This window comes from Pantherophis guttatus, chromosome 10, assembly GCF_059756535.1.
Source record: "Pantherophis guttatus breed Tessera chromosome 10, ASM5975653v1, whole genome shotgun sequence".
Classification (NCBI taxonomy): domain Eukaryota; kingdom Metazoa; phylum Chordata; class Lepidosauria; order Squamata; family Colubridae; genus Pantherophis; species Pantherophis guttatus.
The window spans coordinates 5,805,369-5,945,508 of NC_142072.1; the positions used below are offsets into that span (position 1 = coordinate 5,805,369).

At 43.2% G+C, this 140,140-nt stretch overlaps 9 protein-coding genes and 2 long non-coding RNA genes across 15 annotated transcripts; 3 read left to right on the plus strand and 8 right to left on the minus strand.

Moving 5' to 3' along the window:
* Positions 1 to 6,099: 6,099 nt before the first annotated feature.
* LOC148112356 (phospholipase A2 inhibitor gamma subunit B-like) lies at positions 6,100 to 15,179 on the plus strand. Its single transcript, XM_087876645.1, has 5 exons — positions 6,100 to 6,592; positions 9,819 to 9,938; positions 11,284 to 11,439; positions 11,561 to 11,704; positions 12,688 to 15,179. The coding sequence occupies exons 1-5, from the start codon at positions 6,547 to 6,549 to the stop codon at positions 12,888 to 12,890; spliced, it is 669 nt and encodes a 222-aa protein (XP_087732771.1). The 5' UTR covers positions 6,100 to 6,546; the 3' UTR covers positions 12,891 to 15,179.
* Positions 14,900 to 42,861, minus strand: LOC117659763 (phospholipase A2 inhibitor gamma subunit B-like). Of its 5 annotated transcripts, XR_015729499.1 has the most exons (6): positions 42,847 to 42,861; positions 39,272 to 39,422; positions 38,819 to 38,944; positions 37,359 to 37,511; positions 35,756 to 35,899; positions 34,159 to 34,541 (listed from the first exon to the last, which is right to left on the minus strand). XR_015729499.1 is itself a non-coding variant. In XM_087876647.1 (5 exons), the coding sequence occupies exons 1-5, from the start codon at positions 39,321 to 39,323 to the stop codon at positions 15,092 to 15,094; spliced, it is 666 nt and encodes a 221-aa protein (XP_087732773.1). In that variant the 5' UTR covers positions 39,324 to 39,338; the 3' UTR covers positions 14,900 to 15,091. The 5 variants fall into 5 exon arrangements, 4 of the variants coding, with proteins under 4 accessions (XP_087732773.1, XP_060538058.2, XP_060538059.2 ...); XM_087876647.1 differs by lacking the exons at positions 34,159 to 34,541; positions 35,756 to 35,899; positions 37,359 to 37,511; positions 38,819 to 38,944; positions 42,847 to 42,861 and adding exons at positions 14,900 to 15,282; positions 16,520 to 16,663; positions 17,658 to 17,810; positions 19,543 to 19,668 and having other exon boundaries at positions 39,272 to 39,338; XM_060682075.2 differs by lacking the exons at positions 34,159 to 34,541; positions 35,756 to 35,899; positions 37,359 to 37,511; ... (1 more) ...; positions 39,272 to 39,422; positions 42,847 to 42,861 and adding exons at positions 14,900 to 15,282; positions 16,520 to 16,663; positions 17,658 to 17,810; positions 19,543 to 19,668; positions 19,968 to 20,081.
* On the plus strand, positions 23,192 to 24,162 carry LOC132709160 (uncharacterized). Its single transcript, XR_009620204.1, has 2 exons — positions 23,192 to 23,434; positions 23,739 to 24,162. It is a non-coding gene; the product is annotated as an uncharacterized LOC132709160 (long non-coding RNA).
* A 17,884-nt stretch (positions 42,862 to 60,745) lies between the features above and the next one.
* LOC117677877 (phospholipase A2 inhibitor NAI-like) lies at positions 60,746 to 64,743 on the minus strand. The gene is made up of 6 exons (XM_034438424.3): positions 64,643 to 64,743; positions 63,518 to 63,637; positions 62,761 to 62,913; positions 62,383 to 62,439; positions 61,871 to 62,017; positions 60,746 to 61,139 (listed from the first exon to the last, which is right to left on the minus strand). The coding sequence occupies exons 1-6, from the start codon at positions 64,695 to 64,697 to the stop codon at positions 60,979 to 60,981; spliced, it is 693 nt and encodes a 230-aa protein (XP_034294315.2). The 5' UTR covers positions 64,698 to 64,743; the 3' UTR covers positions 60,746 to 60,978.
* Positions 64,744 to 69,193: 4,450 nt separating this feature from the next.
* On the minus strand, positions 69,194 to 75,114 carry LOC117677876 (phospholipase A2 inhibitor and Ly6/PLAUR domain-containing protein-like). The gene is made up of 5 exons (XM_034438423.3): positions 74,972 to 75,114; positions 74,048 to 74,173; positions 71,917 to 72,069; positions 70,027 to 70,173; positions 69,194 to 69,687 (listed from the first exon to the last, which is right to left on the minus strand). Exons 1-5 carry the CDS (start codon positions 75,024 to 75,026, stop codon positions 69,530 to 69,532), a joined length of 639 nt encoding a protein of 212 aa, XP_034294314.3. The 5' UTR covers positions 75,027 to 75,114; the 3' UTR covers positions 69,194 to 69,529.
* A 3,916-nt stretch (positions 75,115 to 79,030) lies between these two features.
* LOC117677875 (phospholipase A2 inhibitor and Ly6/PLAUR domain-containing protein-like) lies at positions 79,031 to 85,601 on the minus strand. The gene is made up of 5 exons (XM_034438422.3): positions 85,517 to 85,601; positions 82,811 to 82,936; positions 81,899 to 82,051; positions 80,368 to 80,514; positions 79,031 to 79,409 (listed from the first exon to the last, which is right to left on the minus strand). The coding sequence occupies exons 1-5, from the start codon at positions 85,572 to 85,574 to the stop codon at positions 79,231 to 79,233; spliced, it is 663 nt and encodes a 220-aa protein (XP_034294313.1). The 5' UTR covers positions 85,575 to 85,601; the 3' UTR covers positions 79,031 to 79,230.
* Positions 85,602 to 90,023: 4,422 nt separating this feature from the next.
* Positions 90,024 to 98,243, minus strand: LOC132709164 (phospholipase A2 inhibitor and Ly6/PLAUR domain-containing protein-like). Its single transcript, XM_060682083.2, has 5 exons — positions 98,135 to 98,243; positions 96,465 to 96,590; positions 95,770 to 95,922; positions 94,471 to 94,617; positions 90,024 to 90,449 (listed from the first exon to the last, which is right to left on the minus strand). Exons 1-5 carry the CDS (start codon positions 98,190 to 98,192, stop codon positions 90,283 to 90,285), a joined length of 651 nt encoding a protein of 216 aa, XP_060538066.2. The 5' UTR covers positions 98,193 to 98,243; the 3' UTR covers positions 90,024 to 90,282.
* Positions 98,244 to 104,873: 6,630 nt separating this feature from the next.
* On the minus strand, positions 104,874 to 111,590 carry LOC117657785 (phospholipase A2 inhibitor and Ly6/PLAUR domain-containing protein-like). Its single transcript, XM_060682085.2, has 5 exons — positions 111,481 to 111,590; positions 109,005 to 109,130; positions 108,310 to 108,462; positions 105,953 to 106,099; positions 104,874 to 105,299 (listed from the first exon to the last, which is right to left on the minus strand). The coding sequence occupies exons 1-5, from the start codon at positions 111,536 to 111,538 to the stop codon at positions 105,133 to 105,135; spliced, it is 651 nt and encodes a 216-aa protein (XP_060538068.2). The 5' UTR covers positions 111,539 to 111,590; the 3' UTR covers positions 104,874 to 105,132.
* Positions 111,591 to 119,182: 7,592 nt separating this feature from the next.
* LOC132709168 (phospholipase A2 inhibitor and Ly6/PLAUR domain-containing protein-like) lies at positions 119,183 to 125,047 on the minus strand. Its single transcript, XM_087876450.1, has 5 exons — positions 124,937 to 125,047; positions 123,438 to 123,563; positions 122,744 to 122,896; positions 120,317 to 120,463; positions 119,183 to 119,608 (listed from the first exon to the last, which is right to left on the minus strand). The coding sequence occupies exons 1-5, from the start codon at positions 124,992 to 124,994 to the stop codon at positions 119,442 to 119,444; spliced, it is 651 nt and encodes a 216-aa protein (XP_087732576.1). The 5' UTR covers positions 124,995 to 125,047; the 3' UTR covers positions 119,183 to 119,441.
* An 8,418-nt stretch (positions 125,048 to 133,465) lies between these two features.
* Positions 133,466 to 139,505, minus strand: LOC148112357 (phospholipase A2 inhibitor and Ly6/PLAUR domain-containing protein-like). Its single transcript, XM_087876451.1, has 5 exons — positions 139,396 to 139,505; positions 137,715 to 137,840; positions 137,018 to 137,170; positions 134,598 to 134,744; positions 133,466 to 133,891 (listed from the first exon to the last, which is right to left on the minus strand). The coding sequence occupies exons 1-5, from the start codon at positions 139,451 to 139,453 to the stop codon at positions 133,725 to 133,727; spliced, it is 651 nt and encodes a 216-aa protein (XP_087732577.1). The 5' UTR covers positions 139,454 to 139,505; the 3' UTR covers positions 133,466 to 133,724.
* Positions 134,756 to 137,110, plus strand: LOC148112358 (uncharacterized). Its single transcript, XR_015729477.1, has 2 exons — positions 134,756 to 136,178; positions 136,778 to 137,110. It is a non-coding gene; the product is annotated as an uncharacterized LOC148112358 (long non-coding RNA).
* Positions 139,506 to 140,140: the final 635 nt, after the last annotated feature.

Here is a 140,140-nt window from a genome sequence, read left to right on the forward strand (position 1 = left end):
AACAATTTTGGCCTGCAGACTTTCTGGAGGAGGGGGAAGTGAAAAATGGGGCTCATAGATGCCCCAGGAAGTCAAAGAACAGGCAAAAACGGCCTGTTTTTTTACCTCCCCCGCCTTCAGAAGATAGATAGATAGATAGAGCGAGAGAGAAAGAAAGAGAGAAAGAGAAAGAGAGAGACAGAGACACAGAGAGAGAGAGTGAGAGAGAAGGGAGACAGAGATTTCTCAAGCTCCTTAGGGCTGAGAAGAATTGCTGCAAAACTGAGTTTTCTGAAATGGACCACTAGATTCCTAAACAACTGAAAAAATGATCTAGTAAAAAGAATAGTCAACCAAAAGAGCAACATGCAAACAAAAGCAAATAAAACACCCCCCAGGAGCAAAACAAATTAAAGTTTAATTTCTGTGTGTCGTTTAATGGACTGTTAAATTGGCCACGCCCACCTAGTCACATGACCTAGCCATGCCCACCCACCCGGTCCGGTCCGGTCCCCCAACAGTCTGAGGGACCGTGAATTGGCCCCCTGTTTAAAAAGCTTGAGGACCCCTGCCATAAGAGATTCTAGGTTCTTGTTCTGAGGAATGCAGGTGTGGGAAGGAAAAAGGACCATCCCTGGGAACAAAACAGTAATCTTTATGCGTCAACCAACCTCAGAGAGCACCAAGGACCCCTCGTTTCAATCCCAGCTGCAAATATTCTCCTTTATTGCCAATTTCTATTTCATTTAGGCACCATTAGAACAGTTACGCCAGGTCTATTCAAATCCTATTTTGCTCCATTAGCTGAGTTCAGAGAACAAATTTAACCTGTCCCCCATTCATTTAGCCAACGTTCCTGACTGTTGATTTGGGCGATCATGCAGTCTGACTACAGATGAGGATAGAAGTTATAGACATAGGCTGGAAATAGTTGATGGATTAGGAGCGGTTAGCCAATCTTGGTAGAACATCACTGCTCTCTTGTGGTAAATGAGAGGAGTTGTGAGGAGAAAACAACCAACTATTATTTTTTCCCCTCCTTTCTTGGTTCTGTCGCATTACAAACAAACATGGGTATGACATGCAGAGGTGGGCTTCAAAATTTTTACCAAGGGGTTCTCTGCCCGGTTGCTGGGTGAGCGTGGCCATGGTGGGTGTGGCCTAGTCGGCCTCCTGCATCATGGCGGTGTGTGTGTTTTTGCCCTCCCTGGGCTCTGGGGGCTCTCATCGAGCCTCCGGGAGGGCGAAAATGGCCTCCCCAGGCTCCAGATGCCGTCTTCCTGAACTTCTGGTAGGCCCATTTTTCGCCCTCCCCGAGCCTCCGCACATGCCCTGCACTTACTTGCACTCAAAATGGGCTGCGTGGGGACTCCTGGGCGAGGTGAGGTGGGGCCAGCCAGGAGTGGGATTTGGGGGTTCTCCGAACTGCACAGAATCTTAGCTAGAGGTTCTTCTGAACCCCTGCGAACCTCTAGCAGCCCACCCCTGATGCCTCATCCTGGGGACCCATAGGCAGACTCACACGATCCTCATTGTGGAGCTCGTGGCCTCACTTGCACGTCGCTATGAATGTTGCGGTGTGCATACACGCATGCACATATGTTTATGTTTACGTTTTATGTTTTATTAAATTTATATACCGCCCTGCTCCCGAAGGACTCAGGGCGGTGAACAGGCACAGAATAAAATACATAAATACAAAAGTTAGAAACAATTTAAAACCAAATTAAATAATTTAGCCCAAGACAATTAAAAAATCCCAATAATTTAAAACAAATTAAAATTTCAGTTGATAAAATTAAAAGAAAGGAGAGAAACATGCGCTTCTCCTCCCACAAAATCATCCCCTCTTTCCCCCCTCCCCCGACTCCGGGCCGCCAACTCAGATAAGATTGGGGACCCCTGCTGTAAAGCACTATGAAGCGGTATATAAGTCTAAGTGCTATTATTGCACTTAGCAATAGGCACCACTGGATGCGTTGAAAAGCCTATGGGAGACATGACTATTTCTTGCACTTGTTCCTCATCAGTTTGGGAGAATTAAACGCTTCCACTTTCACCCCCCCCACCAACCCTCTAGGAAGCATAGCAGATTGGTTGGATGTTGCTCTTCAGCTTGCAGATATGACCTTAATTTCCCCAGGTGGCACAGGATGATCTTTCTGGATGGACCTGTCCATCCACATTCTCTGCATCACTCAATTATATGGGATGGAGTGTTTTCCTTTCGGCACTGAACAGCAAGTGGAGGCGAAGGGCCCGTAGTTTATCATCTGAAATCAGGAGCCATCGGCTTTTGCCGATGGACAAATTTCTTTGGTCGGGCCGTTCCTCAGGGCCAGCTTTCTCATTTGAGAACCCGTATATCAAAGTGGCAGAGTGTGTGAAGGCATTGTTCAAGAGACAATTGACCTTTGCTCCAAGAAATCTAATCTCTCTCTCTCTCTCTCTGTGTATGTGCACGCACACACGTGTGTAGCCTGGAGGAACTATACAACGTAAGTGAATGAGGGATGCAATTTATAGCTTTGTCACTGGCAGCTAAATGTCTTGGGACATTTTGCCTATTTATTTATTTGATTTATTTGATTTTTATACCGCCCTTCTCCAACAGGACTCAGGGCGGTGAACATCCGAGATAAAACATAACATATAAAATTTAAAAACAGTTTAAAAGATATTAAATAATTTCGGCCCACAATTTAAAACAACCAATTTCAAATTAAAACCGAAAGGATGGGATCAAGCCAGCCTAGATGCTTGTCCTTTCCAGGTATGAATGCGTTTAGCCAAGCTCTGTTTGCTCTCACTGGTTTAAAGGGCCTTTTAATGAGGTTCCTGTTTGAAATATCTTTTCTTAAAGGTAAAGGTTCCCCTCGCACATATGTGCTAGTTGTTCTCGGCTCTAGGGGGCGGTGCTCATCTCTGTTTTAAAGCCAAAGAGCCAGCGCTGTCTGAAGATGTCTCCGTGGTCATGTGGCCGGCATGACTCAATGCCAAAGGCGCATGGAACGCTGTTACTTTCTCACCAAAATGATCCCTATTTTTCTACTTGCATTTTTTACATGCTTTCGAACTGCTAGGTTGGCAGAAGCTGGGACAAGGAATGGGAGCTCCCCCCGTTACATGGCATAGGGATTTGAACCGCTGAACTGCTGACCTTTTGATCGACAAGCTCAGCGTTTTAGCCACTGAGCCACCGCGTCCCTGATCTTTTCTTGGGAAGTGTCAAAAAGAGACGTTCTGGGTTAGGCCACCTGGAATGTGAATTTGGGGCTGGGTTCATGTAGAAGAGATCTTAAGCAAAAGATTAGCCATGGGAAAAGAAACCCAACGGATTCTTTTAATATATATATTTTTTAAAACAATGACAGGAACTGCATTACATGCAGAAATAAAAGTTCAACCTATGTATTTTTGTGTGAATCTGATCTTTTGAAATGATCGCTAGTGCTTGGTTCCCAGTCATGATTTTTTCAGCTTTCTCCTTATTTTGCATTGCAGAGAACGTTGAATGCCGCTTATTAAAATGAATGAAAATGATTGTCTTATGATTTGAGCTTCTGTTCCGCTCAGGAGATAAAATCAGGCATGTTGTAGATGTAGATCTTGATTCAAATACTAAATTAGGCCCATTATATTTCTCCATGAATATGAACATTGCATTCAACCAGCTAAAAATAGAGGGGAAATATAGGGTGCAACTAGTTGAGACACTAGAAAGAGTGCAGAGAAGAGCAACCAAGATGATTAGGGGACTAGAGGCCAAAATATACAGTGAACGGTTACAGGAATTGTCTATGTCTAGTCTAATGAAAAGAAGGACCAGGGGTGATCTGATAGCAGTACTCCAATATTTGAGGGGCTGCCACAACAAAGAGGAGGTCAGCCTATTCTCTAAAGCACCTGAAGGCAGGACAAGAAGCAATAGGTGGAAACTAATCCAGAAGAGAAGCAACCTGGAACTAAGCAGAAACATCCTGACAGAGAGAACAATTAATCAGTGAAACAACTTGCCTCTAAAAATTGTGGGTGCTCAACCACTGGAGGTTTTTAAGCAGAGATTGGACAATCATCAAGTGTCCTGCCTGAGCAGAGGGCTGGACCAGAAGACCTCCAAGGTCTATTCTATTTCTATTTCTATTTCTATTCTATTTAATTCTAATTCTAATTCTATTCTATTCTATTCTATTCTATTCTATTCTATTCTATTCTATTCTATTCTATTCTATTCTATTCTATTCTAATTCTAATTCTATTTCTATTCTATTCTATTCTATTCTATTCTATTCTATTCTAATTCTAATTCTAATTCTATTCTATTTCTATTTCTATTTCTATTCTATTCTATTCTATTCTATTTAATTCTATTCTATTCTATTCTAATTCTTATTCTAATTCTAATTCTAATTCTATTCTATTCTATTCTAATTCTATTTCTATTCTATTCTATTCTATTCTATTCTAATTCTAATTCTATTTCTATTTCTATTCTATTCTATTCTATTCTAATTCTAATTCTATTCTATTTCTATTTCTATTTCTATTTCTATTCTATTCTATTCTATTCTATTTAATTCTATTCTATTCTATTCTATTCTATTTAATTCTAATTCTAATTCTAATTCTAATTCTATTCTATTCTATTCTATTCTAATTCTATTCTATTCTATTCTATTCTATTCTAATTCTAATTCTATTCTATTCTATTCTATTCTATTCTATTCTATTTAATTCTAATTCTAATTCTAATTCTATTCTATTCTATTCTAATTCTAATTCTATTCTATTCTATTCTAATTCTAATTCTAATTCTATTCTATTCTATTCTATTCTATTCTATTCTATTCTATTTAATTCTAATTCTAATTCTAATTCTATTCTATTCTATTCTATTCTAATTCTATTCTATTCTATTCTATTCTATTCTATTCTATTCTATTCTATTCTATTCTATTCTATTCTATTTAATTCTAATTCTATTTCTATTCTATTCCTATTCCTATTCTATTCTATTCTATTACTATTTCTAATTCTATTCTATTCTATTCTATTCTATTCTATTCTATTCTATTCTATTCTATTCTATTCTATTCTATTCTATTCTATTCTATTCCACTCCATTCTAATTCCCAGAGGCCATGTGAGAACACAACCCATTCCGGTGCAGCCAGCGCAACTTCTGAAAATTGCACAAGAACAGGGCGTGCTTTTGAGAATAGTCGTCGGGTGTTGGTGAACACCCGCCTGTCACCCAAAACCTTGTGGCGTGTCCCCTTTGACAGGCGTGTCATAAATTCACCATCATTTTCCCAGGGTCAGGGCTCAGCTCTGTCTCCCTTTGAGTCCACCTCGCTCGTGCTAAAGCAAGAGAGATTTAGTTTCAGCAGCTCTTGACACTAATCCCCAAGGCACACCTGCGTCTCTTGTGGGGAGGCTGCTTATGGGACTTAAGAGGCGTCCTGTATTTTCTGGCCACGTTGGAGGATGGTGAGTAGATTTTGCAGAAGACTCACCTTCAAGGCTTCAACTACCTGATGGTCTGATCAAGAACAACCTCAAGTTTTATGGAAATTGCTAAATAGACTCCATGCCGGGGTAGGAAGATCAAAGGTTCATCTAAGAAAAGGGGGCTTCCTTCCCTATAGAAGATTCTCTGTATGAATTTGGAGAAGAGCAAAGCATCTCACACATGCTATGGTGCATACCATGCCCTACCACATGTATGAAGACCTCATGCTGGTGAGAAAAAAAATACTGTAAACATGGCCCAATACTGGGCATATGTCATTTAGTTTTAATCCTATTTGTGTTACATGATTTTTCCACGTGCTACCCTTTGATCATCGAGTTTATTTGCTCAGTATTGAAGGTAAAGGTAAAGGTTACCCTTGCACATATGTGCTAGTCGTTCTCAACTCTACGGGGTGGTGCTCATCTCCATTTCAAAGCCAAAGAGCCAGCACTGTCCGAAGACGCCTCCATGGTCATGTGGCCAGCATGACTCAACGCCAAAGGCGCACAGAACGCTGTTACCTTCCCACCAAAGGTGGTCCCTATTTTTCTACTTGCATTTTTTACGTGCTTTTGAACTGCTAGATTGGCAGAAGCTGGGACAAGGAACGGGAGCTCACCCCATTACGCGGCACTAGGGATTCGAACCGCTGAACTGCCAACCTTTCGATCGACAAGCTCAGCATCTTAGCCACTGAGCTACCACGTATCCCTATATGAGCCACTGCATCCCTATTGAAGGTCATATGTGTATAATTTGAAGACACTTTTAACAGAACTAAAGAAAGCTTCAAAGCATCCCTGGAAGAGTGGAGTACACCTTGAAAGGAACAAAGGAAGCTTCAAAGCATCCATGGAAGAGAAGATGACACCTTGAAAGTCCGCAGACAGGTTTGCCTGGGGCATCCTAAAAGAATAGAGTTGCCCAACCCAACCCTTTGCTTCTTGAGTAATCCTCTCTTGCTGTTGGCCAGGGATCTCGTTCGCTAGAGAAGAACAAGAGAGAGCTTCTGGCTGGGCTTCCAGAAACCAGCCGAGCTCTCAAATAACACCATGTACTCTCTCGCTCTTTGCTTCCTGATCCCGCTCCTGCATCCAGGTAAGTCCTTTGGATCGATAGAGCTTTATGGGATGATTTTTTTTTGACCATGGAGGGGGTTGCTCCCGGCTCTTCTAGGTGCGCTGCAGGAGTTTTGGTTTCTCTCTTCCATTTCTGATTACACCGGTTTGCGAACAAACTCTTGGAAAGCCTTCCTTCAAAGCTGAAGTGGCTTGATTGGCAACAACGAGCGATGTTAAATGTTTGGCTCCCCGCTTCCTGCAAATTCTTCAGGCTCTCCCATCCCTCTTCACGCAGAGAAACCAATCAGGCTGGCTTTGTTTGAACAGGTGGCAATCTCAATTGAGAAAACTTGTCTTTCTCCCTTTCCCGGTATTTTGATGCAGGTTTAAGGAAGAAGGGAATAAAGAACGGGTGGTAAAGGGGTGATTTTTCTCAATCAAGCTATGCGGAAAAGAGTTGAGCCATTGTTTGCTAGAAATCTTTTGAAAAGCCTTATATAAGGACATCATAATTGTGTGTGTGTGTGTGTGTGTGTGTAGGTGCCATCTTCTTCCTGGTCCTCTGGAGGAGGAAGAACAGGGTCTATGAAACAAGAAACAGATAAGCCATCATGAAATCGGCACCTTTGAGGATTTTTCCATTCTTCTATCCCAAGAGCTGATGGACATCGCTAGCTGCAGACACCAAGTTATGCTAATCTATTCTTGTTAGCTGGGGTCATGGGGATCTCAGTTGAACCAATAGCTTTCCGTCCCAATTTGGGGAAGATTTCTTTGCTTTACGGACTACAGATCCATGATCTGAAACAATCAGATAACCTTTACTGTCATTTTTTTTTAAGGTGGGCACGCTGGCTCACATTGAAAATGAATTTTTGTTGCCTGCTCTCAAAAGAAAGTAGATCTCTCTCTACCCATACCCATACCCAACACACATATATACATGCTATATAGCAATAGCACTTAGACTTATATACCATTTCCCAGTACTTTACAGCCCTCTCTAAATAGTTTACAGAGTCAGCCTGTTGCCCCCAACAATCTGAGTCCTCCTCCCTCGGAAGGATGGAAGGCTGAGTCAACCATGAGCCGGTGAGACTTGAACTGCCAAACTGCTGGCAGTCGGCAGTCATATATCTACATCCATATCCATATCCATATCCATATTTATCTCTATCTCTATCTCTATCTCTATCTCTATCTCTATCTCTATCTCTATCTCTATCTCTATCTCTATCTCTATCTCTATCTCTATCTCTATCTCTATCTCTATCTATCTATCCGATATATATAGATATGGGTAGATGGGTAAATAGATAGATAGACAGACAGACAGATATAGATAGATAGATAGACAGATAGATAGATAGATGACTGCCGACTGTATTAATCACTGTCCATTTTGCATACATAGCGGAAAGAGGAAACTTGAGAGTTCACAAGGTTGATGCTATAGGGAACAAAACTGTGACTGAATCTCTGCTTCGGAAACCACGAAGACCCCCCCTCCCCCACAAGGTAACAAGGAAAACAGGTCATGAAGAGGACATGTAGGAACCCAGACAACACTGTGGGCCTTGCTCAAGCATCCCTTATAAACTATGTCCTGGATAGAAAGGGGCGGACTACCAACAGAGAGACAGGCTCCGTGCTTTCCATGATGACAAGAGCAAATCGGTCTTTCTCGTCTTCCGTTCTCTTTGGTAAGACCCGATCCCATCAGGAAGTGCCTACCAAATGGCTAAAGATGGCAGATAGCCAGCCCTGGATTAGCGATTAAGCAATATAATCATGTGCAAAGGGCACCAAGGGAGTGGGGCTAAAATAGAGGTGTTTTTCTCTCCCTTAGGTGTCAGACCCTTTCATCAACACACTTGACTTTAGTCAATTTTTTTTGTAACTGTCCTTATTTGCCCTCAGGTTGCTCAACTAAGTTCCTCTAATGAGGAACAACAGAAGTTTAATGTGCTTTAAGAGGTGTTTGTTTTGCAATGGCTTAAAGACATCTGAACAGCAATGCTATGGGCAATTCAGTACGGTCTGGTCCAGCCAATAAGAAATAGGAGATTCTTTGCAACTCTACCCAGCTGCCTTTCTCTTCTCTTCTCTTGTTTGTATGTTTTTGTTTTTAAATTTTGGACCTGTTTATCCGTCTTAATTTTTTTCTTAATCCTTAGCTCTCAGCCTTAAGGCTTAATCGTTCTGCAAGAAGTAGGATGGGTTGAGTTGACTCAGCTCCAAAACAGGCAAGGAATTGGTGTGTTTGTTCAGCCTGATCATTGATCCATAACTCATTTGGGTGGGTCCTTTTTCAGTCTTTTTTTTTTTAAATATTGATCCCCCCACCCTTAGCAAAGTTCATGAGTTTTTAAAAGTAGAACAATTAGGGGAAGTTTAATTTAATTTAATCTAATTAATTCAATTGATATGCCGCCCCTCTCCGAAGACTCAGGGCGGCTCACAATACATTTTAAAAAATCGTTATAAAAAACATTTAAAAATTAAAAACATTAAAAACATTAAAAACTCATGGCCGGATCTTGCCAGATCACAAGAGCGAGATCAACGGCCCCAGGCCTGCCAGAAAAGCCAGGTCTTCACTGCTTTTTGGAAGGCCAATAGGGTGGGGATGGTCCGGACCTCAGGAGGTAACTGGTTCCAGAGAGCTGGGGCAGCCACAGAGAAGGCTCTCCCCTGCAGGCCCGCCAGCCGGCATTGTTTAGCTGACGGGACCCGGAGGAGACCAACTCTGTGGGATTTTACCAGTCGCTGGGAGCGATGTGGCAGAAGGCAGTCTTGAAGATAACCTGGCCCTAAGCCATGTAGGGCTTTAAAGGTAATAACCAACACCTTGAATTGTGACCGGAGACCAATAGGGAGCCAGAGTTTAATAGAGAATAATGATTTAGTGGAATCAAGTCCATGCGCTGTAGAATGAGAGGTCTTCGCTGGAGTACCGAACGCCGTAAAATACTTCTGAAGACAATTTCAGATATAAGTCACAAGCAGACATTCTACAAGTGTTGAATTATTTAGCTTCTCCCATTTGCTCGTGATCTAAAACAGGAAGGCGTTGGGGATTGGGGAGATGTGGCTTTCAGATTTGATATTTGATACCCATCTAGGTTCACGACAAACTGCTGGAAACACACTGTTTGTTCAAGCTCTATTCAGGCTGGAGATGAGTAGGTACTGAAATGGTTCTTCTGGCACCAATTTCATCGAGATGATTTTAGTCACTGTCTTTCAACATTTCCCTGTAGTTGATGCCATCTTCTGTTTCAACTGCACCAGCACAGAAGGTTATAATTGCAGCACAGCTCAGCAGAAATGTTCATTTGCGGTCAACAGCTGTATCACCATTGCCAGGGATGAGGACACAGGTCAGTAACTATATTTCAGTCTGCCTCTAAAACAAATTAGTATGGAAAATAATGATATTTTTTTTCTATGTCTATTTCTACTATTTCTAGTTCTATCATCTATCTATCTATCTATCTATCTATCTATCTATCTATCTATCTATCTATCTATCATCTACCTATCTACCTACCTACCTACCTACCTACCTATCTTCTATCAGAGAGTCTCTCTGTTTCTGTCTCTCTGTCTCTCGCTTTCATCATCTATCTTCTATATCATCTCTCTTTCTCATCTATCATCTATCTATCATCTATGTATCTATTTATCTTCTATATCATCTCTCTCTCTCCCATCCATCCACCTACCTACCTACCTACCTACCTACCTACCTATCATCTATCTCTCTGTCTCTCTCTTTCTCTATCTTCTATATCATCTCTCTCTCCTATCAGTATATCTATCTATCTATCTATCTATCTATCTATCTATCTATCTATCTATCATCTATCTATCTATCTATCTATCTATCTATCTATCTATCTATCATCTATGTATCTATTTATCTTCTATATCATCTCTTTCTCTCCCATCTATCCATCCATCCATCCATCCATCCATCCATCCATCCATCCATCCACCTATCTACCTACCTACCTACCTACCTATCATCTATCTCTCTGTCTCTCTGTATCATCATCTATCTTTTATATCATCTCTCTCTCTCATCTCTCTCTCTCATCTATCTATCTATCTATCTATCTATCTATCTATCTATCTATCTATCTATCTATCTATCTATCATCTAATCTATCACTCCAGAGGGCAGATGGTGGTTTTGCGTTTAGCATAAGAGCACATGCTGAGAGATTTATTTGCACCAATTCTTCTCTGAGGTTTGTAAGCTTCGAAATTGTGATCTTTCCCCACACTGCTAGCTGAAATTCATTACTTGATTCAGAAGACAGAGATAGGAGGTTGGACCTTTGGTGCAAAAACTGTCCCTGAGTTAGGGTTGTCCATGCCGAACTCCAAGACTCCATCTCGCCAGCATGCATCATTATATGAGATGGTCATTATGAATATAGAATGATAGGGCTGGAGACCCCCTGCCCGAGGGAGGAGACTTTATTGCTTTCAGAAAGATTTCAAAGCAAATTGGTCAGGTTTGCCACAATACATGCAGAAGAGAGTCAGACTGGAAAGTTAAAAAATCTATTTACCAACCCACACTGGACCAGCCTGGCATACAGGTAGTCCTTGATTTATGACACTATCCTTTGGACAACTGTAGAGGAAAAGAAGGGAAAACATTCCTATTTCAGGAATTGACCTGAATTTTCTAATTGACCTGACTTCCATCCCCAGGGACCCAGGACATCGAAAACCCAGTTTACGAGAAGAAGTGCAATTCCGACGATCGATTGTGCAACCAGTTTTATGGCTTGGTGGCGGGGGATTTTCGCATGCGGTGGAATTCCAGCTGTTGCCGTGCCGACCGCTGTAATATTGAGGAAATAACCGGTAAAGAACTGGAGTTGTTTTGATCAAAGAAGCCTATTTTTGCTTAGTCTAATCACTTGAGCAAAATCATCTCATTTTGTAGAGATTCTCAGGTTCTTTTTTTGGGTCTCTCCATCCATAGTTCAAAAAGCATCTCAGAATCGGAATGGAATCCGTTGCAATTCATGCTTTGCCCATGGCACAGATTTGTGTCTTAATAAGACGGAGGTGGCCTGCACAGGTCCCATGACACACTGCATCCACTTTGCCACCCGTGCAAAGAAAGGTAAGTAGATAGCTCCATCTTTTGTCCATTGGAATTCTACTTTCAATACGTAGTCCTCAACTTACAACCACATTTGAGACCAGAATTTCTGTTGTTGAGCAAGGCGGTTGTTAAATAAGTTGCACCCATTTTTTTTTTTTTGGCCACAATTGTTAAATTGTGAATTACTGCAGTTGCTAAGTAAATCACATGGTTATTAAGCAAATACAGTTTCACTCGTTGACTTTGCATGTTGGAAGCCAGTTGGGAAGGTCACAAATGGCAATCGCACGACCTTAGGGCATTGCAACCATTATAAATGCACGTCGGTTGCCAAGCAGCCAAATTTTGATCACGTGACTGTGGCAACATTGCGATGGCTGTAAGTGTGAAGATCGGTCATAAGTCACTTTTCTCAGAGCCATTGTAACTTTGCTCGCAAAATTAATGGTTGTAAGTCAAGGACTTACAAAGGACGCGGTGGCTCAGTGGCTAAGACACTGAGCTTGTTGATCGAAAAGTCGACAGTTCAGAGGTTCGAATCCCTGGTGCCGCGTAATGGGGTGAGCTCCTGTTTCTTGTCCCAGCTTCTGCCAACCTAGCAGTTCGAAAGCATATAAAAAAATGCAAGTAGAAAAATAGGGACCACCTTTGGTGGGAAGGGAACAGTGTTCTGTGCGCTTTTGGTATTGAGTCATGCCGGCCACATGACCACGGAGATGTCTTTGGACAGCGCTGGCTCTTTGGCTTTGAAACGGAGATGAGCACCGCCCCCTAGAGTCAGGAACGACTAGCACATATGTGCGAGGGGAACCTTTACCTTTTACCTTAAAGTCAAGGACTAGTTCCTGACTCAATGTTTCTCAAAGTGAATTTGCAACCATGTTGATAAATAAGGAAGTGCAACAGAATCAAAAACTCACCGTTATTCTCAGAAGAATTCTAGAGATAGTTCCGTTCATTCAACCTGACTAATTCTTTCCCCTCCCATCCTTCCAATATAGAAACATTCAAGGACCAACAGGTTACCTTCACAGGATGTGCTACCAAGAACCTGTGCGACATGGGAGCGGTGGCATTGTTTGCTGCTGGCCGCGATGTGGATGTCACCACCAACATGTGCAGTTTTGCACCAGGAATTGTTTCTCGACACAACTTGGTCTGGTCCTTTTTAGTGGGGCTACTCATTCTTAATATTTGCGTCTGAGTTTTCCTACAAACTCCCAGCATTGCCTACTTGGTCATCTTCTAAGTAGTCCCTCCCTACTTCTTCTTCTACTGTGTTGGTCTGCTTTCATCTCCCCTCTACAACAAAGTTGTTGTAACTTTACTTTACCAAAGAACTACCATATTTTTTGGAGTATAAGACGCACTGGACTATAAGACGCACCTATCTTTTTTGGTGAGGAAAACAAGAAAAAGAAATCTGCCTCTGCCTCCCAGCAATTTTTCCTCATTGCAGCAAGCAGCAGAGGCCCACGCAAAACAGCTGAGAGCAAAACAGCTGAGAGTTGGGAGGCCGATCCAATCAACTTGGGCTAATTAGACTGTGCTGAAGCTGAAAGGAGCTGTTTCTTCTTGCTGCTTGCTACAAGGAGGTAAACTGCTGGGAGGCAGAGGCCAAAGGGTGGGGGTTAGTGGATGGCGGGGCTACATTTGGTGTATAAGACACACCTAAATTTCATTTTAGGGGGGGAAAAGGTGTGTCTAATACTCTGAAAAATACGGTAAGAAAGGCTGGCAAACCCTTCTCTCTAGTAATAGTTTACCAGTGGCTAGACACCCAGTCTGAAACCTGAAGGAAGGTGTTGGACATGGAATCAAATTGTGCAGCCAGTTCCTGTTTCTTTGGTCTTGGTCAGTGGGGAAGGTTTCTGCCCTGGGAAGGGTCCAGAAACTCACTTCTTCCAGAAGAGACAAATTGGCAAAGTGTGAGCAGAAGAAATCAGGGTGGTTTTACCGGATTTAAACATCATTGCCAAGCTTTTCATGTATTTAAGTGTGAAATATAAATGGAGGAGCAATTTGAGTGTTTTGATACCTGCACCCTAGCCCCACTCATGTTTTGCACTGCAGCCAGCCACTCAAGAAATTCTACCCTCCTCTTTAGTGGATAAAGAATTGGAATTGGACCAGGTTCAACTCTTTACCTAGCTATGAGAAACAGAAGCTGTATTTACTCACAACATGGTTATTCCATTTGCTTTGTTTGCACAACTGCAATATTGGCTAATTAAATGGAATCATGCAATATGGTAGGCCACCAAGTCACAATTATCCAATGTTGAAACTAACGATTCATTAGTGCAGGTGACATAGTTAAACCTCCTATATGAAAACATCCACTGGATCTCCATCTCCTCCTCCTCCTCCTCCTCCTCCTCCTCCTCCTCCTCTCTTTGACCCAGAGTTATTCCTTGCAGCTTTTGTAGCCTCTTCCTTTTCTGTAGGGCAACCAACAATGCTATTTTCCCTGCCCTGTGATTCATCATCAGGCCCAGATGGTCTAGTGCAGTGTTTCTCAACCTTGGAAGCTTGAAGATGGGTGAACTTCAACTCCCAGAATCCCACAACCAGCGCTGCTGGCTGGGGGATTCTGGGAGTTGAAGTCCACCCATCTTCAAGCTACCAAGGTTGAGAAATGCTGGTCTAGTGTGTCTCACTGATTCAGAGTTTCTCAACCTCCGCAGCTTTAAGAGATTATTTTAAAACAACTGTAAGTGTTGTTAAACAGCAATTTCAAGTGCTTTTCAACCTCACCATGCTAGCTGGAGAGCTGTGGGAGTCGGTCCACACATTCTAAAGTTGTGGAAGCTGAGAAATGTTGCACTAGATCCGGTGTCTGCAACCCGCAGCTCTGGAGCCACATGTGGCTCTTTGACCCCTCTCCTGCGGCTCCCTACCAACCCAGTCGGCAACCTGCTCTCCGCCCTGAGACACTGGCCCAACACGGCCATGGCCGACGTCAACCTCGCTAACACAAGGGCTGGTGGGATGGGAATGGCATATGCACCAAAGACAAATTCCTTGTGTGTCCAATCACACTTGGCCAATAAAGAATTGTAATCTAATCTAATAGTGGTTGTTGTGAGGAAAATAGGAGAAAGAAGTATTATATAGAATATTTACAAAAATAATAAAGATGAGGTAAAAAGCGATTAAAATAAATAACTCCTGCCACTTGTTCCATCACTTGAATAACTCCACAAGACTCAATTATTTGCATTCTTAGTTTATTTAGGTGATAGCTTAATGGCAGTTGAAAGTTAAGAAAGAACCTCAGAGCGAGCTAGAACATCAAAGCATAGTAATTAAAAACCCATCACTCATCACCAACGCAAATCACAAACTTTAATCTCTAATTTGAGTATCTTTGATCCCAAATTCTTACTTCTTTGGATAAAGCTCTTAATTCCATCCCCGCCCAAATGTTCTTGAAAAGCCGTTCCATCCTTCCAGTCCCTCAGGATTCTGGCATTCTACTCTTTCAAAGTTTAAACGAAGTAATCCATTCCCATACTCCGTTTCTCCTTCTGGGTAGGTACAGGCATTCTTGTTTGCACATCCTTGGGCAGTGACTGTTGAACGGAATGCTGACACTGGGGAAGAAAAGGGGGAGAAGGAAGCATTTAGGAAACTTTTCTTAGTTTTCCCTTTCACTTTTAATGGCGTGGCACTGAGATACATTAACGAATGTATGCAGTGGTGGGTTGCTGCCGGTTTAACAACTGGTTTGGTGATTGCGCGCGCATCAGTGGTGGGTTCCTTCCGGTTCGGTCCGGTTCAGCCAAGCCGGTAGCGGTGACAATATGATGTCACTGAACCGGTTCACCCCCCCGCCCTCCCCGCCACCCACGTTATTCTTACCTTTTATTTGGTCCCACCCCCAATCTATTGCTGCCTCCTGAGTCCCAGCTGATGACTAGAGGGAAAAAAACTGTTTAAACTCTTGCCGCGGGGCCTCAAAGGGCTGTCCTACAGCTGATCAGTGTTAAAAGCAAACAAATGAGTCGGGTCGTAAGTGCGAGGACTGGTCATAAATGCGAGGACCTTCCAGAAATGACTCTGACCAGCTAACCACACCCACCTAGTCACATGACCTCCAAGCCACACCCACAAAAAAGTCATGCCCACAGAACCGGTAGTAAAATAATTTAGAACCCACCCCTGGTGCGCATGCCTGCTTTGCGTCCGTGCACAGTTTTACAAATACTAACCTTCTGTGTTACCACTTGGGAGTAACACAGCTGAGGAGCAGATTGCCGCTCTGCAGCGCCAATCAGCTGAGAAGATAAAGGTAAGTCAAGCACAGGGGCAGGCGGGTGGGCCGGCCAACCTGATCATCCGAGTGAATCGGTTTGCTCCCAGCTGATCGTCGGAGCTACCGGTTCACCCAAAGCAGTCCAAACTGGTAGAATCCCACCCCTGATATGTATATATCTGTCCGGTCATCTAGACAAGGCCTTCCTTGTGAGGCAAATAAGGAGTGGATGAGATGTTTGATAGCCCATTGTCTTGGACAGTCTCTCCCCTGAGGCATGTCCTACCCCCACTCTGTCAACCACCCCCAAATTACTAAAAATCTGTTTTAAATCCAGCAGCATTTGGGCCCCCATTGATTGACTAAGGGGGATCTATCTCAAGTTTTGAATCAAAAGCTTTTCTTGTTGTTTTCTTTCTTGAAAAAAAAAAAAAGAACTGAACTGAACGTAGCCAAAGACCGAAATATGGGTTTTACTTTGTACTGTTTATGTTTCTCTTTCATTTGCTGTAGGCTGAATTTCATTTGTTTCTAAAATGTTCCTCCCCAAAGTGATAAAGGATGAGGTTGCTCACGTGCGTAGGTGTTGAATTTCACACGGAAACACTGGTTCTCATCACCGAGACACAGCACGGATCCATTTTGTTCAGAAGAACCATTTTGTTCATAAGAGCCTGGACAGTAGAACCCGTTGGGTTTCATGAGCTCACGCTTTGGTACTGCAAAGAGGAAGCTTCAGAGTTAGCAAATACTTTTAACAACCACAATACTGAGTATGTCTAGTCTGATGAAAAGAAGGTCTAGGGGAGACATGATAGCAGTCTTCCAATATCTCAGGGGCTGCCACAAAGAAGAGGGAGTCAAGCTCTTCTCCAAAGCACCAGAGGGCAGGACAAGAAGCAATGGGTGGAAACTAATTAAGGAGAGAAGCAACCTAGAACTAAGGAGAAATTTCCTGACAGTGAGAACAATCGGTGGAACAACTTGCCTCCAGAAGTTGTGAATGCTCCAACACTGGAAGTTTTAAAGAAGAGATTGGATAACCATTTGTCTGAAGTGGTGTAGGGTTTCCTGCCTAAGCAGGAGGTTGGACTAGAAGACCTCCAAGGTTCCTTTCAACTCTGTTATTCTATTCTATTCTATTCTATTCTATTCTATTCTATTCTATTCTATTCTATTCTATTCTATTCTATTCTATTCTATTCTATCCCATCCCATCCCATCCCATCCCATCCCATCCCATCCCATCCCATCCCATCCCATCTTTTAGCGACAACGTCTTCCTAAGGACTTTCATGCTACTTGATCCCTCCGCCGACAAACATACAGGGTGCCGAAAGCAGTGACAACCTGCTCTTTGAAACGGGAGAGTCTGCTGCAGAGATGGGTTTCAGCAGGTTCTGACCAGTTCTGGAGAACCGGTAGTGGAAATTTTGAGTAGTTTGGAGAACCGGCAAATGCCATCTTTGACTGGCCCTGCCCCCGTCTATTCTCTGCCTCTAGAGTCCCAGCTGATTGGGAGGAAATGGGGATTTTGCAGTAACCTTCCCCTGGGGTGGGGAGGGAATGGAGATTTTACAGTATTCTTCCCCTGCCACACCCACCAAGCCATGCCCACCAAGCCACACCCACAGAACTGGTAATAAAAAAATTTGAAACCTACCACTGGTCTGCTGGTTGTTAGAATGGGCATTTTAATCTCAGGTTACTTACTAGGAAGAGGTGCTGTATTACAGTCATCGGTCTCACAACACTCTACTCTCAGCTGCTGGAATTTGCCGGCTAGCGATGTGAGGCTAGAATAAGCTTTGGAGCATTGCTTATCTGTTGCACATGACTTGTAAGTAAAGGATAGTGGAGCTCTGGCTGCAAAATTAAATCAGAAAAACAAAACAAAACCTCATTGTGGCAGGTAACAGAGAAATAAAAACATCCACCCTTCCAATTTAAAGATTTAAATTCAGATGCTTCTGATGATCAATTCTAAGTAGTGGAGAGGTTTTCAGCTAAGGATAAGGGGGCATAGATCTCGTGATGCTCCCTCTAGATTATCCTGCGATGAAATGGAAATCATGGAGAGGTGCCATAAAGACAGGGATGGGTTCTACTTACCTTTACTACCGGTTTGCAATGGGAGCACACGTGCAAGCGCAGATCGTCCATGATGACATCCTGGTGGATAGGCGGAGCCTCTCGCTGCTTTTACTACCGGTTTGCAAGAACCAGACCAAACCGGGAGCAACCCACCACTGCATAAAGAACTGCGGTGGCACAGTGTTAGAATGCAGTACTGCAGGCTACTTCTGCTGACTGCCGGCTGCCAGCACTTCGGCAGTTCGAATCTAGGGGTGAAATGCTCTCGGTTCGGACCGGATCGCCCAATCCGGTAGCGATGGCGGCGGGTGGTTCGGAGAACCAGTAGCAAAAATCCCTCCCCACCCCCATGCCCAGCTGAGCCGCGCAATCATCAGAGGCTTTTAATTTTTTTTTAAAAGCATTTTTTCTACAACCTCTTCGGCTGAAAAAATGCTTTTAAAAGTAAAAAGAAAAGCCTCTGCTGATCAGGCAAGTCAGCTGGGATCGTCAGAGGCTTTTAAAAGCATTTTTTTAACAACCTCTTTGGCCATGCCCACTGAGTTATATTACCCCCACCACCACCAAGCCACACCCACAGAACTGGTAGTAACAAATTTTACATTTCACCACTGTTCGAATCTCATCAGGCTCAAGGTTGACTTAGCCTTCCGTACTTCCGAGGTCAGTAAAATGAGGACTCAGATTGTTGGGGGCAATACGCTGACCCCGTAAACTGCTTAGAAAGGGCTGTTTAAACACTGTGGAGCGGTATATAAATCTAGGTGCTATTGATATTGCTATTGGAGAGCATTCTAACACCTTTGACTTCACCTGGGAGAAATTTACTCCAACTTCTTACTCCAGATAGGCTCGGATGAGATGGAGAAGAGTGATTAGAGAGCATTCTAACACCTTTGACTTCACCTGGGAGAAATTTACTCCAACTTCTTACTCCAGATAGGCTCGGATGAGATGGAGAAGAGTGATTAGAGAGCATTCTAACAGCTTTGACTTCACCTGGGAGAAATTTACTCCAACTTCTTACTCCAGATAGGCTCGGATGAGATGGAGAAGAGTGATTAGAGAGCATTCTAACAGCTTTGACTTCACCTGGGAGAAATTTACTCCAACTTCTTACTCCAGATAGGCTCGGATGAGATGGAGAAGAGTGATTAGAGAGCATTCTAACAGCTTTGACTTCACCTGGGAGAAATTTACTCCAACTTCTTACTCCAGATAGGCTCGGATGAGATGGAGAAGAGTGATTAGAGAGCATTCTAACACCTTTGACTTCACCAAGGAACGTTTCTATTCTTTTGAGCTGAATGAGGTGCAGTATGATGAGTTTAACAGATGCCGTTGTGTTCCTGATTGATGGCAACTAGATGTAGGAAACAGCCCAGGTACGGGGAAATGTCTGTTGTGACTCCCACCAACACCTATAAATCACCCCTTGATCCTCTGAGGACCAAAGGTATGAACATGGCAAACATCATTAAGACTGAAAGTGCATTTCACTCACTCATAGTGCTGCGAAAGGAAAGTGAAAGACAATATTCTTCACCCGGTCCACATTCCACCGACTTCATGTCCTCGTTTTTGCATTCTTCTTTACAGGCAAAGCAGGACTGGCAGTTTAAAGATGCCGCTGCAAATAGAAGAAGAAAAAAAGGAAGGAACGAAGGGAGGGAGGGAGGGAGAGAGGGAAGGAAGGAAGGAAGGAAGGAGATTTCTAATCAGTCATGCTGTAGTTCTAGCAATGTTGAAGATCTGTAATGAGATAATTATCAGGCAGTCCTCAATTTACGGTGATCATTCAAAATATAGCGATTCCCTGAGAGAACCCACAATTGAAATTCTTTCCTTACTTTGGACAAATCCTTAACTACAATTTAGTCAAAATTCTTCCAGATTTCTCTTCCCTCCCATATTTACCGCTGGCGTTACCTGTTGAGATGACTGAAGAGAGGAGGCACAGGACAAAAATTCTAGCAGACATTATGATGACAGTGGTGAATCGACTGTGTTTAGTGACGGCAGTGTGAGATATTTATAGTTCCTGGCGTATGCCGACCTTGGAGGATGAGTTTGAAGAAATCTGCTGAGGAGGTGGAAGGGGAGTTGGGGATGACAATCAAATCCCACACAGAGTAGTAGAGCAACATCAACTTACACAAGAAGTTGGAGCATGGGAAAACTTGTACAGAATGCATCAAGATGAGTTAGGCAGTTAGTCATATAGATCAGTGGTCCCCAACCCCCGGTCCGCGGACCGGTGCCGGGCCGTGGAGTACCTGGCACCGGGCCGCGCAGCGGCCGGGGGACATGAACGCTGCAGCGCAAAGGCTCCTGGGCCGTGCGCAATGGGCCGTGCGCAAAAGCTCCTGGGCCGTGCCCCCACCCCTGCGCGCGCTCAGCGGGCCGTGGCGATAAAAAGGTTGGGGACCACTGATATAGATGGTGAAGAAAAACTTGATCTGTGCTCTTCCAGTTCATGATGTGGGGTCCATGTGGTAATGCCTATCTATTAACGGGGTAAGAAATGAGGCTCAAAATCACCATTGGGTTGAGATTATTTTGGTAACATTTCAGGAGGAACCATAAATGTGATCGGGCAGTGTAGAAGCACTTAGCTCAATAGTAGTAACTGGGAGTGGGCAATCACTTAAATATGAGCCAGCCGTGTGTTGCAGCTTCCAAAAAAGCCAACACAGTTTATTTATTTATTTATTGGTTCGATTTATATGCCGCCCTTCTCCGGAGACTCAGGGCGGCTTACAATGCGTTAAGCAATAGTCTTCATACTTTTGTATATACCTGCTTAGTAGGGCTTTTGGCCCCCCCTAAGCGATGTTCTTTTTTATACAAAGTCAGCTTATTGCCCCCCCCCCAATCCTGGTCCTCATTTTACCTACCTCAGAAGGATGGAAGGCTGAGTCAACCTTGAGCCCGCTGAGATTTGAACTTGCAGTAATTGCAGGCAGCTGGCAGCTAAGTGCTACTTAATAGCACTTTAGTCCGCTGCGCCACCAAGGCTCAATAGTTCTACGTTGCATTAACAGAGGGATAGAATTAAGATCACGTGAAGTGTTAATACCACTTTATAACGCCCTGGTAAGGTCACACTTGGAATATTGCATCCAGTTTTGGTCACCACAATGTAAAAAAAAGATTGAGACTCTAGAAAGAGTGCAGAGAAGAGCAACAAAGATGATGAGGGGACTGGAGCCTAAAACATATGAAGAACAGTTGCAGGAACTGGGTATGTCTAGTTTAATGAAAAGAAGGACTAGAGGTGACATGATAGCAGTCTTCCAATATCTAAGGGGCTTCCACAAGGAAGAGAGAGGATGTGTGTGTCAACCTATTCTCCAAAGGACAAGAAACAATGGGTGAAAACTAATCAAGGAGAGAAGCAACTTAGAACTAAGGAAACAATTCCTGATAATGAGAACAATTAACCAGTGGGAAACTTGCCTCCAGAAGTTGTAAATGCTCCAACACTGGAGGTTTTTAAGAAGAGATTTGACAACCATTTGTCTGAAATGATATAGGGTTTCCTGCCTACATGGGGGGTTTGGATTAGAAGACGTCCAAGGTCTCTTCCAACTTATTCACCAGGAAGGTGTGATGAAACAAGAATGTCCTCCAGATTCTTCTCTCTACCACAGGGGTCTCCAACCTTGGCAACTTTAAAACTTGTGGACTTCAACTTTGAAAGTTCCTCAGCCAGCAAAACTGGCTGAGCAACTCTAGGAGTTTAAGTCTACAATTTAATTTAATTTAATTTAATTTAATTTAATTTAATTTAATTTAATTTAATTTAATTTAATTTAATTTAATTTAATTTAATTTAATTTAATTTAATTTAATTTATTGTGTTTCTATGCAGCCCATCTCTCAAGGGACTCTGGGAGGCTTACAGCAAAAATAATGCGAACAATGAACATAGAAAAATTATTAAAAAACTTTATAAAAACATTTTAAAAACATTAAAAGCCCATGCATGTCATTCATGGCCGGATCTCGCAAAATTGCAACAGTGAGATAAACGGCCCCAGGCCTGCTGGAAAAGCCAGGTCTTCACCGCTTTCCGGAAGGCCAATACGGTGGAGGCGGTCCAGACTTCAGGAGGTAACTGGTTCCAGAGAACTGGGGCAGCCACAGAGAAGGCCCTTCCCCCGTGGGCCCGCCAGCCGGCATTGTTTAGGTGACGGGACCTGGAGGAGACCAACTCTGTGCGATCTTACCGGTCGCTGGGAGCTATGCGGTAGAAGGCGGTCTCGAAGATAGCCTGGCCCTGAGCCATGTAGGGCTTTAAAGGTAATAACCAACATCTTGAATTGTGACCGGAGACCAATAGGGAGCCAGTGCAGCTCGCGGAGAATTGGTGTAATGCGGGTGTACCTAGGTGCACCCACAACAGCTCGCGCAGCTGCATTCTGGACCAACACTGTAGTCTCCGAACACTCTTCAAGGGTAGCCCCATGTAGAGCGCGTTGCAATAATCTAACCGTGAAGTGACAAGGGCATGAGTGACTGTGAGGAGAGCCTCCTGATCCAAGTAGGGTCGCAATTGGTCGCAACCAGACGAGCCTGTGCAAAGGTCCCCCTAGCTACAGCTGCCAGATGTTGCTCTAATCTCAGCTGTGAGTCTAGGAGGACACCCAAATTGCGAGCCCGTTCTGAGGGGGACAATTTCTCCCCCCCAGAACCAAGGATGGACAGTTGACATAGTCTTTAGGAGGCAATACCCAAGTCTTCAAGTTGCCAAGGTTGGAGACCCCTGCTCTAGCATATCTATCTATGGGCTGAAACACTGCTGACGTTCCTCGGTTGAACATGTCTACTCTGTCCAGTTTGCCAGGTTCACAGATAGGAGACCCATGATACGCTCAAAGAACCACTCCTTCCTAGAAACCGTGGATTGTAAATCACCCTGAATTCAATATGTTGAATTCCATTCGTGTTGCACCGGATTGCAGCACAACATTTGCAAGAATTCACATAAATTAAGCTCTGCAACTTTTTGGATCATTCCATAAGAAAGTCTGGAATGATGAGCTGCGTGTGGGAGGGAAAGGACAGTGGGAAAGAGTAGCTAGTTGAACGAGGAAATAATTGAACCTGGTCCCTCTAGGCTTGGCGCCAGCTCCCTTATGCCTCCAGTCCCATGATTAAGCTGCTTTGCAAACAGCAGAAAGATACTTCTGGAAAAGAGGAGGCGTCAGTTTCTCTCCTGGATTATGGGAATTTGTAATGCGGACAACATGAGGCAAGCAGTGGTGGGATTCAATTTTTTTACTACCGATTCTGCAGACAAGGCACCATAATTTAACACCAGCTGTCTGCAATTAAAGTAAGTTCGAATCTCACCCGGCTCAAGGTTGACTCAGCCTTCCATCCTTTCTAAGGTAGGTAAATTGAGGACCCAGTTTGTGGGGGCAATAAGCTGACTTTGTATAAATATACAAAAGTATGAAGGCTATTGCTTAACGCATTGTAAGACGCCCTGAGTCTTCGGAGAAGGGCGGCATATAAATCAAATAAAAAAAATAAAAAAATATGGCAACCAGATTTGTATCGGGTTTTTCAAAGATCTTTATGGTTTCATAAAGGCCACAAGAACATCAGGGCCAAAGAAAGAAAGAATCTGTATTGCTTTATAATATTTATGGAGTCTCAAAAGCACTTTTTCTGCTTTTTTCTTATCCCCAGTTGGAAATTTCACTGAAAAGTCCACTTACCAAAGATGTACGACATAGAATTCATGTTCCTTCCCTCTAGGATTTTCTCAGATAGCCGGTGGGCTGATGCAGTTCAATATCACCATCCTGGAATGCAAAAATGCATCTTCTTCTGAGCCTGATCATCAGTGACAGTTGGGAAGAGCTGAACCTTTTCTGCAATTATTGGAAAATTTGTTTTTTTAAAAAAATGGGAAAGTTGGAGATTTAATAGTGAGGTAAGTAGAGATTGGAATCAAAAATGCTTGTGATTCTTACATGAGTCAGTTGTGAAAAGCTGGAAATTTGGGCAAAAATGTTGAACTATCATGCTTTGAGATCACAGCTCAATAAAATTGGTGTTTTCAACCTTCAAAGTCCACAGAATCATCATAAAAATAAATAGCTATGACAAAGGAATCTGCATTCAGTATATTTTTATTTAGAATTTATATAAACAAAGGCGTTCTGAATAAAATAGCTCTTTCTGATCATTTAAGAAATGATTGTTGTATGCATTTTCACCTGGAATCTTTCTCACTGAGTTCTACAATGTCCTTTTGCCTGAAAGTTTATAGATTACTAATTCATTCATCTTATAACCTTTCACAGTATTCCCATAATCATGCCATGAAAACTTGGATGTTTGGCAACTGGCATGTATTTACAATGGTTGCAGCATCCTGACTCATGTCATCATGACCTGAGACTTTCCTGGCCAGTCACCACAGGCAATCGATAGCGAAAACTGGATTCGCTGAGTGACCGTGTGATTCCTGTTAACAACCACAGTCATCTGCTGAACACCCATGACAGGAAAGGTTATAAAATCAGACATGTTTTTATACTGTAGAACCCAAAATCACTGTTGATGACACCCATGTCAACAGCTTCAAATACTTTGGAAACATCATGATGGGTTTTTGGACAGAGAAATTGATTCCAGGATCACCAAGTTCAGCCACGTGCTGGGCTCTCTGTGTACTCTGCCTCACTAGCTGCTCTATGGCAGGGGTGTCAAACTCGATTTCATTGAGTGGCTACATCAAGGTGGTGTTTGACCTTGGGGGGGCAGGTGGGTGTGGCCAGGATGGGCATGGCTGGCCAGCTCGACGTCACTCATGTCGGGGGCACCTGTGGTAGCCCAAGGGCTCTGCCAGTGAAACCCTAGCTCAGGAGGAGATTTTTCTTAAGCAAGACAAGAAAGTTTTGAATGTGACAGTGTAATCAACCAATATCATGCTAAATATCATGGCATAAAAACAAACCTCACCGTTGTAAATAACAGCTGTGATGTTTTCGGCTGCGATGGCCTCCTGCAACCTGCTGCCAGTGAGATCTGACTTCAGATCCAGCCCAAACCCTCCTCATTCCAATTAATACGAAGCATTATTTATTTATTGGTTCGATTTATATGCCGCCCTTCTCCGGAGACTCAGGGTGGCTTACAATGCATTAAGCAATAGCCTTCATACTTTTGTATATACCTGCCCCCAAGCGGTGTTCTTTTTTATACAAAGTCAGTTTATTGCCCCCATAATCCGGGTCCTCATTTTACCTACCTCAAAAGGATGGAAGGCTGAGTCAACCTTGAGCCTGGTGAGATTTGAACTTGCAGTAATTGCAGGCAGCTGGTGCTAGTTAACAGCACTTTAGTCTGCTGTGCTACCAAGGCTCTATTGCGTTGTTGCAATATTTGTAAATATTCCAAAACCTATCTAAGAATACTGTAGTTAAGGAAAGCTTAGGCCACTGACTGCAAGCACTTTGGGCTCAGCGTGTCAAAAACTCAGGAAACGTCCAATTTGACTCTGCTACCCAGGAGACCGCGAGTTCTAGTCTCACTTTAAACACCATGCCAGTTCCTTTCTCTCAGCCCTGAGGAGGCGATGGCAAACTATTTCTGGAAATGCTGCCAAGAAAACCACAATAACCTATCCAAGCCATTGCCAAAAAAAATAAAAATAAAGCTACCAAGCCATTGGAACCTATACGGAGACGTGAACCAACAACCAACATGTCCTACCATCCTATCCATTCCATTTCTCATTCTTGAGCAAAAAGATAATGCTCGAATCCAGGGGTCAGCAACCTGCGGCTCCGGAGCCCCATGCGGCTCTTTGGGCCCTCTGCTGTGGCTCCCTGTCAGGTGATCCCACCACTGGCTGGCCCCACCCCTCGCCCTCCCCTCCCAGTCACTCCTCACCTGGCCTGAGAAGGTAAGAGCGACAGTGGAGAAGTGGCCAGGGCAGAGACAGAGAGATACAGAGAGAGAGAGAGGTAGGAGGGAGGGAGGGAGGGAGGGAGGGAGGGAGGGAGAGGAGAGAGAGATATGTCAAAAGGATTTTGTGGTTCCCAGTGTTTTTTAACAACTGGTTCTCTGCCCTAATGATCGGCTGGGTAGACGTGGCTGTGGGGAGGGGGTTATGTGACTGGTAGAAGTGAATGACATTGAGTTGGGCAGGTTTTGTGGCTCCCGGTGTTTTCTTTTCTGTGGGAAACGGGTCCAAATGGCTCTCTGAGTATTTAAGGTTGCAGACCCCTGCTCTAATCCATGTGAGATTTGGCTGTCATTGATATCTGATAACCAGTGGAACCACTTGCCTCCAGAAGTTGTGAATTCTCCAACATTGGAAGTTTTTAAGAAGAGATTGGACAACCATTTGCCTGAAATGTTATAGGATTTCCTGCTTGAGCAGGGGGCTGGACTAGAAGACCTCCAAGGTCCCTTCCAACTCTATTCTTCTATTCTCCCAGTCAACCTCCTCTTCAACACATATTCTCCAGTAATCATAGCACACCTGGAGAACTTTTGCCTTGAAATTTCCAAACATTATTTTCCAGAAATTTTCAAAAATTCTTCCTTCTTTTCTTTTCCCGAGCAGCTGATCTCTAAAATACAGGTTTCAATTCTTAGGATTTTCAGCAATGTCCATGTTGACGGGGGAATTCTGGGAATTATAGTCCATGGGCATCCTTGAAAAAAAATGTTGCAAAGGGGTATTTTTCTTTTTTTTATTTGATTTATATGCCGCCCTTCTCCGGAGACTCAGGGCGGCTTACAATGCGTTAAGCAATAGCCTTCATACTTTCGTATATTTTATACAAAGTCAGCTTATTGCCCCCACAAACTGGGTCCTCAATTTACCTACCTTAGAAAGGATGGAAGGCTGAGTCAACCTTGAGCCGGGTGAGATTCGAACTTACTTTAATTGCAGACAGCTGGTGTTAAATTACGGTGCCTTGTCTGCAGAATCGGTAGTAAAAAAAATTGAATCCCACCACTGCTTGCCTCATGTTGTCCGCATTACAAATTCCCATAATCCAGGAGAGAAACTGACGCCTCCTCTTTTCCAGAAGTATCTTTCTGCTGTTTGCAAAGCAGCTTAATCATGGGACTGGAGGCATAAGGGAGCTGGCGCCAAGCCTAGAGGGACCAGGTTCAATTATTTCCTCATTCAACTAGCTACTCTTTCCCACTGTCCTTTCCCTCCCACACGCAGCTCATCATTCCGGACTTTCTTATGGAATGGTCCAAAAAGTTGCAGAGCTTAATTTATGTGAATTCTTGCAAATGTTGTGCTGCAATCCGGTGCAACACGAATGGAATTCAACAGTATTGAATTCAGGGTGATTTACAATCCACGGTTTCTAGGAAGGAGTGGTTCTTTGAGCGTATCATGGGTCGTCTATCTGTGAACCTGGCAAACTGGCCCAGCTGGACAGAGTAGACGTGTTCAACCGAGGAACGTCAGCAGTGTTTCAGCCCATAGATAGATATGCTAGAGCAGGGGTCTCCAACCTTGGCAACTTGAAGACTTGGGTATTGCCTCCTAAAGACTATGTCAACTGTCCATCCTTGGTTCTGGGGGGGAGAAATTGTCCCCCTCAGAACGGGCTCGCAATTTGGGTGTCCTCCTAGACTCACAGCTGAGATTAGAGCAACATCTGGCAGCTGTAGCTAGGGGGACCTTTGCACAGGCTCGTCTGGTTGCGACCAATTGCGACCCTACTTGGATCAGGAGGCTCTCCTCACAGTCACTCATGCCCTTGTCACTTCTCGGTTAGATTATTGCAACACGCTCTACATGGGGCTACCCTTGAAGAGTGTTCGGAGACTACAGTTGGTCCAGAATGCAGCTGCGCGAGCTGTTGTGGGTGCACCTAGGTACACCCACATTACACCAATTCTCCATGAGCTGCACTGGCTCCCTATTGGTCTCCGGTCACAATTCAAGGTGTTGGTTATTACCTTTAAAGCCCTACATGGCTCAGGGCCAGGCTATCTTCGAGACCGCCTTCTGCCGCATAGCTCCCTGCGACCAGTAAGATCCCACAGAGTTGGTCTCCTCCAGGTCCCGTCACCTAAACAATGCCGGCTGGCGGGCCCGCGGGGGAAAGGGCTTCTCTGTGGCTGCTCCAGCTCTCTGGAACCAGTTACCTCCTGAAGTCTGGACTGCCTCCACCCTATTGGCCTTCCGGAAAGCGGCTTTTCCGGCAGGCCTGGGGCCGTTTATCTCACTGTTGCAATCTTGCGAGATCCGGCCATGAATGACGTGCATGGGCTTTTAATGTTTTTAAAATGTTTTTATAATGTTTTTAAATAATTTTTCTACGTTCATTGTTCGCATTATTTTTGCTGTAAGCCGCCCAGAGTCCCTTGAGAGTTGGGCGGCATAGAAATGCGATAAATTAAATTAAATTAAATTAAATTAAATTAAATTAAATTGTGGACTTAAACTCCTAGAGTTTCAACTCTCAAAGTTGAAGTCCACAAGTTTTAAAGTTGCCAAGGTTGGAGACCCCTGTGGTAGAGAGAAGAATCTGGAGGACATTCTTGTTTCATCACACCTTCCTGGTGAATAAGTTGGAAGAGACCTTGGACGTCTTCTAATCCAAACCCCCCATGTAGGCAGGAAACCATTTCAGACAAATGGTTGTCAAATCTCTTCTTAAAAACCTCCAGTGTTGGAGCATTTACAACTTCTGGAGGCAAGTTTCCCACTGGTTAATTGTTCTCATTATCAGAACCTTGAGCCTGGTGAGATTTGAACTTGCAGTAATTGCAGGCAGCTGATGTTAATAACAGTGCTTTAGTCTGCTGCGCTACCAGGGCTCTTATTAACTGCTTGATAATGTTTCTCCAGAAAGATAATCTTCCTTTATTTAAAAAAAAAGGTGGGAGGGGGGATGGAGGAAGAGAAGGGGGGAGGGAGGGAGGAAGGAAGGAAGGAAGGAAATGTCTGCTCACAAGCTATTATGGTGCTACTTATGGTAAAACACTGGTCCTCATTGCCAACGCAGATTACAGTTTGATTGGCTTCACAAGAATCCTCATCTAGTGCAAAGCAGCCCTGGGCACTGTAACCCATTTGGTTGAAGTTCATCATGATTTTCCACTGGAGGAAGCAAATATTCCAGTTAGCAAAGTTTCATGATAACCACTAACCCTTTTAATGTCTATCACAGCCTCACAGCCAATTTGATTGATAGAGGTCAAAATATGGATGAACATCAGGGGGTTGGACTAGATGACCTCCAAGGTCCCTTCCGACTCTGTTACTGTTATCTTTATCACGCAAGACAGCTTTTTTTGAATAACTCCCCCTTGCCCGCCTACTTTGATTGATTTCGTCTCAAACTGGGAGACAAATCCCCAGGGTAGAGCTCTTTCATAAATATAGGCATTGAAAAGCACTATGAAGCAGTATATAAGCCTAGGTGCTACTCAGGGGTGGGTTCTAATTTTTTTTACTACCGGTTCTGTGGGCGTGGCTTATTTTGTGGGTGTGGCTTGGAGGTCATGTGACTAGGTGAGCGTGGCTAGCTGGTCAGAGCCATTTCTGGAAGGTCCTCGCACTTACGACCCGACTCATTTGTTTGCTTTTAACACTGATCAGCTGTAGGACGGCCCTTTGACTTCACCTGATCCAGGATTTTCAAGTTGAAGGCATGAACTTGACAAGAAATGTCACAGACCTAACAGAGAACGCACTGTGATTTTTTTCCATTTGTTTGATGTCCCATCAAGTACACAGTCCAGGACTGTTATCCCTTTAGGGGAAAAGAGATAAACCACAGATCCCTAGACTTTCATCTTTGTGGAGATATGGATGTTGTGTTGATTGAACACTCTTGTACACAGAGAGCCCAGCACGTGGCTGAACTTGCTGAACCTGGAATCAATTTCTCTGTCCAAAAACCCATCATGATGTTTCCAAAGTATTTGAAGCTGTTGACATGGGTGTCATCAACAGTGATTTTGGGTTCCACAGGGTTGATATTTGACATGGGCTGCTAAAGTGCTTCAGTCTTGTCCAGGTTGATAGTCAGGCCAAAGAGCTTAGCAATATCTGAGAATTTGTTCAGCATGAACTGTAGGTAACAATAGCAATAGCACTTAGACATATATACCGCTTTACTTCCTTCAGATCCTTTAGCAACCGGTTCGCTACCACGTTGCTGGATGGGTGTGGCCATGGTGGGCATGGGCTAGTCGGCTGCCTTCACCACAGGTTTGTGTGTGCCTTCACCTGAGGTCCAGAGGCCCTCTGGAGGCTGGAACAGGCCCGTTCCTGGACTTCTGGAAGTTCCGGGAGGCCCATTTTTCACCCTCGCAGACCCTCCACATGGCCCCTGCACTTACCTGGAATGATGAACGGGCTGCATGGAGAACTCCTGGGAAGGGAGGGGCATGGTGAGAGGGGCGAGGTGGGGTGTGCATGACCAGCAAGGGAAGGTATTTGGGGGTTCGCTGAACACCAACGATCCTTGGATAGAGGATCGCCCGAACCCTGCTGAACCCCCAGGAGCCCACCCCTGTTTACAGTGCTTTACAGCCCTCTCTAAGCGGTTTTCCGAGTCAACATAATGCCCCCAACAATCTGGGTCCTCATTTTATCCACCTCGGAAGGACAGAAGGCTGAGTCAACCTTGAGCCTGGTGACATTCCAACTGCCAAATTGCAGGCAGCCGGCAGTCAGCAGAAGTAGCCTGCAGTACTGCACTCTAACCACTGTGCCACCGCGGCTCAGATCACTGTCTTTGTATGCCAGGCATGCGCAGTCAGCAGTAAAGAGGGTTGTTTTGAATGGCAGTGTGGAGGCTTTTTCATCTGTTCACAGGAAGATCAAAGAGAGAGCCATGCAATTGGTACCCGAGATATACTCCCTCCTTCAGATCCTGGACAATATGTGATCACATGCAGGTGAAGAACAGATCGAACAGTTCTGGGGCGCTAGCACACAGCGCAGCAAAGGCGTGCGGTATGGGCAGGTTGACTGGCTGACAGGTGAGCGTCTTTAGCGAGGGCTATCCAGCTTTCTCCGAGCCTGATCCCTGGGCTGGGCTTCCGAGGTTCATCAGGTTTCCCGCTGCCCTAAACTTCTTTACTCCTTCAGCTGAGTGGTGCCACCAGTGGCATTGATTGAAAAGCATCCACAAGGCGGTGAAAGTCCCCCGTGTGAGATTTAAAGCCGCCTGGAGGACACTTTTCAATCAATGCCGGTGGCGGCATCACACGGGTATTCCCACTCATGCACGCATGCGCAAGAGAGAGAGAGAGAGAAATTAGAGAAAAGAGGAGAAAAAAGAGAGAGTGAAATGAGAAAATGATGGAGGGAGAGATTGAGAGAGAGGAAAAAGAGAGAAACAAATGAGAGAGAGGGAGAGAGAAATGAGAGAGAGCTGGTGGGAGAGAGAGAGGGAAAAGAGAGGAAAACAGATGAGAGAGAGAGGAGAGAAAGAAAGAAAGAGGAAGGAAAGAAGGAAGGAAGGAAAAAAGAAAGAAAGAAGAGAGAGAAAACAAAAAGAGAGAAAAACAGGAATTGGAGGGCAGGAGGGAGGGAGAGAGAGACCTATTTCCCACAGAAAACACTGGGAGCAACAAAACCTGGATAAGCGTAGTTGGGGGGTGTGTGTCATGTGATTGGGTGGGAGTGACGATGAGTTGGCCACGCCCACCCAGGTTTTGTGGCTCCCTGTGTTTTCTTTTCTGTGGGAAACGGATCCAAATGGCTCTTTGAGTGTTTAAGGTTGCAGATCCCTGCACTAGATGGTATCTCCTGTCTATTCTTGGTGATGTTGGGTCAGGGCTAGCTGTGGAAAACTATTGGGGAATTCTAGAGATGCTGTTTAGACTAGGATCTAGCCATATTTAAATACTAATTGCACATAGGAGAATGCTGATTTAAGTTTGTAACAGACCTGATTAAGCCTGTTGTGTGAATGTGGCCATTGGACATTTCAAAGGAGAAGGGATAGAGGAAGAAGATGGGGACAAAGGAAACTCAATTACTATTGTCCCTAAGTCTCGCCTCCCAGGTTTCTATTTTTTAAGAAAATCAGCATTAAAAGGTTTTGCCACTGCTGTTCAGGCAATTTTTTTATTCACTTCTGCCTTCCTTTCGATATTTATTTAGTTCAATTATTTTATATTGCTTTTAGAACACCTCAAAGATGTTTACAATAAAAAAAACCAGCAATAAAACAATAATTTACAACAGTGTTGTGTCTCTGTGACATTTCCTCTTCTGCATTTTTAGCTGATCAAGCTGCTGACTTGGGATTCGTTATTGCTCTTGGATCAGTACAAAATGAGGTATGAAGATGCTAGCCTTGTTAACAGAAAGGCTGGCAGTTTGAAACCCGTGTGCCGCATGATGGGGTGAGCTCTTGTTCATGCCTCAGCTCCTTGCCAACTTAGCAATTAGAAAGATGCAAATGCAAGTAGATAAATAGGTACCTCTTTGGTGGACAGTATTCTGTGTGCCTCGGTGTATAGTCATGTCTGCCACATGACTATAGAAGCATCTTCAGACAACGCTGGCTCCCTCGGCTAGTAGATGGAGATGAACATTTGCCCCTAGAGTTGGAGAACAACTGGACAGTGGAAAACTTTGTTTTTCTTTTAAGATCCAATATCTGTAGGGCTTCTCCTTCTCCTCCTTTGATGCTTTAGAGTCAGTGACAAAAAACACTAAACATCAATTAGATGCCTGCTTTTTTGCTTCTAAGGAGATGCCTCACCACTTGCTTCTCTATCCGTCCCCCATTTGTGGCATGGAGAAAAAACAAATATTTTCCTTCCTATCCAATGGAAAGTGGAGTGTTGGAAAAACAGTTGGCACTTTCTTAAGAGATCACAAGGTCCTTCTGATTCCTACCCTGGGCAGAAGAGGAACTGATTAACAGTGGTTAACAATGGTTAACAGTGAGAACAATTAACCAGTGGAAGAGCTTGCCTTCAGAAGTTGTGGGTGCTCAATCATTGGGGGCTTTTAAGAAGAGACTGGACAGTCACTTGTCTGGAATAGTATAGGGTCTCTTGCTTTAACAGAGGATTGGACTAGAAGACCTCCAAAGTCCCTTCCAATTCTGCTGTTCTGTTATTCTGAATCAGTGGCGGGTTGCCCCCTGTAGTAATACCAGCGGGAGGCTTCGCCCGCTGACCTGGATGTCATCATAGGTAGAAGCTTCTGTGCATGCACAGAAGAGCCTGTGTGGGCGCGATACGAGCCAGTAGTAAAAGTAAGTAGAACCCACCCCTGAACTGCGGGAGGCCTTTCAAAGGAAAGTACCTTGAGATTATTGATATGAATACTTAAGAATGGATGTTATGAGAGACAAGTTCCATCTTAGAAACCAGGAGATTGTGAGTTCTGCTCCTGCCTTAAGCAAGAAAGCCAATTGGGTGACTTTGGGGCAGTCCCTCTCTCTCAGCCCCACCTCACATAGAAAAAACAATTGCTACCAACCTGCCTTCCATTGAGGACCTGTGTACTGCACAAATCAAAAAGAGGGTTGTGAAAATATCTACAGACCCCTCGCATCCTGGACATAAATAGTTTCAACTCCTACCCTCAAAAAGACGTTATAGAGCACTGCACACCAGAACTACTAGACACAAGAACAGTTTTTCCCCGAACGCCATCACTCTGCTAAACAAATAATTCCCTCAACACTGTCAAACTATTCACTAAGTCTGCACTACTATTACTATTAATCTTCTCATCGTTCCTATCACCCATCTCCTCCCACTTATGACTGCATGACTGTAACTTGTTGCTGTATCCTTACGATTTATATTGATTGTTTCCTAGTATGATTCGATTGCTTATTTGTACCCTGTGACTACCATTATGTGTTGTATCTTATGATTCTTGGCAAATGTATCTTTCCTTTTTATGTACACTGAGGCCATATGCACCAAAGACAAATTCCTTGTGTGTCCAATCACATTGGCCAATAAAGAATTGTAATCTAATCTAATAGTGGTTGTTGTGAGGAAAATAGGAGGAGAAAGAAGTATTATATATAATATTTACAAAAATAATAAAGATGAGGTAAAAAGCGATTAAAATAAATAACTCCTGCCACTTGTTCCATCACTTGAATAACTCCACAAGACTCAATTATTTGCATTCTTAGTTTATTTAGGTGATAGCTTAATGACAGTTGAAAGTTAAGAAAGAACCTCAGAGTGAGCTAGAACATCAAAGCATAGTAATTAAAAACCCATCACTCATCACCAACGCAAATCACAAACTTTAATCTCTAACTTGAGTATCTTTGATCCCAAATTCTTACTTCTTTGGATAAAGCCCTTAATTCCATCCCCGCCCAAATGTTCTTGAAAAGCCGTTCCATCCTTCCAGTCCCTCAGGATTCTGGCATTCTACTCTTTCAATGTTTAAACGAAGTAATCCATTCCCATACTCCATTTCTCTTTCTGGGTAGGTACAGGCATTCCTGATTGTACATCCCTGGGCAGTGACTGTTGAACGGAATGCTGACACTGGGGAAGAAAAGGGGGAGAAGGAAGCATTTAGGAAGCCTTTCTTAGTTTTCCCTTTCACTTTTAATGGCGTGGCACTGAGATACATTAACGAATGTATGCAGTGGTGGGATGCTGCCGGTTTAACAACTGGTTTGGTGATTGCGCGCGCATCAGTGGTGGGTTCCTCCCGGTTCGGTCCGGTTCAGCCAAGCCGGTAGCGGTGACAATATGACGTCACCGAACCGGTTCTCCCCCCTGCCCTCGCCCACCCATGTTATTCTTACCTTTTATTTGGTCCCACCCCCAATCTATTGCTGCCTGAGTCCCAGCTGATGACTAGAGGGAAAAAAACTGTTTAAACTCTTGCCGCGGGGCTTCAAAGGGCCGTCTTACAGCTGATCAGTGTTAAAAGCAAACAAATGAGTCTGGTCGTAAGTGTGAGGACCTTCCAGAAATGACTCTGACCAGCTAACCACGCCCACCTAGTCACATGACCTCCAAGCCACACCCACAAAAAAAGTCATGCCCACAGAACCGGTAGTAAAAAAATGTAGAAACCACCCCTGGCGCGCATGCCTGCTTTGCGTCCATGCACAGTTTTACAAATACTAACTTTCTGTGTTACCACTTGGGAGTAACACAGCTGAGGAGCGGATTGCCACTCTGCCGCGCCAATCAGCTGAGAAGATAAAGGTAAGTCAAGCACAGGGGCAGGCGGGTGGGCTGGCCAACCTGATCGTCCGAGTGAACCGGTTCACTCCCAGCTGATTGTCGGAGCTACCGGTTCACCCAAAGCAGTCCGAACCGGTAGAATCCCACCCCTGATACGTATGTATCTGTCCGGTCATCTAGACAAGGCCTTCCTTGTGAGGCAAATAAGGAGTGGATGAGATGTTTGATAGCCCATTGTCTTGGACAGTCTCTCCCCTGAGGCATGTCCTACCCCCACTCTGTCAACCACCCCCAAATTACTAAAAATCTGTTTTAAATCCAGCAGCATTTGGGCCCCCATTGATTGACTAAGGGGGATCTATCTCAAGTTTTGAATCAAAAGCTTTTCTTGTTGTTTTCTTCCTTGAAAAAAAAAAAAAGAACTGAACTGAACGTAGCCAAAGACCGAAATATGGGTTTTACTTTGTACTGTTTATGTTTCTCTTTCATTTGCTGTAGGCTGAATTTCATTTGTTTCTAAAATGTTCCTCCCCAAAGTGATAAAGGATGAGGTTGCTCACGTGCGTAGGTGGTGAATTTCGAAGTGAAACACTGGTTCTCATCACCGAGACACAGCACGGATCCATTTTGTTCAGAAGAACCATTTTGTTCATAAGAGCCTGGACAGTAGAACCCGTTGGGTTTCATGAGCTCACGCCCTGGTACTGCAAAGAGGAAGCTTCAGAGTTAGCAAATACTTTTAACAACCACAATACTGGGTATGTCTAGTTTAATGAAAAGAAGGACTAGGGTTGATATGATAGCAGTCTTCCAATATCTCAGGGGCTGCCACAAAGAAGAGGGAGTCAAGCTATCCTCCAAAGCACCTGAGGGCAGGACAAGAAGCAATGGATGGAAACTAATCAAGGAGAGAAGCAACCTAGAACTAAGGAGAAATTTCCTGACAGTGAGAACAATCAGTGGAACAACTTGCTTCCAGAAAGTCTGAATTCTCCAACACTGGAAGTTTTAAAGAAGATGTTGGATAAACCTTTGTATGAAGTGGTGTAGGGTTTCCTGCCAAAGCAGGGGGTTGGACTAGAAGACCTCCAAGATTCCTTCCAACTCTGTTATTCTATTCTATTCTATTCTATTCTATTCTATTCTATTCTATTCTATTCTATTCTATTCTATTCTATTCTATTCTATTCTATTCTATTCCATCCCATCCCATCCCATCCCATCCCATCCCATCCCATCCCATCCCATCCCATCCCATCCCATCCCATCCCATCCCATCCCATATTTTATCCTATCCTATCCTATCCTATCCTATCCTATCCTATCCTATCCTATCCTATCCTATCCTATCCTACCCTACCCTACCCTACCCAACCCTACCCTACCCTACCCTACCCTACCCTACTCTACTCTACTCTACTCTATTCTTTCTGAAATATTTATATCTCAACTAAGCCCCCTCTAATCATTTTGACTACATTTCTTGTCATTCTCAGTCAGGAAAAGGTTTGTTTTCCCATTGTGTTCATACTGGAGTAGGGCATGAAATTGGAATGCACAATTTCTTAATGAACTTAAAGGAACTTAGTGGGGTCTTTAGAAATGACGCAAAATAACATTTTAACCTCCTCCCCTCTTGCTCCGTCTGATTTATGTCAGAAGGACCCCATCATTCCATTGAGGCTGGAGGGGGTTTCTCAATAGATGGTTCTCCTTTTAGCGACAACGTCTTCCTAAGGACTTTCATGCTACTTGATCCCTCCGCCGACAAACATACAGGGTGCCGAAAGCAGTGACAACCTGCTCTTTCAAACGGGAGAGTCTGCTGCAGAGATGGGTTTCAGCAGATTCTGACCAGTTCTGGAGAACCGGTAGTGGAAATTTTGAGTAGTTTGGAGAAACGGCAAATGCCATCTTTGACTGGCCCTGCCCCCGTCTATTCTCTGCCTCCAGAGTCCCAGCTGATTGGGAAGAAATGGGGATTTTTCAGTAACCTTCCCCTGGGGTGGGGAGGGAATGGAGATTTTACAGTATTCTTCCCTTGCCACACCCACCAAGCCATGTCCACCAAGCCACACCCACAGAACTGGTAATAAAAAAATTTGAAACCTACCACTGGTCTGCTGGTTGTTAGAATGGGCATTTTAATCTCAGGTTACTTACTAGGAAGAGGTGCTGTATTACAGTCATCGGTCTCACAACACTCTACTCTCAGCTGCTGGAATTTGCCGGCTACCGATGTGAGGCTATAATAAGCTTTGGAGCATTGCTTATCTGTTGCACATGACTTGTAAGTAAAGGATAGTGGAGGTCTGGCTGCAAAATTAAATCAGAAAAACAAAACAAAACCTCATTGTGGCAGGTAACAGAGAAATAAAAACATCCACCCTTCCAATTTAAAGATTTAAATTCAGATGCTTCTGATGATCAATTCTAAGTAGTGGAGAGGTTTTCAGCTAAGGATAAGGGGGCATAGATCTCGTGATGCTCCCTCTAGATTATCCTGCGATGAAATGGAAATCATGGAGAGGTGCCATAAAGACAGGGATGGGTTCTACTTACCTTTACTACCGGTTCGCAATGGGAGCACACGTGTAAGCGCAGATCGTCCATGATGACATCCGGGCGGGTAGGCGGAGCCTCCCGCTGCTTTTACTACCGGTTTGCAAGAACCAGACCAAACCGGGAGCAACCCACCACTGCATAAAGAACTGCGGTGGCACAGTGTTAGAATGCCGTACTGCAGGCTACTTCTACTGACTGCCGGCTGCCAGCACTTCGGCAGTTCGAATCTAGGGGTGAAATGCTCTCGGTTCGGACCGGATCGCCCAATCCGGTAGCGATGGCGGCGGGTGGTTCAGACAACCAGTAGCAAAAATCCTTCCCCACCCCCATGCCCAGCTGAGCCGCTCAATTATCAGAGGCTTTTTATTTTATTTTTAAAAGCATTTTTTCTACAACCTCTTTGGCCGAAGAGGTTGTAGAAAAAATGGTTTTAAAAGTAAAAAAAAAAAAGTTGGCCATGCCCACTCAGTTATATTACCCCCACCACCACCAAGCCACACCCACAGAACTGGTAATAACAAATTTTACATTTCACCACTGTTCGAATCTCATCAGGCTCAAGGTTGACTTAGCCTTCCGTACTTCTGAGGTCAATAAAATGAGGACTCAGATTGTTGGGGGCAATACTCTGACCCCGTAAACTGCTTAGAAAGGGCTGTTTAAACACTGTGGAGTGGTATATAAATCTAGGTGCTATTGATATTGCTATTGGAGAGCATTCTAACACCTTTGACTTCACCTGGGAGAAATTTACTCCAACTTCTTACTCCAGATAGGCTCGGATGAGATGGAGAAGAGTGATTAGAGAGCATTCTAACAGCTTTGACTTCACCAAGGAACGTTTCTATTCTTTTGAGCTGAATGAGGTGCAGTATGAAGAGTTTAACAGATGCCGTTGTGTTCCTGATTGATGGCAACTAGATGTAGGAAACAGCCCAGGTACGGGGAAATGTCTGTTGTGACTCCCACCAACACCTATAAATCACCCCTTGATCCTCTGGGGACCAAAGGTATGAACATGGCAAACATCATTAAGACTGAAAGTGCATTTCACTCACTCATAGTGCTGCGAAAGGAAAGTGAAAGACAATATTCTTCATCCGGTCCACAGTCCACCGACTTCATGTCCTCGTTTTTGCATTCTTCTTTACAGGCAAAGCAGGACTGGCATTTTAAAGATGCCGCTGCAAATAGAAGAAGAAAAAAAGGAAGGAATGAAGGGAGGGAGGGAGGAAGAGAGGGAAGGAAGGAAGGAAGGAAGGAAGGAAGGAAGGAAGGAAGGAAGGAAGGAGATTTCTAATCAGTCATGCTGTAGTTCTAGCAATGTTGAAGATCTGTAATGAGATAATTATCAGGCAGTCCTCAACTTACGGTGATCATTCAAAATATAGCGATTCCCTGAGAGAACCCACAATTGAAATTCTTCCCTTACTTTGGACAAATCCTTAACTACAATTTAGTCAAAATTCTTCCAGATTTCTCTTCCCTCCCATATTTACCGCTGGCGTTACCTGTAGAGATGACTGAAGAGAGGAGGCACAGGACAAAAATTCTAGCAGACATTATGACGACAGTGGTGAATCGACTGTGTTTAGTGACGGCAGTGTGAGATATTTATAGTTCCTGGCGTATGCCGACCTTGGAGGATGAGTTTGAAGAAATCTGCTGAGGAGGTGGAAGGGGAGTTGGGGATGACAATCAAATCCCACAAAGAGTAGTAGAGCAACATCAACTTACACAAGAAGTTGGGGCATGGGATAACCTGTACAGAATCCATCAAGATGAGTTAGGCAGTTAGTCATATTGATGGTGAAGAAAAACTTGATCTGTGCTCTTCCAGTTCATGATGTGGGGCCCATGTGGTAATGCCTATCTATTAACGGGGTAAGAAATGAGGCTCAAAATCACCATTGGGTTGAGATTATTTTGGTAATATTTCAGGAGGAACCAAAAATGTGATCGGGCAGTGTAGAAGCACCTAGCTCAATAGTAGTAACTGGGAGTGGGCAATCACTTAAATATGAGCCAGCCGTGTGTTGCAGCTTCCAAAAAAGCCAACACAGTTTATTTATTGGTTCGATTTATATGCCGAAGGACTAGGGGTGACATGATAGCAGTCTTCCAATATCTAAGGGGCTTCCACAAGGAAGAGAGAGGATGTGTGTGTCAACCTATTCTCCAAAGGACAAGAAACAATGGGTGAAAACTAATCAAGGAGAGAAGCAACTTAGAACTAAGGAAACAATTCCTGATAATGAGAACAATTAACCAGTGGGAAACTTGCCTCCAGAAGTTGTAAATGCTCCAACACTGGAGGTTTTTAAGAAGAGATTTGACAACCATTTGTCTGAAATGATATAGGGTTTCCTGCCTACATGGGGGGTTTGGATTAGAAGACCTCCAAGGTCTCTTCCAACTTATTCACTAGGAAGGTGTGATGAAACAAGAATGTCCTCCAGATTCTTCTCTCTACCACAGGGGTCTCCAACCTTGGCAACTTTAAAACTTGTGGACTTCAACTTTGAGAGTTGAAACTCTAGGAGTTTAAGTCCACAATTTAATTTAATTTAATTTAATTTAATTTAATTTAATTTAATTTAATTTAATTTAATTTAATTTATCGCATTTCTATGCCGCCCAACTCTCAAGGGACTCTGGGCGGCTTACAGCAAAAATAATGCGAACAATGAACATAGAAAAATTATTTAAAAACATTATAAAAACATTTTAAAAACATTAAAAGCCCATGCACGTCATTCATGGCCGGATCTCGCAAGATTGCAACAGTGAGATAAACGGCCCCAGGCCTGCCGGAAAAGCCGCTTTCCGGAAGGCCAATAGGGTGGAGGCAGTCCAGACTTCAGGAGGTAACTGGTTCCAGAGAGCTGGGGCAGCCACAGAGAAGGCCCTTCCCCCACGGGCCCGCCAGCTGGCATTGTTTAGGTGACGGGACCTGGAGGAGACCAACTCTGTGGGATCTTACTGGTTGCTGGGAGCTATGCGGCAGAAGGCGGTCTCGAAGATAGCCTGGCCCTGAGCCATGTAGGGCTTTAAAGGTAATAACCAACACCTTGAATTGTGACCGGAGACCAATAGGGAGCCAGTGCAGCTCATGGAGAATTGGTGTAATGTGGGTGTACCTAGGTGCACCCACAACAGCTCGCGCAGCTGCATTCTGGACCAACTGTAGTCTCCGAACACTCTTCAAGGGTAGCCCCATGTAGAGCGTGTTGCAATAATCTAACCGTGAAGTGACAAGGGCATGAGTGACTGTGAGGAGAGCCTCCTGATCCAAGTAGGGTCGCAATTGGTCGCAACCAGACGAGCCTGTGCAAAGGTCCCCCTAGCTACAGCTGCCAGATGTTGCTCTAATCTCAGCTGTGAGTCTAGGAGGACACCCAAATTGCGAGCCCGTTCTGAGGGGGACAATTTCTCCCCCCCAGAACCAAGGATGGACAGTTGACATAGTCTTTAGGAGGCAATACCCAAGTCTTCAAGTTGCCAAGGTTGGAGACCCCTGCTCTAGCATATCTATCTATGGGCTGAAACACTGCTGACGTTCCTCGGTTGAACACGTCTACTCTGTCCAGCTGGGCCAGTTTGCCAGGTTCACAGATAGATGACCCATGATATGCTCAAAGAACCACTCCTTCCTAGAAACCGTGGATTGTAAATCACCCTGAATTCAATACTGTTGAATTCCATTCGTGTTGCACCGGATTGCAGCACAACATTTGCAAGAATTCACATAAATTAAGCTCTGCAACTTTTTGGACCATTCCATAAGAAAGTCCGGAATGATGAGCTGCGTGTGGGAGGGAAAGGACAGTGGGAAAGAGTAGCTAGTTGAATGAGGAAATAATTGAACCTGGTCCCTCTAGGCTTGGCGCCAGCTCCCTTATGCCTCCAGTCCCATGATTAAGCTGCTTTGCAAACAGCAGAAAGATACTTCTGGAAAAGAGGAGGCGTCAGTTTCTCTCCTGGATTATGGGAATTTGTAATGCGGACAACATGAGGCAAGCAGTGGTGGGATTCAATTTTTTTTACTACCGATTCTGCAGACAAGGCACCGTAATTTAACACCAGCTGTCTGCAATTAAAGTAAGTTCGAATCTCACCCGGCTCAAGGTTGACTCAGCCTTCCATCCTTTCTAAGGTAGGTAAATTGAGGACCCAGTTTGTGGGGGCAATAAGCTGACTTTGTATAAAATATACGAAAGTATGAAGGCTATTGCTTAACGCATTGTAAGCCGCCCTGAGTCTCTGGAGAAGGGCGGCATATAAATCAAATTAAAAAAAAAAAAAAACCCTTTGCAACATTTTTTTTCAAGGATGCCCATGGACTAAAATTCCCAGAATTCCCCCGTCAACATGGACATTGCTGAAAATCCTAAGAATTGAAACCTGTATTTTAGAGATCAGCTGCTCGGGAAAAGAAAAGAAGGAAGAATTTTTGAAAATTTCTGGAAAATAATGTTTGGAAATTTCAAGGCAAAAGTTCTCCAGGTGTGCTATGATTACTGGAGAATATGTGTTGAAGAGGAGGTTGACTGGGAGAATTTAATTTAATTTAATTTAATCCCAGGGACCTTGGAGGTCTTCTAGTCCAGCCCCCTGCTCAAGCAGGAAATCCTATAACATTTCAGGCAAATGGTTGTCCAATCTCTTCTTAAAAACTTCCAATGTTGGAGAATTCACAACTTCTGGAGGCAAGTGGTTCCACTGGTTATCAGATATCAATGACAGCCAAATCTCACATGGATTAGAGCAGGGGTCTGCAACCTTAAATACTCAGAGAGCCATTTGGACCCGTTTCCCACAGAAAAGAAAACACCGGGAGCCACAAAACCTGCCCAACTCAATGTCATTCACTTCTACCAGTCACATAACCCCCTCCCCACAGCCACGTCTACCCAGCCGATCATTAGGGCAGAGAACCAGTTGTTAAAAAACACCGGGAACCACAAAATCCTTTTGACATATCTCTCTCTCCTCTCCCTCCCTCCCTCCCTCCCTCCCTCCTACCTCTCTCTCTCTCTGTATCTCTCTGTCTCTGCCCTGGCCACTTCTCCACTGTCGCTCTTACCTTCTCAGGCCAGGTGAGGAGTGACTGGGAGGGGAGGGCGAGGGGTGGGGCCAGCCAGTGGTGGGATCACCTGACAGGGAGCCACAGCAGAGGGCCCAAAGCGCCGCATGGGGCTCCGGAGCCGCAGGTTGCTGACCCCTGGATTCGAGCATTATCTTTTTGCTCAAGAATGAGAAATGGGTTGCATTTCCATCCAGATTTCCTTCCTACAAGTTGTGTATCAGCTGATCGGTTGTCATTCTGCTTTGTAAATTGATCTTGTTGGTTTTGTTTTATTATCTCATATGTCTTTTCCATCACTTGTATATCAACTGGTTGATTTACGCACTTGTCTGTAACTTGATAATTCATCACATTAGAATCAGATGACACTGCTCTCAAATTTATAGACAGTCCAGCTGGGGTATCCAAGGAGTCCGAAGACAGGTTATCTACCACAGCCTCTGTAATTTGATGTTTTTCCTTTATTTCCAGCTCCTTTTGCTTGTCCTGTGTTATGCCTAAAGATGTTAAATTTATTTTTAAAATTTTTTGATAAAATTCTTCCGCTTTTTCGACAGTATTCAGTTGGTATCTTACTCCTTGGTGTCTCAATATTAAACCAACTGGGACGTCCCACCTAAATAAAATATTCCTTTTTTTTAACTCATTCACTAGAAAACCAAATTTCTTCCTCTCCATTAACATCTTGGGCGGGAGTTCCTTAAAAATCCAAATCTTTCTTCCACGAAATTGCAAAGTAGAATTATAAGAATTCTGCACAATATTATTTCTAATTTCTCTGTCTGTAAAATAAATCACCACATCTCTAGGCAATTGCCTTTGTTTTGCCAACCAGGAGTTTATTCTATAAATTCTGTCAATCCTGCAAAACACTTCATCAGGTTGAACCTTTAAAATCCCAGCCAGAATTTCAGAAGATATCTTCCTTAAATCATCTCTGTCATTTTCCTGCAGGCCTCTCAGTCTAATTGCATATTCTGTAAAATTGTGTTGGATCATTAAAACTTCTCTTTCAATCCTCTGTTGTACATTTTCTTCATTACCAGTCTTTTGATCAGCCTCCATTTTAAGTTTGTCTTCTGAACTATTATCCTGAGTGTTTGCCAAATCCTTTTTAATTTTTTGGATCTTGTCATCCAAATTCTCCTCAGTTTCTTTCATTTTAGACTCTAATAATTTAGTATTTGCATCCAACTGAATCACAAAGTCTGCTAAGCCATTAGCTGTTTTTAAAATCTTTCGATCCAAAAAACCAAACTTAGATTTCACCAATTCACCAATTTCTTTGATTTCCAACTTAAATTTTTCAAGTTGCTGATTCACAATCTCATCCCTTCTTACAATCTCCTCAAGAAGAAATTCTATTATATTAAAGTCAGGTTTCTGAGACTGGAGAGTTAAAACTTGTTGATGTAATTTATTAATGGGGGAATCCCCCCCCCACTGCCTGTTTGTCTAGCTTTATAAGTCTCAGTGCCATTTTTCCACGCAGACAAAATTTACTGGAAAAGAGAAAAAAAAAAACTTTTTTCCAACCAAGATCAATATCAGATCCCCAAGGAAAAAAAAAGGAAAAAAAAAAAACAGAAGTGAGAGTGAGGTTTTGCCTTCAGTTACAGCCAAAAGTATTCATTCCGCTACTTTGTAATTGAAAACGGAAGGAGTTTCCCTTTCAGCCTCTCTTCAAGCCCCAGCAGCAATCGCCATTTAAAAAAAACTTTTTTCCCTTCACTTCACTTCTTAGGCAAAATAGAATAAAAAAAAATACTTGCGCTTCAGGATCAGAGGTCCAGCTCATATCTTCTTTAATTAATTTATTTGACAGATTTACAGGCTTGCTTTTGCCCCCTAGCTCTGCGTGTAGCAGAGATTTCCCAGAGCCCGGAGCATCGGCTGGGGATACGGGGAGTCTCTTCCGCTCCCTCCCAAAAGTAAATAAAAAACTTTTGGGATTAGGCAGAGGACTCTACCCACCCCAGCCGGCTCTATCTCCGTTTCCTAATGGAAACGGAGTTTTTTCGAGCCGCCATTCTGCTGAAAAAGGCGGCTCTTACAGGCAGTGGGTTCGACGATCCTGAAGGAGCGTCCAGCGGGGACAAGCAGCAAACCGGAAGTCCCGCAAAAGAAAAAGAAAAGAAACAGATCTCGTAGAAATAGTAGTTTCTAAACCAAGCAACAGTGAAGCCAGGGATTTTAAAAAATAAATGAATATGTGAAAAGATATTGGAGGCGAATTATCGTTTAATACTATCTTGAGGAAAGTGGCAGATCTCTGCAATGCCGTGATTTTGGGATGTGGAAAGAGCCTTACATTGTTGGATTTGAACTATCTATTTTGGATTTCTTTTACCGATAAATATATTATAATTATTTTGAGTTACAAGGCAAGAGAGTCATGCTGGGGCATGCAGAAGATCTGGCTGTTACCCACTAAGATGATGGGAATTTATAATCCTGATGAAAACCACAATTGCAACTATATGGAATATAATTATAATGTCACTCGGGTGGTTGTTTTTACTTTTATATATACATGAGGATATTCATTATTGATGGGGGCAGAAGATGACTGAAGATTTTGAATAAACTGTTGCACCAGGATGCTATGTTACCCTATTATGGATGATGGATTTAACAATCTAGTGGAAAGACATCAAAGAAGATACTAAATGAATTATAAATTTAAAGTTATTGTCTTTTCTCTTTTTATAAAATGGAATGTATATATAGACATATGTATAATTTAGCAGAGTGGGCAGTGGAATATATTTAGAATTGTAGTGTATGGTAATCTTGCAGGAAACTGGGTTGAAATAGGCTAGTTTAGTGATTGATTAGTTTAAGAAAAAGGATTTTTAAGTCATATATTTTGGGGAGTGGAAGAATTGGATAGAACTGAATAAATGTTAAATTTGGAGAAGGCTGCTTTGAAATGTTATATTAATATATATAAAAGATTAAAGGTTATGTTGTTGTAATAATAATAATATTTTATAAGTTTGGGGGAGGAGAAAAAGGGTAGATTATTGCGAAAAGCAGAGAAAAGCGGAGTTATAAGAATATTATGCTAAGGGTCAGTATTTTGAGGAGTGAGTAAGGGCATGGTAAAATATTATGTAATTAATTATGAATTAGCTTATTGTTGTGAAGAAGAAGTCACAGGGGGGGATGGGTGGTGAGGGGGGGTTAGGGAAGAGGGGGGGAAAGGGGGAAAAACTTGTATTTGAAAACTTTTTCAATAAAAAAAAAAAAGAATGAGAAATGGAATGGATAGGATGGTAGGACATGTTGGTTGTTGGTTCACGTCTCCGTATAGGTTCCAATGGCTTGGTAGCTTTTTTTTTTTTTTGGCAATGGCTTGGACAGTTTATTGTGGTTTTCTTGGCAGCATTTCCAGAAATAGTTTGCCATCGCCTCCTCAGGGCTGAGAGAAAGGAACTGGCATGGTGTTTAAAGTGAGACTAGAACTCGCGGTCTCCTGGGTAGCAGAGTCAAATTGGACATTTCCTGAGTTTTTGACACGCTGAGCCCAAAGTGCTTGCAGTCAGTGGCCTAAGCTTTCCTTAACTACAGTATTCTTAGATAGGTTTTGGAATATTTACAAATATTGCAACAACGCAATAGAGCCTTGGTAGCACAGCAGACTAAAGTGCTGTTAACTAGCACCAGCTGCCTGCAATTACTGCAAGTTCAAATCTCACCAGGCTCAAGGTTGACTCAGCCTTCCATCCTTTTGAGGTAGGTAAAATGAGGACCCGGATTGTGGGGGCAATAAGCTGACTTTGTATAAAAAAGAACACCGCTTGGGGGCAGGTATATACAAAAGTATGAAGGCTATTGCTTAACGCATTGTAAGCCACCCTGAGTCTCTGGAGAAGGGCGGCATATAAATCGAACCAATAAATAAATAAATAAATAAATAATGCTTCGTATTAATTGGAATGAGGAGGGTTTGGGCTGGATCTGAAGTCAGATCTCACTGGCAGCAGGTTGCAGGAGGCCATCGCAGCCGAAAACATCACAGCTGTTATTTACAACAGTGAGGGTTTTGTTTGTTTTTTTAATTTGATTTATATGCCGCCCTTCTCTGGAGACTCAGGGCGGCTTACAATGTGCTCAGCAATAGCCTTCATCCTTTTTGTATATTTATACAACGTATAAATCTTTGTATAAATTTTGTATATTTATACAAAGTATAAATCTTGGCGAGATTCGAACCTGCAGTAATTGCAGGCAGCTGGTCTTAATAACCAGCTTAATAACAGGGTGCCTTAGACCACTGTTCTACCAAGGCTCTTGGTAGTTTGTTTTTATGCCATGATATTTAGCATGATATTGGTTCATTACACTGTCACATTCAAAACTTTCTTGTCTTGTTTAAGAAAAATCTCCTCCCGAGCTAGGGTTTCACTGGCAGAGCCCTTGGGCTACCACAGGTGCCCCCGACATGAGTGACGTCGAGCTGGCCAGCCATGCCCATCCTGGCCACACCCACCTGGCCCCCCAAGGTCAAACACTACCCTGATGTGGTCGCTCAATGAAATCGAGTTTGACACCCCTGCCATAGAGCAGCTAGTGAGGCAGGCAGTGATTGGCCATTCTGATGACATGTCCCACCCACCACATCTGAGCTATGGTGTCAGCGTTCCAGAAAAACCCCAACTCCAAGTGAAACTCTGAAGGAAGCATTTTTCAAAGTTCCATTTACTAGAATAGGTAAACTGGCACATCTGGGAAAACCCGAATCTGAGAGGTCCGGGTTTTCCCTCAGTAAATCAAAACCCCCCAAACCATCCCCTCACTCCTCAGTCGATCACAGGCTCCAATCACCCTCCGTCCCATCTCTAGACATCACTCTGACCACTTCTTCTCCAGATGCAGGATCGCCCTGACCTTGATCGACAGGAAGAATGCTATTATGTCTACAGACAACCCCTCTACTAAATCCCCCCTCCTACTTTCCTACACATGAGAAGGTGGCAGCATGGAAGTTTCCGGCCTAATATGGCTTCCAAAGCTGACACAGGGATTCAATGCTAGTGAACTTCACATGATCCAGGATTTTCAAGTTGAAGGCATGAACTCGACAACAAATTTCACAGACGGAACAGAGAACGCACTGTGAATTTTTTCTGTTTGTTTAATGTCCCATCAAGTACACAGTCCAGGACTGTTATCCCTTTAGGGGAAAAGAGATAAACCACAGATCCCTAGACTTTCATCTTTGTGGAGATATGGATGTTGTGTTGATTGAACACTCTTGTACACAGACAGCCCAGCACGTGGCTGAACTTGCTGAACCTGGAATCAATTTCTCTGTCCAAAAACCCATCATGATGTTTCCAAAGTATTTGAAGCTGTTGACATGGGTGTCATCAACAGTGATTTTGGGTTCCACAGGGTTGATATTTGACATGGGCTGCTAAAGTGCTTCAGTCTTGTCCAGGTTGATAGTCAGGCCAAAGAGCTTAGCAATATCTGAGAATTTGTTCAGCATGAACTGTAGGTAACAATAGCAATAGCACTTAGACATATATACCGCTTTACTTCCTTCAGATCCTTTAGCAACCGGTTCGCTACCACGTTGCTGGATGGGTGTGGCCATGATGGGCATGGGCTAGTCGGCTGCCTTCACCACAGGTTTGTGTGTGTGTGTTTCGCCCTCTCTAGGCTCCGGAGGCTTTCTTGAAGCCTCCGGGAGAGTGAAAACTGCTTCCCCTGAGGTCCAGAGGCCCTCTGGAGGCTGGAACAGGCCCGTTCCTGGACTTCTGGAAGTTCCGGGAGGCCCATTTTTCACCCTCGCAGACCCTCCACATGGCCCCTGCACTTACCTGGAATGATGAACGGGCTACATGGAGAACTCCTGGGAAGGGAGGGGCATGGTGAGAGGGGCGAGGTGGGGTGTGCATGACCAGCAAGGAAAGGTATTTGGGGGTTTGGTGAACACCAACGATCCTTGGATAGAGGATCGCCCGAACCCTGCTGAACACCCAGGAGCCCACCCCTGTTTACAGTGCTTTACAGCCCTCTCTAAGCGGTTTTCCGAGTCAACATAATGCCCCCAACAATCTGGGTCCTCATTTTACCCACCTCGGAAGGACAGAAGGCTGAGTCAACCTTGAGCCTGGTGACATTCCAACTGCCAAATTGCAGGCAGCCGGCAGTCAGCAGAAGTAGCCTGCAGTACTGCACTCTAACCACTGCGCCACCACGGCTCAGATCACTGTCTTTGTATGCCAGGCATGTGCAGTCAGCAGTAAAGAGGGTTGTTTTGAATGGCAGTGTGGAGGCTTTTTCATCTGTTCACAGGAAGATCAAAGAGAGAGCCATGCAATTGGTACCCGAGATATACTCCCTCCTTCAGATCCTGGACAATATGTGATCACATGCAGGTGAAGAACAGATCGAACAGTTCTGGGGCGCTAGCACACCATCCTGCCTCATCCCACAGGAAATGTTAAACGCAGCTGCCGTATCTTACAAGACATCGGGATCAACTGTGGGCAGCCTATTGAGTAGGTTGGAAAAGTGTCCAGCCTAAAGGTTTTCCCACAGTCTTTCCTGGTCTTTGATCAGGCTCAATCCATCCGATGACAGCGAGGGGGAGCATCCTGGTTTAGAAGGACCACAAACCAGGGTAGGTTTGATTTAAATCAAGTCATGTGATTAAATCATTAAATTAAATCATGTGATCTTTCCTTAAATCAATCTGGATGATTTCCTTAGGCTATCTTGTGAGGTGAGTGAGACTAGCTGGTATCTTTAAATGGTGCAAATGGATCTAAGGATTGCTTCTCTTGGCTGTGCTCTTTTTGGAGAGCTTAAATGACCTCTCTGCTAAAGCGTTTCACTTTATGAGCAAGAGTTGGCCGCTGATAGTTATAATAGCATTTTAATTATTTTAATTCCTCAAGGTGGTCTGGCACCCTGCCTGATTTGTAACTCCACCTTGCAGGTATTCCTAATCTACTAATGATTGGTATTTAGGGCATCTTTTTGCAAGCAAAGAAGCTTTTTGTATTTTTGTACAGGTAATCCTTGACTTACAACAGTTTCATTTAGTGACCATTCAAAGTTACAATGGCACTGAAAAAAAGTGACGTGACTGTTTTTCACACTTACGACCGTTCTAGCATCCCCCTGGTCACAAGAGGCCAGGCGAGGTGAAGCTGCCCTCGATGTGAGTGATGTCGACTTGGCCATGCCTACCCAGTCACATGCCCGCCCAGCCACACCTACTCAGTTGGTAATTAGGGCAGAGAACTGGTTGTTAAATTATTTCAATCCCACCACTGGAGATAAGCAACCTAGAACTAAGAAGAAATTTCCTGACAATGAGAAAAATCAGTCTGTGGAACGCCTTGCCTCCAGAAGTTGTGGCTGCTCCAACACTGGAGGCTTGTAAGAAGAGCCTGGACAGCAGGGGTGGGTTCTAAATTTTTTTTACTACTGGTTCTGTGGGCGTGGCTTATTTTGTGGGTGTGGCTTGGAGGTCATGTGACTAGGTGGGCGTGGCTAGCTGGTCAGAGTCATTTCTGGAAGGTCCTCGCACTTACGACCCGACTCATTTGTTTGCTTTTACCACTGATCAGCTGTAGGGCGGCCCTTTGAAGCCCCGCGACAAGAGTTTAAACAGTTTTTTCCCCTCTAGTCATCAGCTGGGACTCAGGAGGCAGCAATAGATTGGGGGTGGGGCCAAATAAAAGGTAAGAATAATGTGGGTGGTGGGGTGGGAGGGTGGGGGGAGAACCGGTTCGGTGACGTCATATGGGCTGGCTTGAGCTAAATTTTAAATTGGTTTTAAATTGGGTTGTTTTAATTTACGGCCAGAATATCTAATTATTTTAATACTGTTTTTTAAATTTTGTATGTTTTGTTTTTACTTAGGCTGTGCACCGCCCTGAGTCCTATTTGGAGAAGGGCGGTATAGAAATTTAAACAAATAAATAAAATAAATAAATATAGTCACCGCTACTGGCTCGGCTGAACCGGACCAAACCAGGAGGAACCCACCACTGCTGGACAGCTATTTGGCTGAAATGGTATAGTGTCTCCTGCTTGAGCAGGGAGTTGGACCATCCCCACCCTATTGGCCTTCCGAAAAGCGGTGAAGACCTGGTTCTTCCGGCAGGCCTCGGGCCGTTGATCTCGCTGCTGCGATTTGGCAAGATCCGGCCATGAATGGTGTGAATGGGTTTTAATCGTTTTAAATGGTTTAACTTTTAATGTTTTATATATGGTTTTTAAATGCATTGCAAGCCAGCTTGAGTCTTCGGAGAAAGGCGGCATACAAGTTGAATAAAGAAACAAACAAACAAACAAACAAATAAATAAATAAATAAAATAAGACACCCAAGGCTCCCTCCCTCTTTCTCTCTCTCTCTCTTTCTTCTTTCTTTCTTTCTTTCTTTCTTTCTTTCTTTCTTTCTTTCTTTCTTTCTTTCTTTCTTTCTTGTCTCTCCCTTCTCTCTCTTCCTCTTCCTCTTTCTTTTCTTTACTTTCTTTCTCTCTTTCTCTCCCTTCCCTTCCTCCTTCCCATTCTCCTTCTAAGGCTAGGAGACCCACCTGAAACAAAAAGTCCTTTGGATGAAACTGGCCATTGCCATCCAGTTTATTCAACCCAAGACACACACACACACACACACACACACACACACACACACACACAAACGTCTATGATGTAAGATGCAAACTGCAAACTAACGAAAACTCTTTTTTTTTTTTTTTTTTTGCAATACTTGTTTTTCTCAGCCCTAAGCCTCTCCCGATGTTTTCCTCTCCTTCGTCACAGCGCCGGACTGCAAGGAGGGACACTTTAGGCACGTGCGCTATCAAAGAGGATCCTAGGTGCTGCGCTCAATAGAGAAAGGGAGAAAGGGAGCTTCTGTCAGGAGGGAGAGACTAACGGCAGGCAAAGAAAAAAAGCGGTTTCCTTCCCTCACACTGGCCGCTCTGTTGCCATTTTCTCCATTTCAGTGCCGCGCCAGGGAGCATTATTATTATTATTATTATTATTATTATTATTATTATTATTAATTGGATTTATATGCTGCCCTCTCTCCAAAGGACTCAGGGCAGCTCACATCAAACTAAACAATCCCAATAAATACAAATTAAAACAGACTAAAACAGACTAAAAACCTATTGATTGATTGATTGATTGATTGTTGCGATTTATATGCCGCCTTTCTCCCGAGGGATTCAAGGCAGCTTACAAAATGACAATTTCCAATACAAATCATAACAAAATAAAATTAAAATCAACACCCCAATTAAAACAGCTTAAAATTATAACAGTGTACACCCAAACGGATCAGTTGAGTTGACGGAAGAGCCACGTCTTCAACTCGCGACGGAAGGAAAGGAGGTCGGGGGCTGCCCTGAGCTCGGTGGGCAATCCATTCCAGAGGATCGGGGCTCCCACAGAGAACACTCTCCTCCTGGGGGCCGTCAGCCGACATTGTTTGGCCGACGGCACCCTGAGGAGACCCACTCTGTGAGAGCGCACGGGACGATGGGAGAGCGTCTTTAAAGCATCTCCCACCTACCACCGCCCAGGCTTTTGCTTCCCCCAAGCTGAAGGATGAGCGTTGCAGTGCCACGGAGCTTGCCCCGGCTGCCCAGATGCCCTCACTTTCCCCAAGCAGCATGAGGAGCATGGAGAAGAGAAGGCCGCTCTGGTTGTTGCCGGTTTCGCCATTGTAGCACCACGTAGCTTGCCCCACCCAAACTTCCCCCAAGCATTCCTTTGCCTACCTAATTTCCCCTCCATCATGTTTTCCCATCGCGCTTCTCACCATTATGTGCCAGAGAGCACAGCGTGGGATGCAGCCGAAGGCAGGAAAGCTGGCTGCCCCTCACAGACCGTGTGATTGAGGCAAGCGAGGGAGCCAGATGAAGAGCAGCAGCAGCTATCCCAGGCGAGCAATTGGACGAGATGAGGAGTGACTGAGCGGGGCAGGGCAGGGTGGGAGGGGCGGCACAGAATTTTAACAACTGGTCTGCCCGAACTAGCCTGAACCGGCTGAATCCCACCACTGGCCAAATGCCCAAATTTTGATATGCAATTGTGGGAATACTGCAATTGTTGAAAGTGTTAGGACCAGAAGTGGGTTTCAGCAGGTTCTGACCAGTTCTGGAGAACCAGTAGCAGAAATTTTGAGTAGTTCGGAGAACTGATAGTAAAAAATTCTGAGTGGCCCTGCCCCCATCTATTCTCTGCCTCCCAAGTCCCAGCTGATTGGAAGGAAATGGGGATTTTGCAGTATCCTTCCCCTGCCACGCCCACCAAGCCACGCCCACAGAACCAGTAGTAAAAAAATCTGAAACCCAACACTGGTTAGGACCATATCTTAGTCACTTTTTTCAGTGCTGTGGTACCTTCAGATGGTCACTGAACAAATGGACATATGTCGACAACGACCTGTAGTAGAACAATTTACCAGGGGCTTCCTCAACCTGCCATCCCTTTCCTGAAGTCTCCTGAAGATTGTATAGCTCTGTTTTAAGGAAATTTAATACTTTATCTGTTGACAAGATGGAGGAGAAGAGGCAGAAGACAAGAATTCCAGCAGCCCTCATGTTGGTAGAAGTCAACTCTGCTGCCTTTCCTGAAGCCACCTATTACTCAGCTTTGCAACCGGGGAAATGTTTTTGAAGAAGTAGCTGGAGGAGGTGGAATGTAGGATCCCAAACGATTGGCTGGCAGAGATAGTAAACTCAGGCAGAGCAGCAGCCAAATTTCATTAGGAAAGATAGTAGTTTTCTTAAAAGATATACACAAAATAAACTTTGCTGTGCAGTCAAATGGGGATTAGATTTCTTGTTTACTACATATCTACATCTTGCAAAGCTTAGATACAAACCCCCTTTCCCACATTTATGAAGAGCTCTAGATATCTCCTTAAATTCATTGTTTGGGGAGAAGGATGTGACAACAAAGAATGGAAGTATGCCAGAAGAAAAGGGTCTAAGAGTATAGCAGAATTGACTCCAGAATGGATGACAATAGAGGAGGGAATTGTAGTTTATCCAAGCTGTTTTCTTGTATGTGGTCAAACTTCCCTGCTCCAGGAGCTTCCCCTTGGCTAATGCCCAGCGAGGGAGAAATTGCTCTGCTACAAATGAGAGATGGGCGACAAGGGGGGTGCCTGAGTGATGTTCCAAAAAACTTTCCCTTACCCTTCTCCGGTATAAAGATTGAGGCAGTTTTACTCCACCCTAAGCCTAGGGGATGTTCCAGGCACTTTTTTCCAACCGCCTTACCTTCATGGACAGCTGCAGTGAGCAGAGAGGTACAAGCCCGGTTGTTAAATTACCCACCTCCCCCAGCTATCAAAGTGGATCCTGAGCACTGCACTGCAATGGAGAAATGGGAAATGGAGCGGCCGGCATTTATAAACCTTTATATTCATTTGAACTTCTGATTGTCTCATGCTTGACATACTTTCTCAGGTTACAGTTCTAGCTCGGACTTATATTTCTCTTATCTGACCATTGTCTTTGTCAGATGTAAATGCCTTATTCCCTAATGTGTAAATAATGTATATATGGGATATCAGGGGTTAACTTATTCTTTGTTTCTTAATGTATTCATAATTCACCACTCCTACTCTTGGCTCCACCCTTTGTATATATAAGGAGCCACCTTCGCCATTTTCCTTGCTTCTATCTGTGAATATTCAGTGAATATAGAATGCCTACTATAATTAAAGAGAAATATATTTGAATCTCTAACTCTAAATATTATTATTGAGTCTGATCTTAAAAATATTGCAACAAACTGGTAGCAGAGGATGGTTAATTGACTCAATAAATAACTAAAAAATGTCTAAGAAAGACAGGCCCAACACCAGGGCCTACAGCAAAGAAATAGAAACTGAACAAGAAATAATCAACGAATTCACAAACGCGATTTCGAGAGAATCCGAAGAATACACCACTGAAGAAGAAGAACTGATAAATGAAAATGATGGCCAGGAAGAAATCGAAATAGAAAATAACGAACTCAGGTCAGAGATACTAAAGATTTTAAAAAGCCAGAAGAATGATGAAAGCCTCATCGCGAACCTCCAAGAAATGCTGAAGAACAGCGGAGCAGCGAGAGAGAAAAACATCGCTAAAGAGAAACCCAAAGACCAAAAAACTGTGAGTGATGTGACTACAGAGAAAGTCGTTATGAAAAAGAAAAGATGTGATCCCGCGCGAAATTTTGAATGGCAGCCATCTTGGTTTCAACAAGCCTCCAAAGTGAGCGAAGCAGAGCCAATCAAAATGCTCAGTTCAAAATTTCTGGCGCCAAAAACGTTATCAGACAACGAAAGTGAAAAGGAGGATTCAAACTCTTTGGAAGAGCCAGAATCAGAAAATGAGAACGACTTAACGAAATCCCAAGTAAAGTCAGCAATGAAGACGCTTTTTGCCGCATTCGGGCCAAAATTAAAAATTTCCAAAGCGCCAACAAAGAAGCAAGCGAACAAGCCGATGCTTCAAGACCTGCACGCTCCCATCCTGACTTCGAGAACGACGACGCCCGAGCCCAGAGAGCCATGTCGATTCCGCCCTACACCGCAGACCGAAGCAAGTGCCAACGCACCCAAAAGAAAGAAAAGAACAGCCGCCGCCATCAGAACTCCTAAGACCGAGCCAGAGACCGACTCGTCTGAAGAGGAACGGAGCGAGCGAGCTGCAATGGAGAGAACCTTCCACGACGACGTCAAAGAAGAAATGAACAACGCGCATGTGCGAAACTACGTAGACGGTCCGGAAAGACTTGAACTGGCCAGAGGACCGCGCAGACTCGTTGCGAGCATTCCCATGCCGTTTTGCAATTTTCTACACTTGCGAGACCACGGACTGCCTCAGGTTGTAAGTAATGGACAAAATAATGTGGGTAACTTACCCAGTGACTTCCCAAAACTTAGAGTTGATGGCATTAATTTACAAGAATGGTATCAACAGCTCCAGGTTGTCTTTATGAAAGAAAATTTACTATTCTTTATCACTAGTCCCCCAAGAAGACCTTGGACTTTAAAAATAGATTGTTTACACCATAAGGCATTTTTCTTAATAATATCTAGCGTGTCTCCTGCAATGTATCATAGCATCAAACCAAACCTAACTGTTTCAGAAATAATTCAATGCATGTTTAATTTGTTTCACAGCGATAGTGTAGCTACCACCACAAGAATGTCTAAGGACTTCTTTTCTTCCAGAGTAAAACCAGGGGTTTCCATAAGTGAGCATTTAATATCTTTAAACAAAATAAGAGCTGAGCTGCATTTGAGGGGGGAAGTGATTTCAGATCAAACAATGAAAAGTGTTATTATCAACTCACTTGATTCATCATGGGATAGTTTTATGTCACACTTAGACACCATCAATCTAGGATATTTGTCAATAGAAAGTCTATCTAACAAATTGATAGCAGAAGACAATTCAAGAAAAAATCGTTATAGCAATCACACAGAACACAAACCTTTTAGGAAGGTAGCTTTCCAAGAAAAATATAATGAAACCTTTAAATGCCACAATTGTGGTTCCAGAGAACACAATAGAAGAGATTGCCCCAAAATCTCAAAAGAAAGACATAGGTCAGAATATAGGAATAAATACAATTATAGACAGTCTTCCACAGACAGACATAAATATAGAAGCCCACCAAATTACAGAGAAAATAGAGGGGGCAGAGAAAATTCAAAAGAGAGAAAATCTGGTTCACTGAATGGACTAAATAAACAAGATAGCACCAAAACGCAACCAAATGAGAACAATAATTGGCTTATTGATTCTGGAGCAACTAATCACACCACTAATAACAAAAATATATTGTCTTCATTTACAGAAGATAAGTTTGTAATAAAAGTAGCTAACCAAGAAAAAGTTCAAGTACTAGGCAGAGGGAATGTGACCTTGCCTGGTCTAGGAAAAATAGAGGGGGTATTGTTAATACCAGAAATACCTCATAACATACTAAGTGTCATAAAATTAAGCAGAGATTCTGACATCAATATAGTTTTCTCAAAGGGAAAAGCAACTTTAGAGAAGAATAAAACTAATGTAGGCACTGTGATGATTAAAGGAGGCCTACCCTATCTGATAACAAAAGAAAGATGGTTACATAACATTGATTCAAATATGGAAGATTGCATTGAGGCAGATGATGAAAATATTAGTAACAGTGACAATGATGAATGTAAAATATCTCATGATCACACAGATACACACAATGAGAAGAAACCAAAAATAGGTAAACCAATACATGACGAGTGTGCTCATATCTTACATAGGAAGTTAGGACATGCAAGTTTTCCTGTAGTACAAAAAATGATTGAACACGCAGAAGGTGTCAAAATAAAAAATTGTGAAAATTATTTGGAATGCTCAGTATGTAAATCTACTAAATTAAAAACTAGTCCCAGGCCAAAAAAATCCACCAGATCAACTAACAAAATTTTTGACTTAGTACACATGGACTTAGTTGGTCCATTAACTCCATCAATCACTTATAGAAAACGTTACTTCCTAACAATAGTAGACGATTATAGCCGCTATGGTTTTGTTTACACATTAAAACACAAGGATGAAACCTTTCAAAAATTTAAGGAATTTTATAAACGCATAGAAACACAACATAATATCAGAATAAAACAAATCATGACAGATAGGGGATGTGAATTCATGTCTAAGGAATTCTCCCAATGGCTAAAGGATAGAGGGATGTTACATTACACATCTAGTCCATTTTCTGCGTTCCAAAACGGGATTGCAGAGAGAAAGAATTCCACACTACAAACCATGATTAGATGCACATTAGAGGATGCTGGTTTAGGCAAACAATTTTGGTCAGAAGCCCTACATTATTCAAATTACACTCAAAATAGAACCTGGTCCAGTATTGTGAATAAGACACCATATGAGGTGATGTATAATAGGAAACCAAAATTAGCACACATGCACATATTTGGGGTCACTGCAGACGTACACATACCCAAACAATTGAGGAGAAAGGGAGAAAACGTATCCAGAAGATTAAGATTTATGAGATATGAAACTGGCACCAAAGGGTACAGATTCATTGATAATAATAATAAATTTATAGTTTCCAGAACGGCTGTGTTCCATGAACAGGCCAACTGGTCTAAATTACATCTTAATGAAATATTTCCGAATAAATGCAAGGATACCAAATCTCGTGAGGAAGGGACGATAGAAAATCAAAATATTAACAGAAGCAAAAACAAAAACAAAACATGGACAAATAGTAAACACAAAATAAAGACAGACACATTAACAAAAAAGGAAGCAAGATATTTGCATGACTACCATAGCAAACCAGAAAGAACTATTAGGAACAACAGAAATCAAATACCAAATAAATACAAAGATTACATAATGCATATGGATGGTGAACAAATAACACCTAATACATATGAGGAAGTATTAAAACTACCTCGTGAAGAAAAAGAAAAATGGGAACTAGCTATGAAAAAAGAGATGGAGAGCTTACAAGGATTAAATGTATTCACACCTGCGATTGCACCCAAAGATAAAACAATTATTGGTACCAGGTGGATTTATAAAATTAAGAATCTAGAAGGAGGCAATACCTTATACAAAGCTAGATTGGTTGCACAAGGTTATGCACAAAAATATCCGGAGGACTATACTGACACATACTCCCCCACAGTAAGAACAGAGAGTGTTAAAACAGCTCTAGTAGTAGCATCCACACTCAATCTTGATGTATTCCAATATGACATACAGACTGCGTACCTACACGCAAAACTAGATAAGGAGATATACGTAAGAGCACCTCACAGTCAATACACTAATAAAAATGAAATTTGGCTATTGAACAAGAGCTTATACGGATTAAAGCAATCTGGCAAAAGATGGTACGATTGCTTGGTAAAAGTACTTAAAACCATGGATTTCAACGCTACCACTGCTGATAACTGTTTCTTTGTCAAAAAGAGTGATGATCACGTTGAGTTTGTATTGATTTACGTAGATGATATTTTATATATAGGAAAACACAGAGAGAGAAGAGAAATCTTTGTAAACAAGTTAAATGAACATTTCTCGTTGAAATCTCTAGGTAAAATAAACAAATACCTTGGTGTACAAATTAACAAAACTAGAAAGGGTTTCAAACTTACTCAGAAAGATAAGATTATTGAACTTCTAAACAAATGTAATTTAAACAATGCCAAACCCTGTGACACTCCTATGCAAACTGATTTCCTTAGAAATACTGATGAATCTTCCCCTGAATTCAAGGATAATACATTCTATAGATCAGTAATAGGTTCACTTCTTTATATATCTAATTGGACCAGACCAGATATTGCATTACCACTCAATTTATTATCAAGGCACGTTAGTAAACCAACAATGTATCACTGGGAAGCTGTCAAAAGAATTTTAAGATATCTGAAAAGTACATTAGACTTTTGTCTAGTATTAGAACCTAGTGATAACAAAGAACCAAGACTTACATGTTACGCAGATGCGGATTGGGCTGGAGATACATCATGCAGAAAAAGTACCTCTGGTTATATTTTTCTGTTAAATGACTGTCCAGTTTACTGGTACACTGGTAAACAAGAATTGGTAGCCACTTCAACCACAGAAGCGGAGTATGTCTGTTTATCTAAAGCTGCAAATAACCTTGTATGGTTTAATGATTTAATTTCAGATGTTTGGAAAAAACCTGCTTTGCCTTTTGTTATGCATGAAGACAATAAAGCGGCCATTGAAATATCTAGATCCGATGCCATTGGACAAAGATCCAGGCATATAGATATAAAATTTAAGCATGTGAGACAACTGTCCCAAGATGGATTTATCAAAGCAGTACATTGCGATACCTCTGAACAATTGGCTGACATATTGACGAAGCCTTTACCTTCTAAACAGCACAAATACTTAACTTCCAGATTGTATGTATTATATTGTCCTGAATCTGAATGTAATTGGTGTTGTATAGCGAACCGGCATTTAGAGGGGGATTTGTCAGATGTAAATGCCTTATTCCCTAATGTGTAAATAATGTATATATGGGATATCAGGGGTTAACTTATTCTTTGTTTCTTAATGTATTCATAATTCACCACTCCTACTCTTGGCTCCACCCTTTGTATATATAAGGAGCCACCTTCGCCATTTTCCTTGCTTCTATCTGTGAATATTCAGTGAATATAGAATGCCTACTATAATTAAAGAGAAATATATTTGAATCTCTAACTCTAAATATTATTATTGAGTCTGATCTTAAAAATATTGCAACAGTCTTGTTATGGCTGTTCCTCTTGTTCACCCAGGTTATTCTTTCTGCCCATTACACCTCTAGACACAGTACATATCTTAAGAACTCTGCCACAGTTGCATTTTTTGTTTTTGTTTTTTTGCAATGGAAGATTTGTGATCAGAGTCCATTTTCATATTGTTCTGAATGTTTACATAGTGGACAGACATAGTTCCCTTGACCTGTTTACCAGCTACGGTGGAATGCTTTTCTCTGGATGAAGATTTGGCAAAACTCCATTTGCTTGGTAAATTGTCTGTTTGGGGCTCATATTTCTGTATCTGCCCCATTACTGTCTATGTTTCCTATAAACCATTCAGGAGTGTCGGTTGGATGGGCCCAAAAAAAGTCAAGATGGAGGCCAGAACATGATTCTAACCCCAAGACTTCAATTGCATTTTTCTCTTTCCTACGTGTTTCTCTAATTTAAAAAAAAAGCAAGAAAGATAAAGGAAGAAAGTTCTTCCATTCACATGTATATATGCCAAAACCTATATTTCCACACTGACAGGAGGGATCAGAAAGAGTTATTTTATTCAGAACCGCTTTGTTTATATAAATTCTAAATAAAAATGTACTGAATGCAGATTCCTTTGTCATATCAATTTATTTTTATGATGATTCTGTGGACTTTGAAGATCAAAAACACATATTTTATTGAGCTGTAGTCTCAAAGCATGATAATTCAACATCTTTGCCCCAAATTTCCAGCTTTCGCCTACTGAATAGTGAGACTACTTATCTCACTATTAAATCTGCAACTTTCCCATTTTTTACAAATTTCCCAATAATTGCAAAAAAAGGTTGCTCTTTCCCAACTATCACAGATGAACAGGTTCAAAAGAAGATGCATTTCTGCATTCCAGGATGGTGATATCGAAGTTGATCAGCCCACCAGCTATCGTAGAATTTCCTAGCGGGAGGGAACATACATTTGATGTCGCACATCCTTGGTAAGTGGACTTTTCGTTGTAATATCCAACTGGGGATAAGAAAAAGGTAGAAAAGGTGCATATGAGACTCTATAGCATAGACATTATAAAGCAATGCAGATTGTTCCTTTGCTATTTATTCTGTTTGGTTTTGATATTCTTGTGACCTTTATGGAACCATAAAGGTCTTTGGAAAACCTGGTACAAATCTGGTTACTATATATTACCATAATAGATCATCTATTATGGTAGCCGTCGGCTAGACAATGCCGTCGGCTAGACAATGCCGGCTGGCGACTCCCAGGAGGAGAGCCTTCTCTGTGGTGGCACCTACCCTTTGGAACAATCTACCCCCAGAGATACGAGTGATCTCCGACCTCCGGACCTTTCGTCGGGCCCTAAAAACTCATCTCTTTCAGTTAGCCGGTCTCTCTTGATTTTATGATTTTATGGTTGGTTTTAAATTTTGATATGGATTTTAAATTGATAAATTTTAAACTATGGGCCAAATTTAATTATTTTAAATCTATTTTTAATCGTATTTATGTATACATGTTTTTATTTTGGCTGTTCACCGCCCTGAGTCCGAAAGGAGAAGGGCGGTATAGAAATTTGAATAATAAATAAATAAATAAATAAATAAATAAATAAATAAATCTAGCTTTATTTTTTTAAAAAAATGGGGGGAGGGCGGGAGGGAGGGAGGGAGGGAAGGAAGGAAGGAAGGAAGGAAGGAAGGAAGGAAGGAAGGAAGGAAGGAAGGAAGGAAATGTCTACTCACAAGCATCTGTGACACTAGTTATTTCAATACAGTACTCTGTATTGCCAACACAGATTACAGTTTGATTGGCTTCACAAAAATCCTCATCTAGTGCAAAGCAGCCTGGGCACTGTAACTCATTTGGTTGAAGCTCATCATAATTTTCCACTGGAAGAAGCAAATATTCCAGTTAGCAAAGTTTCATGATAACCACTAACCTTTTAACGTCTATCAGAGCCTCCTCCAACTCGACATTCTTTTCACATACTTGGGTTCCGCTGCAGCTTTGATGGAATCAAGGAACCCAAGATTCTTTGCAACAAACAAGAGTTTAAAAAAAAGAAAAGAAAAGCTGGAGATTCAAAAGCATGTATTAAGCAGTGGTGGGTTCCTCCTGGTTCAGCCCAGTTCTGCGGAGCCAGTAGCGGTGACAATATGACGTCACCGAACCAGTTCTTTTTGTTCGGGAGCTGGGCCCTCCCGCCCCCCGCCCCCCGCTCCTTCCACCACCACCCCGCCTGCGTTATTCTTACCTTCTATTTCCTCCCGCACCGAATCTCCCCGCTGCCTCAGCTCGGCAAACTGATCGGCTAAAAGGAAAAAAAACTGTTTAAACTCTTGCTGTAGGGCTTCAAAGGGCCGCCCTACAGCTGATCAGTGTTAAAAGGCAGTGCGGTGGCAGACTAGTGTGCTCGGTCTACAAATGGGTAGACCGGAACGCTCCAAGAACAAATGGGTAGACCGGTACAGCTCTGCAAGCAGTTAAAAGCCTAGTAGATCAATACCTCTGCTAAATCCTAAAGAATTCTCACATGACCATCAAACCACGCCCACAAAAAAAAGCCACGCCCACAGAACCGGTAGTAAAAAAATTTAGAACCCACCCCTGGTATTAAGGTGTAGATACTTACAATGAAGCGGTTCTGCATTACAGAGATCAGTCTGGCAACAGTTACCGCTAACTATTTGATATCTATCATCTACTGTTGTGGTGACGAAGACGCCATCAAGACAGTCCTCACATTCTGAACAACCCTTGACCATTACATACCCTGGAGTACTGGCTGCAGAAGGGAATTAAAAAAAGAAATATGGAACTCAGCAGCAAACGAAGAAATGCATATCAAACATGTTCATTTGGCTGTTGTATTTTGGAAGACATCACTAAATACTTGTGTTTATTTCACTTTATGAAATGTATATCCTTTTTGTTTAGGAGCTCATAGCACTTTCACTTGTTACTTTTCCCTATAAAGCCACTAAGGTTATTTGGGCTGTGAAAGTTTGACTGACCCAAACTATTGAGTGAACTTCCATGGCTGAGTCTCCCTGCTTCTAACCCAGCACATTTCCCACTGTATTAGTTCTTGGACCCGCAGAGAATAACTGGCCAGTGAAACTTCTGCAACTGAGGAAGGACAAGAATTTTGATCTTCTGGCTCCTAATATTAACCTGAACTAGCAAACCTCACTGGCTTTCACCAGTGACACCTTTGAAGATGTATTTATTCCCAAGAAACATATAAGCACAGATAACTGCCTTCTAACTCTGATGTTCTATGTTCTAATAAATATATACATATTATATAAAAAATGAGAAACATGTGCAGGTTATTCCTTTATGATGGTCCAGAAATCAAGTGATGGACAAAATCAATCTTCACTTACCTATAGTAGTATTAGCAACTAGAGTAAAGCAACATTTTTCATTTCTGTAGCACGACCTCATAGGATACATTTCACATTTAGTTCCAAAGGCAACACATGTTAGACACTTTAGAGATGTCACTACAAATAGAAGACATAATCACACCAATGATGAGAGTCACCTTTGTATGTTTTGCTATCCTAGCATTTACGTCCAAGATTCCTGTTATAATCCGGTTTACTAAGCATGTCTCCCCTATTGTTTTTTCTGTTGGGAACCTGTGGAAGAGTGGGAGATGAGATCGGATTGTGGAAATGGAAGAGAAATTGAGACTAAGGTAGAGATTCACCTTCTCAGACTTTTAACATTTTAATATAAAACGGGATCTTCCCATCTTTTGGTATTTATGCCCTAGACCAGTTTTGTGAATAAGCCATTTGGATCCTGGCTGAGGCTCTGCAAGAGCCTGAATTCTGAATGTCTATGAAGTCTGAATAATTGTTGATATCAGCCTTGGCTTTTGATTCCTGGGGATGCAGGATTTGGGCATATTATAGACGCATTGTGCCAATACTTTCTTCCTAGGGCTGAGATAGAGTCACCTGCCTAGTTTTTTGGCCCAATGGTCCAATGTCACTTGCCTAGTTTTTGTTTCTCATGAATGGATATATTCATAGCGTCCCATTCCTACTCCAAAACCTTCAGCCACTACACCAAATTGGCTCTCATGATACACTGAAGAGACAATCATTAATCCTGCATCCACTACATGTAGTCCTTGACGTAGACCACAATTGGGACTGGAGCTTTTGCCGCTAAGTAATATTGTTAAGTGAGTTGCCCAGTTTTACAACTATTTCATGGTCGTTAGTAACTGCACTCATTAAGTGAAGCACATGGTTATTCAGCAAATCTGCCTTCCCCCATTCTCGCTTCCGGTCAGGAAAGTCGCAGATGTCCAGGACGCTGCAACGGATATAAACTCATGCCAGCTGTCTAATGTCCAAATTTTGATACCTGGTTGTGGGAATACTGCAATTGTTGAAAGTGTTAGGACTATTTCCTCAGTCTGCCTGCCCTCCATCCCTTTCCTGAAGTCTCCTGAAGTTTCTACATCTCAGTTTGAAGGAAATTACATTCTTTACCTGTTGACAAGATGGAGGAGAAGAGACAGAAGACAAGAATCCCAGCAGGTCTCATGTTGGTAGAAGTCAACTTTGCTGCCCTTCCGGAAGCCACCTATTGCTCAGCTTTGCAACGGGAGAATGTATATGAAGAATTAGTGGGAGGAGGTGGAACATAGGGTCCCAAATGATTGGCTGGCAAAGATAGCAATCACAGGCTGGGCAGAAGCCAAATTAAATTAGGAAAGATTATGGTTTTCTTAGAAAATATACACAAAATAAACATCCCTGCAGGGGATGTGATTTCTTGTTTACTACATGTCTACATCTTACTCTGCTTTTTCTCAGGGGCTTAGTCTAGCTTCTAAAGCTGATTCTATATCCTACTATAATTCTCTATATCTGATTTGTATCCTTTGCCCCTCTCAACTCAGTTTCACCTTAATTCCTACATTCATTTATTTGGATCGTTTTGGACCTTTTTCTGATCCTACAGTTGTGCATAATATATATGTCAGTACTTTGTCATATATTAAGGATAAGTCTCTGAACATTTCCATTATTATATTTTTATTTTTGTAGACAGATTTCAGTTTCTGGCCCTTAGTTTCTATGACCGTGATGGCGAACCTATGGCACGGGTGCCACAGGTGGCACGCAGAGCCATATTGGTGGGCATGCGAGTGTTGCCCTAGCTCAGCTCCAGCGCGTATACGCGCACCAGCCGACTGATTTTTAGGCCTTCCGGTCCCACCGGAAGTTGGGAAACTGGCTGTTTCCGGCCTCCGAAAGGCCTCCGGGGGGGATGGGGAAGGCTGTTTTTGCCCTCCCCAGGCTCCTAGAAAGCGTCTGGAGCCTGGGGAGGGGGAAAAACGGGCCTACTGGGCCCACCGTGCCATCGCGTGCCAAAAGCAGAGGGAAGTGTGTGTGTGTGGGTCATGTGTGCATGCATGGGAGGGCGGGGTGCATTGAATTATGGATGTGGGCACCCGCACCCGCGACCCCCCACGCTACCCCCACTTTTGGCACGTGACGGCAAAAAAGTTAGCTGTCATTGTTCTATGACTTATTACTATATTTACTGATCTCCCACGCTATCTGTTAAGTTGGGTGATTGAAGAGACTGGAAACAGGCTTCAGACAACAGCTTTTTATTCAAGCAACTATGTACAATCCAGCAGCTTGCCCCTCTGACAGCTTGCCCTTATATAGGGAACTGTCAGGGACTTCAACCAATCACGTTTGCGTATTCTTCCAGCTCAAACAATGGACCTGAGCGAAAACCTTCAGGCTGTCAGTATCTAACACTATCTATAAGAAATAAAAATAAAAGTACAGTTATAATTTAAAATTACATGAAATGATACTTTGCTTCTTATGTTATAATTGTGATTACAATTCTTCCTGCTCTGGATTCAGAGATGCTATGTAACTAACTGACCAATCACCATTCTTCTTTTTCAATGAAGATTATAGAGATGATGATGAGGGACCAATTAAAGAATGGCTGAAATCTGGGCCATTTCAATTGGCTTCAGGCATGGGATGAAAATAGCTTTGGTCTTACAAGTGGATGGCCTTTGTCAAGATCTGTATTGGTGTAGTAAACCTGTCTTGGTCCTTTTGCAACTCTTTTTACAACCATTGTCCTCTACTGGACCAATTTTGAGGATGAGAAGTTGATTGAATGACTGATTTGCCCAGTGTTTCTATATCCTCCTTCACAAATATGGCCCTCAAAAGTAGAGAAAGAATCTGTGAAAAGACACCAGAAAAGAGCTGAAAGAGGAAGAGGAAAAAAATGCAATGAGGGATGGAGATCTGGGATACACAACCAGGACTAAGATACAAAACCCCTTTCCAACCTTTATGAAGAGCTCTAGATATCTCCTTAAATTCATTTTGTTTGGGGAGAAGGATGTGACAACAAAGAATGGAAGTATCCCAGAGGAAAAGGGTCTAAGAGTATAGCAGAACTGACTCCAGAATGGATGACAATAGAGGAGGGAATTGTAGTTTATCCAAGCTGTCTTCTTGTGTGTGGTCAAACTTCCCTTAGGAGAATACACAGACACAAATATTTTTGTCACCAAAATTTATTTGCTCTAAATATGATTTAGAGAAAATGGATTGTTTAGAGTAAGACCACATTCTCCTGAGCTAGCCTGCATCTCCAGTATTCTAAATTACTGCCAAATTCCCAAGAACGCTTAGCCCCAAACTATTGTAAATTCTTACCACTAAAGCTCCAATCTCCTTTCCACTTACAATTTTCAAATGCTAAGGGAAGAAGGGTGTCTGTCTATATCAGTGATGGCGAACCTTTCCAGCATTGGGTGTCCAAATCGGAATGTGTGTGCATGTGCCTGAGTGCTGGAAATTCGAAGGCCAGCTGGCCGGCATGGGCATACACACATAGGCATACACGGCATGGGTTTCCAGCGCTCCGGTGTAGCTAAAGACCAGCTAGAAGAAGAAGAAAACCAGAAGAGCAGCTGGCAGCAGCACGTGTGCCCATAGAGAAGGCGCTGTGTGCCAACTCTGGCACGCATGCCATAGGTTCAGCATTATGGATCTATATGTTAAAAAATATCTTATCAAGTGATTGTGAAGCAATGCTACAATTCTTTGAGATGACATTGAACTTTACAATGCCGTTGCCCATTTGTGTCTCTCCTAGAGGGTAGGAACATATATTGTTTGTTACCCATCCTTGGGTAAATGTCTCCTCATGAATAGCTCCAACTGTGGAAGAAAAAGAAAGAATAAAGATACATGAGGTTTGGTTATGAGACATTCCAAAACAATGATATTTTTTCTTCTTAACCTTAACCATTCTTAAAGAACGGTTGCAGGAATTGGGTATGTCTAGCTTAATGAAAAGAAGGACTAGGGGAGACATGATAGCAGTCTTCCAATATCTCAGGGGCTGCCACAAAGAAGAGGGAGTCAAGCTATTCTCCAAACCACCTGAGGGCAGGACAAGGAAGCAATGAATGGAAACTAATCAAGGAGAGAAGCAACCTAGAACTAAGGAGAAATTTCCTGACAGTGAGAACAATTAATCAGTGGAACAACTTGCCTCCAGAAGTTGTGAATGCTCCAACACTGGAAGTTTTAAGAAGATGTTGGATAACCATTTGTCTGAAGTGGGGTAGGGTTTCCTGCCTAGGCAGGGGATTGGAAGAGAAGACCTCCAAGGTCCCTTCCAACTCTGTTATTCTATTCGATTCTATTCTAACCCCCAAAGTAGCCACAAGGGAGCTATCCACCTCCCTCAAAGTAGCCTTACAAAATAGTGAGGAAGCAATGGTCCTCTTGTCAGCCCTTCAAGGAGACCAGGCTAAGAACTCAAAATCATATATGTTATACCACTTTTATTAAAAAGTTATAGTAACAGAATCTTGCAAGAGGGAATGCACTTTCTCCTCCCCCCCCCCCTTGCTTCTGAGAACAAGGGAGGGTTTTGTCTGGGATGCTATAGGATAGAGTTCCCCAACCTTTCTGGCTTTGTGAAATGGTGGGTGTGGGGGAGAGGGGATGGTTCTATGAGAGTGGCTGGCTCCATTTGTGCAAGCGGCTCCATTGTGCACCCATGCACACCACTTGCACAAATGGAGTGTGCATGCACACTTGCATGCTTCTCGGGCAAGTAGAGATGCATGTGCTTAACCGCCATTTCTTCAGCCCAGTTCCAAATGGCTCACGGTGCAATAGTGGGCCACGGCCCAGAGGTTGGGGACCCATGCAGCAGGAGATGGGCCAGGCTGAGTCCGAGGGAGGGGTCAAATGGGTCATCAGCAGTGGTGGGATTGAAATAATTTAACAACTGGTTCTCTGCCCTCTCTGGTTCTCTGGGTGGTCATGTGACTGGGTGGGCATGGCCAACTCAACATCACTCACATTGAGAGGTGCTTTGCCTCACCTGGCCTCTTGCCATGCCCGGCCCTGCCCCTCCCCTCCCCTCCACTCTTCGCCTGGCCTGAGAAGGTGAAGCCACGCTGCTCAAGAGAGCCCTGTTTCGGCACTGCAGAAACCATCCCCAAATGAACAGATATTTTCATGGACACCATCCCATACTAAATCTCAAGGAACATTTGCATCCTGGCTTCCAGAATTCCCAGCCAGGACAGGATTTGGGCTCCAAGCATCTAAAGACAGAGTTGGACTTTCTTCTTATCCCAGCAACCAAGCAGGTCTCCTCCCAATATCTTTAGTCAAGGAACAGATGACACCTCATCCCATCTGCTCCACCCCCTCTGGTTGTTAAAGGGAATCACATGGTCACTCAACGAATCCAGTTTTCATTATCGATTGCCTGTGGCGGCTGGCCGGGAAGGTTTCGGTGATAACATGAGCCAGGATGTTGCAACCATTGTAAATACATGCCAGTTGCCAAACATCCAAAGTTTGATCACATGATTATGGGGAATACTGTGAAATGTCATACAATGAATTAGTAGTCTATACATTTTCAGGCAAAAGGACATTGTACAACTCAGTGAGAAAGATTCCAAATGAAAATGCATAAAACGATCAATATAATTTCTTAAGTATGGAAGACAGGAGGCATCAGAAAGAGCTATTTTATTCAGAATGCCTTTGTTTATATAAATTCTAAAGAAAAAGAATACTGAATGCAGATTCCTTTGTCATATCAATTCATTTTTATGATGATTCTGTGGACTTTGAAGATCGAAAACACATATTTTATTGAGCTGTGATCTCAAAGCATGATAGTTCAACATTTTTGCCCCAAATTTCCAGCTTTCTACAACTGACTTAGGTAAGAATCAAAAGCATCTGTTATTCCAATCTCTACTTATCTCACTATTAAATCTCAAACTTTCTCATTTTTTATGAATTTCCCAATAATTGCAAAGAAGGTTCGGCTCTTCCCAAGTATCACTAATGATCAAGTTTAGAAAAAGTTGCATTTCTGCATTCCAGGATGGTGACATTGAATCGAATCTGCCCATCAGCCATCTCAGAAAATCCTAGAGGGAAGGAACATAAATTCTGTGTCGTACATCCTTGGTAAGTGGACTTTTCAGTGTAATTTCCAACTGGGGATAAGAAAAAAGCAGAAAAGGTGCATATGAGACTCTATAGCATAGACATTATAAAGCAATGCAGATTGTTCATTTGCTATTTATATAGTTTGGCCTTGATGTTCTTGTGGCCTTTATATAACCATAAAGTTCTTTGAAAAACTTGATACAAATCTGATTACCATATATTAATTGTTCCATAAAGTTTCTCCAAGTAGATCATCTTCCTTTATTTTTTTAAAAAAAGGGCAGGAGGGAGTGAGGGAGTGAGGAAGGGAGTGAGTGAGTGAGTGAGTGAGGGAGGAAGGAAGGAAGGAAGGAAGGAAGGAAGGAAGGAAGGAAATGTCTACTCACAAGCCTCTAGAGTACTAGTTATGGTAAGACACTGATCCTCATTGCCAGCGCAGATTACAGTTTGATTGGCTTCACAAGAATCCTCATCTAGTGCAAAGCAGCCTGGGCACTGTAACCCATTTGGTTGAAACTCTTCATAATTTTCCACTGGAGGAAGCAAATATTCCAGTTAGCAACGTTTCAAAGTTTCAGCTCGTCTGCCTGGAATCGGTTTTAATTGACATGAAAGCTGGGACATGATCAGGGAAGTAAATACAAGGATAGAGAAAGCTTGTACAGCATTCTTCAAAATAAAAAAGATCTTCTGCAATCGTGACATAAGCCTAAGACTGAAAATCAGGCTTGTCAGATGTTACATCTTTTCTATCCTGCTCTACGGAGTACCGAGTTGGTCTCTGACAGAAAACCACTTGAAGAAACTAGAAGCACTTGAGATGTGGATTTACAGACGGCTGTTACATATAAACTGGGTTAACAAAATCACAAATGAGGAGGTGATAAGCCGCCTGGGAAAGAAAGGGAAATCATCAAAGCCATTAAAAAGCAAAAGTTAGAGTATTTTGGACATGTGATGCATCACCCAGAAAAATACAGCATCCTTCACTTAATCCTCCAGGGAAAAATTGAAGGCAAACGAGGCCCAGGCAGAAGAAGAACATCATGGCTTCAAAACCTAAGGGACTGGTTTGGACAAAACTCAACAGCACTTTTTCATATGGCTGTTGACAAAGAGAAACCTGTATTCTGCACTGTATGTCGGATATTAATACAATTGAGAGAGTCCAGAGGTATTTCACGAGAAGAGTCCTCCACTCCTCTACTCACAACAGAATCCCTTATGCCACCAGGCTTGAAATTATGGGCTTGGACAACCTAGAACCGTGATGGCGAACCTATGGCATGGGTGCCACAGGTGGCACACAGAGCCATATCTGTGGGCACGCGAGTGCATGTGCGCACTGGCTAGCTGATTTTCAGGCCTTCCGGGCCCACCAGAAGTCAGGAAACGGGCTGTTTCCAGGCCTCCGGAGGGCCTCCAGGGGGATGGGGAAGGCCATTTTCGCCCTCTACAGGTTCCTAGAAAACCTCTGGAGCCTGGCGAGGGCAAAAAATGGGCCTACCAGGCCCACCATGTCATCACGTGCCAAAAGCGGGGGGAGAGCAGGGGGGATCATGCATGCATGCATGGGGGGACGGGGCGCATTGAATTATGAGTGTGGGCACACACGCGTGCAATCCCCCCCACTCCGCCCAATTTTGGCACATGACGGCAAAAAGATTAGCCATCACTGACCTAGAACTACGCTGCCTATGGTCTGACCTGAGCATAGTAGACAAAATTAACTGCTACAATGTGCTACCTGTCAATGACTACTTCAACCGCAATAATACACGAGCACAGAATAGATACAAACTCAAGGTAAACCGCTCCAAACTCGACTGCAGAAAATACGACTTCAGCAACAGAGTGGTCAATGCCTGAAATGCTCTACCTGTTGTAACATCCCCAAATCCCCACAACTGTAACCTTAGACTGCCTACTGTTGACCTTATCCCATTCCTTAGTGGTCTGTAAGGGGCGTAAGCACACCAGTGTGCCTACAATCCCTGTTCTACTGTATCCATTTATTTGTACCCATTTACTATGTTCGTATCTACGTTTATACTTATACCTGTTATCTCTTAAATGCTTGACAAAGCAAACAAACAAACAAACCACTAACCCCTTCAATGTCTATCACAGCCTCCTCCAACTTGACATTCTTTTCATATACTTGAGTTCAATTCCAGCCCAGATGGAATCAAGGAATCCAAGATTCTTTGCAACAAGTAAGAGTTTTTTAAAAAATCTAGAGTTTGAAAAGGATGTATTAAGGTGTAGATACTTACACAGGAACGGTTCTGCATTACAGACATCAGTCTGGCAACAGTTAGCTCTAGCTACTTCAAATCTACCATCTACTATTGAGGTGGTGTAGAGGCCATCAAGACAGTCCTCACGTTTTGAACAACCCTTGACCATTACATACATTGGAGTACTGGCTGCAGAAGGGAATTAAAAAAAGAAATATGGAACTCAGCAGCAAATGAAGAAATGCATATCAAACATGTTCATTTGGCTGTTGTACTTTGGAAGAAATCGCTAAATACCTGTGTTTATTTCACTTTATGAAATGTATATCCTTTTTGTTTAGGAGCTCATAGCACTTTCACTTGTTACTTTTCCCTATAAAACCACTAAGGTTATTTGGGCTGTGAAAGTTTGACTGACCCAAACTGTTGAGTGAACTTCCATGGCTGAGTCTCCCTGCTTCTAACCCAGCACATTTCCCACTGTATTAGTTCTTGGACCCGCAGAGAATAACTGGCCAGTGAAACTTCTGCAACTGAGGAAGGACAAGAATTTTGATCTTCTGGCTCCTAATCTTAACCTGAACTAGCAATCCACACTGGCTTTCATGTAAATGTTGACACCTTTGAAGATGTATTTATTCCCAAGAAACATATAAGCACACAGGCAACTGCTGAATCTGGAGCTTTTGCAGAACGACGAATCTTGCATTGTGAGAAAGTAATTTAAGCTCCTTCTGTTTAGCTTGCAATTTGGGATGCACATTCAAAAGGGTAAAGTGTACATTGCTACATCAGGATGTGTGTTTCATCACTTGTCCTCTCTTGTCCCCATGCACATGTCAATTCACCTAAGTTTAAAAAATAACAAATAACATTGGCAAATAACATTGGACTTCTACTGTCCCTCAGTGAACCCCCAAGAGAAGTCGTTGAAGGAAAGTCACAAACCCAATCAAGTTTTAGCATAACCTAGATGCTAAATGTTAGCATTTTATTGTTGCTTGACAATGAAATGGGTGACATATGTCAGCAAAGATGTTGAGACTCTGGAAAGAGTGCAGAGAAGAGCAACAAAGATGATCGGGGACTGGAGGTTAAAACCTATGAAGAACGGTTGTAGGAACTGGGTATGTCTGGTCTAGTAAAAAGAAGGACTGGAGTGACACAATAACAGTGTTCTAATATCTACGCACGGTTACTCATGCGCTAGTTACTTCACGCATTGACTACTGTAATGGTTTCTACATGGGGCTGCCCTTGAGGACCACTCGGAGACTTCAACTGGTACAGAATGCAGCCGCGGAGGTTGTGATGGGAGGGTTCCAATACTCCCATGTTACACCCCTCCTGCGCGACTTGAATTGGTTGCCGGTTGTCCTCCGGGTGAGGTTCAAGATGCTGGTGATGACCTATAAAGCCCTACATGACTTAGGCCCAGGATATTTGGTGGACAATCTGCTGCCAGCAACAGCTGCCCATCTCCCGGTGTGTTCTCACAGGGAGGGCCTGCTCCGGGTGCTGTCAGCTAGACAGTGTCGCTGACAACCGCCAGGGGTAGAGCTTTCTCTGTGGGCACGCCCACCCTTTGGAATCAACTTGCCCTGGGGCTCCGGTTGGCTCCTGACCTTCGCACCTTCCGCCGCGAATTAAAAACATGGTTGTTTACATTGCCCAGCCTGGACTGAGAGGGTTTTTAGATTTGGGTTTTTTTAATATAAATTATATATTATGTATTTTATATTTTTAACTGGTTGTTTTATTGTTGTGAGCCGCCCTGAGTCTTCGGAGAAAGGCGGCATACAAGTTGAACAAATAAATAAATAAATAAATAAATTTGAGGGGCTGCAACAAAGAATAAAGAGAAATTTCCTGAAAATGAGAAAAATCGGTCAGTGGAATGGCTTGTCTCCAGAAGTTGTGGGTGCTCTAACACTGGAAGCTTGTAAGAAGAGACAGGACAGCTATTTGGCTGAAATGGTATAGTGTCTCCTGCTTGAGAAGGGAGTTGGACTAGAAGACCTCCAAGGCTCCTTCTAACTCTGATCTTCTATGTTCTAATAAATATATAAAAATTATATAAAAAATGGGAAACATCTGCAGGTTATTCCTTGATGGTCCAGAAACCAAGTGATAGACATGCTTGAAAACAAACTCAATTTTCACTTACTTATAGTAGTATTGGCAACTACAGTAGAACAAAATTCTTCCTCTTCGTTACACTCCACCACCTTCACACCATCTCCTTCACATTCAGTTTCAAGGGTAAAACATTTCTGACACTTTAGAGATGTCACTACAAATAGAAGACATAATCACACCAATGATGAGAGTCACCTTTGTATGTTTTGCTATCCTAGCATTTACGTCCAAGACTCCTGTTATAATCTGGTTTACTAAGCATGTCTCCCCCTGTTGTTTTTTCTGTTGGGAACCTGTGGGAGATGAGATCGGATTGTGGAAATGGAAGAGAAGTTGAGACTAAGGGAGAGATTCACCCTCTCAGACTTTTAACATTTTAATATGAAACAGGATCTTCCCATCTTTTGGTATTTATGCCATGGACCAGTTTTGTGAAGAAGCCATTTGGATGCTGGCTGAGGCCATTTTTCTGCAAGAACCTGAATTCTGAATGTCTATGAATTCTGAATAATTGTTGATATCAACGTTGGCTTTTGATTCCTGGTGATGCTGGATTTGGGCACATTTTAGATGTGTTGTGCCAACTCTTTCTTCCTAGGGCTGAGATAGAGTCACCTGCCTAGTTTTTTGGCCCAATGGTCCAATGTCACTTGCCTAATTTTTGTTTCTCATGAATGGATATACTCATAGTGCCCCATTCCTACTCCAAAATCTTCAGCCACTACACCAAATTGGGTCTCATGATACTCTGAAGAGACAATCATTAATCCTGCATCCAGTACATGTAGTCCTTTAACTTCAGATGGGCACTGTACAAATGGACAAATATGTCGAGAACGACTTGTAGTAGAACAATTTACCAGAGGCTTCATCAGTCTGCCTGGCCTCTATCCCTTTCCTGAAGTCTCCTGAAGTTTCTACATTTCAGTTTTAAGGAAATTACATTCCTTACCTTTTGACAAGATGGAGGAGAAGAGACAGAAGACAAGAATTCCAGCAGCCCTCATGTTGGTAGAAGTCAACTCTGCTGCTTTTCCTGAAGCCACCTATTGCTCAGCTTTGCAACTGGGGAAATGTTTTTGAAAAAGTAGCTGGAGGAAGTGGAATGTAGGATCGCAAATGATTGGCTGATAGAGATAGCAAATTCAGGCAGGGCAGAAACCAAATTCCATTAGGAACGATAATGATTTTCTTAAAAAAACCACACAAAATAAACTTTGCACTGCAGTCAAATGGGGATTAGATTTCTTGTTTACTATATGTCTATATCTTACTTTGCTTACTCAGCCCTGCTTTCTAGGGCTCGGATAGAGTCACCTGACTAGTTTTTGGCCTAATGGTCCAACGTTTAGCTTCTAAAGCTGATTTTATATCCTACTATAATTCTCTATATCTGATTTGTATCCTTTGCCTCTCTTGACTCTGTTTCACCTTAATTCCTACATTCATTTATTTGGATCGTTTTGGACCTTTTTCTGATCCTACAGTTATGCATAATATATATGTCAGTACTTTGTTTTACATTAGTGATAAGTTTCTGAACATTTCTATTATTATATTTTTATTTTTGTACACAGATTTTAGTTTCTGGCCCTTAGTTTCCATGACTTATTACTATATTTACTGATCTCCCACTCTATCTATAAGAAATAAAGATTAAAGTACAGTTATAATTTAAGATGACATGTTACTATAGTTTGCTTCTTATGTGATTATAATTCTTCCCACCCCAGATTCGGAGGTGCTATGTAACTAACTGACCAATCATCATTCTTCCTTTTTCGATGAAGATTATTGAGATGGTGATGAGGGACCAATTAGAGAATGGCTGAAATCTGGGCCATTTCAATTGGCTTCAGGCATGGGATCGAAATAGTTTGGTCAAACAAGTGGATTGCCTTTGTCAAGATCTATATTAGTGTAGTAAACCTGTCTTGGTCCTTTTACAACTCTCCGTGATGTTGGAAAGAAAGGTCAACATGGTGGCTTCTCCCTTGTGTGATGCCTCAAGAGGTAGTCCTCTGTCCTCTATAGTTAGATCTGTACATGGAACTTAATTTAGGATTTGGTACTCTCAATATTTTGTTAAGATTTAGAACTAGGTCAAATGTGTCATCAGCAGTGGTGGGATTGAAATAATTTAACAACCGTTTCTCTGCCCTAATGACCGGCTGGGTAGGCATAGCTGGGTGGGCATGTGACTGGGTGGGCATAGCCAACTCAACGACACTCAACGACACTCACCTTGAGAGGTGCTTTGCCTCATCCGGCCTCTTGCCATGCCCCTCCCCGCCCTTATCCTCCCCTCCACTCCTTGCCTGGCCTGAGAAAGTGAAGCCATGCTGCTGGAGAGTGCTTCATTGTGGACAGACAGCTAGCCCTAGCTGGGTCCCTTACCGCAGCCAGGCTGATATGCAGCTGGTCCAGCTTCATGCCTCTATTCATGTGTTAGTAGAGAAAGAAGCTGTAAAAAGACACTGGAAAAGAGCTGAAAGAGGAAGAGAAAAAAAATGCAGTGAGGGATGGAGGGCACCTCCTTGAGATCTGGGATACACAACCAGGACTTAGATACAAAACCCCTTTCCAACCTTTATGAAGAGCTCTAGATGTTAAATTCCTAGGCAAGGGACTGGTGGCTCAGCAGACTGATAGCATTGTGATTAGCACCAGCTGTCTGCAATTCCTGTAAGTTCGAATCTCACCAGGCTCAAGGTTGACTCAGCCTTCCATCATTTCTAAGGTAGGTAAATTGAGGACCCAGATTGTGGGGGCAATAAGCTGACTTTGTATAAATATACAAAAGTATGAAGGCTATTGCTTAATGCATTGTAAGCCGCCCTGAGTCTCCGGAGAAGGGCGGCATATAAATCTAATTAAAAAAAAAAAATTCCAACCAACGGGGTTGCGACAAGGACTGAGGCGAGACAGAGATTCAACAGCTAACATTTATTGAACGAGTGCAACTTCACAGCAATAGTCAGCAACAGAACAGAACACGCCCGTTTGACAGCTCTTTTATACGCTGCTGTCAAACGGGCAACCAATCAGAAAGAAGTTGGGAGCCATTCATTCCTCTAGGGCAGTGTTTCTCAACCTTGGAAGCTTGAAGATGGGTGGACTTCAACTCCCAGAATCCCCCAGCCAGCAGCGCCATAGTAAAAACCATGACGATTGGTTTTTACTATGGCCACTCACTGAAAAATTGTCTTTTTGTGGATTCAAGGGAGAAACATTGTTTTTTGATCCCAGAGATACTTTGATTCAAAGACTCTGGTTTGATCCTCCTCTACAACAACTCCCTTCCCTTGCAATCTCCAACACAATTCTGCCCAGTGTCTCTATATCCTCCTTCACAAATATGGCCATCAAAGTAGAGAAAGAAGCTGTGAAAAGACACCAGAAAAGAGCTGAAAGAAGAAGAGGAAAAAAAATGCAATGAGGGATGGAGATCTGGGATACACAACCAGGACTTAGATACAAAACCCCTTTCCCACATTTATGAAGAGCTCTAGATATCTCCTTAAATTCATTTTGTTTGGGGAGAAGGATGTGACAACAAAGAATGGAAGAATCCCAGAGGAAAAGGGTCTAAGAGTATAGCAGAAATGACTCCAGAATGGATGACAATAGAGGAGGGAATTGTAGTTTATCCAAGCTGTCTTCTTGTGTGTGGTCAAACTTTCCTTAGGAGAATACACAGACACAAATACTTTTGTCACCAAAATTTATTTGCTCTAAATATGATTATTAGAGTAAGACCACATTCTCCTGAGCTAGCCTGCATCTCCAGTATTCTAAATTATTGCCAAATTCCCAAGAACACTTAGCCCCAAACTATTGTAAATTCTTACCACTAAAGCTCCAATCTTCTTTCCACTTACAATTTTCAAATGCTAAGGGAAGAAGGGTGTCTGTCTATATCAGTGATGGCGAACCTTTCCAGCATTGGGTGTCCAAATCGGAATGTGTGTGCACGTGCCTGAACGCCAGAAACTCGACATTGGCATGCATGCCAACCAGCTGATTTTTGGGTTTCCGGCGCTCCGGTGTAGCCAAAGACCAGCTAGAAGAAGAAGAAAACCAGCCCCTTTCTAGATCGGGACTCCCTACGCACAGTCACTCAGGCACTCGTCACTTCCCGCCTGGACTACTGCAACGCTCTGTACATGGGGCTCCCCCTGGGGTGCACCCGGAGGCTCCAGCTGTTCCAGAACGCGGCCGCGCAGGGGATTATGGGGGCAACGAGGCGCTCCCATGTTACACCTCTCCTGCGTGAGCTGCACTGGCTCCCGGTGGTCTTCCGGGTGCGCTTCAAGGTGTTGGTGACCACCTTTAAAGCGCTCCATGGGTCAGGGCCGGGGTATTTACGAGACCGCCTTCTGCCACCAATAGCCTCCCACCGGCCAGTACGCTCACACAGAGTGGGCCTTCTCAGGGTGCCGTCCGCCAGACAATGTCGGCTGGCGACCCCCAGGGGGAGAGCCTTCTCTGTGGCGGCGCCCACCCTCTGGAACAACCTCCCCCCAGAGATACGTACAATAACAGACCTCCGGATTTTTCGTCGGTCCCTGAAAACCCATTTATTTCAGCTAGCTGGGCTGGCTTGAGTTAAATTTTAAATTGATTTTAAATTGGGATTTTTAATTACGGCCAAAATATTTAATTATTTTAAACAGTTTTTAGATTTTGTATGTCTTGTTTTTACTTTGGCTGTTCACCGCCCTGAATCCTATATTGGAGAAGGGCGGTATAGAAATTTAAACAAATAAATAAATAAATAAATAAATAAATAAATAAATAAGAGCAGCTGACGGCAGCACGTGTGCCTACAGAGAGGGCTCTGTGTGCCACCTCTGGCACACATGCCACAGGTTCACCATCATGGCTCTATTTGTGAATGGATCCAGAATGGATGACAATGGAGGAGGGAATGGTAGTTTATCCAAGCTGTCTTCTTGTGTGTGTTCAAACTTCCCTTAAGAGAATACACAGACACAAATACTTTTGTCACCCAAATTTATTTGCATTATGATTGAGAGAAAATGGATCGTTTAGAGAAAAACCACATTCCCCTCAGCTGGCTTGCACCTCCATATTCTAAATTACTGCCAAATTCCCAAGAATGCTTAGCCCCAAACCACTGTAATTCTTACCACTAAAGCGCCAATCTCCTTTCCACTTTTACAATTTTCAATTGCTAAGGGAAGATTTTCAATTTTCAAATACTATATGGTAAAAAACATCAGGTAATTGTAAAGCAATGCTACAATTATTTGAGGTGACATTGAACTTTACAATGCCGTTGCCCATTTGTGTCTCTCCTAGAGGGTAGGAACATACATTCTTTGTTACACATCCTTGGGCAAATATCTCATCATGAATAGCTCCAACTGTGGAAGAAAAAGAAAGAATAAAGATACATGAGGTTTGGTTATGAGACATTCCAAACAATGATATTTTTTCTTCTTAACCCCCCCAAAGTAGCCAGAAGGGAGCTATCCACCTCCCTCAAAGTAGGTATACAAAATAGTCATGAAGCCACGGTCTTCTTGTCAGTCCTTCAAGGAGACCAGGCTAAGAACTCAAAATCATACAAGGCTGGGGTGAAATGTAAAATTTGTTACTACCGGTTCTGTGGGCGTGGCTTAGTGGGGGGGGGAGTAATGTGACTGGGTGGGCGTGGCCAACTTTTTTTTAAAAAAAACTTTTCAAAGCATTTTTTCTAATGCTTTGAAAAGCCTCTGCCAATCAGGAAACTCAGCTGGGATGTCAGAGAGGCTTTTTTAAAAATACCTCTTTGCTGATCAGGAAACTCAGCTGGGATCATCAGAGACTCTTCAAAGCGGAACTTTTGAGTAGTTCGGAGAACCAGTAAATACCACCTCTGACTGGCCCCACCCCCATCTATTCTCTGCCTCCCGAGTCTCAGCTGATTGGTAGGGAATGGGGATTTTGCAGTAACCTTCACCTGGAGTGGAGAGGGAATGGAGATTTTACAGTAACCTTCACCTGGAGTGGAGAGGGAATGGAGATTTTACAGTAACCTTTCCCTGGAGTGGGGAGGGAAGGGAGATTTTACAGTATCCTTCCCCTGCCACGCCCACCAAGCCACGCCCACCAAGCCATGCCATGCCCACCAAGCCACGCCCACAGAACCGGTAATGAAAAAATTTGAATCCCACCACTGGTTCAGGAGTGTCAGTTGTGCGGACCAAAACAGTCAAGATGAAGGCCAGAACATGATTCTAACCACAGGACTTCAATTGCATTTTTCTCTTTCCTACGTGTTTCTTTAATTTAAAAAAAAAAACAGCAAGAAAGATAAGGGAAGAAAGATCTTCTACTCACATGTATACATGCCAAAATCAATATTTCCACACCAATTCTCTCTGCCAAGACAGAGAACTGGCTGAGGTGGTTGCGGAGAATATTCATCTCTTGCATACGATCCTGGGCATATCAATCGATTGGGTTTAAGTTCCTCATGATACGGCACTGCAGAAACCAACCCCAAATGAGCAAACATTTTCATGGACACCATCCCATATTAAATCTCAAGATCTTTTGTGTCTTGGCTTCCAGAATTCCCAGCCAGGACAGGATTTATCCTGCAAGAGTCTAAAGGCAGAGTTGGACTTCCTGCTTATCCCAGCAAACAAGCAGGTCACCTCCCAACTTCTTCAGTCAAGGAACAGATGACACATCATCCCATCTGCTCCACTCCTATCCATTACAAATGTACTCTGATGCATGTTCTGAAGTTCCCCTTCAAAATGGTTGTTTTAACTCTGGACCTATATTAAGCCTTATTTCATCTATTTCATCCTGGGTTGTTGGACCGCCATGTTCTCCAATTATAGGTAAAGGTAAAGGTTCCCCTCGCACATATGTGCTAGTCATTCCTGACTCTAGGGGGCGGTGCTCATCTCCGTTTCAAAGTTGAAGAGCCAGCGCTGTCCGAAGACGTTTCCGTGGTCATGTGGCTGGCATGACTAAACGTCAAAGGCGCACGGAACACTGTTACCTTCCCACCAAAGGTGGTCCCTATTTTTCTACTTGCATTTTTTATATGCTTTCTTTTTTTTTTTTTAATTTTTTTTATTATTAAAATATAAACACAGATATAAAGACAATACAATACAAAGACAAACAAAAAACCCACCACCTACAAACCCACCTAACATTTTACATTTACGCTTTTGTCATCAACAGAATATATGTCATTGAGCTTATATAGTTTAATAAAGAGTAATTATTAAATGCATTTTTTATATGCTTTCAAACTGCTAGGTTGGCAGAAGCTGGGACAAGGAACGGGAGCTCTCCCTGTTATGCGGTTCTAGGGATTCGAACTGCTGAACTGCCGACCTTTCGATCGACAAGCTCAGCGTCTTAGCCACTGAGCCACCACGTCCATTCTACAATTATAGAAAGCTCCTATTTTTATTACCTTATATTTGACCCAGCAATGGCTTGCTCAACTAATGAACTTTCCTCACCCCTTCCCTCCTTGAGGTTTGTTGCTCCATTCAAATTTTATATCTCCACGGTATGTGTGTGTGTGTAGAATAGAATAAAATAACATAATTGGAAGGGATCTTGGAGCTCTTCTCTTCTAGTCCAACTCCTGCTTAGGCAGGAAACCATATGCCCTTTCAAACAAATCATTATCCAATCTCTTCTTTAAAACTTCCAGTGTTGGAGCATTCACAACTTCTGGAGGCAAGTTTCATGTGTGTGTATATGCAGAAGTCCTCTTGCATTCTGCTCAGGCTGAGTGAAATCTGCTCCCCCTTACTTTCTCACTCCCTGCCCACAATACTGTAAAGTTTAACCTTCTCAGCCCTTCTGCAAGGAAACATTGAGTTGAATTACTTACAACTGGAAGGCAGGCTATTGCAACCATCTAACTGGCAACTGTAAAGAAGGGCTTCAAAGTATTTTGCCCCAACAGAAGTGATACTGTAATAACCATCATTGGCTTCCTCGGGCTTTGCACAAGTCTTAGTAGTGTAACCGACTGAAGGAATGCCTGTGAAGAGATGAAATGTTGGGATGTAAGAAAAATGAATATATATATGTATATATATATTTACAAAGCAGTCTGTTTATTTAACTATTTAATTGGAGATCCCTGGTATTAATGGTTGTTAGCTGTTGGAAAGATTACTGTATTTTTTGGATATAGGATGCACCGGAGTATAAGTGCACCAAAATTAAACAAGATTTTGGAAAACAATAATAAAAAAAAGGTTTTGCCCTCCCCAGCCCCCAGGACCACTCTGCAGGCCTCCCAAGCCCCCTGCGCGTCCCGTTTTTGGCCTCCCAAACCCCCCACATGTTGCTTTTTTGCCCTCCCCAGCCCCCAGGAGCACTCTGCAGGCCCTGTTTTTGTGAAAAACAGGCCTGTTTTTGGCGAAAATGGGACATTTGGGGCGGTGTTTCAGGAAGCCAAAAATGAGAGGCTTCAACTTGATTTCCTCCATTTATCACAGATATGAAGAAACAATTTACTTTGATTGGTGAACTTCTGGAAAACTCTTCTCTACAGTTAGAAGGAACATTTGATCCCTTTCTTTTCTCCCCTCAGTATTTTCCATGTACATGACAGCGCAAGAGAAAAGAACATTTCTCTACATAATATTCCTAATAAACACACTCCACTGAAAATGCCAGATTACATTGAGATTAGTTACAGCCAATGGTATATCATCCACCTTCGAGAAAATCGAATTTTCCCTTGAGATGATAATGTTCTCTGACACCTAAATTGAAAAGATGCTTCACTCACTGAAAGTGGTACGGAGAGTAAAGGAAATGCAATATGTTTCATCTGCTTTGCACTCCACCAATGTCATGTCTTCATTTCTACATTGTCCATGGGTGATAAAACAGGTATAGCATTTTAGAGATGTTACTGCAGAGGACAGAAGTAAAAGGATTACAGATCTACAGAGAGCCAACCAAATTATGTACTCATTAATTAAACCCCCCTTTATTGATGTTCAAGATTAATATCATATTTTTTCTGTAACCTCGTTCCATTTGGTTAACCTCATTCAAATTTAACAAGGGAATAACGTGTTAGAAATTGTCAGACATTATCAAGAGAGCCTCCTAGGGTTTTTCCCAACCTTGAGGGTGTATTTCTTGAGAATTATGGCCCTTGAAATCCTCCCCAGTGCAATGGCTTGGGCTGGGAAAGTCTAATTTAAAGGTAAATATGTTTTGGAAGACTCTCTCTGACTCTGGTCACAAAACAGCAGTCACCAGCAGTCACCTCCACATTTCTGTACCCCCACATCCTCCCTCCATCTTTGGTGGCATAATTGGATGTCTGTCACATGTGAAACCATGTTCAAGAATATGTATCTATTGAGAGGCATAAATATTTAGACACATTAAAAGCAGCAAAAGACTTGTATAATGTTCTAGTAAAGTTCTATTCATGTTGTGACCCTGGACCAAGGACAGTTAACATAAACCCAATCTGTCAGGACTACCATCTTCAGCTTGGCACCCCAAAGGCTAGAGGGGAGGGAGGACAAATGGGCAATAAGCATGTGTGGGGTTGTGATGGGAATTTGGAAAGGGGATTGACAGTTTGGCGAAGACCAGAAGGGCATGAAACCAGTTTGTGCCAGCTCTCAAGGCCATGCGCCCTGGAAGATTGGAATGCTGACTACTTCAAACATCTCAGCATTCTCAAAACACCTAAAGGCCTCTTCATTGACTGAAGATGAACTGGTCATGGGGGGAGAGGGCTGGGATGAGGGGAACAATCTATAACCTTTCCACATGGGAAATTTAGTACTTGCCTGACTTTACTGCAGCCAGCAGCCTTTAGTAAAAGAACCTATTACCATGTTTCCCCAAAAATAAGACCCTGTCTTATATTTTTTTGAACCCCAAAATAAGCGCTTGGCCTTTTTTTCGTGGAGGTCTTATTATTTTGGGGTGCGTGGAGCAAGATGGGGCTCCTCTTGCCGTCTTACCTGATTTCCAGCTCTGCGTTTAAATATTTTCGGGGAGGGCTTATTTTCGGGGGGGGGGGAGGCTTATTTTAGTGCATGCACTCAAAAGCCCAATTGGGCTTATTATCAAGGGATGTCTTATTTTGGGGGAAACAGCGTACTTCAACCAAATGGAGTCGAGGGTCTTTCTTTCTAAGGGACCTGAATAGGGCAGGTCTGACACAAGCATTGTCTTTCTAGGGAGGAGGAATGGAAGAGATTCCATCCATGTAAAAAGAGATTGCAATGTAAACATTGAGGCTTATAGCAGGAAGGATATTACAAGTGTGAAATTATAGCCAGGAGGTTGGTACAGTATGTTCTCAGTTCAAAATATTCCAGAGGAAGAAAAGCAGTATAATTGAATTAAACCTTTTGTCTTTTTGTATGTAATGTAATTAACCAAATGATTACAGGTAGTCCTTGACTTACAACTGCAGTAGATGTTTTGACTTACAACTGCAATAGGTGTGGCCTAGTCCAAGGGCGAAATGCTCCCGGTTCAGACCTGCACCACAGCGGGAGGGGGGGGCAGCATTTTTGCCCTCCCCGGGCTCCGGAGGCTTTCCTTGAGCCTCTGGGAGGGTGAAAACAGCCTCCCCAGGCTCCGGAGGCTCTCTGGAGGCCAGAAACGGGCCCAAACTTCCCAAACTTCCTGAACTTCTGGTAGGCCCATTTTTCATCCTCCCCAAGACTCCGCGCATGCCCTGCACTTATCTACATCCAAAACGGGCCGCGTGGGGACTTCTGGGAGGGGCGGGGCAAGGCCACCCAGGAGTGAGATTTGGGGGTTCTCTGAACTGCACAGAATCTTAGCTAGAGGTTCTCCCAAACCTCTGCAAACCCCCAGCAGCCCACCCCTGCTGCTATCATGTCACCTGTAGCCTTTCTTTTCATTAGAATTAGACATATCCAATTCCAGCAACTGTTCTTTATACATTTTACCCTCCTGTCCCCTAAGAATCTCACATCTATCTCCAAATGACTTTTCTATTTTATCAAGCTGGCCTGGCCTAAATCTTCCCCCTTTTTAAATGTGGAAATTTTAAATTTTAAATTCGTCTTATTTATAGGGTCATGGGTAAAGCGTTTTAAATTGGGGAGCCATTTTGGATTTAATTCTGTTTTAAACGTATTTTAATGTTTATATTGTATGTTTTTTTAATTTTGGCTGTTCACCGCCCCGAGTCCTTCGGGAGAGGGGGCGGTATAAAAATCTAATAAATAAATAAATAAACAAACAAATAAATAAATAAATAAATAAATAAATGCTTTGATTTCTAGTGTAAGTGAGCAGTTTTTCTCACAACTCATCCCAGAATTTGTTTTTTTTTTTTTAAAAAAAAAAGAGAGAGAAAGAAATAGCCAAAGATTTTTGGAGGTATGTTAGCAATGATCCACCTGTCCAGGTATGTGCCTTTCCCCACGTAAGAAGCTTCTCTCCACAACCTCTCTAGCATCTCATGTTGAATAGCAATACTCACCACCTGTCAGTAAGACTGAAGAGATGAGACCGAAGAAGACAAAAAGGCCGGGAGCCATTGTGTGTGGAGAGCAAGTCTACTGCCTTCCTGAAACCAACTATCAAATGCACTGGGCTTTATAGTGATTTGGGTGGGTCTCCTGTGGGGTGTTTTGGAGCAATTTCTTCTAGTGGGTGGCATGGAAGATATGAGTGATCACTGAATCCCACGTAGAGAAATATCAATTTGCACAATAAAAAATGGGAAAAAGGGCAACGTCAATGGAGAACCAACAAGTTGGTTGAGGCTTGTTGGGATTATCCATAACTCAGTGTGTTTTCTAAGTTAAGCAACAATTTATTCTGATTGTAACTGGGTTACTATAGAGCAGGGGTGTCAAACTCGATTTCATTGAGGGTCGCATCAGGGTTGATTTTGACCTCAAGGTCAAACAGGCCCGTTTCCGGACTTCTGGAACCTCTGGTAGGCCCGTTTTTTACCCTCCCAGACCCTCTGCATGGCCCCTGCACTTACCGTATTTTTCGGAGTATAAGACACACCAGAGTATAAGACACCCCTACCTTTTTTGGTGAGGAAAAGAAGAAAAATAAATCTCCCTCTGCCTCTGCCTCTGTCTCTGAGCAATTTTGCCTCGTTGCAGCAAACACCAAACAGCCTGCTTTACTTTCATTTTCGTTTTCAGCATAGCTTGATTAGCACAAGGAGAAAAAAAAAAAATCTGCTCCAGCAATTTACCTCCTTGCAGCAAGCAGCAGAGCCCTGCGCAAAACAGCTGAGAGCAAATCGGCTGAGAGTCGGGAGGCTGATCCAATCAACTTGTGCTAATTAGGCTGTGCTGAAGCTGAAAGGAGCTGTTTTTTTCTTGCTGTTTGCTTGCAAGGAGGTAACTGCTGTGAGGCAGAGGCCAATGGGTGGGGGCCAGTGGGCGGGCGGGGCTACATTCGGTGTATAAGACGTACCTAAATTTCCACCCCCTTTTAGGGGGGGAAAGATGTCTCTTATACTCCGAAAAATAAGGTACCTGGAATTATGAAAGGGGCACGTGGAAACTCCTGGGAGGGGCGGGGTGGACGTGGCCAGGCAGGGGTGGCATTTGGAGGTTCGCCGAACCCCAGCAATCCTTGAGGATTGCCTGAACCCTGCCAAACCTAATTATTACAAGACGACATCTTAAATATCCTGCTTTATCAAGGCTCTGTATGAACATCCCTTCTCATGCCTAGCAATATACATAGAATTCTCCATTTTGTTCATTGTTAAGCATGCTTTCACTATGTGGTGAATCTCCAGGCTCCTCAAAAAAAAGTCCAAGATTAACATAAGAAAGAACTTATAGACTTTCTGGAGAATTTCTGGGAAACCTCTCTAACAATGGTCTTCATGAACCGGATTCCCTTCCCCCCTGGAAGCAGCACCACAAATTGTCATCCAAGAATATTTCAAAGTTCATAATATTTGACAGTTTAAAGTTTGTGCTTAGAATGAGGCACTTTCAGATGTTTTTTTTTTTCACTCCACCTTTCCCCTTTTCGGTAACTAGTAGCAACTAGTTGCAGACATTTATTTATTTGATTTATACAGAGCCACCCATGTAGCAGCTGATCTTACTTTAATTGCAAGCAAAAGGATTGAGATTAAAGGTTTCCAATCTTCTCAGAATTAGTAGGTGAAGGAGGGCTGGGCAAGAGGTGGCTGAGCAAGACTTGTGAGGAAACCTTTGATAGTCCTGGAAGTCCTAGTAGAAGATACCAAACCAAGCCATCGCCTGCCATGATGGTGCCTGTGCAGCGATGAACAAATATTCCGTCTGATTTCTCCTGCTCCCCTCATACGCCCTGTGATCTCAGCCAGATAGATAGACTAGATAAAATATGACTCATTTAATCACAGGGTCAGAGATATTCCCTTACCTAAGAGAGAAACAGAATAACCACTGGCAGGCACAAAATCAGAGGCAGCTGTTCCAATTTCCTGTTGGCTTCCCCACTGAATTTCCTTATGGGAAGGTGACAGTGGGCAGTGGAAATCTTCGTTCCTTTTTTTCCCTCCTCCCTATTTTTCCTTTCCTTTCCTTTCCTTTCCTTTCCTTTCCTTTCCTTTCCTTTCCTTTCCTTTCCTTTCCTTTCCTTTCCTTTCCCTTCCCTTCCCTTCCCTTCCCTTCCCTTCCCTTCCCTTCCCTTCCTTTCCTTCATCTCCCTTTCCTTTACTTCCCTTCCCTTCCCTTCCCTTCCCTTCCCTTCCCTTCCCTTCCCTTTCCTTTCCTTTCCTTTCCTTTCCTTTCCTTTCCTTTCCTTTCCTTCATCTCCCTTTCCTTTCCTTTCCTTCCCTTTCCTTCCCTTCCCTTCCCTTCCCTTCCCTTCCCTTCCCTTCCCTTCCCTTCCCTTCCCTTCCCTTCCCTTCCCTTTCCTTTCCTTCATCTCCCTTTCCTTTTGTTTTGTTTCCTCCTTTCCTTTCCTTTCCTTTCCTTTCCTTTCCTTTCCTTTCCTTTCCTTTCCTTTCCTTTCCTTTCCTTTCCTTCATCTCCCTTTCCTTTTGTTTCGTTTCCTCATTTCCTTTCCTTTCCTTTCCTTTCCTTTCCTTTCCTTTCCTTTCCTTTCCTTTCCTTTCCTTCATCTCCCTTTCCTTTTGTTTCGTTTCCTCCTTTCCTTTCCTTTTGTTTTGTTTCCTCCTTTCCTTTCCTTTCCTTTCCTTTCCTTTCCTTTCCTTTCCTTTCCTTTCCTTTCCTTCATCTCCCTTTCCTTTTGTTTCGTTTCCTCCTTTCCTTTCCTTTTGTTTTGTTTCCTCCTTTCCTTTCCTTTCCTTTCCTTTCCTTTCCTTTCCTTTCCTTTCCTTTCCTTTCCTTTCCTTTCCTTTCCTTTCCTTTCCTTTTGTTTCCTCCTTTCCTTTCCTTTTGTTTTGTTTCCTCCTTTCCTTTCCTACCTCACTCATCCAGCAGTGGGTGCTGCTGGATGAGCGAGGTAGTGAAAAATTGTGCAAGTGGCCAGAAGGTTTGAAGAACATTGAAAATGGTGATCATGTCACCACATCAACGTGGCAGCCACACTGAATCAGCAGCAGTAGTAGTGTCGCAGAAGCAGCCTGGCAGTGCTTCAGCAGCCACAACTATTCAAATTTTCCCAAAATAAATTCCTGTGGGGGGGGGGTCATGGCCCCCAACATTCTGTAAGTTAGCCCATTTGAGGTATCTTGGTTGAAAAGATTTTGCCTTATGATGTATCGCTACACCCAGAGAATGAGTGAGAGAGAATGAATGAGAGAGATTGAGAGAGAAAGAGAGAGAATGAGAGAGAGAGAATGAATGAGAGAGATTGAGAGAGAAAGAGAGAGAATGAGTGAGAGAGAATGAATGAGAGAGATTGAGAGAGAAAGAGAGAGAATGAGAGAGAGAGAAAGAAAGAGAGAGAGAGAGAGCTATGCCATTCTACTATAGAACTATAATATCTGGAAGATGAAGGGATGGAAGGATGGATGGAGGGAGGGAGGGAGGAAGGAAGGAAGGAAGGAAGGAATTTCTCGCAAGTGTCTAGACTCTCTTATACCCAAATCAAAATGGACATAGTGAGCAGTGTCCAGTTGAGAGAAAATGTCACCAAAAACTCTTAAGCAACCAAAAGGAGCTCACCAAATCCCTGCCTCTGGTCATATCACTGCCAGTCTCATCACTGAGGCGTTGTCATGCTTTTCTATTTTTGTCTTTTTCTTGATTCAGGGAAGAAACATATTCTTCTTTGATCCCAGAGATACTTTGATGCATAGTCTCTGGTGAGACCCTCCCCTTTAGCAATGGCCTTTTCTTACAATCCTCAAAACACGTCTCCCCCCAGCATCTCTTTGGCCAACAAAAGTAGAGAAGGAAAGAGACCACACATCTGGATTGTTCAGACAAGTCTTTTTACTATGGGTCATGAGTAGAAAAAAAAACATTACTGGCATTCCTTACGTGGAAAACAAAGTATTTAATGCTTGGTGGACATGGAAAAAAGCTTGAAACTATTAAATTCAAATATGCTGATTCACAGGATTTTAAAGATTAATACACAACTGAGACCAGAGGATTTTCTGTTGGGATTGATGGTCAAACAATCATTAAAAAGTCATGGAGTTTTGTTTTTGAATATTTTGAATATTTTTAGTATTTTGAACTGTGGCCCACTGTGCCATCGAGTGCCAAAAGCGGGAGGGTCCGGGTGTGTGTGTGTGTGCGTATAGAATTATGGGAGTGAGCACGCACATGCACGACCCCCCCCCGCTCCCTCCATTTTGTGGGGTGGATAGAATTATGGGTGTGGGCACGCACGTGCGTGACCCCCCTGTGCTCCCCCCATTTTTGGCACGTGATGGCAAAAAAGTTAGCCATCACTGACCTATAAGGTCCCTTCCAACTCTGTTAATCTGTTAATCTGAACCGAGTCAAGAATGGGTGACATAGAGGAGGGAATGACCACTTTATCAAAGCTGTCTTCTCCCGGGTGTCCAAACACTCCTTAAGAAAATACACAGACACAAATGCTTTCAACACCACAATTTATTGTCATTATGATTTAGTGAAAATGGAATGTTTAGAGAAAAACCACCTTCCCCTCAGCTGCTAGGAGCCCCAAACACAGCATTTCAACCCTCTCAGGACTGCTCCTCCATATTTTAAATTACTACCAAGCTCTCAAGAATGCTTAACCCCAAACCTCTGTTACTCTTACTACCGAAGATCCAACCTCCTTCTCACTTTTATACATCCTGAAAGACAAAGGAAGAAGGCTATAATCTGACTACATGGAAAGAAAACTGTTGTCAAGTGATAATGGCACAGTGTTACACTCCTTCGTGGTGCTGAATACTACAAGGCCATTGGCCATTCGCATCTCTCCGTCAGGATAGGTACATAAGTTTGGGGTTGCGCATCCTTGGATCCAACCCTCCTCTTGGATAGCTCCAACTGTGGAGGAAAAAAAAGGAAGAATAAGAATCTCTTGAGACGTTATTGCAAGGATATTAGAAAACAAAGATCTTGACAAACTCCTGAGCGTAGCCACTCTTTGGGAAAATCCTTTGTACATGCTGCCTGTCACACCCCCTGGCCACACCCACCATGGCCACGCCCACCCAGCCGGTCATTAGGGCAGAGAACTGGGTGTTAAATTCTTTGATCCCCGTCACTGTAATTACACCTTTAACTTCAGCAGCTCGGCAATGGATGCTCTTTCTTTGAATTTTTTTTTTTTTTTGTGGCATGCCAAGTTCAATGTTATGGATATAGGATAATATCCAGTATAGATGAATGGGAAGTTGTATGTCATTCTCTTGCCTACCAATGAAAGAAATAATAGGGTTTGTTATTTTTTTTTCTTAAATTTTCCCCCCTTTTTTTCTCCCCCCTCCTCCCTAGCCCCCCCTCACCTCCCATCCCCCTGTGACTTCTTCAAAATAAAATCCAAATTCATAACAGATTATAAAATATTTTACCATCCCCTTACTCCATCCCTCAAGTACTGACCCTTTCTTTCTGATAATATTATTACATCCCCTTTTTACCATACATTTCAAAATAAGATTCTACTGTAACATTGTATAATAACTTCTGGTTTAGCATAATAACATTATTATAACTCCCAATTTAGCAATAATCTGCCCTTTTTCTCCTCCCCCATACATATATCTATATATTAATATAACATTTCAAAACAACCTTCCACTTTAAAACTATATAATAAATCCTATTTTAACATTTAATCTTTAACTTATATTAATATAACATTTCAAAGCAGCCTTCCCCTAAAAAGCTATATAATAAATCCTAATTTAACATTTATTCAGCTCTATCCATTTCCTCCACTCTCATAAATCTCTTAAACATCCCTTTTCTTAAACTAAACAATCAATAAACTAACCTGTCTCCACCCACTTTCCTACAAAATTACCATACATAACAATTCTTAATATCTTTATTCTTCTGCCCACCCTACTATAAAAAAAAATATTCCCTTATATAGATAAAATCAATAACTTTAAATTTATAATCCATATAATATAATGTCTTCTTTGATGTCTTTCTACTGGATTGTTAACTCCATCGCCCGTATTGGGGTAACATAGCATCCTGATTGCAACAGAATGTTCAAAATCCTCAGTTATCGTCTGCCCCCATCAATAATAAATATCTTCATGTATATAAAAAAGTAAAACAACCACCCGAGTGACATTATAATTATATTCCATATAATATCTGTATTAGTGGATTTCTTCAAGACTATTAATTCCCACCATCATAATGGGGTAACAACCAGGTCTTCTGCATACCCCAGCATAGCTCTCTCAGGATAAGCATGATGTATTTATCAAAAAAAAAAAAAATCCAAAATGGATAATTCCAATCCAACAATTTAAGGCCCTTTTCACATCCCAAAATTACAGCATTGCAGAAGTCTGTCACTCTCCTCAGGATAATATTAACCAATACTTCGCCTCAACTATCTTTTCATATATTCAGTCATCTTTTAAATAACTGGCTTCACTGTTGCCTAATTTAGAAATTTTTGTTTTTGCAAGATCTATTTCTTTTTTTCTTTACTTGTTGTGGGTTTGATCTCCATCCTAATCTCCTTTCTACGAGTTGTATATCGACTGATCGGTTTTCATTCTGATTTATAGCTTGATCTTGTTGGTTTTGCTTTTGTAACTCATATTTCTTTTCTATAAGTTGTGTGTCAACTAATTGATTTCCATGCTTGTCTGTGACTTGGTGAATCATCACATTAGAATCCAACGCCACATCTCTTTTATTTATAGATAATCCAGCTGAGGAATCTAAAGAATCCAAAGGCGATTCATCTACGGAAGCCTCTGTGGCTCGATATTTTTCCTTTATTTCCAACTCCTTCTGCTTATCTTGTGTTGTGCATAAAAATGTTGAACTCATTTTCAAAAATTTTTGATAAAATTCTTCCGCTTTTTCAACAGAATTTAATTGATATCTTACTCCTTGATATCTCAATATTATACCAACTGGAGTATCCCACCTAAATAGAATATTTTGTTTTTTAAGCTTGGTCACCAGAAAACCAAATTTCTTTCTTTCCAATAACATCTTAGGTGGTATCTCTTTGTATATCCAAATCTTTCTTCCAAACAAATGCAGAGTAGAATTAAAGGATTTTTGCACAATATTATTTCTTATTTCTTTGTCTGTAAAATAAATCACCACATCTCTTGGCAATTGCCTTTGCTTTGCAATCCAGGAGTTTATTCTATAAACTCTGTCAATCCTACAAAATACTTCCTCAGGATGAACCTTTAAGATCCCAGCCAGAATTTCAGAAGATATTTTCCTTAAGTCATCTCTGTTGTTTTCCTGTAATCCTCTAAGTCTAATCGCATATTCTGTGAGATTATATTGCATCATTAAAACTTCTTTTTCAAATCGTTGTTTTATATTTTCTGCATTACAAGCCTTATGATCAGCTTCCATTTTAAGTTTTTCTTCTAAGCTATTATCTTGAGTGTTTTTCAAATCATTTTCAGTTCTTTGTATTTTATTGTCCAAATTATCCTCAATTTCCTCCATTTTAGACTCTAATAAGTCAATATTTGTACCCAACTTCATAGCAATTTCTGTAAAACCATTAGTCACTTTTGCAATCTTTCGTTGCAAAATATCAAACTTTAATTGCACCATTTCTTTAATTTCCTGCTTAAATTTTTCAAAGTTCTGATTCGCAATCTCATCCCTTCTTACTATCTCCTCCAAGAGAAATTCAATTATATTAAAATCAGTTTTCTGAGTCTGTAGGTTTAGAACTTGTTCTTGTAGTTTATGGATGGGGGAATCCCCCCCCCCGCTGCTTGTTTGTCTGGCTTTGTAAGTCTGAACGCCATATTCCACACAGACAAACTCTTTTAAAAAAGAAAAGAAAAACAAAGAAAGAGAAAAAAGTTTCTTTCCAAACAAGATCAATATCAAATCTCTAGGAAAAAGAAAACACAAAAGTGGAGCTTTTTCTTCAATTGTAACCAAGAGTATTTATTCCGCTACTTTGTAGCTTAATAAGAAACGGAAGGACTTTCTCTTTTCAGCTTCCCTGCTCAAGCTTCGGCAGTCGCCATTTTAAAAGTTCTTTTTTACTTTGTTCAATATCCTTTGCAATATAAATATAAATGCTGGCGATTTAGGGTCACAGGTCCAGGTCCAGATCTCATCCTCTTTACTTAGTCTGTTAGTTTTCTTGAAAAGCTTGTTTTCGTCGCCTTGCTCTGCAAAAAAGCAGAGGTCTCCCAACGCCCAGAGCGAACAGCGAGTGATATAGGGAGCTTCATCCGCTCGCCCCCAAGAGTAAAAAAAAAACCTCTGGGGGCTTCGCGGAAAGCTCTACCTACACTTACCTGCTCTATCTCACATTTCCTCCTGGAAATGGAGTTTTTCGAGCCGCCTTTCCGTTGTAAAGGCGGCTCTTTACAGGCGAAGGGGCTGGCGGTCCCGAGGGACCGTCTGACAGCGACGAGAAGCAAGCCGGAAGTCCCGATGCTCTTTCGATGTTTTTGAGCCATCCTGCAGTCAGTCTGCCTCTCCCTCTCCCAAATTTTTAATCTCCTCCCCCAACTTTACCTCAGCAGACTAAAAGCATTGGGATTAACATCTACTGCCTGCAATTACTGCAAATTCAAATCTCACCAGGCTCAAGGTTGACTCAGCCTTCCATCCTTTCTAAGGTAGGTAAAATGAGGACCCAGTTTGTGGGGGCAATAAGCTGACTTTGTATAAATATACAAAAGTATGAAGGCTATTGCTTAGCACATTGTAAGCCACCCTGAGTCTCCGGAGAAGGGCGGCATATAAATCAAATTTAAAAAAAAAACGTTTCGGATTTTAATTATTTATTTTTGGTTACCTGGATTTTCTTCTTCTCTTTCTATCGTTTCTCTGATTTAGGGGAAAAAAAACAAAACAAAAAGATTGCACTCACATGTATTCAAGGTAAAATTCATGTTGACACAACGCGTCTCTTGGCCAAGGCAGATAATTGGCTGAGTTGGCTGGTGGGAATCTCTGTGTCTTGTGTACGATCCAAAACATACCAATCCATTGGGTTTGAGTTCATCACGGAATGGCCCTGTAGGAATCAACGCAAGGTTAGCAAACTTTTTCATGGCCACCGTCCCATATTAAATCCCAAGTCCTTTCGCATTCTGGCTTCCAGGATTCCCAGCCAGGACAGGATTTGTAATCCAAGAGTCTGAAGGTAGAGCTGGACCAGGAATGAGGATGGCACCTCAATCCATCTTCTCCATCACAAATCCACCCTGAGGCATGTTCTGAAGCTCCCCTTCAGAATAGATGGTTTCCCCCCCTCCTCTTGACCCCTTATGAGCCCTTTTGAGAGAATAGTCTGTAGGGCTCACTTCCCCTTAGGACAATCCTAGCTCTGATTGGCAACTTCAGTAATTGAAGCCACGGGTGGGTTTCAAAAATCGTCGCTACCGGTTGTGGGTGCGTGTGTGCTCACACACGCGCATGATGGCGAAGTGGGTGGGTGGGCGAAGTCTCCCGCCGTGGCTGCTAACAGTTCACCCCAACCGGGGCGAACCAGTAACAACTCACCACTGTTTGAAGCTCTTCTTTCTCCTCCAATGGTTGACTGCAACTCTAGGCAGCCATTTCAACCTGGGTTGCTTGACTGTCATGTTCTCCACTGACACATAGCTGCTTTTTTATCTTATACATGTAGTCCTCAACTTACCACGGTTCATTTAGTGACCGTTCGAAGTTATAACAGCCCTGAAAAAAGTGACTTATGACCATTTTTCACCCCTTATGACCACGGCGGCATCCTCATGGTCACATGATTTTCATTCGGATGCTTGGCAACTGACTCACATTTATGACAGTTGCTGTGTCCTGGGGTGGTGTGGTCCCCTTTTGCGACCTTTTGATGAGCAAAGTCAATGGGGAAGGCCAGATTCACTTAACAGCCGTGTTACTAATTCAACAACTGCAGTGATTCACTTAGCAAATGTGGCAAGAGAAGTCGTAAAATGGGGCAAAGATCATGTAACAAATTTCTCACTTAGCAATGTAAATTTGGGGTTCAATTGTGGCCGTAAATTGACCCAACAATGTGGTTGACCCAACAATGGCTCACTCAACTAATGAACTTTCATTAACTTTCATTTCGTCAAATTTGCTCCCCCAGCTTTCTCACTCCCTGCCCACAGTACTGCCAAATTTAAGGCTATGCAAAGAAACATTGAGTTGAGTTACTTACACAGAAGAGGCAGGGTATTGCAACCGTCTGACTGGCAACAGAAAAAGTTTACTTGAGAATATTTTCCCTGTGCAGAGGTGATACTGTAAAAGCCATCAGTACATTCCTCAGCCCTTGCACAAGACTTAGCCGTGTATCTGAGTGAAGGAGTGGCTGTGAAACAGAAAGGAAATGCTGGGATTTAGAAAAACCAAAACAAAATAAAGGCAATGTTTAAAAAGCACCATGCTCGATTAAATATTTTATTCGAGATCCCTTGTATTAATAGATGTTGACTGGTCGAGAAGATGATATGGTTTTCCTTAATAGGACAAAGAGCACAGAAGCAGGCATTTCAAGGCACAAAATTACCCCATTGGAGATGGTTTCCTCCATTTATTTCAGGGAAGGAGGAAGAGTTAATTTTGACAGGTGAACTTCTAGAAACTATTCTGCACAGTTAAATGAACACTGCATCCCTTTCGTTCTCTTACCACTTTTCTCCCTGTGTTTTCCATGTACGATAGAGCAACAGAAAACAATATTTTTTGCCAACAGAACATTTCTAGTAAATATAACCCACTGAAATTGGCAGAATACGTTGAAGTCAATGGTGAAATCCACCTTCAAGGAAACTGACCTATTCCTTGATGCTTGAGATACCAAGTGATGGTAATATGGACTTGTCAGCCAAACTGAAAAGACATTTCACTCACTCAGAGAAATAAAGTAAGTCAAGGAAAGGCAATGTGTTTGGTCTGGTTCACACTCCGTCAATGCCATGTCCTCGTTTCTACATTCTCCTCTAGTGGCCAAACAGGTCTGGCATTTTAGAGATGTGACTGCAGAGGAGAGAAGCAAAATGGTTATACATGTAGTGAGCCAACCAAGTTATGCAAGTTATTTAAAACCCCTTTTTTGATTGCCAAATTAACTATCCTGTTTCCCCCAAAATAAGACATCCCCTGATAATAAGCCCAATTGGGTTTTTGAGTGCATGGCAATAAGACTAAGTGCTTATTTCAGGGTTCAAAAAAAAAAATGAGACAGGGTCTTATTTTCAGGAAACACGGTAGACACAAGAACAGTTTTTCCCCGAACACCATCACTCTGCTAAACAAATAATTCCCTCAACACTGTCAAACTATTCACTAAGTCTGCACTACTATTAATCTTCTCATCGTTCCCACCACCCATCTCCTTCCACTTATGACTATATGACTGTAACTTTGTTGCTGGTATCCTTACGATTTATATTGATATTGTTTCCTGATTGCTTATTTGTAACCTATGACTATCATTAAATGTTGTACCTTATGAATCATGATGAACGAATCATTTCTTTTATGTACACTGAGAGTTTATGCACCAAAGACAAATTTCTTGTGTTCCAATCACACTTGGCCAATAAAGAATTCTGTTCTGTTCTATTCATAACATTTTTTTCTAGGTATGTCTCCTAAGCCATTTCTACCAAACGTTTGAATCTTAGAAGGTTAGAGATTGAAAAATAAGGGTATCAGAAATTAGCTCAGCTTTTAAATAGGAAACATGATCTTTCGTTCAGTTCTTCAGATGAGATTCTCTCCCAAACCCTTCTTTTTATTATTGATTGAGATCGGCCTTCTAAACACGCTGAATGGGTGCCAGCATATTAAGAACCAATACAGAGTATCCTGAGACTATGAGGAAGGGTTAGGTAGGTTTATAATCTATGAAATTCATTTTAGTGTTTTGGTTGAAAACATTGAATTAGGAGCTGGTGCTGTGTCCCGCCGCCGGCCAGCAGAGCGGGTGGCAGACTCAGACAGTGAGGAGGTTGGGGAGGAACATGAGCCAGTCCGGGGGTCTGCGGAAAGGCTCTGATGAATGCTCTGCATCAGAGGCAGAGATGGGGCCAGGGCCGTCTGACAATTGTCAGCTGCCTTCGGAGTTGGATATCAGTGGGGCAGAAGAAGAGTTGGTGCCTGTTCCCGATGTGCGCATGCACAGAGCTGCCAGCGCAGACCAAGTGAAGCCAACTCTGACCTCACTTAATTCGTGCCTTAGCTCTGACCCTGTTTTCCCCTCCCTCCAAGGTGTGTCATCTGTCACATTCCCCAACAAACCAATATTGTGGGTTGTAGAAGTCCCTCCCTCCGGCCACTGTGGGTCTCCATGGAGATGGCCTTGACATTTGCTGGCTGGAATGTGCTTTGTTCCTCGCTGTAGCTGCGAGGCTCGATTCCCTATCCCCCTGCCTATGGCAACTCGAAAGCAGATCAGGAATGCTTGGTGAGTTGACACAGAGAGATGAAGATGTCTGTCTATCTATGTGTCTTTATCCATGTAAGAAACCTCCCTTTACCAACTCTCTAGAATCTCAATGTTGAATAGCAATACTCACCACCTGTCAATAATACCAAGGAGATGAGGCAGAAGAAGACAACAAGAGCAGCAGCCATGGTATCTGAAGAGTGACTCCAGTGTTGTCCTGAAGCCAACAAGTGAATGCACTGAATTTTATAGTTATTGGAGCGTGGCTCCCCTGTAGGATGTTTTGGAGCAATTCCCTCCGGTGGGTGGAATGGAAGACATGAGTGATCACCAAATCCCACACAAAGTAGAGTAATAAGAACTTGCCCAGTGAAATGGGGAAAGCGGCAACGTCAATGGAGAACAAACAAGTTGATTGAGGTTTGTTGGGATCATGCAGTAACTCGGTGGATTCTTTAAGTTAAGCAAGAATTGATTCCAATCATAAGTAGGGGATTGAAGGAGGGGTGAAATCCAGCAGGTTCTGACAGATTCTGGCAAACCAGACGCAGAAAATTTGAACAGTTCGGAGAACTGGTAGCGGAAATTTTGAGTAGTTCGGAGAACTGGCAAATACCACTTCTGGCTGGTCCCAGAGTGGGGTGGGAATGGAGATTTTACGGTATCCTTCCCCTGCCATGCCCACCAAATCACATCACACCCACCAAGCCATGCGCACAGAACTGGTAGTAAAAAAATTTGGATTTCACCACTGGACTGAAGAGGAAATATCTGCCTTCTCTTTTATTTTTATTTTTTTATTTCGGAAAGGAGAGCAAGAGGAAGCTTGCTACAATATGTGCCAACATGTCTAACATGGGTCAGTGGTGATGATGAAGGATAGCATTTTATTTTTATTCATTGAGAAACAGCAAAGTACCACAAGCACTACTCGACTATTCAATGGAGGGCTTGGCCAACACAGCTCCTTTTATTGGAAGAGAAAGAAGGAGGTTGCGGTGGGATGTTGGACTTTATCAGGGATGGAGATTAAATTTGCATGGTGTTTTTGCAATGGTTTAATGAGGATTTGTGTGGGTCAGTAATAGATGTATTCCTAAAGGAAATCAACCCTATCCTTGGAAGGATAGATACTGAAGCTGAAGCTGAAGCCACCAAATGAGAAGAGAGGACACATTAGAAAAGACCCTGATGTTGGGAAAGACTGAAGGCAAAAGAAGGAGGTGGCAGAGGATGAGATGGTTAGATATTGTTATCAATGTAGTGAGAATGAGTTTGGGCAGACTCTTGGAGACTGTGGAGGATGGGCAGGCCTGGCGTGGCTGTGCTCCATGGGGTCATGAAGAGTCAGACACGACTTAGTGACTGAACAACAACAATAACAACAACAACAACAAGTAGATGAAGACTGAATGTGCAAAGACCGGCACTATGCTTTGCAAACTATGCTGTGTCTTATCTGACCAATCCCTTGGTAGAATCTCTTCAACCAGTCTCCCTTTCCCATACAAATTACAAGAAGACATCTTAACAAACACTACACAAAAAGGTGATGGAATGTGCAGCTGTAGGAGCAGTGGGGGAGTCTTTTGGCAACACAAAGTTTTCCCACAAAGAAGTCCAGTTTAACAGACCGTGCAGTCCCAAGCTGGATGAGGAGGAGGTTCATGGTAGTCACACCTAGAATTTGTCAAGATGTAGGTAAGAAATTTACAACTTTAGTTTGGTAAGATTCTGTCAATTAGGTGTAAATAAATAAAGAGTCAGACTTGCTTGGGTCTTGTTATCTCGTCCCTGCCTTGGGCTTGTATGGACATGTCTTCTCATGCCTAGCAATATACAAAGAGCCCTCCTTATTGTTGTCACTCTCCTTACTTGGTCATGAATCTCTAGGGAGAAAAAAACCCAATATTCGCATTAGCACACAGATAGTGCAGAGAGCATTGATGCAGGCAGTTCTTGGTAGCCCAAGAATGGGCCATGTAACACCATTGCACCTGGAAGGGATCTTGGAGGTTGTTCCATTGGTTCATTGTTCATTGTCCTCAGTGTCAGGAAGTTTCTCCTTAATTCCAGGTTGCTTCTCTCCTTGATTGATTTCCACCCATTTTTTCTTGTCCTGCCTTCAGGTATTCTGGAAAATAAGTTGACCCCTTGTTCTTTCTGGAAGCCCCCAAATATTGAAATACTGCTATCATGTCACCCTTAGTCCTTCTTTTCTCTAGACTAGCCATACCCTAGCCATACTAGCCATAGATTCGCCATACTTCTTGGCATCCGGCATACCTAATCCAAACTCCCCTGGCATTAGACATAGAAGCTCTTCCCAACATTTATGAAGAACTCCTAGATATCTTCTTAGACCCATTACCTTTGGGGAGAAAGATGTGACGGTCACATATAAATACCTGACCTCATGCCCATGCCAGGGGGCAGGGAGCTGATGAGATTAACTCCCAGGGTCCACCCTTACCCATTGACCCCTCCTTCCCTTAGCTCCGCCCCACAGGTACTTAAGGTCCAGCCATGCGGTCCAGAGCCAGTTCCAGTCCAACATCTGTAAGGAGGAGACATGTTATGAATAAAGACCTTTAACTAAATGAATACTCGTGTGATGGAGTTATTGGGCTTGATCCTTGAACGCATTTAACAGTGACAAAAGAGAATGGTAGGTAGGAGGTATTCCAAAAGAAAAGGTTTTGGCAGCTGCAACACACTGCTGGCTCATATTTAAGTGATTGTCCACTAGGACACTAAGATCCCTCTCACAGTTACTAGATTACAACTCTCTTGTAATATGACCAGAAAGAATGGCAGGAGACTGCCATAAAGAAGAGGGAGTCAAGCTATTCCCCAAAGCACCTGAAGGCAGGACAAGAAGCAATGGATGGAAACTAATCTCTGATTAGTTTGCCTGATCTCTCCCACCCACTAAGCCACTGAGAAGCAAATCCTTCTTATCTTGGTCTCTCGTTTTTGTCAGAGTTGGTATATTCAATTTGAAGACTTTTTTATTGTTGTGGCTGTTTCCACTTTTTTAAAAATGAGCTTTAGGCCAATCAGACCTGTTTTATCTCTATCTCTATCTCTATCTCTGTCTCTGTCTCTGTCTCTCTCTGTCTCTCTCTCTCTCTCTCTGTCTCTCTCTCTCTCTCTCTCTCTCTCTCTCTCTCTCTCTCTCTCTATCTCTATCTCTATCTCTATCTCTATCTCTATCTCTATCTATGGACCCCAAAGAACGCAGCACACACAAAATCTGTACAAACCTTAGTTTACTAAATTAAATCAGTCTTTTTCAAACAAAGGCTGTTAATTAACTTTCTTAACAGCCTACAAGAATCCAAAGAATAAATAATCGTAATCTTACTATGGTTGGCAGAAAGCCCAGAAGCAATTTACAGGAACCTGATAAGAGAACTAAGATCAAGATGCGAAGGAGAGTGAACAAAGTTGTTCCCTGCAAATTGCCTCAGTTGTTGTCCTTCCTTAAATAGGCTAAGGGAGTGGCCAATTAGCCCCAAACCTTACTCTCGAGGAGACCTCCTCCTGAGGAGCCACTCCTGCCTTTTGGCAGCTCTGCACGCCCGTGCATCGAGAAGAGGCTCCTCCTCTTCTTCCTCTTCACTTATGGCAGCTTCTGGAGGTTCTGAAGGCCCTGGCTGAATCCCCGCCTCTGGCACCACATCTTCTCCAGCCTCCTCATTGTCTGACTCGAGTGCCAGCTGCACAGACTGCTGGCGCAGCACCACACCAGCCTCCTCGCTGTCGGAATCAGCTATCAGCTGCACAGGCCACTGACGGGCCACAACACTCTCTCTATCTCTCTATCTCTCTATCTCTCTATTTCTCTTCTATCTCTCTATCTCTCTATCTCTATCTCTATCTATCTCTATCTCTATCTCTATCTCTATCTCTATCTCTATCTCTATCTCTATCTCTATCTCTATCTCTCTGTATCTCTATCTATCTATCTATCTATCTATCTATCTATCTATCTATCTATCTATCTATCTACAGGGACAGAGGGAGGGAGGGAGAGAGGGAATTTTGTTAGATAAGAATGAGTGGGTTAGGATGGCAAAATTTAGTGACCTAATTTGTAATATTGTTTACTGCATGTTAATATTTGTTGAATAGGATGGCATCAATTAATTGTAAGTTTTGTTTGTACGAGTTAATGTGGTTGGGCTTAGGCAGTAATAAAGATGAGTTTGACCTTGAAAGGTATATGTGTTGTAAAAGTTATTGTACTTTTACTATAAGACGCACTTTTTCTCCCCCTAAAAGTGGGTCAAAAATTGTGGTGCGTCTTATACACCAAATGTTGACGAAGCCCCGCCCACCCACCAGCCCCCACCCTTCGGCTGTTTTCGGCCTCCGCACATCGCATTTCTAGCCTCCACATGTTGCATTTTTGGCTGTTTCCAGGCAGCGGGGATCGGCGGCAGTGAATGGGCCACACCAAACGATGGCAGCGAAGAGACGGCGGTGAACACGCCGTGTCGAAAGGGCCGCGCTGAACGGACCATGGCCCCAGCGAACAGGCCACAACAAATGGGCCGCAGCGAATGGGTGGTGGCGAATGGGCAAAGGCCCTCCAAAGTCCCTTCCAGACAGTGGTGAAATTCAAATTTTTTTACTACCTGTTCTGTGTGCGTGGCTTGGTGGGCGTGGTGTGGCATGGTATGCGTGGCTTGGTGGGTGGGCAGGGGAAGGATACTGCAAAATCTCCATTTCCACCCCACTCCAGGGAAGGATACTGCAAAATCTCCATTCCCACCCCACTCTGGGACCAGCCAGAGGTGGTATTTCCCGGTTCGCCGAACTACGCAAAATTTCCACTACCAGTTCTCCAGAACCTGTCAGAATCTGCTGGATTTCACCCCTGCTTCCAGCCCTATGCTTCATTCTTGTCTGCATCATATATCCATTTATGTGAAAATAGATCCCTTTGATTTAGCAATATTTACTTCTGAACACAGTTTGCTAATTTGTTTTTGGAAAAAAATAATAATTGCCAGACACATTTATTTTGAGTTGATTTTTTTTTTAAATGGAATAAGCAATGAAAGATGGCAGGCATTGTCTTACAAGAGGCATTCCTTTACACTGTCACACATGCACACAAGAGTGCCCCTTAGATGGGAATCATACATCATCAGGAAAAAAAAAAACCTACATGACAATATATATTTTTATTCTTCAGTATGATGATTGCAGCCTTACCTCAATCGTTGGAAGCTTAATTATTTAAACCAATTAATCTACTCCAATCTTAACCAAGCCTTTTCAAACCACTATGTAAAAAGCTCATGAAACGAAACAGTATCTATGTCATTGGGATGCCTTTACTTGCGTGACATCCTTAACATCAATATTCCTTTCTATTCTTATTTAAGATATGCATTAATTAGATAAATTAAAATCCCTTTTGACTGAACAAAGAGAAAAGAGAGAGAGAGAGAGAGACGCAGACAAAGAGACTCAAACCAGCAATTGAGAGACACATGGGCACCAGCAATTGCTGAAGCCATGGAGCTTTGTTTTTGAATATTTTGAATATTTTTAGTATTTTGAACTGCAGGGAAGATTATTGTATGCACAAAGATGGAAGGATTCATCACTGCCTACAATGGAGGAACGGTTGCTGAAGATGATGGAACTTGCTGAAAAGGCCCAATTGTCTTCTTTCATCAGAGGAAAGACAGTATCAATGCCTATATCTATATTCATATATTATAATTGCTAAAATGTCTGTTTTTTCATTAAATAGAAAAACTAAAGTTATGATTCATGGGTTTGATAATTAAACGGAACAGATCATAGAAATGTAGACTCATGTTGCTGTTTTAGAGAATTCCCAACTAGAAAAAAGCCCATGGAGGCAAACCTAGATGGTGCTGAAAGAAGAAATGCCAAGAAGGATGAAACTCCATGACATCTGGGATACTCGACCTGAACTTGCAGGCCACTAGACTCAGAAACCTGCCCAACATTTATGATGTGCTCCCAGATATCTTCCTAAACTCAGAATAACAGAATAACAGAGTTAGAAGGGTTACTGGATGTCTTCTAGTCCAACCTTATACCGTTCCAAACAACTGTCCAATTTCTTCTTAAAAACTTCCTGCCCTCAGGTGCTTTGGAGAATAGCTTGACTCCCTCTTCTTTGTGCTTTGTTCCTCGCTGTAGCTGCGAGGCTCGATTCCCTATCCCTGGGGGGTTGGACTAGATGACCTATAACCATGATGGCGAACCTATGGCACGCGTGCCACAGATGGGATGCGGAGCCATATCGGTGGGCACGCAAGCTCAGCTCTGGCACGCATGCGTGCACTGGCCATCTGATTTTCAGGTCTTCTGGGCCCACCGGAAGTTGGCAAATGGGCCATTTCTGACCTCCGGAGGGCCTCTGGAGGGTGGGGGGGTGGGGAAAGTTGTTTTCACCCTCTCCAGGCTCCTAGAAAGTCTCTGGAGCCTGGGGAGGGCAAAAAAAACAGGCCTACCAGGCCCACTGTGCCATCGAGTGCCAAAAGCGGAGGGGATACGGGGGGGGGGGGTGCGTGCGTATAGAATTATGGTGTGAGCACGCACATGCACGACCCCCCCTGCTCCCTCCATTTTGTGGGGTGGATAGAATTATGGGTGTGGGCACGCACGTGCGTGACCCCCCTGTGCTCCCCCCATTTTTGGCACGTGATGGCAAAAAAGTTAGCCATCACTGACCTATAAGGTCCCTTCCAACTCTGTTAATCTGTTAATCTGAACCGAGTCAAGAATGGGTGACATAGAGGAGGGAATGACCACTTTATCAAAGCTGTCTTCTCCCGGGTGTCCAAACACTCCTTAAGAAAATACACAGACACAAATGCTTTCAACACCACAATTTATTGTCATTATGATTTAGTGAAAATGGAATGTTTAGAGAAAAACCACCTTCCCCTCAGCTGCTAGTAGCCCCAAACACAGCATTTCAACCCTCTCAGGACTGCTCCTCCATATTTTAAATTACTACCAAGCTCTCAAGAATGCTTAACCCCAAACCTCTGTTACTCTTACTACCGAAGCTCCAACCTCCTTCTCACTTTTATACATCCTGAAAGAGAAAGGAAGAAGGCTATAATCTGACTACATGGAAAGAAAACTGTTGTCAAGTGATAATGGCACAGTGTTACACTCCTTCGTGGTGCTGAATACTACAAGGCCATTGGCCATTCGCATCTCTCCGTCAGGATAGGTACATACATTTGGGGTTCCGCATCCTTGGATCCAACCCTCCTCTTGGATAGCTCCAACTGTGGAGGAAAAAAAAGGAAGAATAAGAATCTGAGACGTTATTGCGAGGATATTAGAAAACAAAGATAGTTTTCCTCTTGACAAAATCCTGAGCGTAGCCACTCTTTGGGAAAATCCTTTGTACATGCTGCCTGTCACACCCCCTGGCCACGCCCACCATGGCCACGCCCACCATGGCCACGCCCTCCCAGCCGGTCATTAGGGCAGAGAACTGGGTGTTAAATTCTTTGATTCCCATCACTGTAATTAGACCTTTAACTTCAGCAGCTCGGCAATGGATGCTCTTTCGATGTTTTTGAGCCATCCTGCAGTCAGTTTACTCTCCCTCTCCCAAATTTTTAATCTCCTCCCCCAACTTTACCTCAGCAGACTAAAAGCACTATTATTAACATCAGCTGCCTGCAATTACTGCAAGTTCAAATCTCACCAGGCTCAAGGTTGACTCAGCCTTCCATCCTTTCTAAGGTAGTAAAATGAGGACCCTCATTGTGGGGGCAAAAAGCTGACTTTGTATAAATATACAAAAGTATGAAGGCTATTGCTTAACACATTGTAAGCCTCCCTGAGTCTCCGGAGAAGGGATTTTCTTCTTCTCTTTCTATCGTTTCTCTGATTTAGGGGAAAAAAAACAAAACAAAAAGATTGCACTCACATGTATTGATGGTCAAATTCATGTTGACACAACGCGTCTCTTGGCCAAGGCAGATAATTGGCTGAGTTGGCTGGTGGGAATCTCTGTGTCTTGTGTACGATCCAGAACATACCAATCCATTGGGTTTGAGTTCATCACGGAATGGCACTGTAGGAATCAACCCAAGGTTAGCAAACTTTTTGATAGCCACCGTCCCATATTAAATCCCAAGTCCTTTTGCATTCTGGCTTCCAGGATTCCCATCCAGGACAGGATTTGTAATCCAAGAGTGTGAAGGTAGAGCTGGACCAGGAATGAGGATGGCACCTCAATCCATCTTCTCCATCACAAATCCACCCTGACGCATGTTCTGAAGCTCCCCTTCAGAATAGATGTTTTCCCTCCCTCCTCTTGACCCCTTATGAGCCCTTTTGAGAGAATAGTCTGTAGGGCTCACTTCCCCTTAGGACAATCCTAGCTCTGATTGGCAACTTCAGTAATTGAAGCCACGGGTGGGTTTCAAAAATCGTCGCTACCGGTTGTGGGTGCGCGTGTGCTCACACACACGCATGATGCTTCTGCACATGTGCAGAAACATCTGGGTGGGTGGGCGGAGTCTCCTGCCGCCACTGCTAACGGTTCACCCAAACCGGGGAGAACCAGTAACAACTCACTACTGATTGAAGCTCTTCTTTCTCCTCTAATGGTTGACTGCAACTCTAGGCAGCCATTTTAACCTGGGTTGCTTGACTGCCATGTTCTCCACTGACACATAGCTGCTGTTTTTATCTTATACAGGTAGTCCTCGACTTACCACGGTTCATTTAGTGACCGTTTGAAGTTACAACGGCCCTGAAAAAAGTGACTTATGACCATTTTTCACCCCTTATGACCACGGCGGTATCCTCATGGTCGCATGATTTTCATTCAGATGCTTGGCAACTGACTCACTTTTATGACAGTTTGCTGTGTCCTGGGGTGGTGTGGTCCCCTTTTGCGACCTTTTGACAAGCAAAGTCAATGGGGAAGGCCAGATTCACTTAACAGCCGTGTTACTAATTCAACAACTGCAGTGATTCACTTAGCAAATGTGGCAAGAGAAGTCGTAAAATGGGGCAAAGATCATGTAACAAATTTCTCACTTAGCAATGTAAATTTGGGGCTCAATTGTGGCTGTAAATTGAGGACTACCTGTGGTTGACCCAACAATGGCTCACTCAACTAATGAACTTTCATTAAGTCATCATTTTTAAAGAAGAGATTAGATAACCATTTGTCTGAAATGGTATAGGGCAGTGATGGCTAACCTTTTTGCCATTGTGTGCCAGGAGGGTGGTGGGGGAGGTTTACTCATGCATGCCCATACCCATAATTCTATGTGCCCAGCCCTGTGCATGTGCTTGCAACCCCCCTCCCCCCTGCTACTGTTCCCAGCCTCCAGGGCCTCACTAGGAGTCTCTGGAGGCTGGAGAACAGCAAAAAAGTCACTTCCTGTCCCACCGGGAATTGGGAAATGGGCTGTTTCAGGAGTCGGGAAGGCCTCTGAAGGAGTGGGGAAGGCTGTTTTCGCCCTCCCCAGATGCATAGAGAGGATCTGGAGCCAGGTGAGAAAGAAAAACGGGTCTTCCCCACCCCCCCAGGTCTTCCGGAGGCAGGAAACAGTGTGTTTCCTTACTTCTGGTGGGCCCTGATGGCCCAAAAATCAGCTGGGCAGTGCACGTATGTGTGCCAGAGCTGAGCTGCGTGTCCACCTGTGGCAAGCGTGCCATAGGTTCTCCATCACGGGTATTGAGTTTCCTGTTTGAGCAGGGGGTTGGACTAGAAGACCTCCAAGGTCCCTCCCAACTCTGTTATTCTGTTATTCCTCACCCTCTCTCCCCCTGAAGCTTGCTGCTCCATTGAAACTTTACATCTCTTTGGAGGCATGTATGTTGGTGCTGTTGCTTTCTCCTTAAAAGGTAAAGGTTCCCCTCACACATCTGTGCTAGTCGTTCCTGACTCTAGGGGGCGGTGCTCATCTCCGTTTGAAAGCCGAAGATCCAGCGCTGTCCAAAGACGTCTCCGTGGTCATGTGGCCGGCATGGCTAAACACCTATTTTTCTACTTGCATTTTTTTTTACGTGCTTTCAAACTGCTAGGTTGGCAGAAGCTGGGACAAGTCACAGGAGCTCCCCCAGTTACGTGGCACTAGGGATTCGAACCGCTGAACTGCCAACCTTTCGATCAACAAGCTCAGCGTCTTAGCCACTGGGCTACTGAGCATCTCCTTGCTTTCTCCTTAAACTGGGTCAAATTTGCTCCCCCGGCTTTCTCACTCCCTGCCCACAGTACTGCCAAATTTAAGGCTATGCAAAGAAACATTGAGTTGAGTTACTTACACAGAAGAGGCAGGTTATTGCAACCGTCTGACTGGCAACAGAAAAAGTTTACTTGAGAATATTTTCCCTGTGCGGAGGTGATACTGTAAAAGCCATCAGTACATTCCTCAGCCCTTGCACAAGACTTAGCCGTGTATCTGAGTGAAGGAGTGGCTGTGAAACAGAGAGGAAATGCTGGGATTTAGAAAAAACAAAACAAAATAAAGGCAATATTTAAAAAGCACCGTACTCGATTAAATATTTTATTTGAGATCCCTTCTATTAATAGATGTTGACTGGTCGAGAAGATGATATGGTTTTCCTTAATAGGAGAAAGAGCACAGAAGCAGGCATTTCAAGGCACAAAATTACCGCATTGGAGATGGTTTCCTCCATTTATTTCAGGGAAGGAGGAAGAGTTTATTTTGACAGGTGAACTTCTAGAAACTATTCTGCACAGTTAAATGAACACTGCATCCCTTTCGTTCTCTTACCACTTTTCTCCCTGTGTTTTCCATGTACGACAGAGCAACAGAAAACAATATTTTTTGCCAACAGAACATTTCTAGTAAATATAACCCACTGAAATTGGCAGAATACGTTGAAGTCAATGGTGAAATCCACCTTCAAGGAAACTGACCTATTCCTTGATGCTTGAGATACTGAGTGATGGTAATATGGACTTGTCAGCTAAACTGAAAAGACATTTCACTCACTCAGAGAAATAAAGAAAGTCAAGGAAAGGCAATGTGTTTGGTCTGGATCACACTCTGTCAATGCCATGTCCTCGTTTCTACATTCTCCTCTAGTGGCCAAACAGGTCTGGCATTTTAGCGATGTGACTGCAGAGGAGAGAAGCAAAATGGTTATACATGTAGTGAGCCAACCAAGTTATGCAACAGTTATTTAAAACCCCTTTTTTGAGTTCCAAATTAACTACCCTGTTTACCCCAAAATAAGACATCCCCTGATAATAAGCCCAATTGGGTTTTTGAGTGCATGGCAATAAGACTAAGTGCTTATTTCAGGGTTCAGAAAAAAAAAAAAAGACAGGGTCTTATTTTCAGGAAACACGGTAGACGAGACAAGAACAGTTTTTCCCCGAACACCATCACTCTGCTAAACAAATAATTCCCTCAACACTGCCAAACTATTCACTAAGTCTGCACTACTATTAATCTTCTCATAGTTCCCACCACCCATCTCCTTCCACTTATGACTATATGACTGTAACTTTGTTGCTGGTATCCTTACGATTTATATTGATATTGTTTCCTGATTGCTTATTTGTAACCTATGACTATCATTAAGTGTTGTACCTTATGATTCGTGATGAACGTATCATTTCTTTTATGTACAATAAGAGCGTATGCACCAAGACAAATTCCTTGTGTGTCCAATCACACTTGGTGTCAGGTATGCTTCCTTCAGTATCCAGGAAATCCTACCTGGTTGATCCTGCCAGTAGCATATGCTTGTCTCAAAGATTAAGCCATGCATGTCTAAGTACACACGGGCGTGACAGTGAAACTGCAGAATGGCTGGAAAAACTCCGTTTGGAACCGGAGGAAGCTAGATGGTCCAAAGGTGTGGGCAGACTGCCGGACTGGGGAGAGAATCCCCGGGGAGTGACGACTTCCAGCTTAATGTCAGGTATGCTTCCTTCAGTATCCAGGAAAGAAAACCCCAAACTCAAGCATTTTGAAGAATCTGGTACTTTTACTGAATATGAAAAGATTAACATCCCAGTGAAAAGCTGGAAGTGATCAAAACGCGCGAAATGCATCTACTAAGCTTCTTCCCCCCCTCTTGTTTATAGTTTCTCAGCCAATCTAAAGGTCTTCCAAAGGTCAGGTGGCAACACGTCTGGCAGCGTCATCCATCAGGAATGTCAGGACAGTTGGTCGGCCATCCCTTTCTGAAATGTAGTTTCGATTTCCCCGAAGTACCCTCCTACAAAGACAAACCCCCTCCTGCTCTCTTCCCCCCCTCTGCTCCATACCTTATCCCTCCCCGTTTCTTATGGCAGCTAAAGCAGGAAAGCTGATGCTGACATTTGGCCAATAAAGAATTCTATTCTATTCTATTCTATTCTATTCTATTCTATTCTATTCTATTCTATTCTATTCTATTCTATTCTATTCTATTCTATTCTATTCCATTCCATTCCATTCCATTCCATTCCATTCCATTCCATTCCATTCTATTCTATTCTATTCTATTCTATTCTATTCTGTTCATAACATTTTTTTCTAGGGGTGTCTCCTAAAACATTTCTACCAAACGTTTGAATCTTAGAAGGTTAGAGATTGAAAAATAAGGGTATCAGAAATTAGATCAGCTTTTAAATAGGAAAGATGATCTTTCATTCAGTTCTTCAGATGAGATTCTCTCCCAAACCCTTCTTTTTATTATTGATTGAGATCGGGCTTCTAAACATGCTGAATGGGTGCCAGCATATTAAGAACCAATACAGAGTATCCTAAGACTATGAGGAAGGGTTAGGTAGGTTTATAATCTATGACATTTGTTTTAGTGTTTTGGTTGAAAACATTGAATTAGGAGCTGGTATTGTGTCCCGCCGGTGGCCAGCAGAGTGGGTGGCAGACTCAGACAGTGAGGAGGTTGGGGAGGAACTTGGGCCAGTCCTGGGGTCTGTGGAAAGGCTCTGATGAATGCTCTGCATCAGAAGCAGAGATGGGGCCAGGGCCGTCTGACAATTGTCAGCTGCCTTTGGAGTTGGATATCAGTGGGGCAGAAGAAGAGCTGGTGACTGTTCCCGATGTGCGCATGCACAGAGCTGCCAGCGCAGACCAAGTGAAGCCAACTCTGACCTCACTTAATTCGTGCCTTAGCTCTGACCCTGTTTTCCCCTCCCCCCAAGGTGTGTCATCAGTCACATTCCCCAACAAAGCAATTTTGTGGGTTGTAGAAGTCCCTCCCTCCAGCCACTGTGGGTCTCCATGGAGATGGCCTTGACATTTGCTGGCTGAAATGTGCTTTGTTCCTCGGTGTAGCTGCGAGGCTCGATTCCCTATCCCCCTGCCTATGGCAACTCGAAAGCAGGTCAGGAATGCTTGGTGAGTTGACACAGAGAGATGAAGATGTCTGTCTATCCATGTGTCTTTATCCATGTAAGAAACCTCCCTTTACCAACTCTCTAGAATCTCAATGTTGAATAGCAATACTCACCACCTGCCAATAATACCGAGGAGATGAGGCAGAAGAAGACAACAAGAGCAGCAGCCATGGTATCTGAAGAGTGACTCCAGTGTTGTCCTGAAGCCAACAAGTGAATGCACTGAATTTTATAGTTATTGGAGCGTGGCTCCCCTGTAGGATGTGGCTACTTGCAGCTGAGGGGAAGGTGGTTTTTCTCTAAACATTCCATTTTCACTAAATCATAATGACAATAAATTGTGGTGTTGAAAGCATTTGTGTCTGTGTATTTTCTTAAGGATGTGGAGCAATTCCCTCCGGTGGGTGGAATGGAAGACATGAGTGATCACCAAATCCCACACAAAGTAGAGTAATAAGAACTTGCACAGTGAAATGGCGAAAGCGGCAACGTCAATGGAGAACAAACAAGTTGATTGAGGTTTGTTGGGATCATGCAGTAACTCGGTGGGTTCTTTAAGTTAAGCAAGAATTGATTCCAATCATAAGTAGGGGATTGAAGGAGGGGTGAAATCCAGCAGGTTCTGACAGGTTCTGGCGAACCAGACGCAGAAAATTTGAACAGTTTGGAGAACTGGTAGCGGAAATTTTGAGTAGTTCAGAGAACTGGCAAATACCACCTCTGGCTGGTCCCAGAGTGGGGTGGGAATGGAGATTTTGCGGTATCCTTCCCCTGCCATGCCCACCAAATCACATCACACCCACCAAGCCATGCGCACAGAACTGGTAGTAAAAAAATTTGGATTTCACCACTGGACTGAAGAGGAAATATCTGCCTTCTCTTTTATTTTTATTTTTATATTTCGGAAAGGAGAGCAAGAGGAAGCTTGCTACAGTATGTGCCAACATGTCTAACATGGGTCAGTGGTGATGATGAAGGATAGCATTTTGTTTTTATTCATTGAGAAACAGCAAAGTACCACAACCACTACTCGACTATTCAATGGAGGGCTTGGCCAACACAGCTCCTTTTATTGGAAGAGAAAGAAGGAGGTTGCGGTGGGATGTTGGACTTTATCAGGGATGGAGATTAAATTTGCATGGTGTTTTTGCAATGGTTTAATGAGGATTTGTGTGGGTCAGTAATAGATGTATTCCTAAAGAAAATCAACCCTATCCTTGGAAGGACAGATACTGAAGCTGAAGCTGAAGCCACCAAATGAGAAGAGAGGACACATTAGAAAAGACCCTGATGTTGGGAAAGACTGAAGGCAAAAGAAGGAGGTGGCAGAGGATGAGATGGTTAGATATTGTTATCAATGTAGTGAGAATGAGTTTGGGCAGACTCTTGGAGACTGTGGAGGATGGGCAGGCCTGGCGTGGCTGTGCTCCATGGGGTCATGAAGAGTCAGACACGACTTAGTGTCAAATTAGCAGATATGGGAAGAAACAAGACTTCTGAATTGTGAATGATTTGGGGGAAATTGTGTCAGGCTTTCTTGGTAGATCAGATAGGAACACAATTAGATGAACTAATTCTACCTTATTGTAAAGCTCAGTGGTGGTTTCAAATTTTTTTACTACCGGTTCTGTAGGTGTGGCTTGGTGGGTGTGGCATGGCTTGGTGGGCGTGGCAGGGAAAGGATACTATAAAATTTCCATTCCCTCCCCACTCCAGGGGAAGGATACTGCAAAATCTCCATTCCCTCCCCACTCCAGGGGAAGGGTACTGCAAAATCCCCATTCCCTCCCCACTCCAGGGGAAGGATACTGCAAAATCCCCATTTCCTCCCGATCAGCTGAGACTCGGGAGGCAGAGCATAGATGGGGGTGGGGCCAGTCAGAGGTGGTATTTGCTGGTTCTCCGAACTACTCGCTACCGGTTCTCTGAACTACTCAAAATTTCCGCTACCGGTTCTCCAGAACTGGTCAGAATCTGCTGAAACCCACCTCTGGTAAAGCTACATTACCAAAATCTGGCAGGTCTGAAAATACAATTCTTCCCATCCTTTTTATACCCCAAGAGACTTGGGATCCGTGATGGGATTTAGCCAGTTCGCACCACTTCGGGGGAACCGGTTGTTAACTTTTTGAGCAGTTTGGTGAACTGGTTGTTGGAAGAAATCATTAGGGCAGAGAACCGGTTGTTAAATTATGTGAATCCCACCACTGCTTGGGATTGTCTCTTCTGACTTTCTTGTCTCGTCCACTATCTATTTGCAGACTATGCTGTGTCTTATCTGACCAATCCCTTGGTAGAATCTCTTCAACCAGTCTCCCTTTCCCATACAAATTACAAGAAGACATTTTAACAAATACTACACAAAAAGGTGATGGAATGTGCACCTGTAGGAGCAGTGGGGGAGTCTTTTGGCAAGACAAAGTTTTCCCACAAAGAAGTCCAGTTTTAGAGACCGTGCAATCCCAAACTGGATGAGGAGGAGGTTCATGGTAGTCACACCCTAGAATTTGTCAAGATGTAGGTAAGAAATTTACAACTTTAGTTTGGTAAGATTCTGTCAATTAGGTGTAAATAAATAAAGAGTCAGACTTGCTTGGGTCTTGTTATCTCGTCCCTGCCTTGGGCTTGTATGGACATGTCTTCTCATGCCTAGCAATATACAAAGAGGCCTCCTTATTGTTGTCACTCTCCTTACTTGGTCCTGAATCTCTAGGGAGAAAAAAACCCAATATTCGCATTAGCACACAGATAGTGCAGAGAGCATTGATGCAGGCAGTTCTTGGTAGCCCAAGAATGGGCCATGTAACACCACTGCACCTGGAAGGGATCTTGGAGGTTGTTCCATTGGTTCATTGTCCTCAGTGTCAGGAAGTTTCTCCTTAATTCCAGGTTGCTTCTCTCCTTGATTGATTTCCACCCATTGTTTCTTGTCCTGCTTTCAGGTACTCTGGAAAATAAGTTGACCCCTTGTTCTTTCTGGCAGCCCCCAAATATTGAAATACTGCTATCATGTCACCCTTAGTCCTTCTTTTCGCTAGACTAGCCATACCCTAGCCATACTAGCCATAGATTAGCCATACTTCTTGGCATCCCGGATACCTAATCCAAATTCCCATGGCATTAGACATAGAAGCTCTTCCCAACATTTATGAAGAACTCCTAGATATCTTCTTAGACCCATTACCTTTGGGGAGAAAGATGTGACGGTCACGTATAAATACCCGACCTCATGCCCATGCCAGGGGGCAGGGAGCTGATGAAATCCTTCTTATCTTGGTCTCTCGTTTTTGTCAGAGTTTGTTTATTCAATTTGAAGACTTTTTAATTGTTGTTGCTGTTTCCACTTTTTTAAAAATGAGCTTTAGGCCAATCAGATCTCTATCTCTATCTCTATCTCTATCTCTATCTCTATCTCTATCTCTATCTCTATCTCTATCTCTATCTCTATCTCTATCTCTATCTCTATCTCTGTTCTGCCCCAGCTACGGACCCCAAAGAACGCAGCACACACAAAATCTGTACAAACCTTAGTTTAATAAATTAAATCAGTCTTTTTCAAACAAAGGCTGTTAATTAACTTTCTTAACAGTCTACAAGAATCCAAAGAATAAATAAACGTAATCTTACTATGGTTGGCAGGAAGCCCAGAAGCAATTTACAGGAACCTGATAAAAGAACTAAGATCAGGACGCGAAGGAGAGTGAAAAAAGTTGTTCCCTGCAAATTGCCTCAGTTGTCATCCTTCCTTAAATAGGCTAAGGGAGTGGCCAATTAGTCCCAAACCTTACTCTTGAGGAGACCTCCTCCTGAGGAGCCACTCCTGCCTTTTGGCAGCTCTGCATGCCCGTGCATCGAGAAGAGGTTCCTCCTCTTCTTCCTCTTCACTTATGGCAGCTTCTGGAGGTTCTGAAGGCCCTGGCTGAATCGCCGCTTCTGGCACCACATCTTCTCCAGCCTCCTCACTTTCTGACTCGAGTGCCAGTGCACAGGCTGCTGGCGCAGCACCACACCAGCCTCCTCGCTGTCGGAATCAGCTACCAGCTGCACAGGTCACTGACGGGCCACAACACTCTCTCTATCTCTATCTCTATCTCTATCTCTATCTCTATCTCTATCTCTATCTCTATCTCTATCTCTATCTCTATCTCTATCTCTCTGTATATCTCTCTGTATATCTATCTATCTATCTATCTATCTATCTATCTATCTATCTATCTAGAGGGAGGGAGGGAGGGAGGGAGTTTTGTTAGATAAGAATGAATGGGTTAGGATGGCAAAATTTAAGGAGCTAATTTGTAATATTGTTTACTGCATGTTAATATTTGTTGAATAGGATGGCATCAATTAATGGGAAGTTTTGCTTGTACAAGTTAATGTGGTTGGGCTTAGACAGTAATAAAGATGAGTTTGACCTTGAAAGGTATATGTGTTGTAAAAGTTATTGTACTTTTACTATAAGACGCACTTTTTCTCCCCCTAAAAGTGGGTCAAAAATTGTGGTGCGTCTCATATACCAAATGTTGACGAAGCCCCGCCCACCCACCAGCCCCCACCCTTCGGCTGTTTTCGGCCTCCGCACATCGCATTTCTAGCCTCCACATGTTGCATTTTTGGCTGTTTCCAGGCAGCGGGGATCGGCGGCAGTGAATGGGCCACACCGAATGGTGGCAACAAACAGACGGCGGTGAACATGCCGTGTCGAATGGGCTGTGCTGAACGGACCATGGCCCCAGCGAACAGGCCACAACAAATGGGCCGCAGTGAATGGGTGGTGGCGAATGGGCAAAGGCCCTCCAAAGTCCCTTCCAAACAGTGGTGAAATTCAATTTTTTTTACTACCGGTTCTGTGTGCGTGGCTTGGTGGGCGTGGTGTGGCATGGTATGCGTGGCTTGGTGGGTGGGCAGGGGAAGGATACTGCAAAATCTCCATTTCCACCCCACTCCAGGGAAGGATACTACAAAACCTCCCTTCCCACCCCACTCTGGGACCAGCCAGAGGTGGTATTTGCCGGTTTGCCGAACTACTCAAAATTTCCACTACCAGTTCTCCAGAACCTGTCAGAATCTGCTGGATTTCACCCCTGCTTCCAGCCCTATGCTTCATTCTTGTCTGCATCATATATCCATTTATGTGAAAATAGATCCCTTTGATTTAGCAATATTTACTTCTGAACACAGTTTGCTAATTTGTTTTTGGAAAAAAATAATAATTGCCAGACACATTTATTTTGAGTTGATTTTTTTTTAAATGGAAGAAACAATGAAAGATGGCAGGCATTGTCTTACAAGAGGCATTCCATTACACTGTCACACATGCACACAAGAGTGCCCCTTAGATGGGAATCATACATCATCAGGAAAAAAAAACCTACATGTCAATATATATTTTTGTTCTTCAGTATGATGATTGCAGCCTTAACTCAATCGTTGGAAGCTTAATTATTTAAACCAATTAATCTATTCCAATCTTAACCAAGCCTTTTCAAACCACTATGTAAAAAACTCATTAAACGAAACAGTATCTCTATCATTGGGATGCCTTTACTTGCGTGACATCCTTAACACCAATATTCCTTTCTATTCTTATTTAAGATATGCATTAATTAGATAAATTAAAATCCCTTTTGACTGAACAAAGAGAAAAGAGAGAGAGAGAGAGACGCAGACAAAGAGACTCAAACCAGCAATTGAGGGACACATGGGCACCAGCAATTGCTGAAGCCATGGAATTTTGTTTTTGAATATTTTGAATATTTTTAGTATTTTGAACTGCAGGGAAGATTATTGTATGCACAAATATGGAAGGATTCATCACTGCCTACAATGGAGGAATGGTTGCTGAAGCTTATGGAACTTGCTGAAAAGGCCAAATTGTCTTCTTTCATCAGAGGAAAGACAATATCAATGTCTATATCTATATTCATATATTATAATTGCTAAAATGTCTGTTTTTTCATTAAGCAGAAAAACTAAAGTTATGATTCATGGGTTTGATAATTAATCGGAACAGATCATGTTGCTGTTTTAGAGAATTCCCAACTAGAAAAAAGCCCATGGAGGCAAACCTAGATGATGCTGAAAGAAGAAATGCCAAAAAGGATGAAACTCCGTGACATCTGGGATACTCGACCTGAACTTGCAGGCCACTAGACTCAGAAACCTGCCCAACATTTATGATGTGCTCCCAGATATCTTCCTAAACTCAGAATAACAGAATAACAGAGTTGGACGGATTATTGGATGTCTTCTAGTCCAACCTTATACCGTTCCAAACAACTGTCCAATTTCTTCTTAAAAACCTCTAGTGTTGGATCAACCATAACTTTTGGAGGCAGGTCATACCACAGGTTAATTGTTCTCCCTATCGGGAAGTTTCTCCTGAGTTCTAGGTTGCTTCTCTCCTTGATTAGTTTCCACCCGTTGCTTCTTGTCCTGCCCTCAGGTGCTTTGGAGAATAGCTTGACTCCCTCTTCTTTGGGGCAGCCCCTGAGATATTGGAACACTGCTCTCATGTCTCCCCTATGTCTTTCTTTTCACTAGACTAGACATACCCAATTCTTGCAACAATATGTTTTAGCCTCTAGTCCCCTAATCGTCTTTGCTGCTCTTCTCTGCACTCTTTCTAGAGTCTCGGTGTCTTTTTTGTATCGCAGCAACCGAAACTGGATGCACTGACTATTCTATGTGTGATCTTAACAAGGCATTATAAAGCAGTACTACCACTTCATGTGATCTTGATTCTATCCCTCTGTTATTGCAGCCTTGGACTGCATTGGCTTTTTTTGGCAGCTGCAGCACTCTGCTGGCTCATATTTAAGTGGTCGTCCCACTAGGACACTAAGATCCCTCTCCCACTTACTACATGACAGCTCTCTTACAATGTGACAAGAGAGAACGCTAGGAAGTATCCCAAAAGAAAAGTGGCGAAGGGCATAGCTGCCACAGAGAGGAGGGGGTCAAGCTATTTTCCAAAGCACCTGAAGGCCAGTCAAGGAATAATGGATGGAAACTGACCAAGGAGAGATTCAACCTAGAAATGAGGAGGAACTTTCTGGCAGTGAGAACAATCAACCAGTGGAACAGAAGTTGCCTTTGAAAGTTGTGGGAGCCTCATCACTTGAGGCTTTCAAGAAAAGATTGGACTGCCATTTGTCAGGAATGGTGTAGGGTCTTCTGCTTGAGTGGGGGGTTGGACTAGATGACCTATAACCATCATGGCGAGCCTATGGCACGCGTGCCACAGATGGGACGCGGAGCCATATCGGTGGGCACGCAAGCTCTGGCACACATGCGTGCAGTGGCCATCTGATTTTCACATCTTCTGGGCCCACCAGAAGGTGGCAAAAGGCCATTTCTGACCTCCGGAGGGCCTCTGTGGGGTGGGGGGTTGGGAAGGTTGTTTTCATCCTCCCCAGGCTCCTAGAAAGTCTCTGGAGACTGGGGAGGGCAAAAAAACAGGCCTACCAGTCCCACTGTGCCATCGAGTGCCAAAAGCGGGGGGGATACAGGGGGGTGCGTGCGTATAGAATTATGGGTGTGAGTACGCACATGCACGACCCCCCCTGCTCCCTCCATTTTGTGGGGTGGATAGAATTATGGGTGTGGGCAGCACGTGCGTGACCCCTCCCATGCTCCCCCCATTTTTGGCACGTGATGGCAAAAAAGTTAGCCATCACTGACCTATAAGGTCCCTTCCAACTCTGTTAATCTGAATTGAGTCAAGAATGGGTGACATAGAGGAGGGAATGACCACTTTATCAAAGCTGTCTTCTCCCGGGTGTGCAAACACTCCTTAAGAAAATACACAGACACAAATGCTTTCAACACCACAATTTATTGTCATTATGATTTAGTGAAAATGGAATGTTTAGAGAAAAACCACCTTCCCCTCAGCTGCTAGTAGCCCCAAACACAGCATTTCAACCTTCTCAGGACTGCTCCTCCATATTTTAAATTACTACCAAGCTCTCAAGAATGCTTAACCCCAAACCTCTGTTACTCTTACTACCGAAGCTCCAACCTCCTTCTCACTTTTATACATCCTGAAAGAGAAAGGAAGAAGGCTATAATCTGACTACATGGAAAGAAAACTGTTGTCAAGTGATAATGGCACAGTGTTACACTCCTTCGTGGTGCTGAATACTACAAGGTCATTGGCCATTCGCATCTCTCCTTCAGGATAGGTACATACGTTCGGGGTTGCGCATCCTTGGAAGAAACCCTCCTCTTTGAAAGCTCCAACTGTGGAGGAAAAAAAAGGAAGAATAAGAATCTCAGGAGACGTTATTGCGAGGATATTATAAAACAAAGATAGTTTTCCTCTTGACAAACTCCTGAGCGTAGCCACTCTTTGGGAAAATCCTTTGTACATGCTGCCTGTCACACCCCCTTGCCACGCCCACCATGGCCACGCCCACCCAGCCGGTCATTAGGGCAGAGAACTGGGTGTTAAATTCTTTGATTCCCATCACTGTAATTAGACCTTTAACTTCAGCAGCTCGGCAATGGATGCTCTTTCGATGTTTTTGAGCCATCCTGCAGTCAGTCTGCTTCTCCCTCTCCCAAATTTTTAATCTCCTCCCCCAACTTTACCTCAGCAGACTAAAAGCACTGTTATTAACATCAGCTGCCTGCAATTACTGCAAGTTCAAATCTCACCAGGCTCAAGGTTGACTCAGCCTTCCATCCTTTCTAAAGTAGGTAAAATGAGGACCCAGATTGTGGGGGCAATAAGCTGACTTTGTATAAATATACAAAAGTATGAAGGCTATTGCTTAACGCATTGTAAGCCGCCCTGAGTCTCCGGAGAAGGGTGGCATATAAATCAAATTAAAAAAAAAACTTTTCGGGTTTTAATTATTTATTTTTGGTTACCTGGATTTTCTTCTTCTCTTTCTATCGTTTCTCTGATTTAGGGGGGAAAAAACAAAACAAAAAGATTGCACTCACATGTATTGATGGTCAAATTCATGTTGACACAACGCGTCTCTTGGCCAAGGCAGAGGATTGGCTGAGTTGGCTGGTGGGAATCTCTGTGTGTTGTGTACGATCCAAAACATACCAATCCATTGGGTTTGAGTTCATCACGGAATGGCACTGTAGGAATCAACCCAAGGTTAGCAAACTTTTTCATGGCCACCGTCCCATATTAAATCCCAAGTCCTTTTGCATTCTGGCTTCTAGGATTCCCAACCAGGACAGGATTTGTAATCTTGAATCCAAGAGTCTGAAGGTAGAGCTGAACTAGGAATGAGGATGGCACCTCATTCCATCTGCTCAATCACAAATCCACCCTGACGCATGTTCTGAAGCTCCCCTTCAGAATAGATGTTTCCCCCCCTCCTCTTGACCCCTTATGAGCCCTTTTGAGAGAATAGTCTGTAGGGCTCACTTCCCCTTAGGACAATCCTAGCTCTGATTGGCAACTTCAGCAATTGAAGCCAGGGGTGGGTTTCAAAAATCGTCACTACCGGTTGTGGGTGCGTGTGAGCTCACACACACGCATGATGCTTCTGCACATGTGCAGAAGCATCTGGGTGGGTGGGCGGAGCCTCCTGCCGCGGCTGCTAACAGTTCACCCAAACCGGGGAGAACCAGTAACAACTCACCATTGTTTGAAGCTCTTCTTTCTCCTCCAGTGGTTGACTGCAACTCTAGGCAGCCATTTTAACCTGGGTTGCTTCACTGCCATGTTCTCCACTGACACATAGCTGCTGTTTTTATCTTATACAGGTAGTCCTCGACTTACCACGGTTCATTTAGTGACCGTTTGAAGTTACAACGGCCCTGAAAAAAGTGACCTCTGACCATTTTTCACCCCTTATGACCACGGCGGTATCCTCATGGTTGCATGATTTTCATTCGGATGCTTGGCAACTGACTCACTTTTATGACAGTTGCTGTGTCCTGGGGTCGTGTGGTCCCCTTTTGCAACCTTTTGACAAGCAAAGTCAATGGGGAAGGCCAGATTCACTTAACAGCCGTGTTACTAATTCAACAACTGCAGTGATTCACTTAGCAAATGTGGTAACATAAGTCGTAAAATGGGGCAAAGATCATGTAACAAATTTCTCACTTAACAATGTAAATTTGGGGCTCAATTGTGGCTGCAAATTGAGGACTACCTGTGGTTGACCCAACAATGGCTCACTCAACTAATGAACTTTCATTAAGTCATCATTTTTAAAGAAGAGTTTGGATAACCATTTGTCTGAAATGGTATAGGGCAGTGATGGCTAACCTTTTTGCCATTGTGTGCCAGGAGGGTGCCGGGGGAGGATTACTCATGCATGCCCATACCCATAATTCTATGTGCCCAGCCCTGCGCATGTGCGTGCAACCCCCCTCCTCCCCGCCACTGTTCCCAGCCTCCAGGGCCTCACTAGGAGTCTCTGGAGGCTGGGGAACAGCAAACAAGTCACTTCCTGTCCCACAGGGAGTTGGGAAATGGGCTGTTTCAGGCCTCGGGAAGGCCTCTGAAGGAGTGGGGAAGGCTGTTTTCGCCCTCCCCAGATTCATAGAGAGGATCTGGAGCCAAGTGAGAAAGAAAAACGGGTCTTCCCCACCCCCCCAGGTCTTCCGGAGGCAGGAAACAGCGTGTTTCCTTACTTCTGGTGGGTCCTGAAGGCCCAAAAATCAGCTGGGTGGTGCACGTATGCGCACCAAGGCTGAGCTGCATGTCCACTGATATGGCTATGCTTGCCACATGTGGCACGCGTGCCATAGGTTCGCCATCACGGGTATTGAGTTTCCTGCTTGAGCAGGGGATTGGCCTAGAAGACCTCCAAGGTCCCTCCCAACTCTGTTATTCTGTTATTCCTCACCCTCTCACTCCCTGAAGCTAGCTGCTCCATTGAGACTTTACATCTCTTTGGAGGCATGTATGTTGGTGCTGTTGCTTTCTCCTTAAAAGGTAAAGGTAAAGATTCCCCTTGCACATATGTGCTAGTCGTTCCTGACTCTAGGGGGCTCATCTCTGTTTGAAAGCCGAAGAGCCAGTGCTGTCCAAAGACGTCTCCGTGGTCATATGGCTGGCATGACTAAACACCAAAGGCGCACGGAGCACTGTTCCCTTCCCACCAAAGGTGGGTCCCTATTTTTCTAGTTGCATTTTTTTTTACGTGCTTTCAAACTGCTAGGTTGGCAGAAGCTGGGACAAGTAACGGGAGCTCCCCCCGTTACGCAGCACTAGGGATTTGAACCGCTGAACTGCCAACCTTTCGATCAACAAGCTCAGCGTCTTAGCCACTGAGCCACCGCATCTCCTTGCTTTCTCCTTAAACTGGGTCAAATTTGCTCTCCCGGCTTTCTCACTCCCTGCCCACAGTACTGCCAAATTTAAGGCTATGCAAAGAAACATTGAGTTGAGTTACTTACACAGAAGAGGCAGGTTATTGCAACCGTCTGACTGGCAACAGAAAAATTTTACTTGAGCATATTTTCCCTGTGCGGAGGTGATACTGTAAAAGCCATCAGTACATTCCTCAGCCCTTGCACAAGACTTAGCCGTGTATCTGAGTGAAGGAGTGGCTGTGTAACAGAGAGGAAATGCTGGGATTTAGAAAAAACAAAACAAAATAAAGCAATGTTTAAAAAGCACCCTGCTCGATTAAATATTTTATTCGAATTCCCTTGTATTAATAGATGTTGACTGGTCGAGAAGATGATATGGTTTTCCTTAATAGGAGAAAGAGCACAGAAGCAGGCATTTCAAGGCACAAAATTACCCCATTGGAGATGGTTTCCTCCATTTATTTCAGGGAAGGAGGAAGAATTAATTTTGACAGGTGAACTTCTAGAAACTATTCTGCACAGTTAAATGAACACTGCATCCCTTTCGTTCTCTTACCACTTTTCTCCCTGTGTTTTCCATGTACGACAGAGCAACAGAAAACAATATTTTTTGCCAACAGAACATTTCTAGTAAATATAACCCACTGAAATTGGCAGAATACATTGAAGTCAATGGTGAAATCCACCTTCAAGGAAACTGATCTATTCCTTGATGCTTGAGATACTGAGTGATGGTAATATGGACTTGTCAGCTAAACTGAAAAGACATTTCACTCACTCAGACAAATAAAGGAACTCAAGGAAAGGCAATGTGTTTGGTCTGGATCACACTCTGTCAATGCCATGTCCTCGTTTCTACATTCTCCTCTAGTGGCCAAACAGGTCTGGCATTTTAGCGATGTGACTGCAGAGGAGAGAAGCAAAATGGTTATACATGTAGTGAGCCAACCAAGTTATGCAACAGTTATTTAAAACCCCTTTTTAGACTTCCAAATTAACTACCCTGTTTCTCCCAAAATAAGACATCCCCTGATAATAAGCCCAATTGGGTTTTTGAGTGCATGGCAATAAGACTAAGTGCTTATTTCAGGGTTCAGAAAAAAAAAAAAAAAAAGACAGGGTCTTATTTTCAGGAAACACGGTAGACGAGACAAGAACAGTTTTTCCCCGAACACCATCACTCTGCTAAACAAATAATTCCCTCAACACTGCCAAACTATTCACTAAGTCTGCACTACTATTAATCTTCTCATAGTTCCCACCACCCATCTCCTTCCACTTATGACTATATGACTGTAACTTTGTTGCTGGTATCCTTACGATTTATATTGATATTGTTTCCTGATTGCTTATTTGTAACCTATGACTATCATTAAGTGTTGTACCTTATGATTCGTGATGAACGTATCATTTCTTTTATGTACAATAAGAGCGTATGCACCAAGACAAATTCCTTGTGTGTCCAATCACACTTGGCCAATAAAGAATTCTATTCTATTCTATTCTATTCTGTTCTGTTCTGATCTGTTCTGTTCTGTTCTGTTCTGTACTGTTCTGTTCTGTTCTGTTCATAACATTTTTTTCTAGGTGTGTCTCCTAAAACATTTCTACCAAACATTTGAATCTTAGAAGGTTAGAGATTGAAAAATAAGGGTATCAGAAATTAGCTCAGCTTTTAAATAGGAAAGATGATCTTTCATTCAGTTCTTCAGATGAGATTCTCTCCCAAACCCTTCTTTTTATTATTGATTGAGATCGGCCTTCTAAACACGCTGAATGGGTGCCAGCATATTAAGAACCAATACAGAGTATCCTGAGACTATGAGGAAGGGTTAGGTAGGTTTATAATCTATGACATTCGTTTTAGTGTTTTGGTTGAAAACATTGAATTAGGAGCTGGTGCTGTGTCCAACTCTGACCTCAGTTAATTCGTGCCTTAGCTCTGACCCTGTTTTCCCCTCCCTCCAAGGTGTGTCATCAGTCACATTCCCCAACAAAGCAATTTTGTGGGTTGTAGAAGTCCCTCCCTCCGGCCACTGTGGGTCTCCATGGAGATGGCCTTGACATTTGCTGGCTGGAATGGGCTTTGTTCCTCGCTGTAGCTGTGAGGCTCGATTCCCTATCCCCCTGCCTATGGCAACTCGAAAGCAGGTCAGGAATGCTTGGTGAGTTGACACAGAGAGATGAAGATGTCTGTCTATCCATGTGTCTTTATCCATGTAAGAAACCTCCCTTTACCAACTCTCTAGAATCTCAATGTTGAATAGCAATACTCACCACCTGTCAATAAGACCGAGGAGATGAGGCAGAAGAAGACAACAAGAGCAGCAGCCATGGTATCTGAAGAGTGACTCCAGTGTTGTCCTGAAGCCAACAAGTGAATGCACTGAATTTTATAGTTATTGGAGCGTGGCTCCCCTGTAGGATGTTTTGGAGCAATTCCCTCCGGTGGGTGGAATGGAAGACATGAGTGATCACCAAATCCCACACAAAGTAGAGTAATAAGAACTTGCCCAGTGAAATGGCGAAAGCGGCAACGTCAATGGAGAACAATCAAGTTGATTGAGGTTTGTTGGGATCATGAAGTAACTCGGTGGGTTCTTTAAGTTAAGCAAGAATTGATTCTAATCATAAGTAGGGGATTGAAGGAGGGGTGAAATCCAGCAGGTTCTGACAGGTTCTGGCGAACCAGACGCAGAAAATTTGAACAGTTTGGAGAACCGGTAGCGGAAATTTTGAGTAGTTCGGAGAACTGGCAAGTACCACCTCTGGCTGGTCCCAGACTGGGATGGGAATGGAGATTTTGCGGTATCCTTCCCCTGCCATGCCCACCAAGCCACATCACACCCACCAAGCCGGTAGTAAAAAAAATTGGATTTCTCACCACTGCACTGAAGAGGAAATATCTGCCTTCTCTTTTATTTTTATTTTTATATTTCGGAAAGGAGAGCAAGAGGAAGCTTGCTACAGTAATGTGCCAACATGTCTAACATGGGTCAGTGGTGATGATGAAGGATAGCATTTTGTTTTTATTCATTGAGAAACAGCAAAGTACCACAAGCACTACTCGACTATTCAATGGAGGGCTTGGCCAACACAGCTCCTTTTATTGGAAGAGAAAGAAGGAGATTTCTGTGGGATGTTGGACTTTATCAGGGATGGAGATTAAATTTGCATGGTGTTTTTGCAATGGTTTAATGAGGATTTGTGTGGGTCAGTAATAGATGTATTCCTAAAGGAAATCAACCTACTACCACCAATAGCCTCCCACCGGCCGGTACGCTCCCATAGAGAGGGGCTCCTCCGGGTGCCGTCAGCCAAACAATGCCGACTGGCGGCCCCCAGGGGGAGAGCCTTCTCTGTGGGGGCACCTACTATCTGGAACGAGCTCCCCCCAGAGATACTTAGGATCCCGGATCTGCGCACCTTCCGCCGCGCCTTAAAGACCTTACTATTTCACCAGGCTGGCCTGGCCTAATTTTCCCCCTCTTTTATAAAAGATTTTTAAAATTTTAAATATCTTTTAGTATTTATATATTCAATTTTAAATTGGTTTTAAAAGTGTGGGGTTTTAAATTTGTCGTGGCCAAAATTATTTAATTTGATTTTATTCTATTTTTTAAATTTTGTATTGTATGTGTTTTTATTGTTTGGCTGTGCACCGCCCTGAGTCCTTCGGGAGTAGGGCGGTATAGAAATCTAATAAATAAAAAAATAAATAAAATAACTCTATCCTTGGAAGGACAGATACTGAAGCTGAAGCTGAAGCCACCAAATGAGAAGAGAGGACACATTAGAAAAGACCCTGATGTTGGGAAAGACTGAAGGCAAAAGAAGGAGGTGGCAGAGGATGAGATGGTTAGATATTGTTATCAATGTAGTGAGAATGAGTTTGGGCAGACGCTTGGAGACTGTGGAGGGTGGGCAGGCCTGGCGTGGCTGTGCTCCATGGGGTCATGAAGAGTCAGACACGACTTAGTGACTGAACAACAACAATAACAACAACAACAACAAGTAGATGAAGACTGAATGTGCAAAGACCGGCACTCATATGGCAAATTAGCAGATATGGGAGGAAACAAGACTTCTGAATTGTGAATGATTGGGCGGAAATTGTGTCAGGCTTTCTTGGTAGATCAGATAGGAACACAATTAGATGACCTAATTCTACCTTATTGTAAAGCTCAGTGGTGGTTTCAAATTTTTTTACTACCGGTTCTGTAGGTGTGGCTTGGTGGGTGTGGCATGGCTTGGTGGGCGTGGCAGGGAAAGGATACTATAAAATCTCCATTCCCTCCCCACTCCAGGGGAAGGATACTGCAAAATCTCCATTCCCTCCCAACTCCAGGGGAAGGATACTGCAAAATCCCCATTCCCTCCCCTCTCCAGGGGAAGGATACTGCAAAATCCCCATTTCCTCCCGATCAGCTGGGACTCGGGAGGCAGAGCATAGATGGGGGTGGGGCCAGTCAGAGGTGGTATTTGCTGGCTCTCCGAACTACTCGCTACCGCTTCTCTGAACTACTCAAAATTTCCGCTACCAGTTCTCCAGAACTGGTCAGAATCTGCTGAAACCCACCTCTGGTAAAGCTACATTACCAGAATCTGGCAGGTCTGAAAAAACAATTCTTCCCATCCTTTTTATACCCCAAGAGACTTGGGATCAGTGGTGAGATTCAGCCATTTCGCACCACTTCGGGGGAACCGGTTGTTAACTTTTTGAGCAGTTTGGTGAACTGGTTGTTGGAAGAAATCATTAGGGCAGAGAACCGGTTGTTAAATTATTTGAATCCCACCACTGCTTGGGATTGTCTCTTCTGACTTTCTTGTCTCGTCCACTATCTATTTGCAGACTATGCTGTGTCTTATCTGACCAATCCCTTGGTAGAATCTCTTCAACCAGTCTCCCTTTCCCATACAAATTACAAGAAGACATTTTAACAAACACTACACAAAAAGGTGATGGAATGTGCACCTGTAGGAGCAGTGGGAGAGTCTTTTGGCAACACAAAGCTTTCCCACAAAGAAGTCCAGTTTAAGAAACCGTGCAATCCCAAGCTGGATGAGGAGGAGGTTCATGGTAGTCACACCCTAGAATCTGTCAAGATGTAGGTAAGAAATTTACAACTTTAGTTTGGTAAGATTCTGTCAATTAGGTGTAAATAAATAAAGAGTCAGACTTGCTTGGGTCTTGTTATCTCGTCCCTGCCTTGGGCTTGTATGGACATGTCTTCTCATGCCTAGCAATATACAAAGAGCCCTCCTTATTGTTGTCACTCTCCTTACTTGGTCCTGAATCTCTAGGGAGAAAAAAACCCAATATTCGCATTAGCACACAGATAGTGCAGAGAGCATTGATGCAGGCAGTTCTTGGTAGCCCAAGAATGGGCCATGTTACACCACTGCACCTGGAAGGGATCTTGGAGGTTGTTCCATTGGTTCATTGTCCTCAGTGTCAGGAAGTTTCTCCTTAATTCCAGGTTGCTTCTCTCCTTGATTGATTTCCACCCATTGTTTCTTGTCCTGCCTTCAGGTACTCTGGAAAATAAGTTGACCCCTTGTTCTTTCTGGAAGCCCCCAAATATTGAAATACTGCTATCATGTCACCCTTAGTCCTTCTTTTCTCTAGACTAGCCATACCCTAGCCATACTAGCCATAGATTCGCCATACTGCTTGGCATCCGGCATACCTAATCCAAACTCCCATGGCATTAGACATAGAAGCTCTTCCCAACATTTATGAAGAACTCCTAGATATCTTAGACCCATTACCTTTGGGGAGAAAGATGTGACTGTCACATATAAATACCTGACCTCATGCCCATGCCAGGGGGCAGGGAGCTGATGAGATTAACTCCCAGGGTCCACCCTTACCCATTGACCCCTCCTTACCTTAGCTCCGCCCCACAGGTACTTAAGGTCCAGCCATGCGGTCCAGAGCCAGTTCCAGTCCAACATCTGTAAGGAAGAGACATGTTATGAATAAAGACCTTTAAGTAAATGAATACTCGTGTGATGGAGTTATTGGGCTTGATCCTTGAACACTTTTTAACAGTGACAAAAGAAAATGGTAGGTAGGAGGTATTCCAAAAGAAAAGGTTTTGGCAGCTGCAACACACTGCTGGCTCATATTTAAGAGATTGTCCACTAGGACACTAAGATCCCTCTCACAGTTACTATATTACAACTCTCTTGTAATATGACCAGAAAGAATGGCAGGAGACTGCCATAAAGAACAGGGAGTCAAGCTATTCTCCAAAGCAACTGAAGGCAGGACAAGAAGCAATGGATGTTAAGGCTTTTTGGATAAAAATCTGGTGGGTCATGCAGAATGTCTTGAAGAAAAAAATTCAATTCTCTCCACAATTGTTTTTCTTGGGTATAGTTAAGGGTTTTACATTGGGTGAAACAAAATTGATATTGTATATGAGAACAGCAGCAAGATTGTTGATAGGTAAATACTGGAAAAACGAAGCTTTGCCCACTATTGAGGAATGGACTTTGAAGATGGCCAGTTTTGCAGAAATGGCGAAGATTTCAGCATACTTAAAAGATTGTTCACAAGAGACTTATGAATGGGAATGGAAAAAGTGGATAGAATATGTTCAGAACAAATATCAAACTAGGAAGTATCAAATAGCTTTTATTTGAAGATAATGTATTAGAAATATTTTAATGTAATGAAGATAAAAAGAAAAATTATAAGGGGGAGGGAGGTGTTCAAGTTTTATACAAGTTTTATATTAAGGGTTTATTTTTTACCTGATATGAGTATATTGTGTGGAAGTCTGGGGGGAGGGGAGGGTTAGGGACGGTTAGGGAGGTTGGGAAGTTTGGGGTGGGTGGTGGTGGGGGAAAAAGGGTGAAAATGTAATTGTAAAACTTTTGCAATAAAAAAAAAAGAAGAAGCAATGGATGGAAACTAATCTATGATTAGTTTGCCTGATCTCTCCTACCCACTAAGCCACTGAGAAGCAAATCCTTCTTATCTTGGTCTCTCGTTTTTGTCAGAGTTGGTTTATTCAATTTGAAGACTTTTTTATTGTTGTTGCTGTTTCCACGTTTTTAAAAATGAGCTTTAGGCCAATCAGACCTGTTTTATCTCTATCTCTATCTCTATCTCTATCTCTATCTCTATCTCTATATCTCTATCTCTATCTCTATCTCTATCTCTATCTCTATCTCTATCTCTCTGAATATCTATCTATCTATCTATCTATCTATCTATCTATCTATCTAGAGGGAGGGAGGGAGGGAGGGAGTTTTGTTAGATAAGAATGAGTGGGTTAGGATGGCAAAATTTAATGACCTAATTTGTAATATTGTTTACTGCATGTTAATATTTGTTGAATAGGATGGCATTAATTAATGGTAAGTTTTGTTTGTACGAGTTAATGTGGTTGGGCTTAGGCAGTAATAAAGATGAGTTTGACCTTGAAAGGTATATGTGTTGTAAAAGTTACTGTACTTTTACTATAAGACGCACTTTTTCTCCCCCTAAAAGTGGGTGAAAATTGCGGTGCATCTTATACACCAAATGTTGACGAAGCCCCGCCTACCCACCAGCCCCCACCCTTCCGCTATTTTCGGCCTCCACGCATCGCATTTCTAGCCTCCACATGTTGGATTTTTGGCTGTTTCCAGGCAGCGGGGATCGGCAGCGGTGAATGGGCCACACTGAACGGTGGCAGCGAACAGACGGCGGTGAACATGCCGTGTCGAATGGGCTGTGCTGAACGGACCATGGCCGCAGCGAACAGGCCACAACAAATGGGCCGCAGCGAATGGGTGGTGGCGAATGGGCAAAGGCCCTCCAAAGTCCCTTCCAGACAGTGGTGAAATTCAAATTTTTTTACTACCTGTTCTGTGTGCGTGGCTTGGTGGGCGTGGTGTGGCATGGTATGCGTGGCTTGGTGGGTGGGCAGGGGAAGGATACTGCAAAATCTCCATTTCCACCCCACTCCAGGGAAGGATACTACAAAACCTCCCTTCCCACCCCACTCTGGGACCAGCCAGAGGTGGTATTTGCCGGTTCGCTGAACTACTCAAAATTTCCACTACCAGTTCTCCAGAACCTGTCAGAATCTGCTGGATTTCACCCCTGCTTCCAGCCCTATGCTTCATTCTTGTCTGCATCATATACCCATTTATATGAAAATAGATCCCATTGATTTAGCAATATTTACTTCTGAACACAGTTTGCTAATTTGTTTTTGGAAAAAAATAATAATTGCCAGACACATTTATTTTGAGTTGGGTTTTTTTTTAAATGGAATAAGCAATGAAAGATGGCCGGCATTGTCTTATAAGAGGCATTCCATTACACTGTCACACATGCACACAAGAGTGCCCCTTAGATGGGAATCATACATCATCAGGAAAAAAAAACCTACATGTCAATATATATTTTTGTTCTTCAGTATGATGATTGCAGCCTTACCTCAATCATTGGAAGCTTAATTATTTAAACCAATTAATCTACTCCAATCTTAACCAAGACTTTTCAAACCACTATGTGAAAAGCTCATGAAACGAAACTGTATCTATATCATTGGGATGCTTTTACTTGCGTGACATCCTTAACACCAATATTCCTTTCTATTCTTATTTAAGATATGCATTAATTAGATAAATTAAAATCTCTTTTGACTGAACAAAGAGAAAAGAGAGAGAGACAGAGACGCAGAGAAAGAGACTCAAACCAGCAATTGAGAGACACATGGGCACCAGCAATTGCTGAAGTCATGGAGCTTTGTTTTTGAATATTTTGAATATTTTTAGTATTTTGAACTGCAGGGAAGATTATTGTATGCACGAAGATGGAAGGATTCATCACTGCCTACAATGGAGGAACAGTTGCTGAAGATGATGGAATTTGCTGAAAAGGCCAAATTGTCTTCTTTCATCAGAGGAAAGACAATATCAATGTCTATATCTATATTCATATATTATAATTGCTTAAATATCTGTTTTTTCATTAAGCAGAAAAACTATAGTTATGATTCATGGGTTTGATAATTAAACGGAACAGGTCATGTTGCTGTTTTAGAGAATTCCCAACTAGAAAAAAGCCCATGGAGGCAAACCTAGATGGTGCGGAAAGAGGAAGAGAAGAAATGCCAAGAAGGATGCAACTCCGTGACATCTGGGATACTCGACCTGAACTTGCAGGCCACTAGACTCAGAAACCTGCCCAACATTTATGATGTGCTCCGAGATATCTTCCGAAACTCAGAATAACAGAATAACAGAGTTGGAAGGGTTACTGGATGTCTTCTAGTCCAACCTTATACCATTCAAAACAACTGTCCACTTTCTTCTTTAAAACCTCGTGTTCGATCACCCACAACTTTTGGAGGCAGGTCATACCACAGATTAATTGTTCTCCCTATCGGGAAGTTTCTCCTGAGTTCTAGGTTGCTTCTCTCCTTGATTAGTTTCCACCCATTGCTTCTTGTCCTGCCCTCAGGTGCTTTGGAGAATAGCTTGACTCCCTCTTCTTTGGGGCAGCCCCTGAGATATTGGAACACTGCTATCATGTCTCCCCTTCGTCTTTCTTTTCACTAGACTAGACATACCCAATTCTTGCAACAATATGTTTTAGCCTCTAGTCCCCTAATCGTCTTTGTTGCTCTTCTCTGCACTCTTTCTAGAGTCTCGGTGTCTTTTTTCTATCGCAGCAACTGAAACTGGATGCACTGACTATTCTATGTGTGATCCTAACAAGGCATTATAAAGCAGTACTACCACTTCATGTGATCTTGATTCTATCCCTCTGTTATTGCAGCCTTGGACTGCATTGGCTTTTTTTGGCAGCTGCAGCACTCTGCTGGCTCATATTTAAGTGGTCGTCCCACTAGGACACTAAGATCCCTCTCCCACTTACTACATGACAGCTCTCTTACAATGTGACAAGAGAGAACGCTAGGAAGTATCCCAAAAGAAAAGTGGCGAAGGGCATAGCTGCCACAGAGAGGAGGGGGTCAAGCTATTTTCCAAAGCACCTGAAGGCCAGTCAAGGAATAATGGATGGAAACTGACCAAGGAGAGATTCAACCTAGAAATGAGGAGGAACTTTCTGACAGTGAGAACAATCAACCAGTGGAACAGAAGTTGCCTTTGGAAGTTGTGGGAGCCTCATCACTTGAGGCTTTCAAGAAAAGATTGGACTGCCATTTGTCAGGAATGGTGTAGGGTCTTCTGCTTGAGTGGGGGGTTGGACTAGATGACCTATAACCATGATGGCGAACCTATGGCACGCGTGCCACAGATGGGACGCGGAGCCATATCGGTGGACACGCAAGCTCAGCTCTGGCACGCATGCGTGCACTGGCCATCTGATTTTCAGGCCTTCTGGGCCCATCGGAAGTTGGCAAAAGGGCCATTTCCGACCTCCGGAGGGCCTCTGGGGGATAGGGTGTTGGGAAGGTCGTTTTCACCCTCCCCAGGCTCCTAGAAAGTCTCTGGAGCCTGGGGAGGGCAAAAAAACAGGCCTACCAGGCCCACTGTGCCATCGAGTGCCAAAAGCAGGATGGTGGTGGTGGTGGTGGTGGTGGTGGTCCGGGGGGGTTTGTGTGTATAGAATTATGGGTGTGGGCACGCACGTGCGTGACCCCCCCGTGCTCCCCCCATTTTTGGCACGTGATGGCAAAAAAGTTAGCCATCACTGACCTATAAGGTCCCTTCCAACTCTGTTAATCTGAACCGAGTCAAGAATGGGTGACATAGAGGAGGGAATGACCACTTTATCAAAGCTGTCTTCTCCTGGGTGTCCAAACACTCCTTAAGAAAATACACAGACACAAATGCTTTCAACACCACAATTTATTGTCATTATGATTTAGTGAAAATGGAATGTTTAGAGAAAAACCACCTTCCCCTCAGCTGCTAGGAGCCCCAAACACAGCATTTCAACCCTCTCAGGACTGCTCCTCCATATTTTAAATTACTACCAAGCTCTCAAGAATGCTTAACCCCAAACCTCTGTTACTCTTACTACCGAAGCTCCAACCTCCTTCTCACTTTTATACATCCTGAAAGACAAAGGAAGAAGGCTATAATCTGACTACATGGAAAGAAAACTGTTGTCAAGTGATAATGGCACAGTGTTACACTCCTTCCTGAGGCTGACTACTACAAGGTCATTGGCCCTTCGCACCTCTCCTTCAGGATAGGTACATACGTTTGGGGTTGCGCATCCTTGGAACCAACCCTCCTCTTGGATACCTCCAACTGTGGAGGAAAAAAAAGGAAGAATAAGAATCTCTTGAGACGTTATTGCGAGGATATTAGAAAACAAAGATAGTTTTCCTCTTGACAAACTCCTGAGCGTAGCCACTCTTTGGGAAAATCCTTTGTACATGCTGCCTGTCACACCCCCTGGCCACGCCCACCATGGCCACGCCCACCCAGCCGGTCATTAGGGCAGAGAACTGGGTGTTAAATTCTTTGATTCCCATCACTGTAATTAGACCTTTAACTTCAGCAGCTCGGCAATGGATGCTCTTTCGATGTTTTTGAGCCATCCTGCAGTCAGTTTACTCTCCCTCTCCCAAATTTTTAATCTCCTCCCCCAACTTTAGCTCAGCAGACTAAAAGCACTGTTATTAACATCAACTGCCTGCAGTTACTGCAAGTTCAAATCTCACCAGGCTCAAGGTTGACTCAGCCTTCCATCCTTTCTAAGGTAGGTAAAATGAGGACCCAGTTTGTGGGGGCAAAAGCTGACTTTGTATAAATATACAAAAGTATGAAGGCTATTGCTTAACGCATTGTAAGCCGCCCTGAGTCTCCGGAGAAGGGTGGCATAAAAATCAAATTAAAAAAAAAACTTTTCGGGTTTTAATTATTTATTTTTGGTTACCTGGATTTTCTTCTTCTCTTTCTATCGTTTCTCTGATTTAGGGGGGAAAAAACAAAACAAAAAGATTGCACTCACATGTATTGATGGTCAAATTCATGTTGACACAACGCGTCTCTTGGCCAAGGCAGAGGATTGGCTGAGTTGGCTGGTGGGAATCTCTGTGTGTTGTGTATGATCCAAAACATACCAATCCATTGGGTTTGAGTTCATCACGGAATGGCACTGTAGGAATCAACCCAAGGTTAGCAAACTTTTTCATGGCCACCGTCCCATATTAAATCCCAAGTCCTTTCGCATTCTGGCTTCCAGGATTCCCAGCCAGGACAGGTTTTGTGATCCAAGAGTCTGAAGGTAGAGCTGGACTAGGAATGAGGATGGCACCTCATTCCATCTGCTCCATCACAAATCCACCCTGACGCATGTTCTGAAGCTCCCCTTCAGAAAAGATGTTTCCCCCCCCCTCCTCTTGACCCCTTATGAGCCCTTTTGAGAGAATAGTCTGTAGGGCTCACTTCCCCTTAGGACAATCCTAGCTCTGATTGGCAACTTCAGTAATTGAAGCCAGGGGTGGGTTTCAAAAATCGTCACTACCGGTTGTGGGTGCGCATGCGCTCACACACACGCATGATGCTTCTGCACATGTGCAGAAGCATCTGGGTGGGTGGGCGGAGTCTCCTGCTGCCACCGCTAACAGTTCCCCCAAACCGGGGCGAACCAGTAACAACTCACCACTGTTTGAAGCTCTTCTTTCTCCTCTAATGGTTGACTGCAACTCTAGGCAGACATTTTAACCTGGGTTGCTTGACTGTCATGTTCTCCACTGACACATAGCTGCTATTTTTATCTTATACAGGTAGTCCTTGACTTCCACGGTTCATTTAGTGACCGTTCAAAGTTATAACGGCCCTGAAAAAAGTGACCTATGACCATTTTTCACCCCTTATGACCACGGCGGCATCCTCATGGTCGCATGATTTTCATTCAGATGCTTGGCAACTGACTCACTTTTATGACAGTTGCTGTGTCCTGGGGTCGTGTGGTCCCCTTTTGTGACCTTTTGACAAGCAAAGTGAATGGGGAAGGCCAGATTCACTTAACAGCCGTGTTACTAATTCAACAACTGCAGTGATTCACTTAGCAAATGTAGCAAGAGAAGTCGTAAAATGGGGCAAAGATCATGTAACAAAATTCTCACTTAGCAATGTAAATTTGGGGCTCAATTGTGGCCGTAAATTGAGGGCTACCTGTGGTTGACCCAACAATGGCTCACTCAAAAAATGAACTTTCATTAAGTCATCATTTTTAAAGAAGAGATTAGATAACCATTTGTCTGAAATGGTATAGGGCAGTGATGGCTAACCTTTTTGCCATTGTGTGCCAGGAGGGTGGTGGGGAAGGTTCACGCACACATGGCCATACCCATAATTCTATGTGCTCAGCCCTGCGCATGCGCCTGCAACCCCCTCCCCCCTGCTATTGTTCCCAGCCTCCAGGGCTTCACTAGGAGTCTCTGGAGGCTGGAGAACAGCAAAAAAGTCACTTCCTGTCCCACAGGAAGTTGGGAAATGGGCTGTTTCAGGACTCGGGAAGGCCTCTGAAGGAGAGGGGAAGGCTGTTTTCGCCCTCCCCAGATGCATCGAGAGGATCTGGAGCCAGGTGAGAAAGAAAAACTGGTCTTCCCCACCCCCCCAGGTCTTCCGGAGGCAGGAAACAGCGTGTTTCCTTACTTCTGGTGTGCCCTGAAGGCCCCAAAATCAGCTGGGTGGCGCAGGTATGCGTGCCAGAGCTGAGCTGCGTGTCCACTGATATGGCTATGCTTGCCACCTGTGGCACACGTACCATAGGTTCGCCATCACGGGTATTGAGTTTCCTGCTTGAGCAGGGGATTGGCCTAGAAGACCTCCAAGGTCCCTCCCAACTCTGTTATTCTGTTATTCCTCACCCTCTCACTCCCTGAAGCTTGCTGCTCCATTGAGACTTTACATCTCTTTGGAGGCATGTATGTTGGTGCTGTTGCTTTCTCCTTAAAAGGTAAAGATTCCCCTCACACATCTGTGCTAGTCGTTCCTGACTCTAGGGGGCAGTGCTCATCTCTGTTTGAAAGCCGAAGAGCCAGCGCAGTCCAAAGACGTCTCTGTGGTCATATGGCTGGCATGACTAAACACCAAAGGCGCACGGAGCACTGTTCCCTTCTCACCAAAGGTGGTCCCTATTTTTCTACTTGCATTTTTTTTTATGTGCTTTCAAACTGCTAGGTTGGAAGAAGCTGGGACAAGTCACGGGAGCTCCCCCCATTACGCAGCACTAGGGATTTGAACCGCTGAACTGCCAACCTTTCGATCAACAAGCTCAGCGTCTTAGCCACTGAGCCACTGAGCATCTCCTTGCTTTCTCCTTAAACTGGGTCAAATTTGCTCCCCCGGCTTTCTCACTCCCCACCCAGAGTACTGCCAAATTTAAGGCTATACAAAGAAACATTGAGTTGAGTTACTTACACAGAAGAGGCAGGTTATTGCAACCGTCTGACTGGCAACAGAAAGTGTTCGATTGAGAATATTTTCCCTGTGCGGAGGTGAGACTGTAATAGCCATCAATACATTCCTCAGCCCTTGCACAAGACTTAGCCGTGTATCTGAGTGAAGGAGTGGCTGTGAAAGAGAGAGGAAATGCTGGGATTTAGAAGAAAAAAAAAAGAAAAGAAAGGCAATGTTTAAAAAGCACCCTGCTCGATTAAATATTTTATTCAAATTCCCTTGTATTAATAGATGTTGACTGGTCGAGAAGATGATATGGTTTTCCTTAATAGAAGAAAGTGCACAGAAGCAGGCATTTCAAGGCACAAAATTACCCCATTGGAGATGGTTTCCTCCATTTATTTCAGGGAAGGAGGAAGAGTTAATTTTGACAGGTGAACTTCTAGAAACTATTCTGCACAGTTAAATGAACACTGCATCCCTTTCGTTCTCTTACCACTTTTCTCCCTGTGTTTTCCATGTACGACAGAGCAACAGAAAACAATATTTTTTGCCAACAGAACATTTCTAGTAAATATAACCCACTGAAATTGGCAAAATACATTGAAGTCAATGGTGAAATCCACCTTCAAGGAAACTGACCTATTCCTTGATGCTTGAGATACTGAGTGATGGTAATATGGACTTGTCAGCTAAACTGAAAAGGCATTTCACTCACTCAGAGAAATAAAGAAAGTCAAGGAAAGGCAATGTGTTTGGTCTGGTTCACACTCCGTCAATGCCATGTCCTCGTTTCTACATTCTCCTCCAGTGGCCAAACAGGTCTGGCATTTTAGCGATGTGACTGCAGAGGAGAGAAGCAAAATGGTTATACATGTAGTGAGCCAACCAAGTTATGCAACAGTTATTTAAAACCCCTTTTTTGATTTCCAAATTAACTACCCTGTTTCCCCCAAAATAAGACATCCCCTGATAATAAGCCCAATTGGGTTTTTGAGTGCATGGCAATAAGACTAAGTGCTTATTTCAGGGTTCAAAAAAAATATATGAGACAGGGTCTTATTTTCAGGAAACACGGTAGACACAAGAACAGTTTTTCCCTGAACACCATCACTCTGCTAAACAAATAATTCCCTCAACACTGTCAAACTATTCACTAAGTCTGCACTACTATTAATCTTCTCATCGTTCCCACCACCCATCTCCTTCCACTTATGACTATATGACTGTAACTTTGTTGCTGGTATCCTTACGATTTATATTGATATTGTTTCCTGATTGCTTATTTGTAACCTATGACTATCATTAAGTGTTGTACCTTATGATTTGTGATGAACGTATCATATCTTTTATGTACAATAAGAGCATATGCACCAAGACAAATTTCTTGTGTTCCAATCACACTTGGCCAATAAAGAATTCTATTCTGTTCTGTACTGTTCTGTTCATAACATTTTTTTCTAGGTGTGTCTCCTAAAACATTTCTACCAAATGTTTGAATCTTAGAAGGTTAGAAATTGAAAAATAAGGATATCAGAAATTAGCTCAGCTTTTAAATAGGAAACATGATCTTTCATTCAGTTCTTCAGATGAGATTCTCTCCCAAACCCTTCTTTTTATTATTGATTGAGATCGGGCTTCTAAACATGCTGAATGGGTGCCAGCATATTAAGAACCAATACAGAGTATCCTAAGACTATGAGGAAGGGTTAGGTAGGTTTATAATCTATGACATTCAATTTAATGTTTTGGTTGAAAACATTGAATTAGGAGCTGGTGCTGTGTCCCGCCGCCGGCCAGCAGAGCGGGTGGCAGACTCAGACAGTGAGGAGGTTGGGGAGGAACATAAGCCAGTCCTGGGGTCTGCGGAAGGCTCTGATGAATGCTCTGCATCAGAGGCAGAGATGGGGCCAGGGCCGTCTGAGAATTGTCAGCTGCCTTCGGAGTTGGATATCAGTGGGGCAGAAGAAGAGCTGGAGCCTGTTCCCGATGTGCGCATGCACAGAGCTGCCAGCGCAGACCAAGTGAAGCCAACTCTGACCTCACTTAATTCGTGCCTTAGCTCTGACCCTGTTTTCCCCTCCCTCCAAGGTGTGTCATCAGTCACATTCCCCAACAAAGCAATTTTGTGGGTTGTAGAAGTCCCTCCCTCCGGCCACTGTGGGTCTCCATGGAGATGGCCTTGACATTTGCTGGCTGGAATGTGCTTTGTTCCTCGCTGTAGCTGCGAGGCTCGATTCCCTATCCCCCTGCCTATGGCAACTCGAAAGCAGGTCAGGAATGCTTGGTGAGTTGACAGAGAGAGATGAAGATGTCTGTCTATCCATGTGTCTTTATCCATGTAAGAAACCTCCCTTTACCAACTCTCTAGAATCTCAATGTTGAATAGCAATACTCACCACCTGTCAATAATACCGAGGAGATGAGGCAGAAGAAGACAACAAGAGCAGCAGCCATGGTATCTGAAGAGTGACTCCAGTGTTGTCCTGAAGCCAACAAGTGAATGCACTGAATTTTATAGTTATTGGAGCGTGGCTCCCCTGTAGGATGTTTTGGAGCAATTCCCTCCGGTGGGTGGAATGGAAGACATGAGTGATCACCAAATCCCACACAAAGTAGAGTAATAAGAACTTGCCCAGTGAAATGGTGAAAGAGGCAACGTCAATGGAGAACAAACAAGTTGATTGAGGTTTGTTGGGATCATGCAGTAACTCGGTGGGTTCTTTAAGTTAAGCAAGAATTGATTCCAATCATAAGTAGGGGATTGAAGGAGGGGTGAAATCCAGCAGGTTCTGACAGGTTCTGGCAAACCAGTCGCAGAAAATTTGAACAGTTCGGAGAACCGGTAGTGGAAATTTTGAGTAGTTCGGAGAACTGGCAAATACCACCTCTGGCTGGTCCCAGACTGGTGTGGGAATGGAGATTTTGCGGTATCCTTCCCCTGCCATGCCCACCAAGCCACATCGCACCCACCAAGCCGGTAGTAAAAAAATTTGGATTTCTCACCACTGCACTGAAGAGGAAATATCTGCCTTCTCTTTTATTTTTATTTTTATATTTCGGAAAGGAGAGCAAGAGGAAGCTTGCTACAGTATGTGCCATCATGTCTAACATGGGTCAGTGGTGATGATGAAGGATAGCATT

Excerpts from the sequence above, each read along its gene's own strand:
- LOC148112356 (XM_087876645.1), top strand. The coding sequence starts at position 6,547 with ATGTACTCTCTCGCTCTTTGCTTCCTGATCCCGCTCCTGCATCCAG. Across the intron at positions 9,939-11,283 it reads TGCCAGGGATGAGGACACAG|GGACCCAGGACATCGAAAAC; the intron begins GTCAGTAACTAT and ends TTCCATCCCCAG. Across the intron at positions 11,440-11,560 it reads TAATATTGAGGAAATAACCG|TTCAAAAAGCATCTCAGAAT; the intron begins GTAAAGAACTGG and ends CTCCATCCATAG.
- LOC117659763 (XM_087876647.1), bottom strand. The coding sequence starts at position 39,323 with ATGTCTGCTAGAATTTTTGTCCTGTGCCTCCTCTCTTCAGTCATCTCT. Across the intron at positions 16,664-17,657 it reads TAATACAGCACCTCTTCCTA|TACCAAAGCGTGAGCTCATG; the intron begins GTAAGTAACCTG and ends TCCTCTTTGCAG. Across the intron at positions 15,283-16,519 it reads GAAATTCAACACCTACGCAC|TGTCAGCATTCCGTTCAACA; the intron begins GTGAGCAACCTC and ends TTTCTTCCCCAG.
- LOC117677877 (XM_034438424.3), bottom strand. The coding sequence starts at position 64,697 with ATGAGACCTGCTGGGATTCTTGTCTTCTGTCTCTTCTCCTCCATCTTG. Across the intron at positions 62,018-62,382 it reads GGTGCGGGAGGAAATAGAAG|TGGAAAATTATGATGAGCTT; the intron begins GTAAGAATAACG and ends TGCTTCTTCCAG. Across the intron at positions 61,140-61,870 it reads AACTAGTGTCACAGATGCTT|TTGGATATTACAACGAAAAG; the intron begins GTGAGTAGACAT and ends TCTTATCCCCAG.
- LOC117677876 (XM_034438423.3), bottom strand. The coding sequence starts at position 75,026 with ATGAGGGCTGCTGGAATTCTTGTCTTCTGTCTCTTCTCCTCCATCTTG. Across the intron at positions 74,174-74,971 it reads CTCCTCCATCTTGTCAAAAG|TGACATCTCTAAAGTGTCAG; the intron begins GTAAGGAATGTA and ends TTCTATTTGTAG. Across the intron at positions 70,174-71,916 it reads TAATGCAGAACCGTTCCTGT|TGGAAAATTATGAAGAGTTT; the intron begins GTAAGTATCTAC and ends TGCTTCCTCCAG.
- LOC117677875 (XM_034438422.3), bottom strand. The coding sequence starts at position 85,574 with ATGGCTCCCGGCCTTTTTGTCTTCTTCGGTCTCATCTCTTCAGTCTTA. Across the intron at positions 82,052-82,810 it reads TACTCTCCGTACCACTTTCA|GCATTCCTTCAGTCGGTTAC; the intron begins GTGAGTGAAGCA and ends ATCTCTTCACAG. Across the intron at positions 79,410-80,367 it reads TGATTTTGGCATGTATACAT|TTGGAGCTATTCATGATGAG; the intron begins GTGAGTAGAAGA and ends TTTCTTCCACAG.
- LOC132709164 (XM_060682083.2), bottom strand. The coding sequence starts at position 98,192 with ATGGCTGCTGCTCTTGTTGTCTTCTTCTGCCTCATCTCCTTGGTATTA. Across the intron at positions 94,618-95,769 it reads CAATACCCTGCCTCTTCTGT|GGCCATTCCGTGATGAACTC; the intron begins GTAAGTAACTCA and ends TGATTCCTACAG. Across the intron at positions 90,450-94,470 it reads GAATTTTACCTTGAATACAT|TTGGAGCTATCCAAGAGGAG; the intron begins GTGAGTGCAATC and ends TTTCCTCCACAG.
- LOC117657785 (XM_060682085.2), bottom strand. The coding sequence starts at position 111,538 with ATGGCTGCTGCTCTTGTTGTCTTCTTCTGCCTCATCTCCTCGGTATTA. Across the intron at positions 109,131-111,480 it reads CTCGGTATTATTGGCAGGTG|TCACATCGCTAAAATGCCAG; the intron begins GTGAGTATTGCT and ends TCTCCTCTGCAG. Across the intron at positions 108,463-109,004 it reads GACTTTCTTTATTTCTCTGA|CCACTCCTTCACTCAGATAC; the intron begins GTGAGTGAAATG and ends TCTGTTTCACAG.
- LOC132709168 (XM_087876450.1), bottom strand. The coding sequence starts at position 124,994 with ATGGCTGCTGCTCTTGTTGTCTTCTTCTGCCTCATCTCCTCGGTCTTA. Across the intron at positions 123,564-124,936 it reads CTCGGTCTTATTGACAGGTG|TCACATCGCTAAAATGCCAG; the intron begins GTGAGTATTGCT and ends TCTCCTCTGCAG. Across the intron at positions 122,897-123,437 it reads GAGTTCCTTTATTTGTCTGA|CCACTCCTTCACTCAGATAC; the intron begins GTGAGTGAAATG and ends TCTGTTACACAG.
- LOC148112357 (XM_087876451.1), bottom strand. The coding sequence starts at position 139,453 with ATGGCTGCTGCTCTTGTTGTCTTCTTCTGCCTCATCTCCTCGGTATTA. Across the intron at positions 137,841-139,395 it reads CTCGGTATTATTGACAGGTG|TCACATCGCTAAAATGCCAG; the intron begins GTGAGTATTGCT and ends TCTCCTCTGCAG. Across the intron at positions 137,171-137,714 it reads GACTTTCTTTATTTCTCTGA|CCACTCCTTCACTCAGATAC; the intron begins GTGAGTGAAATG and ends TCTCTTTCACAG.